This window comes from Aethalodelphis obliquidens, unplaced genomic scaffold, assembly GCF_003676395.1.
Source record: "Aethalodelphis obliquidens isolate GAN/ISIS:26980383/991018 unplaced genomic scaffold, ASM367639v1 scaffold111, whole genome shotgun sequence".
Classification (NCBI taxonomy): domain Eukaryota; kingdom Metazoa; phylum Chordata; class Mammalia; order Artiodactyla; family Delphinidae; genus Aethalodelphis; species Aethalodelphis obliquidens.
The window spans coordinates 27,185-149,080 of record NW_020838055.1 but is presented as its reverse complement, the minus strand read 5'-3'; the positions used below and the strand labels follow the sequence as shown (position 1 = coordinate 149,080).

Sequence of the window (121,896 nt, the reverse complement as noted above, 5' to 3'; positions counted from 1 at the left end):
GAATGAGGGACCAAGATCCTGTCTTTATCCCAGGTCAGAGTCCCTTTCTTCCTGAAGAAAGCCCTGTCTCTGGCAAAGGAACCTGCCAAGGATGCACCTTCAGGCTGCTTTGCAGCTCTGCCATTCTTGCACAAGCAGTGATACTGGCATGAACTTCTTTATACTTCATGTTTTTACTCTCCTTTGGTTACATTTCCAGAAGTGGAGTTTTAGGTCAGCGGGCATGAAATTTTTAAGACTTTTAATACCCACTGCCAGATTATTTCCAAAAAGTTTTGAATAACACAGGTTTACGCTCGACTGGCAGTTATATGAGACCACAGCCTTTATTGAGCAAAATGCAAACTGCTGTCAGTATTCTAAATTCATGTGTTTTGCAGGCTTGAATTTACACAATTTGAGAGACCAAGGAATCACAGAAACAATAAAACCAATTTGAATATTCTATAACATTTCATTCCTTCTATGCCCACCCTTACCCTCCCCACCCACAAGCTGTTGATTGCCTTTTGGCTGACTTTAGTTTTTCTCCCTGACATTTATTTAATGGCCACTAAAGACAGCTCTGGTTCTGCTGGATGAAGCAGTGGATTTCCCCAGGACAATATTTTTCCAAGTCTTTGCCAGTCTCTGCCTTCAGTTTTCACTTATTCTGAGAGCTGCAACCATCAGACAATTCTAATAAAGTCTCTCCTGGAGAGACCTTGCTCATTTGGTATTTTGTTTCATTTGTGATGTACCCTTCTTCCAGGTGGGGTGGCCTTCAAGGGAAGGTATGGATGGGGTGGTAGACACAGACGCTAACATCTACTTCTTCCCTTCATTTGCACCATAACTGCTTAGCCAGCAGGCCCAGTTGGGTAGCTGTTGTACAACTGGCCTGGGAAGGCCTCACCTGTCTGTCTCAACTATCTGATGTCTTTAATCATCAAAACTGAAGGTTTCTAAACTTTATTCACATTCTGGTTGCATCTGTGCAGTCCCACTGTTAATGTTCCAGCAAAGTCAGTCAACCAGGGGCAGGGGAAGAGAAACAGGCTGACTGCTGCCTCCCTGGGAGCACTGTCATGGCGCCTGTAAGGACAATCACTGGGAAAAAAATAAAGAAAAAAGAGAACCCAGGCTATTTTCTCAACAGGGCAGCAGCTCCAGGTCCAAGTCCAGGCAGCTGCTTCTCTCCACAGGACATACCTGGCCATGCCGGGAGGAGATGCCCACGCCAGGACCTCTGGAGTCAGTCCTTAAGGGCTTCAGCTCGCATTATGTTCTTTCCATTAGGCAATAACTTCCTAACTCCTTACCCTATTTGTCTAACTGAAATGCAGAGAGTAAATGCCACGGCTGAAATGCGCTCTTTCATGAATCAGCTCCTTCCCCAGGGCTCTCGTTAAGGATTGATTGGGGAGTTTCAGTTCCCCTGGAGAAAAAATAGAGACTGCTCAACCCATGAATAGACTTAATTCCAACACACTGCACTGTGAGTAGAACACAGGCTTATAGAAAGAGCCTCCTGGCACCATTGAGAATGGCCTCTCCTTCTGTCCCCAGAGTAGGAAGCTGAGCTGAGTAATCAAATGACAACATCTCTGAAGCAGCCCTCTTAATGCTGATAAAACATGGAAATCTTACAAAACACCAGCGAGTGGCTATAAAACACAAAGTAAGTTCTAAACAAGAGTGATAAGAAAGGTTGGCTAAGGACCAAAGTACATGTTAAGCCCCAGACTCTAGGGGAGCTAGGTTGGGAATCTCTTGGAGGGCAAGAAGCAAGAACTGGGCTTCCCCCAAAACTCGGGAAGGCTCACCAGCCAGGCAGAAGCCCCAGGTCTGTACCTGGAGCAGAGCGCCTCCTCCATCTCCCCCACCAAGAAGCCCCCAAATACACGAGGCAAATTTACATTTTTCTTTTTTTTGCAGTACATGGGCCTCTCATTGTTGTGGCCTCTCCCACTGCGGAGCACAGGCTCCGGACGCGCAGGCTCAGTGGCCACGGCTCACGGGCCCAGCCGCTCCGCGGCATGTGGGATCTTCCCGGACTGGGGCACGAACCTGTGTCCCCTGCATCGGCAGGCGGACTCTCAACCACTGCGCCACGAGGGAAGCCCGAATTTACATTTTTTGTGTGTGATTCTTATTTTGTAGGCTCTACAGGGGAGAAAGATTGACAATATACGTATCATAAACATTTCCTTTGAACCATTTTTCTGCTAGGTCTTGATGTTGTTATTCTGATCGCCTGTGGCAGGTGGTAAGTCTCCCTGGGGAGGCCTGTGAACAGAGCCCTCGCATTGGAGCAGACCTCTGGACTTAGCTGTCATTCACTAGACAAGGGTCAGACTCCCTGAGGGGTCACCGAATGGCATCTTGGCTTACAGCTGAGGAACTCTAGCCATATCAAGCCAGACCATAAATCAGACTTTAATTTTACATGTACAAATGTTGCCTTAAATTCATAATAGTTAAGAAAAATGTACACAGACTTCAGCTTAAAAGGAAAAGTAGAAAACAAACACGTGGCAGTTGGGGGTTGATGTGCAAATCATCCCAGGAATCCAACTTTCTGTCTCTTGGGCCCCAGGCTTTCCTCCTTGTGTAGAACGCTCTGCAGGGAGGTGTGCAGCACCTTGCCCACGCGCTTGCTGGTCTGCAGGACACAGAAGGGATGGAAGAGGGCACAGGCCCGCTTGTGAGGCACACACACTCTGACCAAGAGAAGCTCCCCGCCAGCTAGCCATTGTAAAGCTGCACGCGTTCCATCTGCCTTACAGGACTTTTATTTAATTAACAAGTCAGTATAAAAACAAACCCCAAACCCCGACTACATAGTAGTTGCATTCTGGAAAAACCTCCATTTTGAAAAAGAAAAAAAAAAAAGGAAGAAGAAGGCAAACCCCAAAGCAGCAAGCAGCAAAGGCTGCCTCAGTCCTTAGCTGCTGCTAATAGAAGCAGCAAAACTGTCAACCCAATCAGGTCTTGGTTACAGCCACTGTGCTGCAGTGAGAAGGCATGGGGAGGCCAAGTGAATCCAAAAATCTGTCTGATGAAGGAACAGATGGTACTGAGGACCCATGTTAACAAGCAGTTTCTAGTTCACCTGCCACCAAAGGAGACCTGCTCAGATAGGACCAAAGTCAATACCCGGATAGTCTTTGATGTTACTGACATGCAGAGATGCTAAAGGCGTGAAATGTTGGAATCAAGACAGGTCAGGAGGTCAGACAACCCACAGATTTCCTACACAGCAGAAAGAAGGGGGCCCCGGCAAAAAAAAAACCCAACTATACAACAAAAATCTTTCTTTAGGCAACTGTTTTTCCATCCCATGAATCAGGTTAAGAATACAGTGACCCAACTGCAAGTCTCTTCATCAAGCCTTCCACGTTCCCATAGCAGTTTTAGTTTCACCTGTGCCACCGGTTCCATTCCCAACAATGTCAGGGAGAAAGGCACCCAGGCCTTGACCCCCACCCCAATCCTCCTAGTCATAGGTGGATTCTCCCTAGGGCTGTGTGCCTTCTCCCCTGACCCCTGACTATAACAAGGGATGAGACTCTTAAGAATTACGGAAAACTCATATGAAGAGAAGATCTCAGTCTACAGGCTGGGGAGTGATCAGTTCTGTGAAATGCAAAGTCAGGGTTAAGGTCCAAAGTGACTTTGGGAAGATTTTTATCATGACGTTAGAAAAAAGAAAAAATGTCCAAGTTGATTGAGTAGAGGAACTGATTATTCACGTGAATGAAGGCAGGGAGAGGAGAAGAGGAGATGAGACAGACAGGACACCAGGACTTGAGAAGTCTGAACCTGGACTTGCAGGAAAGAGACTGCAGGGGTTGGGGGTGGCAGCCGCACAACAACCTGGGTTTCTAAGCTTTACCACGAGCGGCATCTCCAGAATGCTGCCTCCCCGTGTGAGGCAAATGGTGAGACAGGGCCTCAGGGCCATGGTCCCTCTGAGCAGGGTCTGCAGACCTCATTCCCAAGCCCCAGGGGAAGATGAAGCCCAGCTCACTGGACAACACTCTGGTTCTCCCACCCATCCATGGCTGACCTGGTTTATGAGGTTAAAATAGCTCTTGGCTGGAGGCACACAGTCCAGGTTTGAATCCTAGCTCCCGCATTTACAAGCTGTGAAGCCTGTAGGCAAGTTCCTTATTCTCTACGTGCCTTAATTCCTCGTCTATAAAAATAAGGGTAACAATAGTTTCCTCACGGGGTTGTTGAGGAGTAAATGACACGATATTATTTAAAGCACTAAAAACAGGGTCTGACACGTAGTAAGCACACAATAAACGTTAACTATTATTTATTGTTTCTGTTGTTGTTTAGATAGCTGCAATTCTCATCAAACTCTCCTGGTGGGGGGATGGGGGGGAATTCCTTCGAAAACAAGATTTGAGACCCACTCATCTAGAGGCCTCTGGTAGAACTTATTATAAAGCTTTTTAAGAGCCTTTGTTTAAGAAGAACCCTTGTTGCCATGCACAGTTGGAGACACCTGAACTCAGGGTGCTTAATGGGGCACAGAGTAGGAGCTGACACTTACTGCAAACTGACGACACGTCAGACGCTCTGACACGTGCTTCCCCTCCATTCAGCCTGCCCACCCCTCACAACACCTGCAGCAGCAGGCACTACTACTGTTGTTATCCCCATTTGCAGATGAGGGAACTGTGGCCCAGAACCCGCATTTGCAACCGGGCAGTCTGTCTTCAGAGCTTATGCTTGGGCCCTCAACACTATACACAAGGCCAATTTTTTGCTTTCAAGTAAGATGACAAAAATAACAACAGACATTAAGTGCTTAGTGAGAAGTCACTATTTCTAGAAATGAAAGAAGAGTATAGATGACCTCTGGGCATGTGTTGTGAGGCAGTGGTTAACTAAAGCAAAAAACTGGGGCTGGCTAACTCTGTTCCTGGCAATTCAGTCAGTCAGTCAGTCTGTCAGTCTCAAAGTCCTCAAAGACTTCTGGAAAGTCAAGGTGGACACGAGGGAAGGAAGGTCTGGAAAGACACAGGTCAGCATGACCTGGTCCCTGCCGCAGAGAGGCTTCCAGGCCAATGTGGGGGACAGACCTGTCAACCAATCAGTACAGAGCAGCTGGAAAGCACCCTAGTGGTGCTGCCAGGCCTGAGGAGACCTGAGGGGAGCAATCCGCCAGTCAAGAGGATTTCCCACCTTTCCTATTCATCTCCACTTAAACACTTCCAGACCCACGAAGAATGGGGAGATGGCCATCCTTCAGCCCCCTGGCTCCACCTCCGCTCACTCCCTTCAAGGGATGGGAAGCAGTCAGCCAGGATTTCAATTCCCTCATCAAATCACAGAAACTTGGGATTTGGGAGTTACAAGTGACTCTTCACATTATCAGTCCAATATTCTCATTCAGAAATGTGGAACTGAGGATGAGAGAGGGAAAGATAAGAGACTCTTATGAGCAGGTTGCCACTTCCTGGTCCAGAGCCCTCACTGCCACCACCCTCAGCTAGCTCAGCGACATCTGGCTCATACCAGCTGCTCTCCAAGCCCCAAGCCTGGGGTGAAGGGGGTCAATGGGGAGAATTCCCACAGCGTGACCAAGGGGCAGGAGGCAGCCAATACTCCCAGCCAGGTCCAAGCACCTGCTTCAGAACCAGTCTCACCTCCATCATCTCGAAGACGCTCTCTGGGTCCAGGCTGCCCTTTCCCACTTTCCTCATGCATGTCACAACTCCCTTGCTGGTCACGGACACCAGCAAGCTGGCCAAGGAGCAGGCCTCCTCCTGAAGAGTAGCATCCACCACGTGCCGATAACCAATCTGCAAAGTCAGGCAGCAGTGCACGTGCGTGGGCAACGCACATCCCAGATCCCCACTTTTGAGAGCCTCATGGAGGGAATATCTACACCAGCAAAGAACCTGTATCTCCCATTTGGGTCTTATTTTAGTTCCTGCTCATATGGAAAATATTTGAAGTACCGTTCGACCACTCTATCACAGGCTACTGTGTAACCAGTGTAACAGAAGCATGAAATGGAAATATGGGGTAGGGGGAAGGGTGGTTGGCATTATAATTCAGAGACCTTCCAAGTCAGAGGCCAACCAGGGGGTTTCTAACAGGCCCCTGGAAGTTTCACTGATGACAAAGATGAATCAAGAGGGCCCATGCTAAGGGACAAGCTCAAGAATGAGTCAAGGGCAGGTGGCTCCAGTCGTCCCAATGCTTCACCAGAGCCTGGGTGAAGCGATTCTGGTGGAATTAAACCCGACCAGTTCAGTCTGATTTTTATATAACGAATCCTGCGTGGAGTCAGCGACAATCTCAGCCAAAACAGGCCTCTTTGCACAGCCTTGGGAGGTGCAAGTTACACATCAGCATCAGCCAGGTGTTATGCTCCACAGGCCTCAGTGCTAATGGAAAACCCACACTTGTATTAGACACCCAGGCCCTGCTTCAACCCCCTTATTTCATAGATGGGGACATTAGGGCCACAGAGGGGACAGTGTCCACCTTTCAACCACCCTTTTACTACTCAAGCAGCATAGACACCATAGAGTTGAGAGAATTAAAGGAAATATGCATTCAGGGTGTTTTGGTGAAATGCCTGGTAGGTAGAAGGGGCTTAGCAAACTCTGGCTACTGTTACTATGAACCCACTCGTGTGCTCCTGGGACCAGAGCCATTATCTTCCAGTTAAAAAGAAAAGAAAGAGCTGCTCATGGTAGTGGTCTCTAATATAACAAAATTATTTGATTTGGGTTAAGACTACTATATGGGTTGTGAAACTATAACTTCTCAATCTATTAGGTAACCTTAACGGGTTGGGGTTGAAGGAGATCCACAGGGAAGACAAAAACCATGAGATATAAGCTCATACTTTGCACAGGGTGACGATACAGGGGACATTCTCCACACTTAGCTGGATGCAGTCATAGGGGTCGTCAGACAGTTCAATGTCCTTCAAGCCCTCTTCATCTTCCAGAACACGAACTCTTGGTATCCTAGAAGCAGAAGCACAATTAAAATTCCCACTAACTGAAAGGAAGGATGATAACTTCTTTTTCTTGAGTTGGAATCCCTGTGCCTCACAAGATGAAGTCATGGTATGCCTGAGCTCCGTGTCAGCCCTGCCAAAAGTGTACAAGTGACACTGAGTGCAGTGAGGAAAGGAGGTCTTTTAAAAAAGGATGCTAGGGAGGGACTTCCCTGGCGGTCCAGGGGTTAAGACTCCACGCTTCCACTGCAGGGGACCCAGATTCGATCCCTGGTCAGGGAACTAAGATCCCGCATGCCACATGGCCGGAAAAAAAAAAAATGATGCTGAGGAGAGGGAAAGGGAGAGGGGCTAGAAAGAGGTAGGGGATTAAGAGGCATGAAGTACTATGAATGAAATAAATAAGGTACAAGGATATATTATACCACACAGGGAATATAGCCAATATTTTATAATAACTTTAAATGGAGTAAAACATATAAAAATACTGCATCACTATGTTGTACACCTGAAACTACTATAATACTGTAAATGACTGATACCTCAATAAAAAAATAAATTTAAAAAATAAAATGTAAAATGATGCTTAGTCAACCAGATATCCAAAAATGAATCCCGATCCCGACCTCTCACCATACACATACCAAATGGACTGCAGATGTAAAGGTGAAAGATAAAACAATAAAGCTTTTATAAGAAAAACTAAGAACATTTTCAAGACCTTAGAGTAGACAAAGATTTATTGAATAGGACAGAAAGTACTCACTGTAAAGGGGAGAAAAAAAATAACAGATTCAATTATATTATAATTGAATACACACACACACACAGGCACATCTTGGAGATACTGCAGGTTTGGTTCCAGACTATGGCAATAAAGTGAGTCACACGAAGTTTTTGCATATAAAGTTATGTTCACACTATAGTGCAGTCTACTAAGTATTCAATAGTATTTTATCTAACAAAAAACCAAAAAAAAAAAAAGACAATGCACATACCTTAATATAAAAAGACTCTATTACTAAAAAATGATAACCATCATCTGAGCCTTCTGCAAGTCGTAGTCATCTTGCAATGGTAACATCAAAGATTACTGATCACAGGTCACCATAACAAATATATGAATAATGAAAAAGTCCAAAATATTGCAAGAATTATCAAAATATGACACAGAGACATGAAGTGAGAAAATACTGCTGGGAAAATGGCACTGATAGACTTGCTCAACGCAGCGTTGTCACAAACCTTCAATTTGTAAAAAACGCAGTATCTGCTAAGCACAATGAAGTGAAGTGCAGTAAAACAAGATTTGCCGGGTTTCCCTGGTGGCGCAGTGGTTGAGAGTCCGCCTGCCGATGCAGGGGATGTGGGTTCGTGCCCTGGTCCGGGAAGATCCCACATGCCACAGAGCAGCTGGGCCCGTGAGCCATGGCCGCTGAGCCTGCGTGTCCGGAGCCTGTGCTCCACAACGGGAGAGGCCACAACAGTGAGAGGCCTGCGTACCGCAAAAAAAAAAAAAAAAAAAAAAAAAAAATCAAGATATGCCTCTCTGTGTGTGTATAATATATATTAAGATTATGAACTTCTGTTTGTCAAAAGGCATTATTTGGGGAATTCCCTGGTGCTCTAATGGCTAAGACTTCATGCTCCCAGTGCAGGGGGCCGGGATCAAGTCCTGGTCAGGGAACTAGATCCCACATGCCACAACTAAGAGTTCACATGCTGCAACTAAAAATCCCGCATGCCGCAATGAAGATCCCACGTGCTGCAACTAAGACCCGACACAGCCTAAATAAATAAATAATTAAAAGGCATTATTTGGAAACTAAAAGATAATCCAGAGTGGAGAAAATATTTCTCTCTGTGTGTGTATGTGTATATAAACTAACATATTACATAAAGAATTCCTACCAAACATAAGAGAAAGTCAACACGACCCAACAGAAAAATGGGCAAAAGACTTCAACAGGAACTTCATGAAAGAGGCTATTCACATAGCCAATAAACATACTGGCTATGTTTATTGCCAGAAAGGTGCTCAACTTAAATATTCATCAGGGAAGTGCAAAGTAAAACTAAAATGTGATACCAAGATATACCCACCTGGACGGCTAATACTAAAAACACAAAAAGAAATCCAAGGGCTGGCAAAGATGCAGGGCAACTCAGACGCTATACACTGCTAATGGGAGTATCATTTGGTAAAAGCACTTTGGAAAGCTGTTTTGCATTACCTACTAACATTATCTGCAATAGCTCAAAACTGGAAACTACTCAGATCCATCAACAGAAGAATGGATAAATAAACTGTGGCATATTCACACAGTGGAACACCCTACAGCAAAAAGCAAAGTATGACTACAGGCCACAATACAGATGTCTCAAAACATAATGCTCAGTGAACGAGGCAGACATAAAAGAGAAAACACTGCATGATTCCATTTATATCAAGCACCAACCAATCTATTGTTTTAGGACTGTGGTTATCCTCCGTGGGTATAGCGACTTGCATGGGGGTACAGGGTGGGAGGGCTTCTGGGGGGCTGGCAGTGTTCTGTTTCTTGAGCTGGGTGCTGAAAATATATTTGAGCCATAAAGTCAGTTCATTCCAGTGTGGGGTGGAGCCAGGAAGGAAGAGGTGGTCCAGCCAGCTACTGTTATAGAAACAGTGTTGGTGCTTTTCCCTGTGCCTCTAACAAAAGACCCTTATGATTCAGCCTGCTGGCCATCCCTACACAAGCCAACGTCCAGAGCAAAGGAGTTTCAGCCAGAGAATGTCCACAAGGACTAAGGAGTCCTGCCAGGGTCTGCCCTGGATGAAGTCTCCATGTCAGGGGCCCCCAGGGTGTAAGTACTAAGTAATATCCTATTTGAACAAATCAGGTAACCAGTTTGAATTTTGGCATGGTATAAAATAAGCGTACACACACACACCCACACCCCTTCCCAACCCTCTGGCCACAATATGGTTCAGCAGAAGGGCTAGAGGATACTGTCGAGAGAATGGCCTCTACCCTTCTAAAAGGCCCTGGCTGTACCAAAGGTCTCTCCATACACTAGAGGGACCCAGTGCCTTGCCGAGTCCGCATCCCTTGCTGCCCGCTTCTTGCTCTGGGAATGAGACTTGCAGCTATGGCCATGACAGGTGTCCTCCCCATCCTGAGCAGCTGGGTTTATCATCCTGATGTACAGTTTGCCCAACACCTCCCCCACAGCCAAACCGCCTCATCTGGTTCTACTCTCCCTTTTTGCCCTGGTGCCCATGGAAACCAGCTGGCAGACAGGAAGTAATTTCTGACGCTTGAGGTACAACAGATGGCGACTTCCTTTCTTCTCCAAGCCCAAGCCCAGGCTGCTGCTGATGGCATCTGGTACTTGAGCCCTCACAGTGGCCACAAGTGCCAGGCCCACCCTTGACTAGTGTCAGCCAGGAGTCTAGTGGCACAGCTAGGGTTAAGGGACTCTATAGCTTTCATTCTCAGCAAATATTCCATCCCGCAATTTCTGACCTACATTCATTTATCTTTGTTTTTGTTTGTTTTGTTTTAAATTGTGCAAGTAGTCTAAATTCACCACAGAAAAACTCTAAAATACAGATAAATTTTAAATCACCCATGATATGAGCACTGGAAAATAACCACAATGACCATCTGGGGATATATATATTTACAGACATACTAAATATGCTGCTGTGTAGATTTCAATCCCCTATGTTGGGACATTCAGGTTGTTTCCAACTTCTCATCACTACAAAGAAGCTGTGATAAACATCTTCAAATAATATCTTTGCTCACTTATCCAATTAATTCCTTAGGCTATATCCCTAGAAGTTTTAATCCTCATTTTCAAGTACCCCAGGACCCCCCATTACCATAATGTAAGCTCTCTCATGGAATGAACACCCTCCTCCACATATTTATTTTCAAATGCTGCAAACTTTCCTCAAAGAACCTTGTGCATAGAGAAGGAAAAGGCCGTATCATCAAACAGTCAGAGGGAATGTCAACTCCAAGAAAGCTTAGTGCCATGTCCTCTGCTACACAGCCTGTCTGGGAAGCTGAACCACAGTGGCATCATCATTTCCCGCTCTTAACTTAAACCAAACAGCAGGCTGCTACCCTGCTTTGAGAACATTCACGTGTCCAATCAAGGAGTATGTGTCAGGCACTGTTTATGGCGCTGGGGAGACAGCAGAGTACAAAACAGGCAAAACCCCTGTCTCCATGGAGCTTTATCTAGTGACAGTATTTGGAAAACTGACTGTGTCTCTGGTTTCTACTCTTTTTGCTGCTCTGTAGTTTTCTAATATTTTTCTATATGGTACATGTTTACTTATGAAAATAATAATCCAAAAAAATAAATACAGAAATATATTTAGTTACAACTTATAAAATCTGTTTTCTGAAGCTTAAAATTAAATACCACCATTGTCAATGCTGAAACCCCTTGTTATCTTCTCCTACGAGCTCCAGTAGCAGTGCCCTCAGTGGTTCATCACAGGTGGCTGCTCACGTTCTCCACGGGCCCAGGGGACTGTTTCCAGGAAGGCATACCTTGTATTGAAGAGCGCAGCCTTTACAGCAATGGAGATGGCATCAAACAAATTTCCACCACATTCCAGGAGCTAACGGAGACGGGGAGTGAGGGGGAGAAGAAGAAGGTAGCATCATTTGTTACTTTAAGTATTATCCCCAGTAAAGGACACTGGTTCCTGAGAAGTGCCAACCAAGTGTTTACAAAGACAAGAACGCGTGGCTGCTCTCCTGGCTCACTGACACACACTGGCTCTTCACCCTAACCGCACGCGCTGCCTTGTTGCCCTGGCTGTGGTACCACCACTCAGAGGCCTCAGCCTGTGGTGCAGCTCCTCAGCCAGTCAGGCCTGCACTGAAGGAGGAAATCATCACCTGCGTTTTGCCCCAGGTAACTCTCAGTTGCACTTGGCAAGTGTTACTCTCATCTTTGCTAACATATGCCTGGCCTCCAAACAAGTAAAAAATGGTGGCCACTGATGCTGCAGCTGCCACCAGGGCCATGTTGATTAGTGCAGTTACTACTGCACGTAATTACCTATGTACATCTGATGCTCAAACACCTAACACTCCCTGTTCTACATTAAGCGTAGTAACAACTAAGGTCTTTCACACGTTTTCGCCCATGAGCAAAAGTGTAGACTGTACTCGTGCACTCATTGAACAGGGAGGGTTACAGCGCATTATTAAGAGGAAGGCAACACATCCTTCTTCCTTATTTTAAAGAAGCCTTGGCCTGAGTTATGGAATAAAGCCAACAGGAAGAGAGGAGAGGAAGTCACGTGTAGAAAGAAAAGTTGTGTACGTCCGTGTGTGTTTGTTTATAGAGTCTATCTCCTCTTCATCTGAACTGTCAACTCGTGAGGCTGGACCCTGTTGGTTTTGTTCATTCCTTTATCTTCAGAGCCCAGGAGGAAGGGCTGCTGGGAAGGAGGAGCCTGGTGATTATGGAAGACAGGCAGGCCCTAAACCCAGGCCTTCCAAACTCTACTAAGAATCAACAACCACACCTGGTATGTCTCATGCACTTCATTCATACCCAGTGCAAACTCTAATTCCCGTCTTTAAGCTTTCTGGGCAAACCTCCAGTGCAGACACCATCTTTCCTACAGCCTGGTATAATTACTGCTTATTAGAATATGATCTCCCAGCCTGTATTACCAACTGGCTTTGTAACTGCAGTTTGTTTGTCTAGCAACTGGACTAGCTCTCCTGTATCCTGGTTCAAGTACAGACTACAGCACGGCCCCCACCTCTGGCTAGACTCTTGCGCCAGACAGTCTGGTTTGATTCCTATCTTTGCTGGGTAACTGAATAACCCGGGGTGGGACCTCACATCTCTGGGCCTCATGGAGGGTGAAAGTCACACGATCTCCCAGAAGTGTTGAACAACTTAGTATCTGTAAAGCCCTTAGAAGTGTGTCTGGCACATAGTAGGCGTCAGCTAAGTGTTTTAAGATAAATACTAATTTGCTCTTTCATCTTCCCATTGTTGTCCTCACAGACTGTCTGAGTGCATCTGCATGTTCTCCATCTTCCCTGTTGACAGCCCAGGTTCCTAACCCTGGCTGTGCAGGGTCAGGGAGCTTATTAACAATGCAGGGTGAGGGCCTGGAAACTGCTTTTTACTCCAGGTCCTAGGTGGTCCTGATGACTGGCCAGGGGTGAAGACCACCGTTTTACACTCTGCTGCCCACAGTATCTGCTTTATGCAAGGGAAGTGCTAGATAAATGCTGACGTCTGCTCTAGCAGCTGTGAGGCCTCCAAGCTGGAGAGGACTTGGAGAGCACCTCGGCCAACCCTTCCCTGACAGGTGGGCTCAGGGGCCTGCCGGCCAGTCAGAGCTCTTTCTACTGTCCTGCACCACGTCCCATTAAGGCCAGACACAAACACTGGTTTTCAACATTCTGGCTTATCACCAAAAGATGAAATCGAGAGGGCAGAATGCTGAACCCTAAGTATCTGCTGAGGGGCCCCCGAAGGGCAGGCACCCAACTCCAGGCCTCAGCTTGCCTGCCTGGCTCCTCACAGGGTACCGCACGACAAGGAACCCAGGCCGGGCAGCGTGCGTCTGACACTCTTCTCGGCCGCTTGCTGGCCAGGTGTCCTCCGAACTTCGGTTTCCCCCTCAGTGAAGCAAAGCCATGCTTCTCTATAGGGTGGCCATGAGGACTAAATGAGATCACATCCCTACATCCCTGGCACATAAGAGGTGCTCAGAGACCCTACCTTCCTCTCTTCCTGCCAAGCAGGCCCAGCCTAGCTAGAATCTTTCTGCTAAACACAGCGGCACAGCCAAGAAGCAGGGGGAGACTGGGGGGGGGGGATGTGGAGACCCAGAGCAGCCTGACTGGGCTATCTGAACAGGCCTACGCGAGCTGGGAGGAAACGGGGAGGTGCCGGACAACTAGCGTTACAGAGAGACTGGACTGTGGTCCCAGAGAGGTCATAGGTGTCCACCTTCGCTGAGGAGAAAACCCCTCCTGTAACAGAGGTGGGGCAGGAGCAGAGCTGAGGAAGGGGAAGGAAGACACACTTGGTCACAGATGCACCTCCCGTCAGATGCACAAATACAACAATGGCTCTTTTAGGGGAACAAGACAACTTATTCTGTTAGCCTCTGAGGATGACGGCCTTCTTTTCATAAGGTACACCTCCAAACCATACTGCTAGGAAGTACAGCGTACCAAGTAGAAAACCTGCCTCCCCACAAAAATCCTGCTCCTCCTGGGTTTCCCCGCACTGTCCTCTCAGACACCCGTGTTGAGCACCTCCTGGCACCACACACAGCCACTGCCGGGTGCTGCAGTGGCTCCTCCACTCCACCTTCCCTCCCATGCCCAGTGCCACAGACCACATGCGGGTCTCATCACCACTCCTGGGGCCCCTCGCAAGACAAGCCTTGTGACCCACCTCCCCACCAAAGGTCGCCTGTACACCGTCAGTGCCATGAAGTCCAAAGCTATCCCACTTGGGGTAAAAAGTATGCCATTAAAGAACTGTGAAGAGCAAAGATGAATGAAGTTTCCATGATGGTAAATTTCTACTCTCATAAAATAATGCAACTGGGGAAAAAACCAATACTGGAAACAGGTGGATCATCTGACTATAATAGGTTTCAAGTAATTGTGCCTGCAATAAAAGTTTGAAAGCATGGAAGGCTGCCCAGTGAATATTTGATTGAAAGATGGGCTCTGCCTGAGGACTACCCAGACCAGTTGGTAAAAATAAATCACAGGAGATTCATCTTTTGCAATCCCAGTGATAGGACTGGATTTCCACCATTTTGCTTCAACATGGACTCAATGTATTCAATGTATTTTTAGATGTAGGACAAAAACTTACTTCCCAAACAAAAGCCTATCTCCTACCTCACATGCATGAAGTACGTTCCCACCAAGGCAGAAAGCAATTATGTGAATGACAAAAAGTAATCTACCTCATTAATAATATAATTTTTAAAATGCTTTTCTAATTCATTAAAAACTTTTCTGAAGATGACAACATTTCAAAAGCTCACATCTTCTTCCAAAATAAGTAAAACCTTTAAAAAAATATTAGAGAAGAAATCCAAATGCAAAAAGTCTTAAAAAGAAAGGCCTGGGACTTCCCTGGCAGTCCAGTGGTTAAGACTCTGCCTTCCACTGCAGGGGGCGTGGGTTCAATCCCTGGCCAGGGAACTAAGGTCCCACCTGCTGCAGGGTGTGGCCAAAAATTAAAAAAAAAAAAAGAAAGAAAGAAAGGCCTGCAGGTGACCAAGACACAATGCACCCGAGACACTCCTGCTCACCATATATCCCTGCTCATGGAAGAAGCATGCTGGTTCTAAGCTGAGATAACGTCCCTATGATGTTCACCAGTTTTTCAAGAGCCTGCACTGAGAGAACAGGCTTCTTGCCTGAATCAAAAGAGTATCAGGCCCCCTCAGCAGGCCAGCCTCCTACCAAACCACAAGTGTGCAGGGCTGCACCTCCCTGGGCAGCTATGAAGCCTGACTCTTATCGGTAATGACTGTAGGCTGCCAGTTCCCGCCTCCTCAAAACCAGGACGTGTAAAACTACCTGCTTGGTAGGAATCAAACTACAAATACATCCCGCTTACCAGAGGTGAGAAGAAGCAAATGGACTTGTAATTTCACTATTTTTATCCATTAGCATCAGCATTCAGAACAGCCCTAGCCTGCTAGACCATAGTAAGCACTGCTCTCTTTGGGTTAGCTGTGCCCATCTATTATCAAATTAATTTAAAAGTATCCAGAAAGCCCTGCCCTGTTTCATGCAGGGCCGACAATTATAGACAGCTGGGCTGTTCCTTGCATGAAGTTCACTATCAGTCCACAAGATAGGCTTTATCTTCAGATTCATTAAAGAACCTGTTTGGTCACTGGCTTAGCCCTGTGCCCTCAATATGAAGTGGAAGATGTAGCCACTAATCTCAAGGTTCATAAAATTAAATGAAAAGGAATAAAATAGACCCAACAAAAGCCTGTACATGAACAAGAGAATGGCAAAAGTAATCACAGCTGTAAGAAAAGTTACTGCCAATCGCCAAAAACTGGGCAGACGAGTATTTGAGAGGGAAGCACCAGGAAGGAAATGGAGGGCTAGACTAGAAAGACTCCTGCAGGCACAGACTCTGGAGGAGGGAGGAGGCAGGGCCTCAGGGGCCTCACTCTGGAAACGAGGGACTCAGAGTAGCTGGGCTACAGGGTGTTTTCGAGGGAGGATGGCTTGGTGAGGTCACGAGCCAGCTCTGGCACTAATCAGACCTGGCTTTGAGGCCCAGTACCACTACTCACAAGCTGAGACCTCCTGGGCTAGTTACTTGACCTCTCTGTGTCTTAGTTCCCTCACTTATAAATGGGGAAAACAAGTGCCCACTCACAAAACATTTGTAAGGGTTACATGAAAATGCATGTAAAGAGCTCATCATCTTTCCATTATCCTTCTTGTCTAAACTCTGCCCATCAACTCTGTTTGGCACCATCTGGAGAGCATCTCTTGTTTTCTTCTCCCCTGACAGCCTCTGTGGATAATTTTAGGTGTTACCATGACATGACTGTAATTTTACTGTAAGATGGCATTATACCTGCACGACTATGTTGTATTTAATTTAAAAATTATTACAGGAGACCAATCTTTTCCCAACTAATCTCACCCTGGAAATTGAAAGCATTCAACTGAAGACGGAAAAAGCAGTGGGAGGAAAGTAGGCCAACTGGCTTCCAACAAAGGTAGAGTATGGCCAGTACAGCAATGTGATACTTACTAGCACATCCACGTAGAGAATCCAGCAATGCTCCCGAGGACTAATGCACAGGGACTTCAGGTCGACGCTGCTCTTGTTGTTAAATATCCGGTAGAGGGTGTTAGCAATCTCTGTGCCAAGGTCATCACCTCCCCGACCTTCAAATTCAGGGGTAGCATTGGCTGAACTATATAGAAGGGCAACAGAAAAGGGGTGAGTCTTGTCGAATGCAAAGAGCAAAAGGGCAGGCTTTGTTCCAGTTTCCCTGGGGGATGCTGGAAGAACCAGGACTATGAGGAAAGTCACTGAAATGAGGAAAGGATACATCTGACACTTTTCCAGCCTCTAGACACACGCAATGAGCCAGGCCAGGACCATGTTCTGGATGTGTCAGTGTGTGTGGTGGGAGTTCCCACTGACTTCTACAGAAGCCATATTTATCCAAAGAGAAACAAGAACGCTGGTAAGATGAACCTCAGCCAGTAATAACGAACACTCATATCTTGAGGGTATAATAAAGACTTCTCTGGCAGGCCCAGAGAGGCCTAGAGAATCAGTCTGGCCTACAGAGGGGTTACATTATATACACCATCCCTAGATGATGATATGATACTCTCAAAACAAAAACCACAATGTAGGTACAATAACTTTCCTGGAATGATTTAGAAGATATATATATATAACAGTATGTCAGAGTTATGTTATTAACTTTAGATTATCATGGTACTGAAAAGCAGGAAAATAAGACTGTTGGCTGATTTAAATATTAGGTTCTCTCTTTTACTTCATTTTTCTAGAGAAAACTTTTTCCTTTTTAGCCTCTTTAATTTTATGCCAAATCACCTCAACAAAGAATGAATAGGCATTGACATTCGCCACCCTAAGCACTACTTAAAGTGTTTAACAGGAAATTTTTGAGGGTTCTGGCTTAATGAAAACAAATCCTTAATACACTTGTGACATATACAAACATTCCAGTAATCATTTTATTGTAATAAATAAGGCCTAGAAAGATAAGAAATCAGTTGTTTCAGTATGGTCTCTACAAAATCACATATTGAAGCTTTCTGGTCCTCATCCACCTGGAAGGTCCCGGGCCCCTGTGCTAGGCACTGGAGACCTAGAGACTGAGCAAGGCAAATGCAGACCCTAAGTCAGCAATTCCAATTGCTGGGGGGAGTCACACGATAGTGGGCAAACAGGAGTAGGGGGTCAAGAGGGATGTCAACCAGTGTTGAGGGTTATAGGAGTCCTTGAACCTGAAGATGAGTAGAAGCTGGTCAGACCACAGAAACGCCAAGGGGATTCCAGGCAAAGCAAAACCTATGTGAAGGCTCAAGGCTGTACCCACCCCATCTGTGTAATGCTGAAAGAAACCTCACCTAATATATTTAAGTGTCCCTTTTGTCTGGTCCATTCTAATATAGATGTAAGATGAATCCTAAAACAATAAGAGTGTATCATTGTATAATAACTTTGCTACTCTCATAGTGTTCCCTTACTACTACGAGCCAGCAGAACCCCAATTTAAAACCCCTATGAGAAACTTCATTACTGTCATAGCAACCTCACTGTTCCCTCACTGCCTCTGCCAGACTCGGGCACTAAGCCATGAAAAGAAGCTCATTTATGGTAAAATAATCAAGTCACTAGAGACCAAGTTCATTATTTTGCACTGCTAGCAAAAGACAACCTGTTTCTAATTTAAACGCTAAGCCATTAAGTCCCATCTTTTAAGTGTTTAAAAACTGCATCTAAATAGACCACTGTGTAAACAAATCCAGGCAGAGATGCTTATGCTTAAAATGTTGACCTTTCCCTGATTACAGTGGGCCACATCCTCCTGGGAGGGGCTATTACTGGGGATTGACGCACTAACAGCCCGAAGGGATGGTTTAAGAACTTCCCAGGCCAATCAGCTAAATAATCTACCTACCAAACCACCCCCCATTGGGTTTTTTTTGACACTGGGCTGGTTTAAAGTGGAAAATTTTCCCATTTTAAAAGGTTTTTCTTTTTTTTCCTTTTTAAAATACAGGTTAACTCTTTCAGCATAGCTGGTGGCCAGAGAAAGGAAGGTTTAGATGCTCAGGAGACTACGGAAAGCTCCTGCTCTGGACTCTCCCTGAATGTGTAATTCAGCATGCTTGGCTTGTAGCCCAACATTAGTCAGGTTAGCGCTCCTTGGGTCTGTCTTATGCCTCAAGGTAATGAATGGGTGCTCTGGTCTTGGGACTTATTACTAGACCACAAATGTTGGAGTCAACGAATGCAGACCAAGGGAGTCCTAATAAAAAGCTTCTCTATTAAGTGCCAAGTAAAAAAAGAGAGCGAGAGAATGCAGGCTGGTAATCCTAGGCTCCTGTTCGCAGGCATCACAATATATTCTTTCAGTAGAGGAATATATACTTGGGTTTGGTTTGTTTGTTTGTTTGTTTGTTTTTGGCACAAAACAAGTGGTTTCTATAATTACAATTACCAAAACCAATTCAGATCCTTCATAAAGTATGACCCAGCCCCTCTTCCAGGGCTGTTGGGAAATCGCTTATTGAGCTGGATAAACATAAAAATCCTGGGAACGCTGCCCCTCCCAGTTCTCCAACCTCCTGACTGTGCTCCTCCTGCTTGGCACATCTCTGGTTTAACTGGATTAGGCTGAGATCAAGGCCATGTCTACCTGGAACAGGACTTCAGACACTAGGCCCATTGTTGTTTCCCTTGCTGTCAATCTAGCCTGCAAATCTGTGAAGGCTTACAGCCAGGCCAGGCCAGGCCCACGGCAGAAAAAGTGATTTAGTAGGTACCTGGGCCAGGGATGACTCCTGGCCTTACCCCTCTAGTCATCTAGCCCCCAGGTAGGTCCCAATTCCTCAGGGAGCACATATGCTCACTTCTGAGCCTGCAAAAGCTTCCCTATAAATGGGTATGGGAACAGTGGCACATTCTGAGTGTTGCATCGTAAGCCCTTGTTTGCAGTTCCTGGGAGAATTATATCGTTAGCTCTGGAGACGTTCAAAGCACAGCGAGCCTCAAATGACTTCTGCAGGTTGCCTCTCTGCTTTGCCCCCACCCCCAGCCCTTCAGCCGAGAATGGTGCCCCCTTCGAGCAGCACGAAGTAGGTAAGGAACAGAGATCAAGTGGCTCCACCCACCAATTCAGGGCTTGAAGCTTCCAGTTCAATATTAGTGAAAAAAAACAAGTGGTCACATTTAAAAGTAGTTGAGATCCCAGAGAAGTGACAAGTGCCGGGCACGCTGAAATGTCTATGAACAAAACGTGTTCTCCTCACCTCCTCCAGTTACAACCCACAGCCTCTCTGAGAGACCAAACACAGCTCCTAAACCCATGAACATGGTGGCCAGAGAGCCAAGAAGTGACCTGATGGTCTGCCACATGGTGGTAACCAGAGTGAAACACCAGCTCACTAAATTCTTACCTTCTGGGCTTTAGATGGAAACCATCTTTTCCCAAAGTTTCAAGCTTCTTATTTAAAATGGCCTATTCTCAGGCTACAACTAACAAAACAAAGACATAGAGACAGGAGTTAGAAGGTCCGAGTATGCTCCCAGTTTAGTCAAAGTGCTGCCAGGCATCTCTGGAGCAGATCTCAGGAACCCCAAGGTTTTCCTCCTCCACTGGTATGGGGATCAGGGTCTGTGTCATGGGTACCCTTTCCTAAGGGCATCATTTCTAAGACCCAGGGAAAATCTTTGGGGTGGGCGAAGGTGTCTACACCAGGCTCCATATATTATTCCAAGTAGACAAACAGAAGTAGAAGGAATTAGCAGAAAAGCAATTCGTTTTCTGTGACCTCTCTGGTAATTACCACTGGTAATTTAAATAATTAAAACATGAAAGTTGCTAGTAAGTAGTTAAGTCAAGCTGGGCTCAGTCAGGCAGGAGGCCCCCCCCCACCACCACCAATTAACTTTCCTCCCACTGGGTAACAACTCTGTTTCAGCCTGTGGATGGGTGCATGCCTTGAGCTCTCCAGCAGAGGCCCCACGCCTGGGGCCCGGATGGGGTTGGGGGCAGCACCCTTATGGCTGGGCATAGCCACAGGTGCCCAGAAGCCATTCCTATTCATTGGATCGAAATAAAGGGGTTTATTTGTTTACACAATTATGAGTTGCTCCTTGAATATGCAAATGAGGTTCTGATAAAGGTGGCAGCCAGTGGTGCTTGGTAACCTGCTCTTCTTTGCAGGAAAATGGGGTTTTATGAATCTCTCATGGTGATTCTACCCGCTGGGCTGATCACACTGAGCCACTTAAAGACGCCGAAGGGTGCCACCTTGAGAAACAGACTCAGAACTCCCTGGGAAATGGAGTTTCTGGGCCTGGTGAGGTTCTCTTGAGACTTACAAAGGGGGAAAAGAGACCAGCAGGCAGCCACTCTCAGCCAGGAGAAAGAGGTTTGCTTCTAGAAGCCAGATCTTGGGAAGAGGCAGCTCAAAGGCTCCTCTCACCCTGGAGCCACCCTCTTACAGCTGGGACAAGAAAGGGTCAACAGCAGCAGGCTAACTGGAGTCATGTTCAGACACAGAGCCACAATGAAACGTGTCTCCTATACCAAGCATCTGAGTGCAACACCCTCTCTTTGGTGTGGCTGGGCTGACTGCCTTTGGTCTGCCTAAGATGAATGAGGCGGAAGGATAATGAAAAGGAAGAAAAGGAAAGCAAATTACAGCCCCTAACACATGGCGTCTGCTCCTCAGTGACTGTTTACTGCACCGGATCAGGCAGATCAAGGCAGGAGAGGCATTTTTTTCTTCCTCCACGAGCAAAGGAAGGATAAGTTGGAGGCCTTAACAAGTTCACCATCATGCACAGCAACTTAAAGGATGGGCCGATTCCACTGGACAACTCAGACTGCTGAGAGCAGCTGGGCAGAAACAGAGGAAACTGCTCTGGAGGGGCCAGGGCCGGGGCAGGGATGGGCTGGAAGGAAAACTGGCCAGAAAGATGAACGCAGACACATTCTGAAAACTCTAAGCAGGATATCCCTCTAAAGCTGGCTCCTGCAGGCTACATGAAGCAGAAAGAGCAAAGACTCAGCACTGAATAGACCTGAGCTGGCATTACTAGCTGTGTGATCCCAGGAAAGTCACTTACTCTCTCTGAACTCCTTTTGTCATCTCTCTCTCAGGAGTGTTGTGAGGATCAATTTCTGTGTTTGGAAGAGAAGACTGGAAGACTGTAACTCGCTGTGCAAATGTGGGTTACCATCTTTGCAGAAAAGGGCTGACATTGCAGGTGCAAGGCTGCTACCTTTAGAAGGGTCTGCTTGCAAGGTTGGTCCTCAGCTGGCATCTGGGCACTTGGCTCTCAGACTGGACTCAGTCAACAGTAAACTGGGTCTCCTGTGCCTAGACTGTGCAAATAACGTGGTGTATGCTAAACACCTGCTTTCCTTCTGGGAGTCTGGAACTTTGGTATGTGTAAAGCAGAGGGTGCCTATGTGACCAGCCCCAATCAAAATCTTGGTGCTGAGTCTCTAATGCATTTTCTTAGGCAGAATCATCACACACGTGTTGCTGCATTTCTGTGATAATCAAAGCTCTGAATACAACTCCATGCTCTATGCTAAGTCCTGTGAGTCCTTTCAGGAAATGTCTGAATGTGGGGGGTGGTCTTGCCAGCCCTCCCAGTGAAGTACCAATATTATATACCTGCACCTAGCATGAGCTGATAGAGCCTTACCCACCTCAAGAAGGTCTGCTGTCACCACCCAGCTAGAAGAGGAGTTACAGATAGAAGATGAGACTGGGCTGGCAACCCGATAAAAAGCCCCAACCCCTAGAAGGGGAGGTAACACAAGGGAGAGAAAGAACACTTTTGAAAGTCCACTGAACCAGTCGTTGTGCTGGATGCTCACTCTATTTTCATTACTTCGCTTCCTCATCATCACAACAGTAGTATTATCTCAATATTTTAGATAAAGAAATTTAGGCACAGAGGAACTGAGTAACTAGCCTGAGGTCACACAGCTAGCCAGAGAAGGAAGCCAGCAACAAGGCTGGCTGGCTGGCTGCAGAGACTGCAGAGTCTCTGCTTTTCCCAGTACCCACACTGCCTGCCCAGCTGCCACCCCATCGGCCTGTCAGGCTGCTTGGCTTGCCCTACTCCCTGCTCTGCCAAGCAAGTCATGAGAAGTTTTCTGCAAAACTAGAGCAGGAAGAGAAACAGGACATCATTTAATTTGACTCTCATAACTACCATGTGCCTGGCTGCCTGGCAGACACCCTCCTTTTTCAGACAGGGAAAATGAAGCCTAGTGAGGGCCAGCTGATTAGGGACAAGGGCAGGACCTGAGCCAAGGCCTCCTTTCACATTTCCCAGTGCCTGGTACACAGGAGAACTCAGTAAATACCTGCCGGCTGGTGAAAGATGATTAAATACAAAATAAAAGTGGGCTCAACAAGAAACCAGAGGTTAATTCTCTGAATCTTCTATCTTTTAAAGCATTTTTCTTTAAAAACATCTGCAGAGTACTGACCAGTCAACAAAGAACTCCAGGTAACCTTCATTTGGTTTCTCCAGCTTCGGCGTCCCCATTTCTGCTTTCACTCCCACCAAGATGTCTGTGTGACCCTGCAGACACATGCAAGAAGGGTCCCCACTCAGGGCAGGCAGCCAGGCACCCAACCACCCCCTCCTCTCCCAGATGTACGCCTCGAGGGGACTCGCTTAGCATCAGTGCCGGGACTTGGAAAGTGGCCCTTTGAGAAGGTGAGGGGTCCTTCAGATGTATACAGACCCCCTCCCAGAGTTTGGCTTGGGTCTTAGATTTCCCTTGGAACAATATGCACTCCAAAAGCCCAGAGGGGCCTGCAACTGGTTCCCTAGAGCCTACCCATTCCTCCACCTGGGTACAGACTGTGGCCACAGTACTCACCAGCTTGACTCTGGCAGACCCACTGGTGTTGGACACCACATCAGTTTCCACTTCAACACATCGGTAGTCTTCACAGCCACGGCCATCCATGCGGAGGTCTTCCTGAGTGCAACAATCAAAATCCTAAGGTTATAATACTAAACCTCTAACAGACTGTTCAACTGACTCACTCCTTTCCCCCCAGAGAGAAATATGTGGTACAACAACTCTTTTTCTCTTAGTGATTCATCCAAATATTCTGTCCTCATAGGTAGTAACATCACTATTTTACAAATGAGGAAATGGAGACTCAGAGAAGTTAAGCGACTCACGTCCAAGGTCCCACAGCTAGGGACAGCAAAGCTCAGCTTCCAACCCAGGTCTGTCGGAGCACGAAGTCCAAACTACGTACCACTATACAGAACAGGCACACACAAACAAAATCTGAACAGACAAAATAAAAGAGGTCTCTTTCCGAATCTGCAATTCTGAAGTCACAAGAAGGATGGATTGTCAGAGATACGGGTACAACTGTCTTGGCTGTAGCCCTCCTACCCCCCAAACCCAATCAGATCTAGTCTGTAAATAGCTAAAAACAACTAACTGGTATCTTCTAAAAGATCTTCTAAAACAGGCATGCTCTAGAACAGGGTCAACAAAGTTAGGCCTGCAGGCCGCCTGTTTTCATAAGCCGTTCTACTGGAACACAGCCGTGCCCACTCGCTTAGGTATTCTGTGGCTGCTGTCATACCACAGCAGCAGAGCTGAGGGGTTGAGATAGAGACCATATGACCTGCAGCCCCCAGATCATTACTATTTAGTCCTTCACAGGAAAAGTTTGCCAACCCCTGCTACAGAGGATGGGTTTCAGGGTGGTGTACGTACTGCCTGGCCTTATCCCCAGTTATTTACTTAACTCAATTATTTACTTCTATTGGTGTAACTCATAGATAACTATTTTATGCTGTGGTTGTAATCCAGTACTTCCATTATTTATCTTGTTGCTCCAAGTGTCCCAGATTTGGCCACTGGGAGCTCCTTTGGGTTGGTTCTTGCATTCTCTCAACATGTCTCCAATCTCTTCGGAGCACTTCTTTACTTCTGACAACAAAAGGTGTTCCAGCCACTTGTAGTTTACCTGCCCCAGCCCTGGGATCAGCCCTTTTTCCAAAGAGCCCTGGTTCCCTTCATTGCAGAATAGTACTTAAAAACCAGGATCTGGGTGCTAAGTAGGTTCATTGCTACAGGGGTATCATTGCTTCTAGATCGTCTCAGTAGAACAGTGCTAGAAAATATACGTATGTGTACTAACCCACACACATACACACACCTATATTTATTTCTGTATCTATCCACATATCTGTTAAAAAGTCATGTGTTCATACTGAGAGTTGGTTCTAACCTACCTCCTTGTCTTATTTGTAACTTCTTTCTCAGACAGGGAGGAACCTGGCTCTCATTATCTACAATGTATTTATGTATTTGTTAAATCTCTGTATATACATAAAGTAGTTTCAGAATTACTACGCCATACCCCTGTGAAAAACAAATTTACTAATACAGTATTTGTGTAGAGTTCTTTTTGTCTTTAGCCTTACAGCACCCACTCAAAATATTGTTTCCAGTTGTCTTTCCCCATCCTTCCTGTGCCTCTGTTACTCATCTGTACCCCTGTCAGTTCATTAGTAACTGCTGGGGTTCCATTTTGGGTCCCCCACATCCTGGCTACTTTTAATTACTATCACCAGGGCTCTAAGAGTCAAAGCTATCAGAGAAGGTGTGCTCAGAGAAATGTCACTCACCCCTCATCCCTATTTTCATCCCCCCCCCACCTTCCTACCCCCTCCCACCAGCGCCAGGCAGGTAACCAATCTCTTTAGTTCCCAGTCCATCTTTCATGTACTTCCTTTCCACAAATGAACAGATAAGAGTATTTTTAATATCCCTTATTTTCTTTTATAAAATATGGCATACTACAGATACTCTTTTACACGTAGCTTCTTTTTCTAAACAATTAACAATACATACGCAGGAAATCACTCCACATTAGCTCATAGATTGTCCTCATTCTCTGTAAACATTTTTTGAAAGCTCTTTCTTTCAGCAAAAAAATCATTAGCCTCATCAGATTCTCAAAGGGATTAATGCTTCTCAAAATATTGAAAACAAAAACCAAACAAACAAACCAAACAAACAAGCCACCACTGTTCTGAAGTATGTATCTGTCAGAGATTTATCTTTAAACTGCTTGGCTCACTGCATATCTGATTGACTTTTTTATTTTGAGAAATGAAAATACAGAAAAGGAAAACACTGAATACTCCCGCCACACAGTACCAACTACTACCATCTGTCGTGTTTGTTTCAACTCTTTAAACTCCTGTTAAAGGAGAGAAAATAAACATCCTAAATCAGGCTGAAGTCCTTTTGCAGCCAGTCGACTCCAAGACATCCCCTCCCAGCCATCCCCTCCCTGGAGGCAATCCCTATCTGAAGCCTGGGGAGACATGTTCTCGAAAAGCAACAGAATTTCAAGTCTAGAAGAATGAGTCTCCTGAACTCTACAGAGTGAGTTCTCTTCCCTGGAGGATCCCAAAACTATATAACTGTGTCTCGTCACAACCCCACCTACCCCCACCCACATGAAAGCATCCTAGGTCAATCTCGGCTTGCCCCATCCCCCAGGTGTGCCTTGCTAGGAAGTGAACACCTGGCCCAGAAACAGCATTTACAATGAGTCCTTGGTGGATTGTAGGTATGGCACAAGTGTGAGCAGTCACTAGGAGCATCAGTCATGGCCTCCAGGCCTGGTCCTGCCATTAACTAGCTGCTTGACCTAGGACTAACCCTAACCCTAACCCTAACCCTAACCCTTCCCCTCTAGACTAATTTCCTCATTTGTAGATGTAGAGATTGAATTCAACGGCCTCAAAGGTGCGTCTCTAATTCTGTGGATCTATAAATTAAAAGAGCCACAATTATTTGCAAGAACTAATAGTAGCTACTATTTAATGTGCATTTACTATCGACCAGATAACGTGCTAGGAACACTATACAGTTAACATGTTAAATCCTCGCAATAACCCTATAATGTAAGAGAGCAAATTTTCATTCCATTTTACAAATGGGGATCAGGTTGAAAGATGCTAAATGGCTGGCCCAACGTCATAGCCAGTAAATAGCACTTGAATTCCAAGCCAGAGCTCTTAACCCCAATTCCACAGTCTCCTGCATTCTAAAGAGTCTCTTCACTGTGCAAAGGAGGCAGCACAGGCCTCTCTCAAAGGACGAACTGGCTGGCTATACCAGTTCGTCCTAATGATGGTGATGACGACTCTGAAAGCAGGAAGGCCGCAAGGCTACAGGGCTTCCCACTATTGCTTTAAATTACCACTCATTCTAGTCACAACCCTTTGTAGTGACAACCCACTGTTCCAAAATGTGGCTGGAGGGGTGTCAGAAAACTGGGCCTCACCAGAGCTTGCCTTTCCAGCCTTTAAATCAGTCTCTGCCCCCTGGGGAAGGCTCAGTCAGGAAGGCTCGGGTGACAAGTAAGAGATAAACAAAAAAGCTACAAATTTCCGATAAACAAAAAAGCTACAAATTTCCCTTTCCAGGGACGCGTAAAGTATAATTTTTTTCATAGAAAAAAGCACACAACAGGAGAAAACAAAGTCCATGAATCACTGCACACAGGACTTTTTAAAAATCCACTTTTCCTCATAAAAGGCTTAGGAAGGGGCTTCCCTGGTGGTGCAGTGGTTGAGAGTCCACCTGCCGATGCAGGGGACACGGGTTCGTGCCCCGGTCCGGGAAGATCCCACATGCTGCGGAGCGGCTGGGCCCGTGAGCCATGGCCGGTGAGCCTACGCGTCCGGAGCCTGTGCTCCGCAACGAGAGAGGCCACAACAGTGAGAGGCCCGCGTACCGCAAAAAAAAAAAGGCTTAGGAAATCGCTAAACCTGCTTGGCCTGGCTCAGAGCCTGACGCCCTACCATAATTTTTATTCATCTGTAGTACTCAGGAGCTAAGGAATCAATCCATGTGTGAACACTTAAACATGGGCTGCCCTGAAGTGAACGCTCCATTTAAAAAATCAATAGAGATGTCCACAGGTGACAGACCATACCAGGGAGTGGAACCCTGTTCTCAGCAGAGGGGACTGAGCACCTTTCTAGGTAAAGGCCTTCTGGATGCTAGGATGGCTCCTCGTGACTTTCAAGTTGTTACCTGTGTGATCACTACAACCCTGCTGGTTGGGTGTGGCACAGAGTCACCGCCAACCTATATTTAAAACTCTGCTGTTCCACGCCAGCTTTTTGACCTTGAGCAAGTTAGTTCCTCAACAGCTCTGAGTCTGTCTCTTTGTCTATAAAGCGGGAATAACCCCGACCCTACAGAGTTATAGGAGAATCCTCAGCACAGTGCAGCACACAGGAGTCCCTGCTCAGCAGCTCCTTCTGCTTCTGGCAGCACATATTAACTCACTGAATCCTCAAAAACAACCCGGAGAGAGGTTACAAATGAGGACACTGAGGCGCCAAGTTTAACCTCCTGTTTGTGACAGAGTGGCAGGACAGATGACCCAACCCAGAGTTGCTGTTCCTCACACCCGGGTAACACAGTCCTACTTCCTAATGGGAGTTGTCAGTTGGCTCTCCTAATCCAACACACTTGGGAGGATTTAGACTTAAAGTAGTCCTCTGAGGCGATGCTAACCACCTCCCACCTCCACTACCTTGCTTTGACTTGTCCAAGAGTGCAGAGCTTGCTGGAGGAGAACTGAAACCATACGGCCTCCCCTACTAGAAAGCCACCCTACTTTGGAAAGGGCCAGCTTTGCAGGCCCAGGCCCCAGACACAGCAGGCAAAACGAGATGTTGTCCTCGTTCCACTTTCCAAGCCTGTTGGGTGGGCCTGCATTCCTTTAGGATGGGATCCCACTCACCTTGCAAAGGGCCTGACCCAAAGGCATACAATCCAGAGAGTGGCCAGCTCTTTGGGGCGTGAAACTGATTCACTCCTTGGAATCTGATCTCTGATCTGGGAAATACTTGGGAGCGAAAGGGAGTTAAAGAGGAGCTGACAGGTCATGGTGTGGAGGGAGGCTGGAGAGGCCTCACAGAAGTAAAGGTGGGGGGATGGCATGTACCAAGGTGGAGGGCAGCTGGACAGCAAGCGGCTGCGGAGAAGTGAGACACTTCAGCAGAGAGAAGTAGGGCTGTCACCAGAGACGTAAAGACAGGCAGAGTCACACAGTCTATGTGATCCATGCTGGAGCCCTGAAAAGGCAGTGCCCCAGAGCTGCGTAGGGACTTTCCAGGCCTGGCCACAAATCCCCCTTGTCTTGAGACAATTTAACAATCTCTAGCCCTCCAAATCAAAAGAGCTTAAATCTCAACAGCCACAGGCGGAACCCCACATGGGGTCACTAGGAAGGTTGCGGATATAGTATGGATGGTTCCGGACAAAGCCACACTTCCGATGGAAAAATCTTGACAGGGAGCCAACTTCTCTTCAGGGTTGACCACATGCCAGGTGGTCCATATTCTCTTTTCTCATCATTCCTCACAATCCCTTTCTGCTCCCAGATGGATATGTTCTCATTTTATACAGGGGGAGCTAGCTCAGCTACTCAGGTAAGAATCACTCTTACTGTGAATGGTGGAGCCGGGAAAGGATCCCTGCTCAGTCTGACTCCAAGTCCTCACTCAAACAGACGCAGGAGGTCATGTGACCTTGTCAGGGGAACCACTGACAGAAACCGCCCACCCTGGCCAGAACTTATAGTAACCATTTGCATGAGTTATCTTACAACAGGAGGTCCTGGTAAGGAACACGGAACTAACAAGCTATCACCAACCGGAAGAATTCGGGAAGGGTCAAAAGGAGAGGGGACACCAGTCAATATGTCCTACCAACTTCCCAGAATCCTTCTCGCTGGAATCCATCTTGGCTGAGTGATGTACACGCCACCATGAAGGACCCTGAGTCAGAATGATTGGCCAGAGACAACCCAGAAACTAACTCCATCACCATAAAACCTGAGAATGAGAGCCACGTGGCAGAGCAGTTCTCCTGGGTTCCCTCACCCTACTGCTCTCTGCCCGGGTGCCCCTTCCCAATAAAGTCTCTTGCTTTGTCAGCACATGTGTCCCCTCAGACAATTCATTTCCGAGTGTTAGACAAGAGCCCACTCTTGGGCCCTGGAAGGGGTCCCCCTTCCTGCAACAACCTCAGGCAGGGGGGCAAAGATTTCTGCAGCAGACTCCAGGCTGGACCAGGCCAGAGGCTTGCCCATAGCCCAACGTCTGGTGACTGCATCAAAATCTCCCAACATTTATGAAAATACCCATTCCCAGGCCCCAGCCCCAGAGATTCTGATTCAGAAGGTCCAGGTAAAGCCCGCGAAGCTGTATTTTGTGAGTAAAAGGCGCTTCAAGGTTTCAGAATCACTGGGCTAAGACGGAGGTTAGCAATGTCTTTTCATGGAGGAAGCAGCACATATTTAGCTAGTTAAGCAAACCCCAAAAGAGGATTAAATGCTAATTCTGGATATTCTGACATCTGCCCCCAAATTCCTGAATATAAAAACCAGTTTGATACAAGTTAGTAAAACAAAAGTTGTACAAAGAAATGCAAAATAGGGTTCTAAAGAAACTGAGAACCAACGTGGGAAAAAGTATTACCTAAAAAGATAACAATACAGCAATATATGTCAATATACTATTTAAGGTCTAGGAAAATGGTGGGGTTCAGAACTTGCCCTCCCCGTTATTTCCCCAACATGCTTTCAGAAGACAGAAGAAAGAGAAGTAGAAGTGGGGAGTCTCTCTGGCCTTTGCCTTTGAATCCTTATTTTAAAAAAGGGAAAGTGGCATGCAAGTCAAGGTGGGCTTTGCAATCAGAAAGATCTGGATTTATATCCCAGGTCCACTGTAATCAGAGAGGGTAGGGGACCCCGGAAAAAGAGAACCAGGCATGGCTTTCTGGACATAAGAGAAGCCATTTTAGGCCTAAGCATTGTCGTGATCTAAGCCTGACCATAATGCTTGCCCTTGAACAGGTCTCTGTAATCAATGATCTTGAGGGAAGTAAAGAATGCAGGAAAAAAGGAAAAGCAGTGAAGAAATAACAGTTGAGATAAAACAGAGCCCTAGTTTTTCCTCAAGGGATATACTTAACAATCTGATACAGATCTTTGACTTGTTATACAAGAACTAAGGCCCCCACCCAGCTAGAGGATGGTAACTACAGGATAAGACCCCAAGCTGGTCTCAACACGAGGAAGGATGATGTTGACCTTTATGACCTTCGGAGACTCCAATCAACTAAAGCTTGGAGTCTGTTAACCTTTGCCCCAGTTCTATGCTAAATTCCCCTCTGCTCAAGCCCCCACATGAATATGCATGTGCCCTTAGCTTATTCTCCAATTTTGCTAATTGGATAGACACTGCTTTGGAAAAGATCCTCAGCGTCCCCTCACTTGCTGCAATTAACAAATCCTTCCTTCTCCCAGTCTTTGACTTGGTTGTGTCTTTTGGCTCGACACCCACCAAGCGGCAAACCCTGTTTTCGGGTAACACGACCACACACTTACTTTGTGACCTCAGACAACTGATTTAACCTCTCTGAGCATAGTTCCTTATATGTAAAGTAGAGATAATACTTACCTTCAGGACTGTTACAAAGATTCAATGGGATAAAAATTATGATAGAATATGTACCTAACAAAAATGGGACAGCTCAGCCTTCAAAGGCTGAGAGGGTCTTTAACAGAATCAGGGACTGCCCACCGCTTCCTACCCGGGTGTGGAACCTTGTAGACCCAGAAAGAAGCAAGTACAAATACAATCCTAAATGGATTCTCGCCGCCTGGTCCCAAATACACCCTCATTGCCGGCTTCGATCTGCACACGCCGGCCGCCGAGCGGTTTAATCACAAGGTAAACCCAGTCAGCCGCAGTCCTAGGGGAACCCGACGGCCGGCGCCGGTACCGCTGCTGCCGCTACCTGAACGCCATGCACAATGTACACCTTCTCCGCCTCACTCAGCGCCACAAACGCCATGCTGCCGAGCCTCCCCGCCGCAGATGTCATCTGCCAGCGTCTCCCCCGCGGACCACGCCCCCTCCGCGCCCATGCGTCATCAGCCTGCGCGGCGGCCGCTCCAGCAGCCGCCGCCGCCACCACCGCCAGCACCGCCGGGAGCTCGATGGGCTTCTCTTGCGCGCCGCCCTGTGTCTGGCCGAGTCCAGGGAGCCGCGGCGCCTCGTGCCGGGGAGCCATCGCTGCAGCCCGAGGCCGGATCGCGGGTCGGGGGCTGCAGGGGGAGCGACGGCGGCGGCGACAGCCGAGCCCCACCGGGGGCCTGGGACTGGGGAACTGCCTCCAGCTTCACGGTCAGTTGGGTGAGGAAACTGGGATTGGGTGAAAAAGCTGGGGTGAGACGAGAGGCACGAGCCGGGGCCGGAGCTGGAGGACTCGTAGTAGGAGAGACGTGCGGCGCAGTTTGCTCAGAGCTGAAGTTGAAGTAGCAGGTCGTGTGTGTTGAGAGAGACAGACAGACAGACACAGACAGACTCACTCCGAGTGAGGGGAGGCGGACGTCGTGATTGGCCTGAGAGGCTGTCTCCTTGCTCTCCTTCCTGCCCCCTGTCTTGCATTTCTCTGGTCCCTAGAATGGTGGTAAAGAAAGAGGCGATAAAGACCTCTTTAGGTCGTTCCCGGTGGGAAGGGTCTGGGCCAGAAGTGAATGCCCACTAGTCCCGAGGCGTCTTCACCCCAGGGATTCCCCCACCCCCACCCCCGCTCTCTCTCTGGGGCTGGTTGACCGAACGCTGACCCGGAACCTTTGCAGGATCCCCTTGCCCCGGGTGGCTGCCGGAGCATTGTCCCAAAGAGAGTAGGGGGGGAGAGTCTTGGTCGGCGCTGGCTGGGGGGCGCAGTGCCCAGGCGTCCCCAGCACTTCCTAGCAGTGACTAGTGATCGCTGGGAGCCGTGGACGAAAAACATGCCAGCCCCGCTCGTGGCCACGTAAGAATGGGCCTCGAATATTCAGAAAGGATACCTGCAAGGTGAATGTGGGGTCACTGAAGGAGCCCATTAAGGCGGGGCTGACAGGGCACGAAAAAATTTTAAAGGGGCCACGTGGATAAATGGGGGAAAGTTAACCCCAAACGACAGAAACAAAGAGGGGGTCTGATGACTTTTCCAAATGCTCCATTTTTGAGGAACCTCCCTGTACTCAAAAGTGAAAGTAACCCTTGACAGCTTGATCATCCAAAGAACATTTGGGTTTTCTCAGATAGTAGCTCAAATACAGTTTCACACATAACTCTTGGGAGCTTAGCATAGATGGGCTTTGTGCTGGCTTTGGAACACTAAGACAAGTGGAGCACAACTTCTGCCCAGAGAAGCTCCCCAGGCAGAGGGGAAGGACCCAGGGCCAGCATAACCACAGAACATGGTGGTTAAGAGCTATGACAGTGGCACTAGTGAACACAGTGGGATAGGGAGGTCAGTCCGAGGAGGGTATGGAGAGGAAGTACCTGCCCACATTCTTAAGCACTAAACTGCTGAGCCCCAAAATAGATGATCACTTCTTAGTAGACTGGACATTAGTTGTTTCTGATGTCTCTACATAATTCTCTGCAGGTGCACCTACAGGGAAGACATCCTGCATTGTTGAACTTTGCCCTCCAGGGAATCTAGGAGAGGTGAAACTGGAAGTGTTTCCTCCCTAACGAAAGTACAGGTGCCCCCACCTGTTGTGGCACATAGATGCCTTTGTGTGTGGTTGGACGCCTGGATTCTAGAGAGGACCTCCGTGGTGAGATAACAAGGGACTGCTGTTGTTAGAAATGGTATTTGTGCTAGAGAGTGCTCAGAAAGGAGAGACCCTGGATGTGGAATTTTAGTAGCTAGGATATCTAAGAAGATTGAGGGTTTAAAAAGTGGCAGTGAATAGATCAGAAAAGACACTGAAAGAAAATTCTGAGTTTGGATACCATGGAATCATCTTTATATAAAGATTCATCTTTCAATGAATCTTTTAAAATATAAAACATACATTTGAAGTGTTCCCCTGATAATTGACTAAGTTTCTTTGCTGGAGAAGGGTTGGCAGTATTTGCTAAATAACATTATGAACAATATCTGACATGTTAGACAAAGTAGATATAAGAGGTGTAAACAGTAGAATGTTCATTTAAAATTCTCTACTAAAACAATGACACCTTCACTAATTGTTTTGCTTGAATGCAGCCAGAACATTTTTATCACATATGTTGTGATAATGTGTTAGACATTTCAAAAGCCTATAAATCCAGAGTTCTTTTTGGTTTACTGAAGCAATTCAAAGATTATATGTTTGCCAGAAAATCAAAACACCAAGGATGGAATATTATTCTGTTAACCTGCTTGTTTTCCCATCACTGTCAGATTCTTTTGGAGGCATACTGATTTATAGGTCTGTCTGTTCTAAATCTCTGTACGCTTATTAATTTTATCTAACAGTAACTTAAGTATAATAGTGCTTATTATGTGCCAAGCACTGCTCTAAAGCACTTTACAAAGACTAACTGATTCAGTCCTATTAACAATAGCCCTGTGAGGCAGGTACTATTATCCTGTTTTACAGATTGGGAAACTGAGGTGCAGAGAGGCTGTCTTGACCAAGGTCTCAGGTCACACAGCTAGTAAGCGGTAGAGCCAGGATTTGAGACCAGAAAACCTAGCTCCCATACCTGCCTTCCTAACCATCCCCTTATGTAGCTGTCCCCTTTCATTTCATTCACTAGAGTATTTGAAGGAGGCCTGTGTTTGTTGTGGAACTGGTAAAGCCCTATAAGTTATAGTTAGTTTTAATTCCAAAAGCAAGGAATCTGTTCCTTTTTCTAGAGGAACATTGAACGTGGTGCTGATGGGAAGCTCATGTGTCTGTTTCAGCCAACTCTTTTAGGTAAGGGAAAAGGTTACATATAGACCAAGTGGAGCTTAACTCAAAGTACCTGAGATCCCTCAACGGCAGAGAAGCCCAATGGATCAGGTACAGAGGGTTGAGATAGGCATGGAGACCCAGATTCCAACCACGTGCTTATTCCCAGAATAGACCTCTAGAAGCTCTTCAAACAATCAGGAAGTATTTGTTTGCATGCCTTTGTGTCCCTAGTGTTCTCGTGGGCCTGAAGAGATAAGAAACTGAAAACACACACCTGCCTAAAAGGAGTTTAAGATTTCTTATAACTGCGGAGCCCAGGTTCTTGAACTAGTACGTGAACAAGACAAAATAAAGTGCTCAATTGAGACACGTGGTACTTAGATGAGAGGCCGGCCTATAATAAGGTGCTAATTGTGCAGGCCAGGCATCAAGAGCAACAGGTAAAGAGCTGCTGCTAGCCACTGGCAGATAACAGTAACATTACACAGAGTAAATCTGTCCCACCTAGCCTTGGTTAATTAAAGCAAAAACAGTCAGTTACAGGAGAGCTTGGGGCAGTGCTGAGTCCGTGGTGCTGAAGTTGCAGAGAGCTCTCGAAGGAGACCTCTTAAAAGCCCAGCAAGGGAACATTTTATTCCCAGTCTTAAACACAGGTAGCCAAGTTTTAGGCCTTTTCCTTTGCGTTCTCACAATTAGCCCAGCACCCCAGAAAAGCAAAAGTGAGCTATTGTTTTCCCTATAGATCCGTTTCCTTTAAACACTTTGCATTTGTCCTGCCTGTGCCTTGTCTTAAAGAATACTCGGTATAAATAACCTGTCATAGTCAGGCCAGCACGTCTGTCTGTCTTGTCATTCTAGAAATCATAACTTCTGGTTCCAGTGATAGAAAAATTGATGGGAATACATAGGTAAAGCTTATTCTCATTTAGAGGAAGGGTCTTCACGTGTGTTTCATTCTGAGCGAATGGCAGGGTGCTTCCTATGTCTTTCATTAGGGCATGTGTGAGAAAAGGGCATCACATGTCCTGATTAGCAAATCTGGAAGTATTTAAACACATACACACCCCGATAGCCATAGAAAGTAGCAGAAGCTGAAGCAGCAGTGAAGGTGTGATGTCTGGCTATTGACCTTTTGGGGGAAATAAGAAGGCTAATGCCATGCTGCCTCGAATTTCTTCCTGTTTTCTGCATTTTAAAATCATTTGCCTTCCTCCTCAAAAGCAGATTTCCAGAGACAAATGGCCAGGTTATTGCTGACTTTTGACTGTGTAGGTAAGAAGACTACCTTGCATGTCCCACCTAATTCAGCCATTCATCCAGGCAATGTGAGGAAACACCAGGAAAACTCCCTCTTTTCATAGTTTCTTCCAAATTGTAACATTCCTGGTAACATTCCATTGATTGAACTCTTTGGATTTTCTGGTCTACCTGAGACATGAATATCTCCTGTTCAGGGTCAGTGGGGATGGAATGCCTTGGGGTACGATTGATTTTTCACCTTAGGACAATGGCCCTAGTGGGACAAGTACAGTTCTGGCCGCAGTTCTGTTGCAATAAGTTTTGACTTTGCCTTGTACAAAGTGTGCGTTTCTAACCCAAGAAAGAGTAGCAGAGAATCTAGAAAGGCAGGTTGGCTAGGAAGATAATGATCTATGGTAGAAAGACTATTGGGCATCTATTCGAGTGATCTAGACTTTGCCACTAACTTGCTTTGTGACTTTGAGTAAGGCAACCTCTCTAAACCTCATTTTACACGAAAATGCCTATCTTACCAGGTTATAGAAGTCACAGTAGATCTCGGATATAGAGACATTTAAACACTGAAAAATGGTCATGTTTAACTTTGGACTTTAAGACTTCTCTCTTTTACCATTTTGTAATATTTGATGTATTTTGATAGTGCTTTTCCCTCTCTGCAAAACATTAAATGAAAGAACAAAGGAAGTGGTAATTACATGCCATACTTCATTGAAAAAATTGAACATGCTCAGGAAAATTGCTAACAGACAACTGTTTCTTTTTGAATATTAACAAAAAATGGGGAAAGAAAGTTAAAGGATACTTTTGATAATAAAAAAATCCAAGAAATTAACAAAGATGTTGAATTTGTTTCTGAGAACAGAGGAATCAGAATCTCAGCCCTGCAGAGGACTTTAGCAATCAGCTCAATGTTCCCTCTTGTTTTATGGGTGAGGAAACTGAGGCCCATAGAGGGTAACTGTCTTGCCCCAAATCATGAGGTTAGTGAGCAGCAGGGTGGGGAGTAGAATTCTGGCCTCTTGACTCCAAGCCCAGTCTTCATTCTGCTTAGCACTAGTCTCCCATCTATCTCCAAAGGCCTCTAACAGATGCCTCGCCTGGCAGGCGGGGGCTGTGGACTTGTAGAGTCTCGTTTCCTTGGGCCCAGGTTCCTCCCAAGCCTCTGCTCTTGCATTGCCACTTACAGGGCCTGCCTGAGGTGAGTGGGATCAGCAGGGACCTGAAAGCAAAATGGGTCCCCTCCTTGAAGCCTGGTACAGTTGTAGTAGCTGGTTCTCTCTTCTCCTCCCCTAACTCCTCTTTCAGATCCCTCTAAGCCCTTTTGCTTTTAGTCCCTAAGAAAGCCACGCTCTTGCCTGGGTGATGTCATAGTGGCTGCATATCTGCACATAGCACAGTGTGGGGCCAGGTGCCATTTTCAGCCTTTGCTGGTTGGTCTCTGCCTAGCATGGGTGGGCTTTCCCTCAGAAAAAGCAGCGTGCTGGAACTTGGCCCTACAGGAAATGTTCCCCAGCAGAAGCAGATTTTAGGGATTCAATCTTTGGGTGACCCTCCTGGCTGAAGCTTCACAGCCCTCCTGCTTCCTAAGTTAAGGCAGGATCAGTCTTCTGAATGGTGGCTGGTGTTCAGCCAGGGCCCCAGCTTAGAGCACAAAATGCTTAAGTTGAGGTCTGTGATCTATGAACAGCACTGCATGTGGCCCACCCGAGAGTGCCATCTCTGGGTGACCATGTGTGGGCAAGAGATTCAAACAGTAAGTAAGCCAAGGTCACTGGTAGAAACATCAGCACCCTTCCCCCTTTTGTTTCTAGTTAATGGGCAAAGTTAATGATTGTAGTGAGTAGTTAAAGCTAGGCTCTGGAATGAGAGCAGGCTTGGGAGTGTATCCTGTCTCCACTGCTTCCTAGCAGTATGAACATAGGGTAATCTTTCCATGCCTCAGTTTCCTCACCTCTAAAAGGGGGTGGGAAAGTGAGGACTTATCCTACAAGGTCGAGTAGCTATGAGGATAGAGCAGGATGAGGTGCGTCTAGCATACAGCCCAGTATAGTAGACCTTCAGTAAGAGTCAGGGCCCCGCTCCACGTTGGGTGTGCCCTGCGCTGTGGCAGCTGCCAAGCAGAAGGCATCTTGGAACCTACTCCTGACAGAGGCCAGGGGCAGTTCAGTGTCAGGTGAGGTCATGCACCTGATTACAAAGGGTTCCATGTACTATAACACTTGTTGACAAACATTAATTGAGTAGCTAAATCAGTGACATATTGTTGCCTTTTTAAAGAGTTTCCTGCTGGGTTGCAGACTTCCTGGAAGGAGGAGTTAATGTAGGGAGATGGCCCCATAAGCAACAAGAGGATACCATCCTTTAGACCTAGATAGGAAGTTAGCCGGCTCGCTAACCATTTTATGGAAATCAGCTGACTCCTTGAGTTTCATTTCTTTACCCATCTGTAGAAGAGGCTGGACCAGAGTTTGGAAGAGGTCAGCTAGTCCCTATGGTCTCTTCCCGAAAGGCTGTGTTTTTTGAGGGCCCTAGTGTGTGAGGTGGCCTGGTGGGTGCTGTGCTCCATTAAAGAGGAAGCCACCAGCAGCAAAATGGCTCATAGAAGAAAGAATGCTCCTTTTTTTTTTTCCCCCCAAAGAATGAGTATTATAGGCTCCCAGGAGCGGAAGCAAAGTCTGCTTAGAGTCCTTTTCTAAGGTTTTTAAAAAAGAGTCACAAAGTTTAGAGAACTAGGCCTCCCCACTTGAGAGATGAAGACATTAAAGCTAAGTTGAAGTGACCTCTCCTTAGGTCCATGAATTGTGTGCGAGGGAGCAGGAAGCAGAGCTCGTGTTTCCTGCTTGGTCATTCCTCCTGTCCCCCTCTTGCAAAACAAAAAAAGAAAGAAAGAAAGAAAAAGCAGCCATGTGCGGTGCTCAGAATGTGGTCTGTGGCGGCAAACAGAGCTGGTTTTGAATCCTGGCTTTATCTGATCTAGGGAATATTATTAAGACCCTCTATACCTCACTTTTTCAGTCTTTACAATGAATAATAAAAGCTACTGTGCTAAGTTGTTGTGAGAATTTAGAGGGGCTGCTTTGTGTACATCCTCAGTCTTAATGGGCATTCAGTTAATGATAGTGCCCATCTCCATTCCTATAGCAGCACTGCATGTTCTAGGCAAAATCTCAGATGCCCTTGGATTTCCTCATCTGTAAAGCAGAAGAGTTTGACTAAAATCTATTAGATGGTCTTTAAGGTTCCTTCCCACTCTAAAATTCTGACTCAGATAGTGATTGTTTTTTACCAGTTAATCTTATGCGTGGTCTTGTTTTAATTTTTTTCTCATTGTTGCAACATATGATAAAGCACGCTCATAAAAAAGGATGAATGTGTTACCCAAACGAGTGGTAGTTGCTACTGATCCCCAGTGTTTGTGACATATGTCATCCTATATGTGGGTGTGTATTTTTTTTAATAGATCTAGAAAGCTAGGAGGTGGTAAACTGCCAGTTGTAGTACTGTAATAGTCAGTTGTAGTAAATGGAGGAACCGTTAGCCTACATGAGCTTCCAAATCCCCAAACTTTTTTCTGAAATGGAGACTCATTGTTAGGAATCTGAGTTTGCACATGAGTGGGTTTTATAGGAAGGTGGCTTTTATAGGAAGAAGGCAAATTTCGCTTACTGACCACTTGCAGGTTCCCTCAGTGAATTTTAATATATATAGGATTTGGTTTGGGCATGTGATATCTTCCTTCCTTCCTCCCTTCTTCCCTCCCTCCCTTCCTTCCTTTCTGTCTCTCTCTCTTTCCCTCCCTCCCTCCCTTCCTTTCTTTTTTCCTGTTTTTTGTTAAAGGTTAAGTATGACAGAGATAGCAAGCAGGCAGAGGGAGACAGACCCTGTTGTAGAGAGAGACACAATGTAGACTCCTTGGTAAAGATCTTCTAGCACAGGCCAGCAGCTCTGCCTGTCTGGACACCTTCCTTGCCTGGCAAGGTGTGGTGCAGAGGGTAAGATAAGGCACCTTTCCTTTGGACCACACCCTTACCTTTTGGAAAGAGTTGAGTGACTCATTCTGGTTTTTTATGAAACATTTCAAACATAGTGATTCATGGTTCATTCTCTCTTTCTGAGAATCATCTAAAAATAGGTATGAAATTAACAATCCTTTTGGATCCTTACACAAATTAAAGAATTGTAACTCAGATAAATTCATTTTTTGCTAGATCCGATTTATTTCCAGAACTTCCAGGGAATGGGCCATTTATTCATCTGTAAAACTGTAGGGCTGATTTGTGAATACTTGAAGTCCATCACCCTAAAACTTGAGAAGTTCTGAATCTATACTGTGCCAAGATCTGCTTGTATGTTGTGCATGAATGCATGTGTGGATGTGAGAATGTGAGTGGGTGTGCTGTTTTAGGAAAGTAATCTTCACAAAGTCCTTTGAGATGCCTTTAAGGACTTGGTTTTAGATCTAGCTGAGCCACCCATGACTTTAGTGTAGTATCTTGTCTCAGGAAAGCAGCTGGCAATCTGAGAAGATCTGGGATTCTTGGGACATTCGCTGGATCGAGAACAGTGGGTTTTGGGGGTTCTAATACATCCAGTACTGAACTTTTATGTGGTCGTGCCTTTGAACCTTGTTCATGAAGCACGGACTTTTGGTCAACTTTCTTAGGCCAGGTGATGGATTTATAAGGGTTTGCCCCTCACTCAACAAGTAATGATTAACTACAGTCACTGTAGCTGGATTCTGCCCATCACTAATTGTCAACACTAGGCTAGGAGGCTAGGCTGGCCAACAACCACCTATGGGCCATAGTGGAATGGGGCCTCTGAGCTTCGCCTTAGAATCACCACTTTCAAACCCTTTCAGTTGCCCAGCCATGGATAGGCAGCATGGGAATTGAGTCATAAGTGATGTACTGCAAGGCCAATCCAGAACCCCAATCCCTGGGGCTCACGGGACTCTAGATGGAACTTCACTAAATACATTTTTGTCTGCTTATCTGGATTAGTGGAAGGGCCTGACTGTGGTCAGGCATAATGAAGCACGTGTGTTATAGGTGAATCTGGAGGCAATTCTCTGGACCAGAAGCAGTGGCGTTTTTTGGAAGTTAGCACTAATTTCAGTCATTTCTTGGTTTTTGCTTCTGAAACTCTAAGAAGGAAGACTAGATGGTTTTCTTAGACTTCCAACACCCTACTCCCCACAGAGCTCAGGTTGTCATTCTGGACACCATCTCTGCCTTATCATCAGGATCACCTTCTCTAGGGAGCTCCAGAACACCTCTGATCCTGCGCATCTCTTTCTCCTATAGTTTTACCAGATTGGGAGCTGGGAGAGGGAAGGGCAGGGCCTGACCAGGGCAGCACACACACATTATTGTCATCCCTGGGTGTGAGTGCCCTGCACAGTTCCTTGTGTTTAGCGGCTGTTTCATGCATGTCTTTTTGAGTTGAATTGAAGAGAGGGGGCTTGAGAAAGCAAACAGGTCAAGGGCATGGGATGAAGAAGGTAGGGAGGGAAACTGGAGGAGGCTGCCCCACTGTGCTATGAACGGGCTGGCAAGAGTGGTATTGAGGCTTCAGGGACCGACCAACCTCCCTGTGGACCTGCCCCAGAGGCTGAGCAGCCAGTTCTGCGCACCTCCTCTCACGCAAGGACTCATGTCAGGAGTAGGTCCTTGGCAAAGAGCCTCAACCCCAAGGATTGGAATTTCCCTAATTCGAAAAGGAAAAGTGGTCAATATTTGCCTTTTCTGTTTTTGTTACTAGGGACAGAGTGAAGGGAATTTGTACAGTTTGTTTCAAGGTGGGTTTTCCCCCATATTCCTCAGATTTTCAGTTGGCTAATGTAAGGAAAGCTACTTCCATTGCTTTTGGGGGAGCTGGGTTAGTTAAGTACATTTTTAAGAGCAGCGTGCCTTCCTTGGTTTTGATTGGACTCTTTGAAACTCTGAAGCGTGGATTGGAACATGCTCTTCAGTTCAGCCCTTAGTGTCTGGCTCTGCCAGACACCCTTGGCTGGGTTCTTTCCCAGATCACAGGCTCTCACTCACCAGTGAGGGGCAGTGGGAAAACACAGCTCCTCTGTCCACCCTTTGGTCTCACGTGGTCTGAGTGTGGAACATCTGGAAACTTGAGTAAGAGTCACAGTCCACCTATTTCACAATCCTATTGGGGGCACCCTTTGCCGTCTAAAGTATGACCACAGCCCTGAAAGTAATCAAACAAGGGCTCCAAGAGGTGGGCCGGGGAACACAAAGCTCATGGCATTTTACTCCTGTATTCATGTAATGAACACAGATAGTACGTGGCTACTACGTGCCAGGCACTGGCTAATGAAAAGACAGGGCTCCCAGCCCTCAAGGACTGTGTGGTAGGAGAACATAGCTGGTGTTCCCTAAAGGTCAGTTACCTAAAATGAATACCTTTCTTTTACAAACAAATCTAACAAGATTTAGTTTTATTTGCTTTTCCAGTCCACAGCCAATTAGCAGTAGTAAATAGAGGGTATGTTGGGAAGATTGGTAGCTGTAGACACAGAAATGACAGCCAGGAATGGAGGAGGAAGACAAAGAACCACACAAAGGAGATGCCAGAATTAACAATTATAATAGTCTGCACAGGCCAGTTGGTGTGAGGCAGAGAGCCCAGTGATTCTCTGTACCCCCTGAGGACATTACCTAACACACTCCATTAATTGATGTTCCTGGTAATGACTCTAAATCATTCCGAAGAAATGGATGGTTATTGTACTTAAGACAGGAAGAGCTATAATATCCCTTTTTTGTTGTTTTTTGTTTTACTTTTTAATATTTCCAATTTAACCATCCAAATTGTTAAAATGTGTTTCTGCTTAGGAATAAGCCACAGTTACCTGGGAAATTTGCTTATGTGGAAGGGCCTATTCCTCAGGAAAACCACACGTATGAAACACAACTCAAGTTTAGTCAACTCATTGTCATATGTACAATCAAGAATGAGCAATTGTCAGAGGACAGATAGAACACAGTCAGCTACTGTGAAGATACACCATGAGCATAATGTGATCACTGGAAGTATATAAACAAGAGCATTGCTCTAAAATTTATTTTCAGTGATTATCCATTTCTGAAAACCACACAGTTATTGATAATTGAAGAACAATGGAGTACACAGGTTGTGGTGAGATGACCCTCAGGCAGCAGATGACAGGAGGATACACTGCCACAGACGTGGGTTGGGGTGGGGTGAGTCGTCACTGACCATCTAGGTCACACTGAGCTGTTCTGCAGGGGAAGCAGGCAGACCTCGGAGATGTTGCAGGTTCAGTTCCAGACCACCGCAATAAAGTGAAAATTGCAATAAAGCAAGTCACATGAATTTTTTTTTTTACAATAAAGCAAATCACATGCATATAAAAGTTATGTTTCTACTGTAGTCTACTGGGTGTGCAACAGCATTATGTCTAAAAAACAACATATCTTATTTGTTTGTTTGCTTTTGTTTTTTGGCTGTGCCACATGGTTTTCGGGATCTTACTTCCCTGACCAGGGATCGAACCCGAGCCCATGGCAGTGAAAGCGCCAAGTCCTAACACCAGACTGCCAGAGAATTCCCATATACCTTATTTTAAAAATACTTTAATGCTCAAAAATGCTAACCATCATCTGAGCCTTCAGCAAAAGCTGTTGGAGAGTCTTGCCTTGATGGCTGCAGACTAGTCAGGGTGGTGCTGAAGGCTGAGGTGGCAAAATAAGACAGCAGTGAAATTTGTGGCATTGATTGACTCTTCCTTTCAAGAACAGTTTCTCCATAGCGTGCAATGCCGTTTGATAGCATTTTACACGTAGTAGACCGTCTTTCAGAATTGGACTCAATCCTCTCAAACCCTGCTGCTGCTTTATCAACTAAGTTTATGTACTATTCTAAGTCCTTTGTTGTCATTTCAACAATCTGCACAGCATCTTCACCAGGAGTAGATTTTATCTCAAGAAACCACTTTCTTTGTTCATTCACAATAAGCAGCTCCTTATCCATTCAAGTTTTATCAGGAGGTTGCAGCAGTTCAGTCACATTTTCAGGCTCTACTTCTAATTCTACTTCTCTTGCTGTTTCCACCACATCTGCAGTGACTTCCTCGAGGCACTGAAGTCTTGAACCCCTCAAAGTCATACATGAGGGTTAGAATCACCTTCTTCCAAACTCCTGTTAATGTTGATATTTTGACCTCTTCCCACCAGTCACAAATTTTTTTTTTTTTACATCTTTATTGGAGTATAATTGCTTTACAATGGTGTGTTAGTTTCTGCTTTATAACAAAGTGAATCAGAGAGTGGCATGGACAAATGTTCTTAATGGCATCTAGAATGGTGCATCCTTTGCAGAAGGTTTTCAATTGACTTTGCCCAGATCCATCAGAGAAATCACTGCTTATGGCAGCTGTAGTCTTATGAAATGTATTTCTTAAATAAGACTTGACAGTCAGAATGCCTTTTTGATCTGTGGGCTGTAGAATGAATGTTGGGTTGGCAGACATGAAAAAAACATTAATCTAGTTGTACATCTCCATCAGAGCTCTTGGGTGACCAGGTGCATTGTCAATGAGCAGTACTATTTTGAAAGGAATATTTTTTTTCTGAGCAGTAGGTCTCAACAATGGGCTTAAAATAGTAAACCATGTTATAAACAGATGTGCTGTCATCTAGACTTCGTTTCCATTTATAGAGCACAGGCAAGAGTAGATTGCGCATGATTCTTAAGGGCCTTAGGATTTTCAGAATGGTAAATGAGCATTGGCTTCAACTTCGAGTCACCAGCTGCATTAGAGAGTCCGCCTGTCCTTTGAAGTTTTGAAGCCAGGTAGTGACTTCTCTCAAGCTATGGAAGTCCTAGATGGCATCTTCTTCCAATAGAAGGCTGTTTTGTCTACATTGGAAATTTGTTCTTTAGTGTAGCCACCTTTCATGAATTATCTTAGCTAGATCTTCTGGATAACTTGCTGGTGTAGCTTCCGTGTCAGCACTTGCTGCTTCACCTTGCACTTTCATGTTGTGGAGATCGCTGCTTTCCTTAAACTTCATGAACCAAACTCTGCTAATAAGCTCAGACTTTTCTTCTGCAATTTCCTCACTTCTCAAAGCCTTCACAGAACTGAAGAGAGTTAGGGCCATGCTCTGAGTTAGGCTTTGGCTTAAGGGAATATTATGGCTGGTTTGATCTTCTGTCCAGACCACGAAAACTTTCTCCACATCAGCAATAAAGCTGTTTCGCTTCCTTATCATTCGTGTGTTCACTGGAGTAGCACTTTTAATTTCCTTCAAGAACTTTTCCTTTGCATTCACAACTTGGCTAACTATTTGGTGCAAGAAGCATAGCTTTTTGGACTGTCTCAGCTTTTGAAATGCCTTCCTCACTAAGCTTAATCAAATAGTAACATCAAAGATTGCTGATTGCAGATCACATAACAATATAATAACAATGAAAACGTTTGAAATATTGCGAGGATTACCAAAATGTGACAGAGACAAATGCTGTTGGAAAAATAGCACCAATAGACTTGCTCAGCACAGGGCTGCCGCAGACCTTCAATTTGTAAGAAAGTAGTATCTGCGAAGCATAATAAAGTGAAGAGAAATAAAACGAGGTGTGCCTGTATTTATTTGGTGGGTGACAACTACCTAGAACCAACAAACTTCTGTAAAGAGCCAGAGGAAATACTTTAGGCTAATGGGTCTTTCCATCACAACTATTCAACCCTGCAAAAAATATATAGAGAATATAATATGTGTAATCGAATAGTATGGCTGTGGTCCAATAAAACTATTGGTTTAGAACTTAAATAGCAATCGTGGGGACATAGATGATATGCATACAAATCAGTATGGCAGCAGGAAAAAGAATGCTTGCATTTGGAGGTTGTCAAAATGTTGAGCTTCCATCAGCTTTTGAATCATAATGGGATTTCAGCTTTTCGTTTGCTTGGTTTTGTTTGTACAGAGTTTAGAATTTTAGAATTTGCTTGCCATAGGTCAGGTCCCAGATGTCCCCAGTTTTCAGTCTCCTGCTGTCCTTCTCTTTGGTGCTTCAGAAGGTATCCCTGCATCTTTTAATGCCTCTAGGTTGTCCCTGGCAACAGTAATTGCCACTGTCTTGTGAAGAGTACAAGGTTGCTCTATTGGAAAATTCTGGTTGAATGTGATAGTCACTCTGAGTATTTGTTGAGTCAGTGTTCCTTTGGACAAGCACACAGTACACATTTAACTGCCTTTCAGCCATTAATTCTCTGCCACCATGGGAGGGGAGGCCTTGGCCTTATTCTTTCATTATTAGTCAGTGCAAGTTTTGATTCCAGAATGTCTGTCATTTGAGTAGTAGTTACTGATCTGCCCTCTCAGCTTCCTGGACACATCCTTACTTTTCATGATGCTACTGTAGTCACTTCAGATCCTTTTTCTTCGTTGGGGGTGAGGGCAGTGGAGGAAGGAGGAAAATTGGGCAAAGGGTAAGGATAACCCAGTACAACCATTGAAAGCTTGCCCTTCCCCTTCAGAGCTGCAGTCTTCAGAAAAGCACACAGCCAGTGCTGCTTTCGAGCGATTTCCTCTGCTGTGAAGTGATTTGAGTTCTCAAAAGACTGAGATGTTGCTTGCCTGCATCATAGACTGTGCTCCGGGTGGTTTTCCCATGGCCCCTACATCTGAGAGAGAACGGGAGCCATCGCGGTTTCTGAGAAACCTGGTTGGTGAAACGACAGGCCCCAGAGTTTAAGATAAAGAACTGGAGCAGGGGAATCTAGACTGACATGTCTTGCAGCATGTGCCGTGGACAGAGAGACTTCAGTTATCGCGTCTTAGTGATTTCATTGCTCTCTCCAGAGACTCAGCTGCAGCTGTGAGGAAGAAAGGCCGCGTTGCTCAGCACTTGCTTCTGAAGTAACTGACGTCTTTCCTAGAGAGAAGACGTGCACACCGCCTGTGATGTGTGCAGGGTCTTGCAGTCGACAGCATGAGTAACAGGCACCTCCAACTCCCTCGACCCTCACACCAACTGTGAGGAGGGGGCTGGGGCTGGAATGTGGGTGTTTTCCTAGGTCAGGAGACCAGAACTCACAAAGCCCCACAAGCAGGTGGTGCGGAAACATCTCTGGACTCATTGTCCAACATTCCTACGCTTTGCCCTATCACCATGAGTAGAGCAGAACTCATTCCTGGAAAATAAACCATTTTGGCCATAGGGCTAAAAACCCTACCTTGTTTCAAGAACATTCCCCATCCTAGTGAGTGTTTTGCCTTTATTATTGGCTAATGCAGTGCACTAAGTTAGAAGGTCTTCATGGTTGCAGCTAAACCCTAGTCCTAGGTTACCACTACTTTCCTCCTACTCAATCCAGCCTCAACACGAGTCTCTGGGTTTGTCCACAGTGTAGAGGCAGCAGTGTTACTGATGAAGAGAGTTTTCCCAGAGGGCCTGGTGCTCCCCCTCCCACCCCTTTGTCTTTTAGGTCAAAATTTGAACATATCTGTTAGTCCGCCTCCCAGCTGGTATGCTGTGTGTGCTGCTGCTGCTCCGGCTGACCTGAGGCGAGGCATTTGCCCTTTGAAGGCTCCCCTTTCTTTATCTGTCACGTGAAGGCTTTGGGCAAGGTGGCCCTGTTTTAGCTTTCAGAAGTAGGGACAAGAACTCACATTGGAAATGAACAGAAGGTTAGGCAGCTTTTCTGCAAGAAGTTTGCACATAGATACTCATGGCTCGCTTTGGAAAGGTAATTTTGTCAAGTCTCCTTGATGACAAGACCACACCAAATTTCTGGGTTCTTTCTTCTCTCTTCCAGATGCCAGTATGGACAGAATAGCTTATGATGCTTATCCCCGCCCACCACTTCCGAGACATTGAGCGGAAGCCAGAATACCTCCAGCCAGAGAAGTGCGTCCCACCTCCCCACCCCAGTCCTGTGGGAACCATGTGGTTTATCCGTGATGGCTGTGGCATCGCCTGTGCCGTTGTCACCTGGTTTCTGGTCCTCTATGCGGAGTTTGTGGTCCTCTTTGTCATGCTGATTCCATCCCGAGACTACGTGTACAGCATCATCAATGGAATTATGTTCAACCTGCTGGCCTTCTTGGCCCTGGCTTCCCACTGCCGGGCCATGTTGACGGACCCCGTGAGTATGTCTGGGCTTGTTTTGACCAGCCCACACTCTCCTCCTCTGGCCCTGGCATGGCCGCCGCCTGCATGTGCCCCCTGACCTTGGGAATGTGGAGAATAGGAGGGCCAGGGCTGGGGTGGGAAAGTGGACTCAGGCCCCACCGAGGGGACCCCATCTGTACCACAGACTGTCTTGGTTGAATGATGCTTTCTGTATGTAGGTGTCTGCATTAATTGAGCCTACCATGGGAGGAGTTTGATCTCGAGGAGGCTTAGCCTCTAGTTAGAAAGGCACAGTGAGAAAACCACGAGGCTGGGGCCAGATGATCCGAGTGGAAGGCATGCTGGGGGTTGGATCAGGATGGGGCCTCCCAGTGAAGATAGGACTGGAGCCAGGTGAAGCTGAAATTAAAGCCCTATCCAGTTCCAGGAACCTGCACAACAGTGGCCTTTACCTTGTTTGGGCGAGGCTCATCTTTCCCTGAAAAGCTGCATAAGCCTGTTTCAGGCCCTAGCAAGTGCCTCTTGGTTGAGTATCTGTGGGTAAAGCTGTGGTTTTCTGCCCAATGACTTAGCTAAATATACCAAGCTGTGCAAGTGGCTGTTGAGTATTAAAGTCTCCGTTCCTGCTCATTATCTTGTATGGGAAAAGTGAGAGAGAGCGTTATTTGATAAAGACTTCCTATGGCTTAATTGTTTCAGTACGTGGGACAAGTGTGTTTAAATTAAGAAAGGGAAAGCACTGCAAGTGGCAGTGCACTGGCCACACAGATTTCGTTTCTGTGAGTCCTGGGGAAAGCACAGTAAAAATGCTGGGTCCTGAGCTAGTTCCCTTCTCAGAGGGCTCCATTTCCTGCTGGTTCAGGTGGTGGATTGTTAATCCATCCCTAGGGAAAGCCACTTTCCCGGCTCAATCACGAGCCAGTGACCGGCCCATATGGCGCCTCTTCTCATGCACGTGCCTGGAGAGATCGCACACACTGGCAGGCAGGGGCCTGCTGGCCCAGTGTTAGAGCTGCTCGTAGGATTGTTGAACAGCTGTCACCTGAAGGAAATGAAGTACATGGTTATAAGTGCCCTGAAACACAGGGCATAAACAGTTTTCCTCAGCAGCATCAATTTGATCATAATGGAAACAAATTAAGGGTTCATTCAGAAATTTTTATGGTGCCCTTGCTATTGGGGATACAAGAGTAAAAGACATTATTTGTCTCAGCTTATAATTTAGTGTCTGCTGAGCCCCAGGCACTCTTCCTTCTCTCAAGGTGCCCTCTGTCTAGAGGAGACGACAGGTGAGGTTAACCCCGTGTGATGAAGGCTGTGGCAGAAGGAAGCACAAGTTGCTCTGGAAGAACAAAAATTAACCAGTCTAGGCAGGGGTGGCTGCCTGGAGGAGGTGATGCCCAGGCCAGTTCTTGTCAGAACAATGTACATGGGCAGGGAAGGTGGAGGGTGATAGGGCAGGAAGACACTGACAGCATTCCAGGCAGAGGGAGCAGCATACACAGAGACACAGGAATGCAGGAGTGTGGTTGTTTGGAGTGGTAGGAACTTAGGAGAATGGGTTTGGTTTGGTGATGTGGCCAGAGTGCCAAAGAAGTGGGGTAGGAGTTGGAAAATGGGGCCAGCGAGAGCCCCTGAGGATTTTAAAAGAGTGATGAGATCAGATTGTCATTTTACAAAGATCACCGTGGCAGCAGTGAGGAGGAGCCCCGGGGGCACTCAGGAGTGGGACAAAATGGATGCCATGTTTATTGAGTACCTACTATGTGAGAGGGTCCTTCTGAGCAATGGATACAGCTGTGAGCAAGACAGACCACAATCCCTGCCCTACTGCTGCCCACATCCTAGCGTAGGGCGTCAGGCAGTAAAGACGTGATGGAACAAGGTAATTTCAGAAGTCGAAAAGGGCTTTAAAGACAGCAAAACCGTGTGATCCAGGGGCTGTGGTAGTGACTTTTCTGGGGCGAAGGAGGACTATTTATTTATTTACTTACTTACTTATTTTTTATTTTATTTTATTTTATTTTATTTTTCCAGAATCCTAATCACTAGGCCACCAGGGAACTCCTGAAAGCTCATAGTGGTTTGGTTTGGTTTTAATTAATTAATTAATTAATTTTTGGCTGCATTGGGTCTTCGTTGCTGCGTGCAGGCTTTCTCTAGTTGCGGCGAGCGGGGGCTACTCTTTGTTGCGGTGCGCCAGCTTCTCATTGTGGTGGCTTCTCTTGTTGCGGAGCATGGGCTCTAGGTGAGCAGGCGTCAGTAGTTGTGGCACATGGGCTTCAGCAGTTGTGGCTCGCGGGCTCTAGGTGTATGGGCTTCGGTAGTCGTGGCTCACGGGCTTAGTTGCTCTGTGGCATGTGGAGTCTTCCCGAGCCAGGGCTCGAACCTGTGTCCCCTGCATTGGCAGGCGGATTCTTAACCACTGCACCACCAGGGAAGTCCCAGGAGGACTATTTAAATGAAGGTGATCTGAGAAGGACCCCTGAGGCGATGCCACTTGAGCTGAGGCCTAAATAACATGAAGGGGTAGGTCAGGCAGGTGAAGGTCAGAGGGCAGTGCCTTGCAGGCAGAGGAGAGGTACAAAGGCCCAGAGATAGGAGTGTGCTTGGCGTGTTTGAGAAACAGGACTCAGACCAGGGTGACCGGAGCATGGTGAGCGGAGGCGAGAGGGGCTGGAAGCGGTGGGGAGGGCTGCAGAAGCCAGGCCGGGCAGGACCTGTGGGCCTCGTGAGAACCTTGGTCTCTATTGTACAGTGAGAAGCCATCAGAGAGGCATGATGTGACCTGATTTTTGAGAAGACACTGCCTTGTGCTTGCGATAGGGTTCTGAGGTGGGGCAAGTAGAAGCAGGAAGATGAGAGTTATCGCAGTGGGCCACGCAAGACGTGGTGGCAGCTCAGACCAAGGTGGGAGCGGTGAGGCTGGGGGAGAGAAACTTTTGGATTTGGAATGTATTTTAAGCCCCTAACGCTCAGGCCTGGCTGCATATTAGAATCCCTTGAGGAGCTTTCGAAAAGTACTGATGCCTTGGGCCCCATCCCCAGAGATTCTACTCTAATTGGTCTGGGATGGGGCCCTGGGATTGGGGTGCTTTAAAGCTCCCAGGTATCCCTCATATTCATCCAGGTCTGAGAACCGCCATTCAGAAGAGTGACAAAAGGGGAGAGGGATCAGAGAGTGTGCCTTCCAGAGTCTTGGCTGGAGTAGCTGGGAGATTTGCTGGTCCCCTTTATTGAATGGGAGAGTCTGGGGAGAACAGATTTTGGAGGAGAAATCAAGACTTCTATTCTGGCCAAACTGTGTCTCTGTTACATGTAAGCAGGATTGCTAGCTGGGCAGTGGACAGCCAGGTCTGGGGCTGGTGGGGAGTTGGGATCAGAGAGTAGAGTGTGGAGTTTACTGGTTTCTAGAAGGCATGTGAATCAGGGAACTGGATGTCGGGTGGGAGGGAGAAGAGGCTTCTGCCCTGGCCTTCCTGCTACCCTCACACACGTGTGTTCTTTGACCTCCACGTTGTGCCCTCTCCAGGGTCTTCCTCAGTCTGGCCCCTTGCAGTCAGATGCAGGAGAGAGTGATTCTCACTGTATGTTGCTCGGCTTCCAATCCCAAATGAGAGCCACAGACTATATCCCAAACACCATTCAGCTTCTCATAGGTGTGTTTTGCTGTTGGCCTGAAAGAAAATGGGGCAAAAAAATAAAGCGTCTGTCAAATATCTACCATTAGTAAGGGGAGCAACTCAAAGCATGCCCTGCAGACCTGCCCCATCTCCGGCTCTTCATGCTGCCACCTGCCTCTCCCCACTCCCAACATGTGACATCTTATGCAAAACCCAGTACACAAAACAGAGAGAGGTGGGGCTGCAGAGGAAGGAACCCCTGGGACACCCCGGGCTTCCAAGGGACGGAGTTGGGGAGCCCAGATCTCACACTGAAAGCAAGTCAATTAGGGGTTCCTTATTAACACTGCAGGCAGAGTCTGTTTTTAAAAAGGCATCACTGCAGGATTCTAAGGAGTTCCCTAATAGGATTGTAATGTTTTGTATCTCAAGAATTCATGTTGTGTATAATTTTTCAGAAAAGTTTATATCCGGAGGTTATAAGCAATGTATAACAATGTATGCATTGTATATCATTTTGGTTTGTTAATATTACTAGTAAAACAAAAACAAAAAACAAACAAAAAACTCCTGCAGTCTCCCCCAGACAGTTACTGGTAGCCCTTTCAGCTTTGAAATTCTTATTCCAAATGTAACATCAGAAGAGTTGCAACCACTACAGCTTTCTGGACCATTTAGCAGTCATTTACTCCAACATAGTAGTAAGTGGGTCCACGAAGAGCTTGAGCAGAAAAGGGGAGAAAGAAATGACTTGGAGGTGGAACTCCCATTTGAGAAATGGGGTGAAAGGGATAGACAGGCCTGTAAGAAGAGGGAAGGGGGCAGGTGGACAGAGGGGCCGTACCTCACTTGGCAGGTGTGCTGGCCTGGAGGTGGCATGGTGTGGGCGGGCGCGTGAGTCAGACCGGTGTTTGATTTCAGGCTGCCCTCTCCTTGCCTGCTCTGAGGTTGTGTAATGTCTTCAAAGGAGCTTTCTGTGTTCCTGAAACACTTGAGACGGTGCGAGGTCGAGAGTGGCTCCGCTTGCCTGGAGGAGGCAGCCTCCTGAAGGCAACCTGGGCTCAGGGACTCTTTCTGACCTTGGTACCTGCTCTGTCTCCCCGCCCCATCCCAATTCACCACCTGACCTTTTCCAGTTATAAATACATTTTAACTCCTCATCCTAGGAACCCCCTCAGGAATCCTGAAGGATTCCATTTAAAATTTAGATCTGGGACAACACCTGTCTCCCAGAAGGTGCTTGAAGCTGAGAGCGTGTTTCTTTTTGTCCTGGCTGCTGAAAGCCCAAAGCCAAGCACTACACAATCACAGCAGTTGTGTCAACCCTATGATCAGCTTTTTTTTTTTGCCCCTGCTTTCTTTGGACCTAATCGTTTATTAACCTCATTGTAAATTATCTCAAATCTGAGATTTGAGAACAAGAGGAATGTAAATGAATTCAATTTAACCACATTGTTAAGGGAAAGAAAATTCATCTGTCTGCCTGCCAGTGTCCCTCCCTGCCTTTGAATCCCACCCTGTGAACACCTTGCTATAAACAGACCTCACATGACTATCTGAGACCACTGCAGGCCAGTGATTGGAGTTTCAGCTGCCCAAACCGGAATAACAGGACTCACTTCAACATGCAGTTGGTAATCCCTTCTGGAGTCTCTCTCTCGGTGACCTTATTGAGCACAACTGTGTACAGAATCAGTGAGTATTTACTCGGGCAAGTACGGTGGCAGAATGATGTCAGGTCCGTGGGAGCATAGGATGAATAGCACCGGCTCGTCCTGCAGTGTGCCGTGTAATGTGCGTGGGTGCTGCGTGCAGCCAGAGAAGGGCCTCGCACACTTTGCCCAAAGGTGTTGACACATTCCCTGGATCAGGTCAGGGACTTGCCTCAGGGTTCATTTGAGGAGGGTGCTGCACTCTGCCTAGTGCCAGGCAGTTTCTCATACCTGCCACTGAGTAATCCATAAACACTGACCGGAAAATCTTTCTAGCTCCAGAGAGAAGAAGGTGACCAATTTGGGGGTTACCTACCTCCTACCTTTCTGTGGAGGAGACAGGTGGCCTTTTGACACAGGCCTGGGGCTGGTCACCTGTTCCTGGCAGAGCTATTAGAGGGAGAGTTTCTGACTAGACCAGCAGGTGTGCTCATGCCATGATCCCATGGCCCCTGAAACAGTTTAAGCAAGTTTTCATACTTGTTGCTTGAAATAAACGGAATCATTGGTGCTTCTTTGGAACCTGTCTCCACCCATTTCCAAGTGTGTCCTTTTTACATCATCATACTATCCTGGATACTAATTGAAACAGGCCTTGTTATCTTGGGCCTATTTCAGTCTTAATGTTTGTGTAGTTATACAGTACTTCACAGGAGAATGATATTATGGCATGAAGGCAATTAAAAAGAAAACCCTCTTCAATCACTTAATAGAATAGAAACGTAAGTTGGGGGCTTCCCTCGTGGCGCAGTGGTTAAGAATCCGTCAATGCAGGGGACATGGGATTGATCCCTGGTTGGGGAATATCCCACATGCCGTGGAGCAACTAAGCCTGTGTGCCACAACTATTGAGCCTGTGCTCTAGAGCCTGCAAGCCACAACTACTGAGCCCACGTGCCACAACTACTGAAGCCTGCGCACCTACTACTGAAGCCTGCTTCAGTAGGGCTCTAGAGTGCTTCTAGAGCCCATGCTCCACAAGAGAAGCCACTGCAATGAGAAGCCAGCGCACTGCAATGAAGAGTAGTCCCTGCTCGTGACAACTAGAGAAAGCCCGCATGCAGCAACAAAGACCCAACGCACCCAAAAAGATAAAAAAATTAAAAAATAATAAAATATGTAAGTTGTCTTCTGATAGAGGCATAGATTCTAGACTTGGGTCTGAATCCTGCCACCGCCACCTGTTAGTCATGTGATCTTGGGAAGTTGCTTAACTTCTCTGCTTTAGTCGCCTCATCTATAATATGAGGAATATCATAGTCTCTGCCTCATAGGTTTATTGTCAGAATTAATTGACAAAGTACAGTAAAGCCCTTGGAACTGTGCCTGGCATATAAGCAATCAATAAATGTCTGCTGTATCATCACTGTTATTCAGCTTGGATTTATTGAAGACTTGTTCCATGCCGGGCCCTGGGCAATTCATTGGGCTACAAATTAAAGACATTGTCCACCAGGAATTTACAGTCATGTAGGAGAGATCAGCGTATACTTAAATGATAGGTGTTATAAGACAAATACAAGCTATGGTAGCACAAAGGCCAAGTGATGGGTTCTGTCTTGGGTGTAGCCTGGGACCATTAGAAAGAAGGCAGAGGATGTGGTCCCTGAGTGGGTTTGTTGTAGGTGCAGGAGGCAAGGATGTGCCTGACAGGCTGGAGGGGAGGTGCTAATATGGGTCCCTAAGGGCACAAGAGGAAGACTTGGAGAGCACAGAGCCTCTGGGAAACTCCAGGTAGTCCACAGGGTGGGACTGTCAGGGGAGGGAGGTGACACTGGAAGGGTGGTTCAGGGCTGGATCTTGGTGGCCTTGTCTGAGCCCTGCCCAGGAGCTTGGACTCTGTACCATGTGAAGGCTCTAGGGAGCCGGGGAAGGCTTTTAGGCAAGGGGAATAACATGATCAGATGCACATTTTAAAAAGTTTACTCTGGAAAATAGTGGGGAGAAAGGATAGAGGTGAGGCTGCAGGATACAGGAAGAGACTGGAGGCAGGAAGACCTGGGGGACTCTAGTGTCTGGGGCACACGATGATGAGGTTCAACTAAGGCTGTGAGAGTGGCATGGAGGGGAGAACATTGGATTCAAGGCATCATTTGGGGCCATATTAAGTTGGTGGAGTGGGTGGGAGTGTGGGGCAGAGGGTTAGAAGAGCTGGAGATGACTACTGGGTTTCTACCCCAGGTGACCGGGTAGATGATGTCTCATGGGCCAGGGAGGGGAGAATAGGAAGTACAGTTTGTGGAGAAAGTAATGGGTTCAGTTCTACGAAGTTGAATTTTGGGGGTTTGTTTTATTTTGTTTTAATGTCTTTTGAACAACCAGGTAGAAACATCTTCATCCCCAAAAGAGGTCTGAGCTGGAGCTGGTGATAGAAGAAGATTGTCTGGGGAATGCAGGATGAACAAGGAAGAGGGCTAGTGGTGCAGCCCCAAGGATCACCCATGTCCAGGATGGGCAGGAGAGTGAGAAAGGCATAGCCCTAGAGGCAGGTGGAGACCAAGAGGGCATGGAGCCGTCACAAGAGAGTGACAGGAGGAGGGACTGGTGGGCAGGAGGAGACCCAAGAAAGATGAGGGCTGGGAACTGACCTTTGGATTTGGCCACAGGGAGTTGCTTGTTGACCTAGTGGGAGCAGTTCTGTGGTATGGAGGCAACAGGTGCCAGAGAACTGGAACTAGAGTCAGTGAGGGCTTCCCTGGTGGCGCAGTGGTTGGGAGTCCGCCTGCTGATGCAGGGGACACGGGTTCGTGCCCCGGTCCGGGAGGATCCCACATGTCGCGGAGCGGCTGGGCCCGTGAGCCATGGCCGCTGAGCCTGCGCGTCTGGAGCCTGTGCTCCGCAACGGGAGAGGCCACAACAGTGAGAGGCCCGTGTACCGCAAAAAAAAAAAAAAAAAAAGAGTGAGAGGTGAGCAGAGACAGCAAGTGTACACAACTTGGAGAAACTTAGCTGTGAAGGAAGGAGAGCATGGAGTCTGCTAAGAGCCTGAAGGGAAAGCTCTGAGGTAGAAGTATGAGCCCCTGAGGGCCCCTCGTCCTCCAGACAGTGGGTCCCCGTGAGTCCAGGGATGGGAGGAGGGAGAGGAGGAGTAAGGATGGGGTTACCCTGGCAGCCTCCGTTTCCTCTGACGTAGAAAAGGTACTGGGCAGAGGTCGAGGAAGGTACTGGAAGTTTGGGCTAGCCACTGAGGGGAATGGTTGATGGAGCTATGTCACGCCTCCTGCCCCCAGATTCAAATGGATTCCACTGCGGGACCAAATATATGTTTTAGAAGCATATGAGCATTTTTATGGATGTATAGATTGTTTTAAGTGTTTTTAGCCTACAAGGAGAAAAGACTGGAAAACTATACTCCAGAATGTTAATAGTACTAATCTTTGGATGATCGAATCAGAGGGTGCATTCTTCCCTTTTAATTTTCTCTTCTCTATACATTTTTAAAAATCATGAACAAATATTACTTTGGAAATGAGGAAGAAATCAGTATGTTTTGTTCTCCCGGGGTGCAGTAATGTGAAAGCTTCAAGCCATCCCTGTGAGATATAGGAACAGGGGTAGGGGTGGAGGTAGTGGGTGTTTCTTAGTGCACACGTGACAGCAGTGGCAAAAATGTCTCAACAGGCCTTCCAACTCCCAGCCGTCTATCAAGAGTTATACAGAACAAAATCCCTTACCATGAACTAGTAAGTTCTGAAATCTGTGGAGATGAGCCCAGAAGAGCCTATTCTTTTAAAGAAAGAAAGAAAGAGAGAGAAAGGGAGGGAGGAAGTGAGGGAGGGAGGAGGACTCAGTCTCAGGGGCTGGCCCAGTGGGTCTCTAGCTCTGCGAGATGGGCTCACTGGGCAGGTGGGGTCTTGCCTGGATGGGAATGAGCCTTCCAGGAGATTTGTGCAAATGGAGTCACATGGAGGAGGGACTTTTAGAAAGGTTGCGCTGTTGAATGTCTCTGACTGTGGTCTGGAATAACAGGCAGTAATGAGGAGACCAAATGAGAGCTCCGATTGCCGTTGGTTCTGTAAAGCTCTCGTAGCCCTTTATGGGGAGGGTCTCCTGACATTTACAGCAAATTGTGGTGGTGGTGACCTTAAAAACTGGACCTGAAAAAAACCAAAAACGACCTTCATTTAGGAAAACAGCCCTATTGCTTCATCACCTTGGGGAAATGCTGTTCCTTAGTGCATTTCTCTTGTACACATGACAATAGTGACTTCCAGATGCGGTCTGTTGGCTTCAGGATCCACAAAAGGTCACACAGTTACCCAAACTCAATTACTTTTTTACATTAAAGAGAATTTAAAGTATGACCCTCTGGACTTTTCTGCAACCTCCCCCTCTGCCTGGGCCAGCGCCCTTCCCAAGCCCCTTTTAAAAATCCACTCGTCTAGGCGATCTGGGCCCTCTCTTACCTTTGTGAAGACTTCCAGACCCTGACCCTTCACTGGCCTTAAGGGGGGACCCTCAGATGTCTCAAGGTGAGACAAGTCACAGCACTTTGGTTACAAAATTCAGGAAAGTTGGTCTTACTCCTACTTTGCATAGCTCCTTCCTGAGTATATTTTTTTGCTTGTTTTTTTAAATGCGTTTTTTCCTTTTTGCAAAAGTCACATGTTCATATTAGAACATTTAAGAAATATAGTTAATAAATTAAAAATTACCTGTGATTTTACTACATCAGATAACCATTAATACTTTGGCATGTACGTGTGTGTGTGTGTGTGTGTCTGTGTGTGTGTGTGTGTGTGTGTGTGTGTAATCTTTATCAAAATGGGTTTGTAGTCTACATACTGTTTGGGAATCTACTTTTCCCTTTAACAGTCTATCATAGACGTTTCCCATGTCAATAGCTGTGTACTTTTATGGCTGTTTGATGTCAAGAACTATAGCATAAATGGCATTGTATGTACCAGGTAGTCCTTGCCTACCGAAGTTTGTTTGCTTTTAAAAGGTCTTTGATAGGTTCTTCTGGCATCTGACTGTATTTTGCAGGCTGTATTTTTTTTCCACTTCTCTTTTGAACTTTCAGAAAAAATTTTAATGAAATACTTAAGACAGTTGAAAGGGTGTAAAGGATAATATGACGACCACTCATGTGTTCGCCTCCCAGCTTTGTAAATTAAAAAAAATAGTTACAAAGACAGGTTAGCCTCTTTATATGCCCCACCCCCACTTCATTCCACTCCCAGCCTCCTCACCACCATAGAGGTGATCATTATCCTGAGTCACATCTGGTTTTCAGCATCTTGGTGTGGAGAGCACTTGAATATCTTAGGGCAGTGGCTTACAGTTGCTTGTGGATTCATAAGAACTAAACACAGATTACCAATCCATAACAATAGTACTGATAAAAAATAAAATAAAATAAAACTTGATTCCAGTTTAAACAGAACCCAATAACATTCAGAGCTGTGAATTATGACCTGGGAAAACTGGACTATTAGATGTGCTGCTCACCAATGAAAATTCACAAAGACCGAAACTGTCCCTGGGAAATCTAACGTAAATCAAAATTGTAGTTGATGAGTCAAATCCTCCCTGTAATATTTACATAGGAAAGGATGCATTCAATGAAAACCATGTTAGTAAAATGAAAATAGAGGATCATTGGGAACAACGTAACTGTCCAGTGTAGAAAATCATTCACTTTTCCTTGGGGAAATTCTTTGTCAATAACTTATTATTGGTATTGGCATAACTCTGAACAGAACCCACATGTCGTTGGGATGAAAATATCCTGTCCCCGTGTGTGGAATTGCTGCTTTCAAATGACCATCGCCTCTGTGGAATGTCAGAACTGAGGGAACCCCTAGCCTGACCCTGACACCTCTCTTTCTTACAGGGGGCGGTGCCCAAAGGAAATGCCACTAAAGAATTCATCGAGAGTTTACAGCTGAAGCCTGGGCAGGTGGTGTACAAGTGTCCCAAATGCTGCAGCATCAAGCCTGACCGAGCCCACCACTGCAGGTACACTGCCCCCGCCTGGGCTCCCCTCCTCACCCCCTGCGCCCCCGCCCTCGCCCTCCCTCCACGGGTGCCATCAGCAACAGGACTTCTGAACGTGCCCTGCTCTGGGCATGGAGTGACCACATTGACTCTCCATCCCCACCTGCACAGGAGGGCAAGGGTGGGAAAGGGTGTTTGGTTCGGGCTCAGGACACTAGGCTTCGCCACACTTGCCAGGGGGCCCTGCCCAGGCCCTTGCTTGTCTCCACCCTTGTCTCCAAATCTGTGAAATGGAGAGGAGTCCTGCTCTTCCTGCCGCACAGCTTTATTACTTTATTAAGGGCACGTGAGACAAAGCTTTAGAAAATCATTCTGTGAATGTCTAGCCCCTGACACATTTAAGGGGCAGGTGCAATTTCACTTAAATTTTATAGGGAAATGAGGGGGTTGTCCTTGAAAGAAAAGAAAGACTTTTCTTTAAAACAGAACTTCTAGAGGTCTGACAGTTGTAGAGTTCAGCCAGAAAAGCCATTTCCCTGTTTTATCTGTGGTGGTTTTTCCCTTTTGGTTTTCAGATTTCTTTGTTGTTTTGAGTCTTCTTGACAAAAGAAAACCTCCAGCTAAATATTGCATTTTATCATGACGAGAACTTTAAATGCTAAATTACAGAAATAACGAACCTGTCACTTAGTCCCTTTTTCACACTAGCGTGTGTTTGGGGTGGAGAGGGGCTGTGGAGGAATGAACTGGCTCCTGATGTCAGGAGGTATCGTCGTCCTGAGGCTGTGGAAGCATCTGGGTTTTGTGCGAGGTGCGAGCGGCTGAAAGGTGGCTTTTCTGTGCGGGCCGCACTGCCCACCTTTTGGAGGAGGGCAGTCGGTCTGAACATCCAGATGCCATGGTCAGCTCCCAATACCTGCTGTGTCTCAGGCACCTCAGCCCACCCCGTCTCATCATCGTCATCCCCATGCTCACCCCCAGAGATAGCTCTGCCATAGGCATGACCCTCCCTAGATGAGGAATTAAGGCTCAAGGCGGTTAAGTGGCTGCTCCAGGGTCACACAGCCGGTGACTACGAGAGACAGGATTGGTTCCTGGTGTGTCTGGCTCCGAGTCTGGGGCTCTTTCCACTAGAACTCTAGTTTGGCATGACTTGTGTAACTTGATATAACCATATGCATATTTTTCTGTATCTTTTTCTGTCTGTCTGAGAGAGCGATCTGGAGACCTCCCCAGCTAGTTGCCACTTCTCAAGGGTGAGGGCCAAGGAGCTTGGGCAGGGACCATGGGAACTGCCATCTCCTGTGGGGTTTTCTGTGTCTGGGTCATCTTGTTTCTGAAATCTGTATTAGAAACTAATTCAATGCTTTCTTCTTGTGCCTGAGATGGAGGCATCAGTCTAGCCTTTTCCTACCACCCCGAGGCTCGGGAACCCAGCTCTTCTCATCCCCTGGGTGATGTGATTCCTCCAGTGTGGTGGAGCGGGCTCCTGCCTTGAAGTTGGAGAGGTCAGCATTGGAAAGGCAGCGCTGTCCCTGCCACACTGGGGACTGTGGGCCAGGCACCACATCTCTCAGAGCCTCAGCTTTCTCCTTTGTAAAATGGGTTGTTCCTCCTTAGCTTGTGAGGATGAAGTATGAATATCTATCTGTTAATGGAGGAATGTGTGAGCGTTGGGGATGTGCTGGGTTTACATAGGCTGGACCAGAAACAGGGAAGTGTGAACTTTATAGAAAGAACTTGGGTGACCACAGTGGTTCTTTTCTCTTTCGTCCCTGAGCCCTTGGCAGCCTCCACCGCCTGGCATTTTCCTCACCCCCTCCTCCTCACCTCTCTCCCCAGGATGATCCAAGGGAGGTATTCTTGAGTGCTAATAAACAAATCAGCTTGAGCAAAACAAGAGCTGCTGATTCAGATGAACTTGAGTGAGGATGCCTGTGCATAGCCTGTTCCTGTGTCAGGAAATGTATGCTGACACCTGCTCCTTTGTGGTGGCTTGTGGTGGCCCAGGCCATCTGGGGACCCATGGTTTTGGATAAGCAGAATCCCCAGCACACCAAACAGAGCTGGGTTTGTGACTGGGTGAGCCAAGGGGCCTGCTGCCCTGCTAGAGAAAGTTGGTGTCAGTCTTCCTGCTCAGGTGAAGGGGCATGTGTCTGTGCCCAGCTCTCTGCTTCCTGTCCTCCCAGTAGTGTCATGGAATTTAAAACTCTTTTCCCTGAGCTCTGATGGGTACCACAAATATTCCCTGATCTTGCACCTGTAGGTGTTCCTTCCAGCCTGGTGATACGTGGCTGGGTCTTCCTTCCAAGCAGGCTCCTTTCATCCTGGCGTTGAGGATCATGGAAGCCTGTGGAAATCCTTGGGGTGGGTGGGTCATGCTAACGGGGACAGCCAAGGTGTTAGGCTTATGTGTTAGGTTCTTCTTGCACAGGCGGTGGAGACCTCTGACCTTGGCAAAGCCTCACACCCCTCCCCACCTCCCAACAAACACACACACACTGAGATGAGACAGTTGGGGACTGCTTAGGGCCCCTGCCAGCTTGTTTATCAGTTACTGATAAATTTATATTGCACTAGCATTGGTTTTAAAGCATTTTACACACATCATCTCTAACCCTGAGAGAGCAGGGCTAGTTCTACAGAGGGTGGTTTGGAGAAGCTAAGTTTCTTTGCCCAGAGCCCAAAGTGGTGATCTGAGAGATGTGTTCTTTCCACTGGCCTTACCCTGTTTGGGTACTGCCTTACCCCACATTGTCTGAGCTGGGGTCAGGATGTTATAGATGCCTTTTTTGCTTATAATTTTAATCATAGTGAATGAGGTGTGAGATGAAAACCTATATGGGGAGCATGGTCCCCTTGGTACCTCCTTGCTATGATTTTTTCTCTTCATCTATTGTGGCATCCCAGCCTGAGGTGGTGGAGCCCAGTTCCCCATCTATAGTGTCAGAGCCTTCTCTCCTCCAGCCCTTGCTAAGCGGGGCCCCAGGCTTGGCTGTGGACTGTAGTGGTGGATGGGACATGGCCCTGACCCAGGGGCCTCCTGCCCAGGTAGGGCAGATGCACTTGTCTGCCGTGATACAGTTTGGTGGGTGCCGCTGTAGGGAGAGTCACAGGGCCATCACTTAGGGTGGGCAAGAGGACCTCAACCTGCTCCTTGGGGGCTGAGTGCCAAGGAAGGTCTCTTGTACCTCCCTGGAGAGGGAGCATGAGCCCCAGGGAACCTGAATACACACGATCCGGTGAGCTTGTTGGACTCTTCCAAGCTTGCGAAGGAAGTGCTCTGGGGACTGAAAATGGTAGGGAACCTGGAGGAAAAGGAGAGAAGCATCCTCCCTCTTGTAAAACCAGGATTTAAAAAGGTGGGGGCCGGGGGGCAGACTTCCTTGGTGGTGCAGTGTTTAAGAATCCTCCTGCCAATGCAGGGGACATGGGTTCAAGCCCTGGTCCGGGAAGATTCCACATGCTGCGGAGCAGCTAAGCCCATGCGCCACAACTGCTGACCCTGTGCTCTAGAGCCTGCGAGCCACAACTACTGAGCCTGTGTGCCACAACTACTGAAGCCTGCATGCTCTAGGGCTCACGTGCCGCAACTACTGAAGCCCACGTGCCACAACTACTGAAGCCCACGCACCTAGAGTCCGTGATCCGCAACAAGAGAAGCCACCGCAATGAGAAGCCCGCGCGCCGCAGCAAAGAATAGCCCCTACTTGCCGCAACTAGAGAAAGCGCGCGCACAGCCAAAAATAAATTAAAAAAACAAACCAACAAAAAAAAACGGGAGGGGCCTGGGAAACCCTGAAGGTAGGAACACCCCAAATACCTCCACTGAGGACATTTGGTCTTTTTAGCAGCTGCCATTGAATGCTTAGGACATGTCTGTGTCCACAGCGTCTCGCACAGGAGACACTGGAGTTGGTACAAGAGAGGAGTGCAGGCAGGAGCCCCAGGGAAGGTGGATTTCGCCCGGAGGCAAGAGTGGAGAAAGGGCCCTCTGGGAGCCTTCCCTGATTGCTGTGCTTGAGCTGCCCTGCTGTGTCTGGGGAGGGGACACCAGTGAGCCCACTGTGCTGTGGGGACTGGGAAGAAGACTGACTCTGAGGTACCTGATTCCCAGTGGGGTGTCAGGGGTTGTGGAAGGCTCACATTTTTTCTTCCTCCCCCTGAGGGCTGGTGCCTGAGATGAAATAGCCAGGCAGGTGTGGGCAGTCACCCCCTGGGCCTGGAGCACCCTTCACTTGGCCCACTGAGGGACCAGGCCTTGCCCTTGGTGCTCTCCAGGCCCCAGCCCCAGAGCCATTCAGGCTGGGTGTTCTGTGAGCCGTGGGTCAGTTAGCCTCTAAACAGCGCCTCCAGCCACATACATGGATGGACCTCCACCACCCACGTGCACTACCACCTGCCCCAGGAGCCCGCTTCTGAACAACTCTGTAAGCCGGAGGGAGAGGCGCCATCTTGGCATTTCCTGTCTTTGCAAATAGGAAACTCAGAGACCAACACTCTGGACAACTTTTGCAGCTCTCAGTGGGCTGTACTCCTGCCTACTTCTAGAAGGATGAGTAGTGTTCTAATTTGGCTGCCCAGTGAAACTTAGCCCATTGTGAAACCCAGCTTCCCAGGGTTCACACCTGGCCTCTTCAGGGAGGCTGGGAGGAGAGAGCAAAGGACAGATTTGCTTAATCTCTTAGACAGCTTTCAGAGGACGTCAGGCCATTTGGCACCTCTCTGCTGCTGAGCAAACACTGCCTCAGAGCACCCACCTGAAACCCCTTTTACAAAGAAGTACAAGTGGAAGAAAAACTGCTCAAGAGTCCAGAGCAGGGAGGTGGTTACCCTCAGGAGCTCCCCAGATAGGGAGGGGATTAAGAAACCCCAGAGCTGAGGAAGGACATACAAGACATGGGCTACGGGGGTGGTTCCATGGTGGGAATGTGTTGGCTGAGGCCCAGAATGCAGGGAGCTTTACTGCCTACTTGTCTGTACTTTCAAGATTGTACACTGGGAACAAGTGTTACCTGTTCTTTCATTCATTCATTCAAATCGGTAACATACAGAGAGAGAGAGAGAGATTGATTGATCAAGTAATGGAGTTGCTGGTACCTGGCTTTCTCTTTATTGCCCTCCATGCCCCTTTCATGCGTCCTTTTCTTACCCCGCCTTTCTGGCTCCCAAGGAGATTTCTGAAGCTGGTTCAGCATCTCTGAAATGTGCTCATTCCCCATATGCCTGTGTTATCATGACCCCTTGAAGCTGTGGGAAGAACAAGGGTGGAGACCAGAATGACCCCACCACTCGTCTGAGCCAGCATCTGTTCTCACTTTCTCTTATAATGGTACTCACGTCCTGTGGGGGGCAGGGGGGGACCCAGGTCTGCCTTGCCACCAGAGCTCATACCATGCTTAGAAAAGCCCACGCCTCCCCCTTGGGGTGCAGGTGAGCCCTCCTTCAGAGTGGTCTGTGCTTCCCGGTCTGCAGTCTGGGAACAGCTCGCCTCCATGCCCAGAACAGCTCCTTCTGCGCCATCCCTGCCCTCTCTGTGGGTCAGCCAGAGCTCAGCGAGCACTGTTTGTGAGCACGAGGCAGCCTTCTCTTCAGCAGGCCCCTGAGCCAACCCTTCCCCCAGGGTCCACCCACCATAGCCCACCTTAGTAAGAACCTGAGATAAAGTTGGTTATGGAAACTACTAGAAAGAAAAGCTGGTGTAAACTAAGGGACTGTCAAAAATATATATAATTCTATTATTTCCAAGCTTGTATTTATAGTATTTCAAACTGTTTTGAACAAATACTGCCCCCAAGATAAATGTTAGGGAGCCTATTTTAATGAACTGAGAATGAAACAATTTTTTTTTTTTTTTTTGCGGTACGCGGGCCTCTCACTGTTGTGGCCTCTCCCGTTGCGGAGCACAGGCTCAGCGGCCATGGCTCACAGGCCCAGCCGCTCCGCGGCATGTGGGATCTTCCCGGACCGGGGCACAAACCCGTGTCCCCTGCATTGGCAGGCGGACTCTCAACCACTGTACCACCAGGGAAGCCCCAAGAAACAATTTTTAATGAGCCCATCTATTGGCAAATTGGTCTTCCTGAGCTTGAGCTTTGGGAGTAGTTGCTTTTGAGGTCCCATTAGCCTTGTGCTCTTGTTTCAGATTCTTACTTGTATGGTCCAAAAAGGGGTGGGGAAGGTATTTGCTATCAAATAACAAAGCTTCAAACAGTCTCAGTCCAAAAATTATCCCAGTAACAAGTTAGTAATTTGCAAATTAGTGGGATTTCTGATCAACACTTAAGCTCAAATGACTTTTCTGCTGTTTTGGGCTAAGTGGATATTATCTTAGAGCTGCAAGGTCCTTAGAGGGGGACTTCCTGCCGCCATGTGACGCACTGCTCGTGACCCCACTCTGAACTCTTCTAGCACTCTCTCTCGTCAGCCGCACCCTGGGAGGTTCCCTGGTCAGGTTTTTGGTCTTTGGGGGGAAATTAGGAGCAGCTGTATCCCATCTCATCCTGTCAGGTTTTTGAAAGTGCTGCTTCTTTCTGTCCTCTCAGTAAACCACATTTTCAGCCCACTGTTACCTCAGGAGAGCAGTCTCTTTCTCAGCCATGTCGTTCCAGCCTGTTTTTATGTGAAACAAGATAAGGGGCCTTGGAGGTGGATAACTGTCCCCTTGTTTGGAATGATTGTGACCCTGGAGGCCCTGGCCCTGCCTTCCAAGCCCCTTGCAACACACATGCAGCAAAACATTGGGTGGCGCCCTAGAGGCCACTTGCCAGGAGTGGTGCAGGAGCATGGGTTTTGAGTCCCCTCGACACTCCCACCTCCGTGAGGACCCCCCTAAAGATCTGCCTTGCGGCTCTTTCAGTGTTTGTAAGCGGTGCATTCGGAAGATGGACCACCACTGTCCCTGGGTCAATAACTGTGTTGGCGAGAACAACCAGAAGTACTTCGTCCTGTTTACAGTAAGTCAGCTTCCGAATTCTGCCCCACCCTCTGTGAAGCAATGGAGAGCTCTGTTCCTTCGAATTGTCAGCACTCACAGTGTTCTTTGCTGCTGTTCAGAATAGTGCCTGGCCACGTAGACCTCCGCCTTTCTGCCAGAGCTCTCCTTGGTTGAACAAGTGCCCGTTCCTGTGCCCTTCACTTGAGCATCTAGAAAATTGACTCAAGTTGATTAGCTATAAGCAAGGGCAGTGTTCTGGGCCTCTATGCCTGGTGTCCGACCTAAGTAGCTAAAGAAGGCGGCAACCCTCCCTCAGCTGCAGGTAGGTGGAGTGTATCTAGCCTGAGGGCTGGAGGGGCCAATGGCAGTCAGCGCCCTGACCTTTCAAGTGAGGAGCAGCAGCCAGCCTGGAGCCCCCAGGGCAGCCCAGGTCACACCTGGTGACACGTGCTTGTTTCTGTTCTTGTTCCACACGCTACCAGTGAATGGCCGCTCACCTCAGACCCAGGGCTGGGGGCGGGGGACCAGTGGAGAAATCACCAGGTGCCTCTCTGGCCCCCCTCCTGCTCAGCCCTCAGCCTAAGTGTTCCTGAATGGGAGGTTCCGAGCACCCCGTCCCGGGAGCCTTCACGGCCAGAAGGTTCTCACAACAATGGCGTCTGCACTGCTTTCCTGTTTCAGATGTACATAGCTCTCATTTCCTTGCACGCCCTCATCATGGTGGGATTCCACTTCCTGCATTGCTTTGAAGAAGACTGGACAAGTGAGTATGTGCCAGGGCTTCCCTCCTTGCTGCAGGGGGGCGCATGACCCAAGCAGGGTGGGCTCTTTGTTTCCGTCTTAGTGCCAGGGGCCAACCTCATTTTATTAGATCTCCTGCAAGCCCATGGACCTATCAGGGAAGAAACAGCAGAGGCCCAAATATCTCTTCATGAAAAAAAGCAGCCCCTTAAAGTCAGTTCTACAGGTAATGTAGTGAGTTGGACAGACCCTCTAGCCTGAGTGAGCCCAGGGAAAATGCAGCCCCCCAGCAGGGCGGTGCATTCCCTGGAGTGGAGCTGTGCCTGCAGAGAGAGCTTTTGCTTCCATGTCTTTAAGTGAGGAGCTTTAATTGAAGGTCATTTTATTCCAACCTTGCAGAAATCCATTTTTAACTTTCTGGCTAGGACATGGACGGTTTTCGTTAATCTTTTGTGTGTGTGTGTGTGTGTGTGTGTGTGTGTGTGTGTGTGTGTGTGAGTGATGGTTGTTTTTTTAACTGCTTAATCACCAATTTACGTTAAGATTGTAGACAAATTCTTCCTGCTTTTGAAGTATCTCATTTAAATGTGCAAATGCGGGCTTCCCTGGTGGCGCAGTGGTTGAGAGTCCGCCTGCTGATGCAGGGGATGTGGGTTCGTGCCCCGGTCTCGGCCCGTGAGCCATGGCTGCTGAGCCTGCGCGTCCGGAGCACAGGCTCCGCAACGGGAGAGGCCACAACAGTGAGAGGCCCGCGTACCGCAAAAAAAAAAAAAAAAGTGCACATGCTGAGGAAGGAACTCCAACCACAAGATTGCATAAATCCTGAGGGAAAAATATAGATGCAGAAAAAATAAATAAAATTTCAATTTTTTTAAAGAAGAATAAAAATAAGTTATAAGAAAACAATTTTTAGTACAGTAGTCCCACCTTATCTGCAGGGGATATGTTCCAAGACCCCCAGTGGAATGCCTGAAACCTCAGATAGTACAGAACCCTATATATACCATGTTTTTTCCTATACATACATACCTATGATGAAGTTTAATTTATAAATTAGGCACAGTAAGAAAGTATCTGAATTGCCAGCATCACTGCTCTTGCATTTTGGGGCCATTATTAAGTAGAATAAGGGTTACTTGAACACAAGCACTGTGATACCACAGTAGTTGATTTGGTAACCGAGGTAGTAGGTAGCATATGCAGCATGGATATGCTGGACAAAGCGATGGTTCACGTCCCAGGTGGACAGAGCAAGATGGCGTGAGATTTCATCACGCTACTCAGAACAGTTTGTACTTTAAAACCTATGGATTGTTTATTTCTGGAATTTTCCGTTTAATATTTTTGCACTGAGGTTGACTACAGGTAAATGAAACTGCAGAAAGCAAAGCCAAGGATAAGGGGAAGACTACTACAGATACTGGAGGAATTAAGAGAGGCCACCTGCTGGGCTCCATCTTTCACACATACACCTGTGAGACACATCTTGAGCAGAAACATCATATTTTCATTCTTTTTCCATTGATTGGTTCCCCCCTTCATTTAATCATTTTTTAGGAGTTTTGCTCTTCCTGCACATACTGACTTCTTAGGCTTTTTCTTGCTATTATTTCCCCCAGAACTTGTGAGGCTGTGAAAAGGACAGTATCTTTAGCTCCCAACCAGATATTGAGGCTTTCCCTGCCTCTGTAGTTTGCATCTGCCCCCCTTCTACAGTAAGTCCGCTATATACGAACAGGTTCCGTTCTGAGAGTGCGTTCATAAGTCCAATTTGTTCGTAAAGTCCAACAACGTTAGCCTAGGTACCCAACTAACATAATCCAACTAACGTAATTGGACATGCAAACACACGTTCACATCTTTGAAAGTTCGCAACTTGAAGGTTTGTATGTAGGGGACTTAGTGTATCTCCCCGGTCCTGCCCCCATCTCTGCCTGGCTTGACCTCATCTAGGGGAAGAGAAATCCCGTGGGTATTAGTCACCTCAGGCTGCCATAACAAGATACCATAGACTGGGAGGCTAAAACATTTATTCCTCACAGTCTGGGAGGCTGGAAAGTCCAAGATCACGGTACCAACCAATTCCATTCCTGGTGAGGACCCTTTTCCTGGCTTGCAGACGGCCCTCTCCTCTTGTGTCCTCACATGGCAGAGAGAGAAAAGCAAGCTCTCTGGTGTCTCTTTTCATAAGAGAACTAATCCTATCACGAGGGCCCTACCCTCATGACCTCTTCCAACCCTCATTACCTCCCAAGGGCCCTGGCTCCAAATAATATCACTTTGGGGGTTAGGGCTTTGGCATGTGAATTTCAGGGGGTGGTTTACAATTTAGTCCATAACACCATGTCTCCCCATTTTCGTGACTGCCACAGTTCCAGCCCAAGCTAGAGAGGGGAAGGTCAGGATGTTAGTGAGAGTTCATAGTCAGGAGTTGGTACAGGATCCATGCCCACCCTGTCTGCCTTGTCCTGCCCACCACCCTGACCAGCCCAGAAGCCAGGCAGGTACCTGCCCCAGCTGTGGCCACCCAGGGCCAGCCCGTCAGGCTGCTGGGCCACCCTAACCACACCCTGCCCAGCAAGGAACCAAGAAGGGAAGTCATGTGGAGGTGTTAAGTTCTGAGGAAGATGTGAGGAGATACGGCATTTAGACAAGATGCTCTCACCCTGCCACCCATTCAGTGCTGGTGTGTCTCTAAGCTCATTCCAGATTTATGTCCTTTTCCTCTCCTGACATTCCTGTGAGGGAGCTAGCAGGGCAGTTTGGAGGGGGCACTTACTCCCTGAATTCCCAAAGCCCAGTGAAGCCCAGCTCTGCCCTGCAGGACCAGACCCCTTCTGTCAGGAAAACAGGCCAGAGCACTGGAAGAGCCAGAAACATGGGCCACGGCCCGGGTGTGACAGGCCCGGCAGCTGTTGGCAAGGGCAGGAGTCCTTGGGTAGTGAGTGCCAACCAAGGGGCCTGGACCAGTGCCACAAGTGGGGCCCCTGTCTCCCAAGGTGGTCCAGGGCTCTCCTGAGAAGCTGCCTTGATGGTGAAGAGCCAGAGAAGGGGTCTTCTGCCTGCTCACCCCCCACCAGCTCCCTCAGCACCTCTGCTTTTCAGTGGGCTGGGTTTCTGACTGAGACACTACTCAGACAAAGGATTCTGCTGCCTAAAACAAAACCACACATCTGGTCAAACCTCACTGCTCTACAGTGGAGGGAGTAGAGGCCTGGAGAGGGACAAGGACTTGCCTCGGGTCACACCCAGGTCAGGGTGAGGTCGTAGTAGGGGCCAGGGGAGTGAAAGTGTCTGCTCTGGGCCAGGTGGCTCTTCTGTCAGCTCCCCAGCTTCAGGACAGACTGTCTCAGGGACGCAGATGCTCCTGAGAGCGGGCCTTCCCCGTGGGGCTTACTGGGTCAGGCCAAGCCCCAGCACTTAGACTGCCCCCTGCCGAGCTGTAGCTCCCACAGCCACTGAGTGATCCTCCAGACCTGGATTTTCCTCTCACCCGTGAGCAGATAGAGGCACAGGAATGCCCAGAAAACCCACGGCCAAACCAGGCCTGGACTGAGGCCCCTCCACCTGTGCAACCTGCATTTTGCTCTCTGAGGAGAGGAGGGTCTCCCTGTGGTGTCATCAGGCCTTCGTGCCTCAGCTCTGAGTCCTTCTGGTCCTTCCAGACTGTGCTGGGTACTGTGCTTGGCACCAGGATGCAGACACCCGTGCTGTCCAGGAAGAGGGACGGAGAGCAGGGAGTGGTGTGTGTGAGGGAGGGGAAGCCGGCAAGGTCCAGCCTGCTGAGGAGGGCTTTCCTGAGGGAGAGCTGGTGCAGCCAGGTGTGGGAGAGGACGGCCCCTGCCATGGCCTCGAAGCCAGAGAGGAGCCCTGGGGGTGGCGAGGGGCAGCCCTGAGCCCCACGTGTCCCTTCTCTTTCAGAGTGCAGCTCCTTCTCGCCACCCACCACAGTGATCCTCCTCATCCTCCTGTGCTTCGAGGGGCTGCTCTTCCTCATTTTCACATCAGTCATGTTTGGGACCCAGGTACACTCCATCTGCACGGATGAGACGGTAAGCAAGTGGGCAGCCTGCTCACCATCTGCCTCCACAGCTGGGGTAGGGGGAGGGCTGCTTGCAGGCCAGACCTGGGAGCCCAGCGGCCAGGCCCTGGGTGTGCAGGGCACATTCCTCCATTTGCAGTGACTCGGGATCTTCTTCCTCCCCACTTGGGACTGGCATTCACATCACACCAGGAATGGGGCCCCGCAGCCTCGGCAAAGGGTTCCCTTTTGTTACGAGCCCTTCCACCTTCCCGTGATGGTTCTGTCTTATACACGGCTCTGGGTCGGGCATTCTGCTAGGCACTGGGATGCCCTTCCCATCCAGTGGCCACAGGCTTGGAGACAGGTGGTGGACAAAGGCCACCCTGACCCAGGTGGCACAGACAGGGTCGGCTTCCCAGAGAAGGTGCCTTCATGAACAGGTCCTGAGGATGGAGTCAGGAGACAGCTCAGCTTGAGCCCCCAGAGCAGTGGGCAGCAAGACCCGGCTCTGGTCCTCATCTGCTGCCTTCTGCCTGCCCCCACCTTCCGCCCTGCTCACAGCTCCTTCTCTGGGAGCTTTGAAGCTGCTGGCCCAGCCAAGCTGGAGCCCATACCCCTGGTGCCACTGCCACTACCTCTCAACCTTCCTAAGGTGTCCAGAAGCCTCCAGGTGGTCAGTCCGTGGCTGTGATGTGGGCATTTCTTCCCTGTTTGGGTTTGGGGTCTGGGTAAGGGGCCCCAGGAGGAAGGGCAGCCCTTAGCTCTGGGGTGAGGTCATGAGTTCCTCCTGGCTTCCCAAAGTCCCCTTCAGGTAGCAGCTCTCAACAATCGTCTAGGGTTCTTTGGGGGAACTTCGGCCGATTGGGTAGTCAGCCTTAGATGGAGGCTCGTAGGAAGACTCAGTTGTTGCTGCTGCTGCTGAGGCCCCATTCCTGTGGGTGTGGAAATTCAGCATGTGGAGAAGGACGATGCTGCCGGCTGCCAAGGCACCACCATTTGGATCTGCGGCAATTCCCCATGGTTTAGAAGGTTGGGTGCCTCTCAGCACCTTTTTTCTTTTATAAGCATTCATATCATTATAAAAGAGTGTCTGTAAAAATAGTAGCCAGTGGTGTAGATCCAGCTGTGTATCCATGCAGTAAATGTGACAAACTTCTCTGCGTAAGACCTGCAGGGAACCCAGAGGTGACTATCTGGCCCTACCCGCTGTTGGGACACCCCGCCAGGCCACACAAGCCATGGTCTGGGGGAGCTAGAAGGAAAACTCTCATGGCCCTGGTCCTAGTTGTTCTTCCCCCTCAAGGGTATTCCTAAAGGGAGTCACATTGAAAGGAAAGGAGAAAGAAGCCAAGGACCTGCAGCTCATGGGAAAGGGCATCTTGCCCTTGGCCTCTATTGTCCCAGGGCCCTAGGCTGTGAACTTAGGTGTCGGACCCAGACACCTGTTTGGGATGCATAGGAGAGCCAGGAGGGCCCATGACCTCCCACCGCCCAGACTCAGACTGGGCTGTCCCCTCAGGCCCCACCCTTGCGCCTCTACCTCACAGAGACCACAGCAGACAGGCCCCTGGCCAGGCTCCTGCCAGGCTGCTTCTCCCCTGTCCTCCGGCCCCACCCGCTGACCAGCTCCTTCAGGAGAAGGGAAAAGGGAGGGATCAGCCTGCTCCCCCAGGCCACATTTTTCTTGCGAGACTTGGCCAGGGGGTCGTGCGGGCTCTGTGACAACTGCTGAGGTGGCCTTGGGTCACACTTCTCCCCAAAGGAGCACAGGAAGGCCTTTGCCGGGGCTGAGGCTGAGGCTGAGCGGTCTGTCCGTGCGGCCCTTCTAACCTATACTAATCCCTCTCCTTCCTCCTCTGTAGTGACCTCTCCCTCCTGTTCCACCTCCTCCACTGTGCCTCGCCAGTCCTGCTAAGCAGGGCGCTCCTTGGCCTCCCAGGCTGGGGGGCGTAACAGCACCAGAGCTGGTCCTTTGACTTGGTTCTTTTTTTTGTCTGCAAAGTGGTCATAGTAGCTTCAGACTTACCATGAACCGTTCCCAAATTAATGGCCGTCCTTGGCTATCGTGATCTCAAGCTCCCCACCAGCTGAGGCTTCCTGTGCCCCAGCCTTCACAGTGCTCCCGCACACACAGCTCAGAACCAGGCCTGAAGCGCCTCTGCAGACCCAGCAAGGACTCACTTAACAAAACACTGGATTGCACAACTAGGAACAGTGGCTTAGGGGCCTGCTGACTTTGCTCATTTGTCCCTTCCTTCCTGGAGGGACTTATACATGTGTGCCTATATGCCCACCCCCCAAAAAAAAATTATGATTTTTTTCTTTAGCATTTTTTATGAGAGAAAGAGAAGAAAAATGTACTATGTAGATGAGCTTCATGGCTTTAAAATAAGGAAGCATTTACTCCATTCACCTCAAGCTAATGGATATCTCTCCCCCAAAACCACAGCAGTAAAGTGCTTGACTGAAAGTATGATTGTTCTTGTTTTCAGGGAATAGAACAATTGAAAAAGGAAGAGAGAAGATGGGCTAAAAAAACAAAATGGATGAACATGAAAGCCGTTTTTGGCCACCCCTTTTCTCTAGGCTGGGCCAGCCCCTTTGCCACGCCAGACCAAGGGAAGGCAGACCCGTACCAGTATGTGGTCTGAAGGACCCCTGACCAGCATTGCCACTCAGACACAAACCACATCCCAGCACTACCATCCAATCCGTTCTCATGAACGTTTAAACCGAAAAAGCAAAACAAGTCTAAAACATTTTTTTTAATGTCTCAAGTAAAATGGCTGAACATTGCAGAGAAAAAAAAATGTCCCCATGTTTTATTTTTAAAAGATCATCCTTTCTATTTTTTTGGTGACCGAAGCTGCTTTTCTTTTTTCCTTTTTAAAATCACTTCTCTGATCTCTGGTTTCCTCTCTGCTGTCTGTCTGGCATGACTAATGTGGAGGGCGCTGTCTCCAGGCCATGCCCCCTTGTACTAACTGAGTCGTGACACTTGTGCGTGGATGGACCGGCCCGGACACCTGTTTGGGACGCATAGGAGAGCCAGGAGGGCCCATGACCTCCCACTGCCCAGGAGGCAGTGGCGAGCGCCCAAATGGGAGTTAAAACCTCACCGAAGATGGATGCTTACTCCTTGTGACCTGAGAGGGCCAGGATCAGGGATGGAGCCCTTAAAAGGGTCCTTGACACAGTGGCCTCATCCCCCATGTGAACACGATTCGCCTCCTAATTCACAAAATCAATTTCCTGCCTTGTATGTTATGGGCTCTGGGTGTGTAGAATGACTTGTGGGGTGGGGGATGGAGATGAAAGGGGTCTTATTTGTATTCTGAATCACCAGTTATATTCCAACTATGATTATTTGGAAGAATGTGAAGAAGTTTTTCCGGTTCAAAATGCCTTATACAATCAAGGGAAGAAGAAAATGACCCAGCTTCAGGCGAACTACATTTCCCTCATTAACGTTTGCTTCTTCTCTGACCTCCCCACCTCCCTCCCTCTCCTAGCGAGGTGTCGGTTAAGCAGTGTTACTGCCAAGTGAAACAGCCTCAGCTCCACCGTCAACCCCTTCTTCCTCATTTTGTAAATCCCTGCAGTGGGTTTACTTTCTGACATTTTAGACCCATAAATGTGCACGTCTTGTCTGTATTTTAACCTGGGAGACCATTATCCTGCGTGGGCTGACCGTGATGCAAGGGCAACATTACAGCCAAACATTTTAAAGTTGAGAGATGGCCATCCATCCACTGGAATCGGCAGACACACCTAAGCCTGTGGCGCTGAAACTGACTAGCTTTTCTTTCCATTTGCATACTTGTGTGTTGAGTCTCATTTGAAGGAGGAAGGGCCTGAAGACAGTGGCGGGAGGTGAGGGGACAGGGAGTATGCATCAAATGCAGAGGTCGCAAATCCGAATACCATCTCAACATGGATTTGTTTTTTTAAGCGATCACCACAAACCTTTTTTTATCTTTTGCTTGGGGTGGGTTTGGGGTGAGGTTTATTAAATCAGCCCTGGGTGAGGAGAGACTTCATCTAGCTATGTGATCTTTCAGAAAAGTAAGTGGAACATGCTGCCTCTTTTCAATTCTGTCAGTGCTTCCACATGGAAACAAAACGCAATAAAATTTTTCCAAAACCTGTTCTGGCTGAGCTCCCATCTCTCACAGTGTTACCCCTCAGGGAGAGCCGATTGTCCAGTCAACGTGAGTGTGCTGTGTTTGGGCATTTCTTTCATTGCTTTTAAAGGACATGTATGCATGCTTCCTCTCTTGAATGAGGTTTCTATTGTGTTGCCGCTAAAGGACGTTTACAGCCCCATCTTGGACAAGGTGCCCCCACCGGGCCTCTCTCCTCTGGCTCTTTCTGCTGCCTGGGTCCCTTCTCTTATGCTTGTGGGCTCCCAGTTGCTACAGAAAAACTCATCAGGTCTGTGGAGTTTGCTTCTAGGGTTGGGCCTGGGAGAGAGACCCATTTTCTTCTGCCCACCCAGCAGAAGGCAAAGTCAAGCCAGAGGAAATCACTGGAAGCTTCCACACACGCCCTGGGACATCGCTTTGAGGAGCTCTTCACCATGCCTCGGATGTTTAACCAAGGAACCCTGTGACCTTTCCTAAGTCAATTAACTTCGACCTGCCTCTGCTGTGCTATTTACGCCATGGTCAAGGCTGTGATATGGGCTTTTTTTTTTAGTGCTGCTTTTAAATCTCCTTTATAGCATTTGTTTCCCATGTGCTTTCAGAAGAGAGAGTAGGACTCAGGGAATATTTTTAAGTATTTGGATGCCTCAAAATACCCCATCTTCAAGGGCATTTTTTAAAGTGACCCAAGTTGGTTCTTCCTCCCATGGAATTTCTAAGGAATACAGTAGATAGTGCTGAAGATGTATTGAATTTTTTTCAAATCCTAAAAATAGAAACTCATCATTTATACCTAAGCATACCACGTATATCTTTCCCAGAGGGAAAGTCTCCTTCCGACATCCTGTATGATTTTGTCTGGGTTTTTATGAGCCCTTTGGCTGAAAGAATGAATTTTCCCCAGTTCTCAAGCCAGAGTGAAATGCTATACTCAGAACATAGGAATAGCTCAAAATTCTCTGTGTTCTTCCTATTTCATCTTGTTGAGATGGAGAACGTTTTGCCAGGAGCACAATGACTAAGGAGTGTGGCTGTCTTCTGCAGCATAGTGACAGGAAGAAACAGGCATCCCTGAGCCCTCCTCAGTATTCCCAGACGTCTGATGAAGGAGGACACCTCTACACAAAGGCAGCCCTAGCCTTTTGCTTCAGCACAGGAATCCTGACAGCACTGAATGGTGTGTGCATGGGAAAATGAGACAGTAGTAGCCACAGTCTTTCAGAATGTGGGCTCTTGAGGAGTTGAAAGGAAAAATAAAGAGGAAGGTGACTTGGCCAGTTGGATTAGGTGACTCCTTCCTGCCTGTCAACTTCCTGTTTGTGTTCGTAGCAACCAGACTGACCATGCAAAAGGCTTAGGAGCAAACAAATCTATGCATATTTGCATGGGCTTGGTGACGTCATGCACAAAGTGGATTCGGGTAGAAATGTATGTGCTACATCTCCTTTTAATCATACCATTTCATCTTTGTAATACTTTTTCCTTGGAAGAACCCAAAGTGAGACTTGTTGAGTTACCAGCTTTTAAAATCCAACTTCCTGGGGGCTTCCCTGGCGCAGTGGTTGAGAATCTGCCTGCCAATGCAGGGGACACGGGTTCGAGCCCTGGTCTGGGAAGATCCCACATGCCGCAGAGCAACTAGGCCCATGAGCCACAACTACTGAGCCTGCGCGTCTGGAGCCTGTGCTCCACAAGAGAGGCCGCGACAGTGAGAGGCCCACACACCGCGATGAAGAGTGGCCCCCGCTCGCCGCAACCAGAGAAAGCCCTCACACAGAAATGAAGACCCAACACAGCCATAAATAAATAAATAGATAGATAAATAAATAATCCACCTTCCTGATGAGGTAGGTTAAACAATGTTTATTAAACACTTAACGTGAGGTTGGCATCACACAGAAACCCCAGACTTTGAGAGGCTGGGCTGGGCTCTCCCAACTAGGCCAATGGTTTTTACGTTTTTCTTACTTGAAAACTTGTAGTGCATAAGCCTCCAGGGTGAGCCAGCCAGTAGAAGTGAGGGGTTCCAACCTTAAAGGGGACCTTAGTTGTCAAAGATACGTGAAGAGAAGAAGATTTTACTGGATTCCCTCTTGCGAATCTTCTTGCTGAGGATGTACTGAGGCAGTGCACCTCAAAGTGTGGTCCACAGACCAGCAACATCCTCATCACCTGGGGACTTATTAGAGATGCAGATTCTCAGGCTCCATTCCAGACCTGCTGAATCAGAAACTCTGAGGGGGTGGGGCAGCAGCGATCTGGATTTTCACAGCCCTCCCATTGATGGTGACGCATGTTCAAGTCTGAGGATCCACTTGGGGCTTGCAGGGGTTGCCCAAAGGCCTGCTGATTAAGCGATCCTGTGTGCTGCGGGGCTCAGTGTGGTGCTGGGTGGGCTGTGCCCACTGTGAGCCCCTCTTCCCTCATAACCAGCGGCCTCCCCAGCCAATGAATGCTGAGAAAACAAGGAAAGTATTTGTTAGAAGGAGAGCCAAACTGTTAGTCTGTCCAGCAATCTTTCTCCACATCTTATCTGGCCAGCTGGTTTCTGGAAGAACCATCCCAAAAGGAGACAGAGTGAAGCCAGGGTCCTCCCAGTGGGAGCGGTGGCCAGTGAGTGATTAGAGCCTGGCACGGCCACGCACATGAACGTCCTGGCCTTTGGTTTCCATCTGTGGACCTCAACACCCATGTGGCTTTTTCTTGTATCTTTTAAATACATATCTGCCTGAGAATCACCTAACAAAGGATAAAGGATTCACAGTGAAACAAAAACAAGCCACTGACGAGTCTACTCTCCCAAACCAAAGACTTCATTCCCCCACCCCGCTTTCTCAAGAAAAAATCGTTAATGACTTGAGCCTCGTGATTACCCTAGCAAAACTGAGTGAGTCCCAGGGATCCCTCATCTGCGCACACGGGAGCTGATGACGCCGATCCAAGGAATTATGAAAAGCGTTGCAGAATAGGGTTTGCAAAAACCTTCGGGGGGAAGACAACGTGCTCTGACATGGACATAAAGGATGCCCTGAATTTCTGCAGCTGAGGTCATGGGGTGATGGGGCCTTGGGCCCTGGCCTTGGTCTTTGGTTCAAATCCCTGCTCAGCTACTTCCTTCCTGTGTGACCTTAGGCAGTAATTTACTTAAGCCTCAATTTTCTCGTCTGTAAAATCAGGGAGATAATCTAAATCACAAAATTGCTGTGAGGATTCAAAGAGAGAAATGAATGTAAATGTTAGGATGGTGTCTGGCACATTGTATGGCTTTAGGGAATGTTAGCTCTGTTGAAGCTGTACTTTCAGACCATGTACACAACTGTTCATGATGTGTGAGATCAGTGTATTGGTTTGCAACAGAATTTTTTTAAAGAAATAAAAAATAATGCATTACACCTTGTAAAATACATATTGTTTCATGAAACTTCCGGGGGGAGTGGGGCGGGTGTGCGCGCGCGCGCTCATATGCAACAGAAGTGTATTTCCTATTGTGGGCTGCACTAAAAAGATGTGAAACCACTGATGAGAGAGTTGTCTGGCCATCTCTGAGGAGGACACATTTGCATAAGCTGCAGCACCTCCGACTTTCTATGTCTGAGATGCAGGGAGCAGGGGGACCTCCTGCTCTTGCTCCGTGGGCCTTAGCTGAGTCCTTACAGAGCATGTGCCTGGGTGTCTACCTGCTGGGGAGCCGTAGTCCTGGTACATTCATTTTGGGGCATTCGTGAGTTTGTTTATAGATCACAGCTCATGTGTCACCCAGGGAGACCAGGCCCAAAAGGCCCAAGTCACACACTCCCTGCAAGAGGTGCTGGTTTAGGCTGTTGCCCCCTTACCAGGCATCAACCATTCTTGTCTGCATGAGCCTAAAGTGGGTATCACTGCTGCCTCCGCAAACCTCCAGCTTAAGAACTCTGCCTTCAGGACGCCTCTATATCCACACAGAACTCAAAATTGCGTCCTACCAGGAAAAAGAAACCCCACTGGCTCCTCCTGAACCTGAGGGTCCAGACCCTCAGCCTTTCTTATGCATCAGATTCGTTTGGAATATTTTCTCCTCTTCAGACCCAGAGCTGACACTCCTGGATGTTTACTTAACTGCTGAGGATGTTCATCTGGTGGGCAGGCCAGGCTCCATCTGGAACATTTTTACGAGCTTGCTGAGGAGGTTGAGTAGAGACCAAGAGTGCTCTTCTGGGAACACGCCACCACAGGGGAAAATCATCATCCTGTGGGCTCTCTTTTTTTTTTTTTAATTAAAAAAATTTTTTTGATTGAAGTATGGTTGATGTACAATATTATATGTTATAATATATGATTGAAAAATTTTAAAGGTTATACTCCATTTATAATTATTATAAAATATTGGCTATATTCCCTGTGTTGTACAATATATCCTTGTAGCTTATTTTATACAGAACAGTTTGTACCTTTAATAACTTACTCCTATATCGCCCCTCATCTTTTCCCTCTCCCCACTGGTAACCACTAATTTGTTCTCTATATCTCTTTTTTGTTATATTTACTGGTTTTTTGTATTTTTTAGATTCCACATAGAAGTGATATCATACAGTATTTGTCTTTCTCTGTCTGACTTATTTCACTTAGCATAATACCCATCCATGTTGTTGCAAATGGCAAAAGTTCTTTTTTATGGCTGAGTAATATTCCATTGTGTATATATACCACATCTTCTTTATCCATTCACCTGTTGACGTACATTTAGTTTGCTTCTATGTCTTGGCTATTGTAAATAGCACTGCTTTGAACCTTGTGGTAACTTTTTATTTATTTATTTATTTTTTTTTTGCGGTACGCGGGCCTCTCACTGTTGTGGCCTCTCCCGTTGAGGAGCACAGGCTCCGAACACGCAGGCTCAGCGGCCATGGCTCACGGGCCCAGCCGCTCCGCGGCATGTGGGATCTTCCCAGACCGGGGCACGAACCAGTGTCCCCTGCATCAGCAGGCAGACTCTCAACCACTGCGCCACCAGGGAAGCCCTGCGGTAACTTTTTGAATCAATGTTTTTGTTTCTTTCAGATATATATCCAGGAGTGGAATTGGTGGGTCATATGGTAGTTATATTTTTAGTTTTTTGAGAAACCTCCATACTGTTTTCCACAGTGGTTTCACCAATTTACATTCCCACCAACAGTGCACAAGTGTTCCCTTTTCTCCACATCCTTGTTAACATTTGTTATTTGTATTGTTTTCGATGATAGCCAGTCTTACAGGTGATATTGTAGTTTTGATTTGCATTTCTCTGATGATTAGTGATGTTGAGCATATTTTCACGTGCCTGTTGGTCATCTGCCTGTCCTCTTTAGAGATCTATTTATTCAGGTCTTCTGCCCATTTTTTAAGCAGCTTGTTTGTTTGTTTGTTGCTGTTGAGTTGTATGAGCTGTTTATATATTTTGAATATTAACCCTTCATTGGTCATATAATTTGCAAATATTTTCTCCCATTCTGTAGATCGTCTTTGTTTTGTCGATGGTTTCCTTTGGTATGCAAAAGCGTTTAAGGTTAATTAGGTCTCACTTGTTTATTTTTGCTTTTATTTCCTTTGCTCTAGGAGACAGATAGGGATTTGATAGGGATTCCGTTGAATCTGTAGATTGTCTGGGGTAGTGTGGTCATTTTAACAATATTAATTCTTCCAGTATAAGAACGTGATACATCTTTCCATCTGTGTTGTCCTGTGGGCTCTTTTGCTTCATTTCCCTCTGCAGCTTTTCTCTGCCTTTGAGTGAGGATTTGCAGTAGAATTGAAAATGCATTGAGCAGAGAGAACACACCAGTTCTCATCCTGGTTCTGAGGCACAACCAGCAGGATAAGCTTCGGCCGCTGTCACAGCCTCTCAGAACCCCTGTCTTCCCTCCCCTATGACGAGCGTTAGTACTAACACCCGCCTCCTCTCGGGGTGGTTGTAAGGACCCACAGTCACGGCTTTGAGTGAGCTCAGTCAGTGCAGACCCAGCCAGTTTGTCATTTCTGGGTGTCCCCTCTGCAGCCTGGTCTGCCAAGTGGCCACATCCCAGCACCCCTGCAGTCATGGTTAGAATGCCTCTCTCAACAGGCTGCAAATGATCACCCAAGAAGGGAACCCAGAATCCCCAAAGCAAGTCACTCATCTGGCCATTGCCGCTCCCGCTAAGGAGGGAGGCCTGGTGAGGGGCCGGACCGTGAATAGCACAGCATCCTGTTCCCCAGACCCACGTGAGGTTCCCTCAAGAGTTGTGTCAATAAGGTCCATTTTCTGAAACAGCTTTTTTGTTCTGATTATAAAAGTCACATCTGCTTCTTGGTGAAAATTTGGAACATGGGGGAAGTCTACAGAAATAAATCAAATCTAAAATCCCATCCCCAGGACTTCCCTGGTGGTGCAGTGGTTAAGAACCTGCCTGCCAATGCAAGGAACACAGGTTCAAGCCCTGGTCCGGGAAGATCCCTCATGCCATGGAGCAACTAAGCCCCTGCACCATAACTACTGAGCCTGCGCTCTAGAGCCTATGTGCCGCAACTGCTGAGCCCACGTGCTGCAACTACTGAAGCCCGGGCGCCTAGAGCCCATGCTTCACAACAAGAGAAGCCACTGCAGTGAGAAGCCTGCACGCTGCAATGAAGAGTAGCCCCCACTTGCTGCAACTAGAGAAAGCCCGCACGCAGCAACAAAGACCCAACTCAGCTGATTAATTAATTAATTTTAAAAAAATAAAATAAAATCCCATCCCCAAACCCCAGGTTCCACAATGATGTCAGATGCAACTTTGCTTTCTTCTCTTGTCACCACGTGGACAGGACTTTCCAGTGTATGTAAAACTGTATTGATGCCACTTTTTTTTTTTTAATTTTATTGAAGTATAGTTGACTTACAATGATGTGTTAATTTATGCTGTTCAGCAAAGTGATTCAGTTATACATGTATATATATATATATTCTTTTTCACATTCTTTTCCATTGTGGTTTATCACAGGATATTGAATATAGTTCCCTGTGCTATACAATAGGACTTTGTTGTTTATCCATTCTATATATAATAGTTTGCATCTACTAATCCCAAACTCCCAATCCTTCCCTCTCCCACCTCCCCTCCCCCTTGTCAACCACAAGTCTGTTCTCTGTGTCTGTAAGTCTGTTTCTGTTTCTTAGATATGTTCATGTGTATTATAGTTTAGTCTCCACATTTAAGTGATACTATATGGTATTTGTCTAGGTCCATCCATGTAGCTGCAAATGGCATTATTTCATTCTTTTATATGGCTGAGTAGTATTCCATTGTGTGTTTGTGTGTGTGTGTGTATATCTCCCCACCACATCTTCTTTATCCATTCATCTGTCGATGGACATTTAGGTTGTTTCCATGTCTTGGCTATTGTAAATAGTGCTTCTTTGAATATAGGGGTGCATGTACCTTTTCAAATTATAATTTTGTCTGGGTATATGCCCAGGAGTGGGATTGCTGGATCATATGGCAACTCCATTTTTAGTTCTTTGAGGAACCTGCATACTGTTTTCCATAGCAGCCATTGGTATGTTTTCCATACCAATTTACATTCCCACCAGCAGTGTTAAGAGGATTCCCTTTTCTCCACACTCTCTCCAGCATTTATTATTTGTAGACTTTTTGATGATGGCCATTCTGACCAGTGTGAAGTGGTACCTCACTGCAGTTTTTATTTTCATTTTTCTAATAATTAGCGATGATGAGCATCCTTTCATGTGCCTACTGGCCATCTATATGTCTTCTTTGGAGGAATGTCTGTTTAGGCCTTCTGCCAATTTTTGGATTGGGTTATTTGTTTTTTGTTGTTGAGTTGTATGAGCTGTTTGTATATTTTGAAAATTAGGCCCTTGTCGTTGATGCCACTTTCAATAACTGCATAGTGTTGTGCTTTATAGAATAATTTACTTAGCCATCATTATTGGACATTTTGATTGTTTCCAACTTCTCATTATTAATCCGTGTTCAAGACTGTATTGCATAAATCGTGTCTCAGATTTTTCTTAGCTTTTTATTGAGAAATAATTTCAGACTTAACCAAAAAAAAAAAATTAGTAAAAATAGTACAAAGAGCTCCCATATGCCTTTCAATCAGTCTTTCCAAATGTAAACATTTTATAAAACCATAACACAAATATAAAAACCTGGAAATTTACTGATACAATACCATTAACCAATCTATATACTTTATTCAGAGTTCTCCAGTTGTCCCACTAGTATCGTTCTCTGTTCCAGGATGCCACATTGCATCCTTTGTCCTGTGTCTTTAGTTCCTCCTCAGTCTTTCTCTGTCTTTCATGAACCTGATCCTCTTTCTAGTTGAGGTTAAATTCACATCACATAAAAGCAACCATTTTAAAGTGTGTGGTTCAGTGGCATTTAGTACGTTCATAATATTGTACAACCACCACTTCTGTCTGGTTCCAAAACAATTTCATCAGACTTTGATCCTGTTGAAGATTATTATCCTGTTGAAGATATTCTGTGGAATATCCTGACATCTGCATTTGTCTGATGTTTTCACATAATTAGATTGACATTATGCCTTTTGGGCAGGAAAACCAGTGAAGTGATGTTCTGTCCTTCTTGGGGCACCGTATCGGAGGGCACGTGATGTTGATACATTTCATTATTGGTGATGTTAACTTCAATTGGTTAAAGTTATATCTGCGAAGTTTCCTTACTGTAAAGGTACTGTTTTACCCTTGGTAATTAGGAAGTATCTTATGAGGAGATACTTTGAGATCAGGTTCTTTAACCTACCATTTTTCCAAAAGCCAAGAAACTTAAACCTCTGAGATGGTGTGGGAAGAAAGAGTGGTGGAGAGGAACTGGCCCAGGTGTGGCCAGATCTCAGTCTGTACGTTTATCTCAGTTTCTCCTGCACAATAGAAAGAATTATGCTGGTTATGTAAGGATCTTGTGTGGAAAAGAAGAGAAAACCTAGAACTAGGTACTCAGAGGTCATTCCGAGGTGGAAAGTGCTGTCAGTGAGCAGTACCTGTGCCTGGGAAGCCCACGACAAATCTCCTTGGCTTCCAGAAGAGATGGAGGAGGCAGAGCCCCAGTGGGGGTAAAGCCTCTGCAGAGGGTGTGGTGGGCCTGGAGAGCTGGCCTGGCTGTGCCTTTAACTCCTTTGGCTTCTCCCCCTTCCCAACACCCTCTTCTGTGGCCTGGCGCAGCCGACACCCAGAGGCAGGTGAGTGGGCAGCTCGGGAGAGGCCACAGGGCATGTCTACTGCATGTGCAGTTTCGACGCCAGCCTTTGCCCCCTCGCAGCGGCCCCGTGCACCCTCCAGCTGCCCGCTGCATGTTGGCACTCGCTGTGCACACCTCTGCTTCCTCACCTCACGCTTCGTGTGTCTCCTGCTGTCCCCCTTAACTGCATCATCCTCCTTCGTGCTGGGTTTGCTGCGCCTGCTGTAGGGGGAGTGGCCCAGGATACTTGGGGAGGGGTTGTCTTTCTGGGTGGTCTCCGGACAGATGGCCCAGCTCATGCCTGCAGAGGCCTGAGATGTTACTCCTTGGCCCTTAGCCACTGGGCAGCCTGGTCACTGCGCAGCAGCTGGCCGGGCACCCTTGCTCCTGTGGAAGGAAAGGAGGGCAGTTGGTGGGAAACACAGGCCCTGCTTGCTGTGCTGCTCCGAGCCCCTCCCCACCCTCTGGGAACCCCTGGCTCTGGGCCTTGGTGCTCTGCTGTGCCGGGACCTGGGGTGTGTAAGATGGCGCACGGCTGTCCCACGCTGACCCTCTTTATCCCATTGTCCCTCCAGGGCATTGAGCGCCTCAAACGAAAGCACCAGCCCAGGGAACGCACAAGCAGCTGGAAGTCAGTCAAAGAGACCTTTGGTGGGGACTTTTCCCTGAACTGGTTCAACCCCTTCTCCGGACTGCGTCATCCAAAGCCTCTCAGTGACAGTGGCTGGGTGCGACAGGTGGCATCGCTGTCAGACACTGAGAACACAGAAACAACAGAGGAGCACTCAGAGCAGAGGAAGGACGAGGACTCTGTGGAGGTGATAGATGAATGATACTGTGGGGAGAGGGCCAGGCACCAGGCAGCCGCATCATCCTACGTGCCGGCATCATCGCCACAGGGCTCCTGCGCACCACTCGCTCCCCTGCACCCACTGCTCCCTTCACACCACCCCCTTGGCTTTGCCGTCCTCTGACCCCTCCTCCCTCTCCCCACGTTGGACCAGTTCGGGGATGGGGGTGGACTAGGGGTGACAGAGGAAGATGAGAAACTTGCTCTGAGCTCATCTGCCCATGAGGGATTGTCAGGAACCATTCTCCGAGGCTGGGCACCCTTCACAGCCTGTGCACCCTCACCCAGCAAAGGAGGCTCTGAATAGGGCAGCCTGGGGGCAGAAAAGAACTGGCCTGTGTCCTTTCTTGGGATGTCTGTCTTCTCTTGAGAAGGTTGGGGCCCAGGCTCCTGGCTTTTGAAAACTAAGGCTGTGTGGTTGTGATGGAAGAACAGAGCAGGGCTGGCCTTGGGAACCTGGGGTGGGACACTGGCATCAGGAGAGATGGACCTGGAAAGGCTGAAGGGATTCTGGTCACTCCCCCGAAAGGGCTTCCCCCTGGTGCCTGCCTAAACTAGAAGAAAGGCATGGCGGCCTCAGCTACCTTCAGGGCTCAGGCTTGGTTTGGGAGAAGACTCCAACAGCAGGCTATACACACACACACGGGACATGCCGAGGTTGGAAGCAAGCCTGAGTTATGACAGTAACACCCAAACTTAGCTCCCGTTCTATAGATACTAGAATCCCTGAGTCAGCTCGGAGGTGTCCTGCCTTGTGGCTAAAAACCTTGTGGCTAAAAACCCTCCCACTGAAGGGTCGGGAGGAAGAACCTGTTTAGAGCTACCGGAACTCTGACCTCCCCTATGAGAACTGCATTTAACTGTCCGTCCTGGAGAGAGTCTAACCACCCACATGGGCAGAACTGACCAGAAATCTGGCCTGAATGTTTTAGGCCAGTTCTCCCAAGACAGTGCCCATCGTGTCTCTCTGAAAGGATGGGTAGTGGCCAGAGCCCCCCCCACACACACACACTACCAGAGAGGGCATCTCTGGTGGGTCCCTGTGCTGCTGCCCACAGCTCTGCTTCCAGGCCAGGCCTATGGGGCCACCAGCACTGGTGAGATGAGGTGGTGGGCAGGGCAGACGTGGGGCACCCCTTGGGATGTCTTCTTTACCCCAAAGGTCAGGAAGGGGCACCCTTGTTTAACACCCTTCTTTTCCTGGGTCTGGTCCAAGTGAGGACCCCTCTGGCTGGCCTGCCCCCTCTGCACCCCGAGGTGGAGGCCCACAGGGTCACAAAGGCAGCTTTATTCCTGGGGATCAGGGAGTGAATGGGAGGTACAGAGGGATGGATCTTACCTCCTTGGCCATGAGAGAGGAACTGAAGCAACAGGATCAGCAAATTCACAGACCACATCTAGGGCCACATCCAAGATGGTTCCCAAGGAAAGGCATTCCTGAAAAGGGGACCTGGGGTCCAGCAGCATGTCCGGGGAGCACAGGGCTGGCTGTCCTCACCGCGTGTGAGCTGGGAGTGCTCAGCAGGGTAAGGGCCTGGGATGGGCCTGCCTGGTATGAGGGGTAGGGGTGCTCTCCGATCACTCCCACGCTGCCTGGAGGAGGGGGATATTTCAGGTGTTAGAGTGAGAGTGAAATGTCTGGATGGGACCAGGTGAGGAGGCTGTGGCTTCCTTGGAGAAGGTTCAGGGGCTGTATGGAGGGAGCAGGTATGCAGGCTCCCTCACCAGGAGAGGTGGGGCTGTTCTCCATCTTCCTCCCTCCCTCCCTCATCCCCCCACCCCCGCATTGGCCCCCTTGAAGGTTCCTGATTTTAACTTACCAACACCATCAGTCATCAAGTAGGAGGGACCACTGGGTCATCCGCCACCACCAAGGGGCTGGGGCTCCTTCCACGTGGAAGACTGGACATGCCTACTACACTACAGGTGCCTCGAAGGCTCACCAACCATGGGGAAGCGTAGGGGCTGTGAAGTTGGGTTTCACGTGCCATAGTTTCAAGTTGCCTGAAGTTGTCGAAAGTCAAAGGTGAACAGACAGCACTTGGCCCTCAGTCCTGCTTCTGGTTTGGCAGGCAGGCCCAGGCCCAGGCCCGGTGTGTGCAGAGATCCGAGGGAAAGGCCCCGTCTACCTGCTCTTCCTCAGGTAGGCCCCCCTCAGGGAAGCAAGAGGGGTGGGATTTCAGGCAGGAGGAGGAGCGAGGAGAGAATATATTTCCAGCAGGCCCAGACCAGTTCTGGCAGAAGACTCTACTTGGCTAGTGCTTCCAGGGCTGATGCACTCTGGGGCTGAAGAGGTGGTCCCTCCTCACGGGGCAAGTGGGCAGCAGCTTCTGATAGCCTGTGTCTCCAGGGAGGGACTCTGTGGCTGTGGACGCCTTTGGTTCTGACTGCAGATAGTGGTGGCCCTGCTCTTCGAGGCCATGACTCAAGGCAGGGAGGTGAGGTTCTGTGGCCCAGGCTGGGGGTTTCTAGCTGTCAACAGGCTACCCTGTGATTCCACACGACCTGGCCTAGTGGGTCCTGCTGCCTGTGATTTGTGTTGGCCTTTGAACGCTTTCACCCAGCTGGCTCTTGAATCTGCCCTCCTATGAGTAATCAAATCTAATCATCTGAAATCTAATGAGTAATAAAATCTAATTATCTGAAAGCTAATCCCAAAGCAGGAAATGCTGAAACGCTCAACCAAGGCTTAGAGCCAGTCAGAGCTGCTGCCTCTTTCCAAGGCATCAGGCAAAGGCTAGTTGTGATGAGAACAGTCTTCTCAGCATGAACCTCTTTCACCTGATTGGAACTAAACTTGATAAATTTCTCAAGTCCAGCTATTGTTGGGATGCCTTTTATTTGGAATCTAATGGTCTCACCTGGCTTCACCGTCGTGGAAGATTCAGACACACAGACATGCATTCAGCTGAGGATGTTGCAGGAGAGGGGAAGTAAGGTGTGTGAGAAACCAAGAGTCCCAACCTCAGCTCAGCCTCTTTGAAGTGTCCTGGCCATTGCTGGACACAGCACGTAGGCATCCATGCTGGGTGCTGTGAGAAGCACCTAGGGAGCTTTTGATGAATACTGATGATTAAACCCATGCTGGAGAGTCAGATGCAGGAACAGGGCACCAGGGCGGGGCAGGGGTGCCAGTAGCATCTCAGCTGTTGGCAGCACTGTTTATAAACTGACAAGCTAAGGACAAGTTTAACCTCTGACTTGCTGTGTCTGATCCACAGAGTGATTTTTACAACTTGAATTAATTGCCGCATTTTAAGACCCAGGAGCTCTACATTGTAGAAGAACACACACACTCCTCTAGCTTATTCTGAAAGGTCAGAAGATCTGGAAGTGCAGGGCCCACGTTCCTACACAGTCTCAGTTAGATGAGCTGAGTGGCAGCACCCACTCCTGTTTACCACGGTCCTTCCTGTTCCTGTTTGTCCACAACACCCCACTGTCCCCATTGTTACCGCCAACTGGTCTAGCCAGTTTGAGTCTGTGCCCCCTGGGTCTATAGGCTTCCTCTTCACTCACCATCACCCTGGGGGAAGACAAAGGGCCAGAAACAAGCATGACCTCTGGAGCCAGACAGACCTGGGTCCTCTTAGGCACTCAGGCCATTCTCTGTCCATTTTCCTCTTGCTGTTTGGCCCATTTGACTTTCACGGATGTGCCATGCGGTGAACAGGTGTTATTATCCCCATTTTATAGATGAGGAAACTGAGGTTCAGTTTCTGAGGCTAGCTAAAGGCCAGTCCCCTGGCTAGTTAGAATAAACTGGCCCCAGTATGGCACTTACCTGATCTGGGACACAGCTCTGATGCTTTAGATGACTCCACCGCCCCTTTGGGCCTCAGTATTCTCCGATGTAAAGCAAGGTGGTTAAACCAGCTTCCAGGGGCTCTTCCAGCTCTGACATTTCACAAACCCTCCTAGGAATCCTGCCTGCGTTTACAGATGTTCTTGCTCCATGCGTATTAGCAACAGTTGTTTCATATGAAATCCAAGAGGAACATCTGTTTTATGATGGATCACAGAAAACATATCATCTAGCCTCTCACTACTAAAATGTGCTCTGGGGGGCCACACTACTGGCAACACTGGCATCACCTGGGAGCCCTGTTAGAGACACAGATTCTGAGCCTCCAACCCCACCTGCTGAACCAGAATACACATTTTAACAATATTCCCCCAGTTAATTTGTCTGTATCTTAAGGTCTAAGGAAAACAGTAGTTTACTGGTTTTTCCTTGGAATATTCAGACACCCTATAAGAAACAGACCGTCAGAAACCTTCGTTCAGGAACAAAGCATTAGAGTTTGGTCAAGTCCTTTGCTAGATCTATCAGCGTATCAAAATCAATAGTTTCCATATAGTCCAGCAAGCAAGTACAAAATATAATGAAAAATATTTCATTCACAAAAGCTATAAATACATCTTGCAAGTAATCCAACTAGGAATGTGCAAATTGTGTATGAACAATAAAACTTTTCTAAATGTAACAAAGAAGACCTGAATAAATGGAACAGTATCCCACATGCCTAGATGGGAAGACTCAGTGTAGTCACTTGGCATGATTCTCCCCCCGATAACTTGGTAAATTCAATGCAGTGCCAATCTCAATCCCAACAGCTTTTAAAAGTTCTATGGACAAGAAAAACAGTGGTGAGGAGCATTTGCCTACTACGTATCAATATGTACTATAGAACTACAATACTTTAGATGGTATGACATTGCAGTAGGAGAAGATAAATAAGCAAATTAAAGAGTCCAGAGACCCAGATGTATGAAAGCAGCATTTCAAAACACTAGGAAATGATAGATTATTTGAGAAAGTTGGAGCTCTATCTACATCACTCCACACGCTAAAAAATTAAATTCCAGGTGCCTAATAGTATAAAGCCAAAAGTTTTAGAAAAAGCATAGAAAACATATTCTTGGGGTGACATGAAACCCAGTATCCCTAAAGGAAGGAATTAACAAATTTGGCTACATTAAAATGGCAAAGTTCTAGTGGTGAAAGGCATTTAGAGGTTAAAAAAAAGACTGTGAAATGATTTGCAGCAATAACACTTTTCTGTATAAAGACTACACACAATACGAACAAATTAATGACTCAAAATAGGTAAAGGATATGAACAAGCAATTCACAGGAGATAGTTAATTAACATAAAAATATTCAGCCTCACAAATAGAAATGCAAATTAAAACAACAGTGAAATTATTCAACCATTTATATCGGCAAAAATCAAAAAGATCTGTCGGTGGAGAATAAATCAATGCAATCTCTTCCCAAAGCAATTTGGCATTAGCAAAATGTATCTATATTTTGACCCTATAACCCCCTACTGTGAATTCACATCTCAGAAATACCTGCACACATGAGCAAAGGTCTATGTCCTGGAGAGATTTTCTGCACTGTTTGTAAGAACAGCTTAAGTGGACTCACCCTTGGTCAATGGTCTACAGCAGGGAGACGCCCAGGCTTTCCACAGAGGACTTGGTGTCTGTCAAAGGGATGTGCGGGGCATTTTAGAAGATGTAAGTGCCGATAAGTGGCTGGCCAATTCTGCCTGTGTCAGGCAGCTGTGGTGGGGTGGGGATGAGAAGAGGAGGAGAAGGTGTGTGAGTCAGGTACATGTTTTCATGGTAAGTTAAAGCAGAGAAATAGAACCAAAATGATGCATTATATCAAGCCAGGAAAATGTGTGTGTGTGTGTGTGTCTGTCTGAAGGCTTTAGGGGAGAATCTGTTCCATGCCTTTCTTTAGCTTCTGGTGTTGCCAGCAATCATGTATATGTATAAATAACCTGACATCCTGAGCTTTGTCAGACTCTCTTTTAAGGAACTCAAGACATGTTATCCCATGCCAACCAGAGTTCAAGCCTGACCTGTATGTTGGCCTCTTTTCAGCCCTAAGCGGGATCCCTCTTCACCAAACTAAGGACCGTCCTGCACCACCCAGCCCCATCTGCAGCCTGTGGTTCTCAGATGCCCCATCTAGCAAGACAGACAGTTGCAAGGGCTTCCCCAGAAAGGCCCTTTAAACAAGGGACATTTGTGAGGGAGGATTCCCATAGATGCCCTTCCAGAGCTCCAGGGTTAATACACAGGCTCCCGCCCACCACACCGGGGCTCCCTTCCATACCCTTGGATATCATACCTCCTCACAGACAAGACCCCAAATCCCAAAAGGGGCCTGTCAGTCAAGTTGCCTCACAGAGCAGCCCAGAGAAAGAAGCAGAACTGAAGCTAAGCTCTGTTCTTCCCTCAGAGTGCCCCTACCTCTAATCTGGCCAGAGCACCTGACACTGGTGTAACCACTTCCCCCACCTGGCCCTAGATGAGCCCTCTTCCTCGGACCCACACCTCAGGCCTGGTGCCCCTCCTCCACCCAGGGATCCCCTGGGCTTACATCATGTTTTGCATTTTTCAGGCTTCACCTCACTTGTAACATTCATCCAAATATCTAGCTCTTCCGAAACAGTTCCCACTCCCCACCAACACCCTGTGCTTTCTCCATGCCTTTGGCAACGCAGATATATTAGCTAAAACCTCTTAATTCCTGAAATACCGTCAGAGCCAATTAAAAGGCAGGCCAGCCAGGCAAAGCTAGAGCGCCTGTTAAAAAGCACCTCAGGGCTTCCCCGGTGGCGCAGTGGTTGAGAATTTGCCTGCTAATGCAGGGGACACGGGTTCGAGCCCTGGTCTGGGAAGATCCCACATGCCGCAGAGCAACTAGGCCCGTGAGCCACAACTACTGAGCCTGTGCGTCTGGAGCCTGTGCTCCGCAACAAGAGAGGCTGCCGTAGTGAAGAGGCCCGCGCGCTGCGATGAAGAGTGGCCCCCGCTTGCCGCAACTAGAGAAAGCCCTCGTACAGAAACAAAGACCCAACACAGCCAAAAATAAATATAAAAATAAATGAATAAAAATAAAAGATTACCAAAAAAAAAAGGCACCTCAAACATCCCTGGAACCATGACTGCCTGGAGAGAGGTGCGTTTTCCCAGACTTCTCTCAGGAGGTGGAAGAAATACTCTGCTAAGCCACTTGGGTGAGGGTGGCAAGTGGGATGTGCAGGGCATTTTAGAAGATGTAAGTGCCGATAAGTGGCTGGCCAATTCTGCCAGCGGTAATGAAAGCGGTAATGAAATTAGCGGTAATGAAAGACCGCTAACTGCCTTCCAGGAGGGTGGGCCCCTGTAACTTTTGCATGTTTAGAATTTTGTACAATGTGCAAGTAATTACTTATTCCAAAAATTAAAATGTTAAGAATTTAGTTGACCAAAAATGTAAAAAAAAAACTGTTTGATCCATCACTTCTCCAGAAATAATTATTTGGAAAAGCAAGGTGTCATTTTTCTTAGGAATACAATTGACCTAAAGAATGAGCCAACCAGGGGCCCCTCCAGGATTCTTAGGGCCCCACCCGCAAGCCAAGGCCGAACTCCAGCCAGGAGACCCTTCTGCCTGCAGGTGGCTAACCTCTACAGGGAGCTCAGGGTACTGGAAAGATGCAAACTCCTGAGAGGCGGTCGTTTCCTTGGACTCTAGAATTCCTGCGATTATGAAAGTTTTGATGATTGGTTCATCATCAAACATAGGCTGCCCATGTAGGTATTGGAGTCCAAGGGCAGAGTCTCTTCAGGTGCTGCCAAAAAGCTAGAGAGGAGGAGTGTGGTCATTTATTATAGTCCCCCCGAATGAGTGATCATCAAGCACAGAATTAGATGAAATCTAGACGGATGGAACTGGGTTATTTTGGGTAAGTCTCTTCCTGTCTTTGGAAAACAAGAAGTTGGGCTCAAGGTGGAATAATAATTGGCTGCGTTCTCCAGGCTCCCATCCTGAGTCCATGGAGACATCACAGTTGTTTTGGGGGCTTTCCGCCCATTCTCAACTGCCCTGGGTACCCACAACCCATTGATTAGATTAGGCATTTGAGATAAAATCTTTGCCATCATAAAAGAAGACTTCTAATGACACTTCCAGCACCCCTAATTTCTGAGTCTGATAGACACCAGGCTCCTGGACTAGTAGTCTATTTGGCCCCCATTTTCTCTGTGCCTAGATTCCGTGTAACTACCAGGTGGTAGGCACTTAATAAACGTTTGTTTGTGTTTACTCATATGCACAAGTTTATTAGCGTATGGACATAGTCCACAGAGAAGAGGGGCATCTCAGATAGTGGGGACTCTGATCCCTCTTCTTGCCCATGGTTCCAGTACCTTGACCTTGCCTCTGCGTTCCAGTGAGGCTGGGAGGCTTCAATGTGTCAAAGTGGGGCTAGTCAATTACCATTCTGTGAATCACCGCTTGGCCTTGGCCCCTGTGGCAGCTCAGAAAGAGCAGCAAATTGTGCCCTGTTGGATATGAAGGAGGAGTTTTCCAGGGACAGGGGAAGGAGGAGGGAATCCAAGGCAAAGGGAAAAGCAGGCACAAAAGCATGGAGGCACAACTGGCTGTGGCGGCCTTAAGAATTGCTGAGATGCAGACATGTGGGTGACTCAGGCACGGTGAGTGGGGGAGGGAAGGAGGCAGCAAGGGAGCAGCTGGAGAGGGGGCTGGGCCACAGCGAAGTCACTGGGAGTCACAGAACAGCTCTGGAGAGCATCCGGCCACTGCCACGAGTAATGGAGGACAGCAATGAAGGTGCTATGTGCGTGGGGAGGAGGGGCCAGCTGGACACGACCCTTCTCTCCCCCAGCCTCGTGGCTAAGAAGGCCCTCTCTCCTGCAGGGGATGTGAAAGGAGACCTCCTGGGGCCGGCAGTCAGGCTCAGGAGAGCTGAGAGGGCTCTCAGACAGCCAGGGGAGCCCCGGGGAACTGGGGCAGGTGAGCATCGCACTTGAAGCTATGCACGGGGAGAGGGTGCAGGCAGCAAACAGACTGTTTTGAACTAGGAATTAGATTCACGTGGTGTAAGATACAAAAAAGCCACGGGACCAAAAGGCAGAAGAGGTAACATGAGGGGGTGGGAGCAACCTCTGGGCCAGTTTCCTTTCCTAATAAGTAAAATAAAACTAGGCCCCCAAATTGAGGTCAAGCCTTTCTCCTTGGGACCAAGAGAATGGACAGATGCTCCTGAATTTGAAGAGCACCAGCCTGCGTGAAGTCAGGAAGGAACCACGCAGGCAGAGAGCATTCAAGCCCCAGGTCTGGAAGCAGCGGGAGGAGTTTCAACTCCCCCTCCAGGAATTGCAGCTCACCCTGGTTGCTCTTACTCCAAAAACTTAGGAAAGGAAAAAAAGTAGGAGAGAATTAAGATTCCACACCTGGCAGTTTTAACTTACAAAAAAAGTATTTATTAATCTAATTTTCCTTCTCTTGCCATAATCCAGAAGCATGACGCTGACGGCCTGACATATCAGTGTGAAGTTGTCGAAAGCCCCACCAGTCACTGATTCCAAAATCCCATGACTGGCCTTTGTTAGGCAACAGGACTGCAGTTACAGCATGGTTTCAAGTCCACACAGGAAGCCCACCAACCCCAGGGTCTCCCACACCTGCCATGGCTCACTGGGTGGGTTGTGGAGCGTGAGAATCAACAGCACCGAGCAGACGGACCGAGAAGGCTTCAGGCAGAACACTGCTGCGAAGCCGGAGCTGTCCACCCGCAAGGCTGCTCGGTCACAGGCCTGGTTCCCTGGGAAGCATCTCTCTTTGGCTGAGGGTCAGAAGGCTGCACACCCAGATCGCCCTGAGAAGCAGTCCCCACACACCAACCCGAGCCTCAGCCGCCATCACTGTCTTTCCAGCGGGTCCGCCCAGCCCGCTGGTGCTACTGCTGCTTGTGTGGAAGAGCCTTCCTGGGTGGTGGGAGCTCCCTGTGGATCAGGGTGAGTCCGCAGAGGATGAGGAAGACTCCTCCCCACCACAAGACCTCCTGGCACTCTCCATACAACACAAAACCCAGGAAGGCCTGCAGGACAGAGACAGCTGTGAGGCTGGGCAGGCACATGCCCACAGGATGCGACCACAGTGGGTGGGCACCACATGACTCCCCTGTGGCTGAGTGCCCTCCTAGGGTGGGAGGAAAGGTCTGGCGCTGGAAGTCTTGGGCCTGAAACCCATCTGTTACCTTCAGCATATCTCACCTGGAGAAGTGGGGAGGGTACCTCCTCACAGCATCGGACCGAGCAAAGTGCACAAGAAAGCCCAGCAGAGGCCGGCAGCCAGGCCCAGCACACAACTGGTCCACCAAGTCCTCCCTGCCTGGACTGCAGGGCTGAGTGGCTCAGCCCCACCTGGGAGAGAAGAACCTCGACCCTCCACAGCTCCTGCCTGAGTTCACAGACCCCTGAGGAGCAGCAAGCAAGTAGGCTTTTGACAGTTGGACTTCATCCCCATCTAACTTGAGAATTCCTCCAAGTTAGAGATTAGAGGGGCAGCCACCAGGAGTCAAGACACAGCCCAACCTCTGCTTCAGTTCCTGGCCCTTCTCCTATGTAGAAGCAGGGATTGCCCAAGGACAACCCACCCAGAGCCCAGGTTTGGGACAGAGAAACTGTACGCTCAGGCTACTCACCGAGCTGAGGATATTTGAAAAAGTCACTGTGACAGATGCAATGGCTGAAGACATGGAGAAACTGAGGCCCCGGCTAAAGAACGTCCACATCAGAGAATTGGTGGTAGCCATCACAATAATGCCTAAGACGCAGAAGCCCACGTTCACCTGCAGGAGAAAGTGTCACTGCAGCCACGACCAGCCCTGGGCAGCATGACCGGCAGACCCCTCACAGCAGCCAGGGCCATGGTTACTGCTGGCAGCCGGGCCACCACAGCCTGGGGGTCCTCAGAGCTTTCCTGCATAGGGCTTCACTTAACCCTCAGCAGGGCGCACACCCATTTAACAGCTGAAACAACCTCTATTTGGCCATCTTGCCAGCCATGTGACCTTGGGCAGAAGTAAAATGCGAATCCATACCAGTTATCTTCTATTGAACACCAGTCCCTTATTGGCCTCACAGTGACGAGTGCATGAAGTTCAGTCTCAGCAGGCCAAGTGGTTATTGCTCAGTCTGAGGGATGAGTAAATCAGGGGCGGAGTCGTCACTTCCCGGGATCAGGTAAAGCATGAATTAGTCGTCTCCCCACCCCCACCCCCATTCTGTGAAGGCTAAAACCCACTCAGGCCGGTCCCACTGGGCATTCTTGAGCTTTTACTCAGTACCAGGCCCTGTGCTAAGTGTTTTAAGTACATTTTCATTTATTCCTTAACTTCATTTTACAGATAAAGAACCTGAGGCATTAAGTAACCTGCCTAAAACGCCACAGCTGTGGGGAGCCGCCAGGATTCAGGCCCAGGAAGTGTGGCTCCATGATCTAAACTAGGACACAGCCATGCCTAGGGAAACCACACGGGGGACTATTTGACTGGTGACCCCAGGCATCACTTGGAGAACTTGCAGATATTTTTCTTTTTTTTTTAAAGGAGAGCACTGAAAGAAGAGAGGATCTTTAGAAGCCTCCTACACAAAGGATATGCAGACCCCTTGTTTGGTTTTGAGTTATAAACCTGCCTGCAGACAGAGCTGCTTCTCCTGGGGATGGTGCCCATCTACACCTCATCCTCTTACTTCTCATCAGCAGGTGAATATACAGAGTCTTAAGGATGGAGTGTCTCTGTATAATTTACACAGAAGCATTTTATGTGCCAGTGCCAGCCTGCTTATGTAAAGGCTTATGACGGTCTGATGCACAACTGAGAAGACTAGAAAAACCTCATGGCTCATAGTCACTCATCTTACTTTGGACCACTTACTCCAAGAATTACACCCAACAGGATACCAACCTCGAGCATGGCAGCTCCCACTGGATTAGCTTAAACCTAAAGAATCAACCTGTCTACTGTCCAGGTCAGGGCCTAACCCTGGGTTGCAGATGCAATGAAATCTCTTTAACAAGCAGAAGGTGGCCTATGACTCGCGATGGGAGAGGCAAAGGTACGCCTTTAGCAGACATGGGGAGGCAGTTAAGGAGTTCTCAACATCGGGGTTATGTCCAGAATGTTTCTCTCAGTCTCCCTTATACCTAGGATATCCCAAATTCCCAAGTTTCCGCCAGCAGGGGAGACCAGTCAAAACAGCCATTAACTACGGAGTTAAAGAGATGGGCAACAGATGTCTCACCTTTACAGTCACGTGGAGAGAAATGTTCGGGCACAAAGGGCTTAAAATGAGAGGTAGAGAGTGGATGTGGAAGGTGTGCGTCTTCCCCGAGAGTGAACTAGCCCAATCGGAGGACAGATTTTAGGTCCCAGATAAGGGTACAAGCCTCAGTCCCCGAAGTCTCTTACCACCTACAATGGACGTGGGTTGGGCGTGATATGGAGTCGAGGGATGCCTTCCTGCCCACGCTGTCAGTAGTGCCCGGCTGCGGAGTGGGCCAAACAGGCCAGCGCGGGTGAGGCGGCCCCCCTGTGCTCCCAGCCCCGCTCCATCCCGAAGCCCCGCTGCCCCGCAGCGCCCCTCCTGCCCCGGCCCCACCCGCCGGCCCGCCGCAGCGGCGCCCCCGGCTCGACCTCGCTGCCGAAGGCCAGCTTGGCGGAGGCGGCAGCCAAGGCCCCGAACGCGCCGGCGCACAGGCAGTTGAACACGCCCCAGAAGCGGCGCCGCATCGCTCCCGCCTGGAGGTGCGGGGGGAATCCGGCGGAGGCGTCGGGGTAGGCAGCCGCGCACACCCCTCCGCCGGCGACCTGAGATCTTCCCTCCATGGTGCCCGCCACCACCTCTCCGTGCGCCAGCCGCGCCAGCCACCGGCTGGGCCGAGATCACTCCGCGATTGGACGGCGGCCTCACGTGACGAGACGCTCACGCGAGAGGGGTGACCAATTGAGGCTCCGCGAGGGCCTCGAGGGGCGGGGCCGCCGGCCGAGCCAAGGACAACCTTCTCCCGAGGCTGGCCGGCTTTCCGTGTTACGTTTAGGCTTTCCGAGGAGCACTGCTGGACTGGTGTCCAAGGCTGACTGGTACTGTGGTTGCTGTTGTAGAATAACTCTTCGCTGCCTAGCAGTTTCAATCCTTGTCACTCGGTGTGGTCCAGCATCAGCTTCCCGTGGGAATATGAGTAAAACGCCCAATCCCAGGCTCCGCCCCACATCCATTGAATTAGCATATGCATTTTAGCAAGACCCCCAGGAGTCTGGCCTGCACCTTCTAGTTCGAGAAGCGCAAAACGTAGAGATACTTTGGCAGAGGGCGCTAGAGACCGGCAGATTCAGCGAGAAATTGGGGGGTGGGGGGCTGGGGAGTAGGGATGGTTAGGGCTTTTTTTTTTTACATCTTCATTGGAGTATAATTGCTTTACAATGTTGTGTTAGTTTCTGCTGTCTAACAAAGTGAATCAGCTATATGTATACATATATCCCCGTGTCCCCGCCCTCTTGCCTCTCCCTTCCACCCTCCCTATCCCACCACTCTAGGTGGTCACAAAGTACTGAGCTGGTCTCCGTGTGCGATGCAGCTGCTTCCCACTAGCTATCTATTTTACATTTGGTAGTGTATATATGTCAATGCCACTTTCTCACTTTGTCCCAGCTTACCCTTCCCCCTCCCCGTGTCCACAAGTCCATTCTCTACCTCTAAGTCTTTATTCCGGTCCTGCCCCAGATCCATCAGAACCTTTTTTTTTTTTTTAGATTCTGTATATATATATGTGTGTTAGCATACTGTATTTGTTTTTCTCTTTGTAACTTACTTCACTCTGTATGACAGACTCTAGGTCCATCCACCTCACTACAGATAACTCAATTTCGTTTCTTTCTATGGCTGAGTAATATTCAATTGTATATGTGCCACATCTTCTTTAACCATTCACCTGTCGATGGACAGTCAGGTTGCTTCCATGTCCTGGCTATTGTAAATAGTGCTGCAATGAACATTATGGTACATGACTCTTTTTGAATTATGGTTTTCTCAGGGTATATGCCCAGTAGTGGAATTGCTGGGTCATTCGGTAGTTTTATTTTTAGTTTTTTAAAGAACCTCCATAGTGTTCTCCATAGTGGCTGTATCAATTTACACTCCCATCAACAGTGCAAGAGGAATCCCTTTTCTCCACACCCTCTCCAGCATTTATTGTTTGTAGATTTTTTGATGATGGCCATTCTGACCGGTGTGAGGTGATACCTCATTGTAGTTTTGATTTGCATTTCTCTAATGATTAGTGATGTTGAGCATCCTTTCATGTGTTTGTTGGCAATCTGTATATGTTCTTTGGAGAAATGTCTGTTTAGGTCTTCTGCCCATTTTTGGATTGGGTTGTTTGTTTTTTTAATATTGAGCTGCATGAGCTGTTTATATATTTTGGAGATTAATCCTTTGTCCGTTGATTTGCTTGCAAATATTTTCTCCCATTCTGAGGGTTGTCTTTTTGTCTTGTTTGTGGTTTCCTGTAGCCTCTCTGCTATGGTTGGGGTTGAGTTCCTGTCTTGATAGTTGTTTGGCATGGGGCGTCCAGCACTGGAGCTTGCTGGCCGTTGGGTGGAGCTGGGTCTTAGCATTGAGATGGAGATCTCTGGGAGAGCTCTCACCGATTGATATTACATGGGGCCAGAAGGTCTCTGGTGGTCCAATGTCCTGAACTCGGCTCTCCCACCTGAGGCTCAGGCCTGACACCGGGCCAGAGCACCAAGACCCTGTCAGACACATGGCTCAGAAGTAGAAAAGGGAGGAAAAAAAAAGAAAAAAAATAAAAGAAAATTATTAAAATATAAAATAATAATAAGAAAAGAAGAGAGTAACCAAACCACTAAACAAATCCACCAATGATAACAAGTGCTAAAAACTGTACTAAGATAAACATAAAAATCAGAAACAAATCATTTGCAGACAGCAAACCCCAAGTCCACAGTTGCTCCCAAAGTCCACTGCCTCGATTTTGGGATGATTCGTTGTCTATTCAGGTATTCTACAGATGCAGGATACATCAAGTTGATAGTGGGGATTTAATCTGGTGCTCCTGAGGCTGCTGGGAGAGATTTCCCTTTCTCTTTTTTGTTCCCACAGCTCCTGGGGTTCAGCTTTGGATTTGGCCCCGCCTCTGTGTGCAGGTCGCCCTCAGGCAACTGTTCCTGCCCAGACAGGATGGGGTTAAAGCTGCGGCTGATTAGGGGGCTCTTGCTCATTCAGGCTGTGGGGAGGGAGGGGTATGGAAGTTATAATTGGAATGTGGGGCGAGCCTGCAGCAGCGGCCAGTGTGACGTTGCAGCAGCCTGAGGCTCACTGTGTGTTCCCTCTGGGGAACTTGTCCCTGGATCACAGGACCCTGGCAGTGGCGTGCTGCACAGGCTCCCAGGGGTGTGTGGATAGTGACCTGTGATTGCACACAGGATTCTTGGTGGCTGCAGCAGCAGAGTTAGCGTTTCACGCCCACCTCTGGGGTCCAAGCTGATAGCCGCGGCTCGTACCTGTCTCTGGAGCTCTTTTAGGCAATGCTCTGCCTTCTGTGGGCAGACAGGGAAGGAATCCCCTCTCCTAGTGCACCCTGAAACAATGGTCTCTTGCCTCTTAGGCAAGTACAGACTTTTTCCCAGACTCACTCCCGGCTAGCTGTGGCACACTAGCCCTCTTCAGGCTGTGTTCACGCAGCCAACCCCAGTCCTCTCCCTGGGATCTGACCTCTGAAGCCCGAGTCTCAGCTCCCAGCCCCCACCCGCCCTGGTGGGTGAGCAGACAAGCATCTCAGGCTGGTGAGGGCCGGTCGGCACCTGTGCGGAAATCTCTCTGCTTTGCCCTCTGCACCCCTGTTGCTGCGCTCTCCTCCGTGGCTCCGAAGCTTCCCCACGGCCACCCACCGTCTCCCCCAGTGAAGGGGCTTCCCAGTATGTGGAAACTTTTCCTCTTTCACAGCTCCCTCCGGGTGGTGCAGGTCCTGTCCCTAATCTTTTGTCTCTGTTTTTTCTTTTTTCTTTTGCCTACCCAGGTATTTGGGGAGTTTCTTGCCTTTTGGGAAGACTGAGGTCTTCTGCCAGCGTTCAGTAGGTGTTCTGTAGGAGTTGTTCCACATGTAGATGTATTTTTGATGTATTTGTGGGGAGAAAGGTGATCTCCATGTCTTACTCCTCAGCCATCTTGAAGGTCCCCTAATTAGGGCTTCTGACAAATCAAATGGCGCAGATGGATACAGGCTCATTGTAGGAAATTTAGAAAGTATAATTAGAAGAACATGTCATCCATAATCACCCTGCTCAGATAATCAGGATTACCATTACTTCCAATTCCCAATGCACTTAAATACTTGTAAAATGTTTTCGTTTAAGAAGTATACATTTGTTTGAAAATAAACTACTGTTTAAGTATATAAAGGCCTACTTCTGCCCTCCAGGAAAGTCATTGTTCTTACAGGTCTTCTTCTCTATGTATAATTTCATATATAGTACACGTTAAAAAATAGTTCATATAGGGCTTTTCTGGTGGCGCAGTGGTTGAGAGTCCGCCTGCCGATGCAGGGGACATGGGTTCGTGTCCCAGTCTGGGAAGATCCCACATGCCGCAGAGCAGCTGGGCCCGTGAGCCATGGCCGCTGAGCCTGCGTGTCTGGAGCCTCTGCTCCGCAACAGGAGAGGCCACAACAGTGAGAGGCCCGCGTACCGCAAAAAAAAAAAAAAAAAAATTCATATAATATGTATGGGGCTTTTTTTTCTAAACCTGATTTCACAGTGCACATACTGTCCAGCAGCATTCTTTTTTTCCATTCAGTAAGTTTTCATGTTAGTCCTTATTTGCCATCCTCTCTCACAAGGTGGCTTTGTGGCTCCAATAAAAGCATGGATAACCCTGATAACTCCTATGTGGTACAAGTTGTCCTATTTTGCAGTTGAGAAAATTGAGGCTCAGAGAGGCACTGTGCCACTGAACAAAGAGCTGTGTGAACCCCAGCTCAAAGGTGATCCCAGCTCTTATGTTACTTGGAACCTACAGGAAATCGAATTGTGTTGCACTGGATCAACTCTGCATGCACTATAAAGAGTTTTCTTAGTAGAAATGATGCCTCTACTAGCATTAGCAGTTGAGCATCTCAGAGCCACCACCTATGTAAAGCAGACTCTGCTACTCCCCTACCTTTGCACCACTCCTGTGGTTGTGTGTTTGTTTCCCTCTTAGCCTCCTAGAGGGCAAGGACACATTTATTTCTTCTCTAGGTCCCCAGCACAGGGCCCTGTTCTGGTGATGATGGTTGAATTGATGCCATCTTTGGACACTCTGCTGGGAAGTGATTTCTGTCTCCTGGACAAATCTACTGTGTGCATAAGTATCACCTGCTAGCAGTCTTGTTAAAATGAAGATTCTGATTCAGGTCTGGAGCTGGATTGAGGTTCTGCATTTCTAACAGACTCCCAGATGGTGTTAATGCTGTGGGGCAGTGGGGACCACACTGAGTAGCAAGGCTGTAATTGATCATTGCCCTCAGCGCACTCACAGGCCTTGCAACATACTTGCCTCCTTCACTGGACTCCATCAAGCAGATGCTATGCACATTTTCTCTTTGTTCCTGCCACAGTGCCCAATATTGTGACCAGCTCATGTCCTTGCTACAGATGTCTGACTGAACAGACTATGATTTGATTATAAAAGATAAATAAAATTTTAAAACTTGCTGACAGCCTCATGGTGCAAACTAGAGCACCCTGAACTGGGAGTGTGGTGGGGGAGGAATACCTTATCCCACATTTATTTAAAGAGCAATGAAGGGCTTCCCTGGTGGCACAGTGGTTGAGAATCTGCCTGCCAATGCAGGGGACACGGGTTCGAGCCCTGCTCTGGGAAGATCCCACATGCTGCGGAGCAACTAGGCCTGTGAGCCACAACTACTGAGCCTGCGCTCTGGAGCCTGTGCTCCACAACAAGAGAGCCCGCGCTCCACAACAAGAGAGCCCGCGACAGTGAGAGGCCCGCGCACCGCGTTGAAGAGTGGCCCCCACTTGCCGCAACTGGAGAAAGCCCTCGCACAGAAACGAAGACCCAACACAGCCAAAAATAAATAAATAAATAATAATTAAAAATGAATATCTGATTAAAAAAAAGCAATGAAAACAAACCTCAAAGATGGCTTATGGACAAAAGATGACCTATTGAGTTCTGGGAGACCCATTCAGACTCTCCCTCACCTTTAGGAGCTAAAGTTACAAATTTAAGAGGCCTTAGGGGCCAAGCAGGGAATTTAAATATGAGAACCACCCCACCCCCAACCCCCTGTGCGACAAGAGGGATGGGTGTGGCCTGTGACAACCTAGGGAGTGCATGTCTTGTCTCTCTTAAGCCTTCACTCCAACCTTACCTCAGTGTCTTACTCTCTCTCGTCTCTTTTCCCTCTGTGTCCATTTATTTCTCTGCCCAGTTAAACAAACGAGTACATACATCCTCTGGACCAGGCCTGTTCCAGGCAGCAGAGTTGCCAGGATGACTAAGATCCCTGGACTCCTTGGGTTCTGGGTTTTTGCAAAACATTCAGTTCTATCTCCCTGTCCTGTACTGGCTGAAGGCTGTAATCTCCTTTTTCTTGCTATGACTGATGTTATGGGCTGAATTGTGATATATTGGGAATTCCCTGGCAGTCCAGTTGTTAGGATTCTGAGCTTTCACTGCCGAGGGTGCGGGTTCAATCCCTGGTCTGGGAATTAAGATCATGCAAGCCGTGCAGCAAGGCAAATACATACATACCTACGTACATGATATATTGAAGTCCTAATCCCTGGCACCTGTGAATGTGAACTTATTTGGAAATGGGGTCAATTGCAGATGTAATCAAATTAAGATGAGGTCATTAGGGTGGGCCCTAATCTGACTAGTGTCCTTAGAAGAAGAGACAGAGACACGGGGAGAATGCCATGTGACCACAGAGGCAAAGATTGGAGCGATGCATCTACATGCCAAGGAATGCCAAGCGTTCCCAGCAACACCACAAGATAAGAGAGGGGTGGAAGAGATTGTCCTCTAGAGGCCGGAGCCTTGCCAACACCTTGATTTTGGACTTGTAGTCTCCGCAACTGTGAGAGAATATTGTTCTGTTGTGTTAAGCCACCAGGTTTGTGCCAATTTGTTGTGGCAGACCTAGAGAACTCAAACAGGTGATAAGACACAAGCCTCTTTATTACCAGCTTCGCTGCTCCACCTTCTCCCACCTTCAGAGCAGTCACAGGCAGGGAGGAGCTCTCCCCCGTGGGGCATGCTCGGGCACGGCAATCAGCCCCGTTGATCATGTGACTTCTGTTGTTAAATCGGTCACCAGTAATTAGTGACTCCCATTGATTCAATCAACACCCTGTATCATGTGTCTCCTGTATATTAAACCAGCCCCCTAAATTGATCACTCTGCCTTTCATGGAAGCATAATAAAGGAAAGAAGAAAATAGTGTCCAAAAGCGGTCAGTGTGTTAAGGCTTCCTTTTTCAGTATTCCTATATCATGGTGTTTTATTTATTTAATTTTTTAAAAGATGTTTTATTATTTGATGTGGACCATTTTTTAAAAAGTCTTTATTGAATTTGTTACAATATTGCTTCTGTCTTATGTTTTGGTCTTTTGGGCTCAAGACATGTGGGATCTTAGCTCCCTGACCAGGGATCAAACCAACACCGCCGGCACTGGAAGGCAAAGTCTTAACCACTGGACCACCAGGGAAGTCCCTCATGGTGTTTTAATAGACTGCAAATCTATGGAAGTTGTTCCTACATGATAGTAATCTTGTTTTAAAGGGAGTATTAATTTTTGGTGCCTTAGTGGGAAAATATTTAGTGTAAAATTATTCCTAAATTATAAAAATCATAGAAATTTTATAAGCCTGCAAATCTCAACTTTCCTTTAACAAAATTACAAAGACAAATTATTTCTTTATATCATAAAACTAAAGTATTGTTTCTAACACAAATGTAACTTTGTAATCTTGGAAAACACTAATCTTGTTACCTTTAACTTAAATGCAACTCTATTTTCTTAGTTTCTTGCTGCAGTTATTTATACATATTAATATTTTTAGTAAATATGCAGAAAAAGTCAATTCTGAAATATTCTTACAAATCAGTCTCTTTTAACATAATCTTTAAGTCCATAATCTTGGACTTCCCAGTTACTTTAGTACTTAGTATATCCTTAACTGACATGGTTCCAAATCTCTTTACAGTTCTTTTTTTTTTTTGGCCACGCCGTGCAACATGCAGGATCTTAGTTCCCTGACCAGGGATCGAACCCGTGCCCCATGCAGTGAAAGTGTGGAGTCCTAACCACTGAACCACCAGGGAATTCCCTTGTATTATTTTTTAGATTCTACATATAAGTAATATCATCTCTAGGTCCATCCGTGTTGCTGCAAATGGCATTATTTCATTCTTTTTTATGGCTGAGTAATATTCCATTGTATATATGTACCACATCTTCTTTATCCATTCATCTGATTATTATTTTTTTTAGCTGCAGCGTGTGGTTTGCGGGATCTTAGTTCTCCAACCAGAGATTGAACCCAGGCCCTCGGCAGTAAAAGCTCAGAGTCTTAACCAACGGAATTCCCTGTTCATCTGCTGATGGACATTTAGGTTGCTTCCATATCTTGGTTATTGTAAATAGTGCTCCTATGGACATTGGAGTGCATGTATCTTTTTGAATTAGAGTTTTCATCTTTTCTGGATATATGTCCAGGATTGGGATTGTAGAATCATGTGGTAACTCCATTACACTTGGTTTCTTAATCTCTGATACAAAAGAGTCAAAATGGATGCTCTCTCACATGACATTATATTGATATTACTTGGTACTCAAAAATTTTTCACATGAGAACATGGTTTCCTTTGAATGGTAGGCTTCTTCCCTTGGCTATGATCTCCTATAAGGCTGCAAATGTTTAAGCAATTCTTATTAATTTCATTGGCGATCCTTGCTCATATCTTCCTCATAGTTGAGGTTCAATTGTTGATTTATTGAATCAGGATAACAACCAGTAAGATTTCCATGCTCAAAGAAAGCCACAGACTAAGTTATCAGAATGCAGTTTATGAGAGAGAGGAGAAATTTAAGGATATACAAAATTGGATTCACTAGTTTTATGCAGCAGGCCAAGGTTGACATGCAGTATGGAAAATCTTAGGTGAAGCATGTGTGATAGTTCAGTTCCAGTTGTGTTGCTCTAAGAGTGAGAGACCCAAAGTTATTCCTGTAGAGTAACTATAGTAGATAATAAGGCTGCTAAGGGCTTTGGACTACACGTAGATGTTGGTTATGCCTACCTAACAGGTTTTATACATTTTCAATTTAGATAATTTATAATATACTATTCCCTTCTTTTTAAAGATCATTTCAGAGTTAGTATGAAGAAAGGTGAAAAAAGCTCTCAGATTAACAAATTGGGCATTAACCAGCACCATGATATTTTCTGAAAATCAGAAACACTTACATGCATATGCATATGTATAGGATACAAAAAAATTTTCCACTGGACTCAGCTCAGATTGGGCTTTTATTAAAATGTACTGTAGATAGACCTGCTCCATAATGTGAACTTCAGATTGTAAATGGATAACATAGAAAAGAGTCAAAGAATAGCCATATTCATGATGAAGAAACTGGTTGTGTTCTAGGAGGAGTTATTCCTTACTTTTTTCACTGGTCATTTCCTGACTTTATCAGAGCCTGATCAGAACTCCAGCCACACAAGGAATTGGGTTCTCATGAAGTTAATTACTTGAGAATTACAGATAGGATAAGGATATGGGGGTCACTAATATAGGTAGCAAAGGACCTTTCTAATGTACATATTCAACATAACTAAGCTGGGTAATCTCAAAGACCCTTTAATTGCCAAGGGGAGAGATGTACTTCCACAGTATGTTACATATGTGCCCTAGTATTTGAAACCTATCATTAAATCAGCTATATTTAAAACAACGTACAATGTGATAATTTTAAAATATGTAATTGCATGATGAAACAGATCCTAAGCTCTCAGTAATCACAAAGGGTATTATCCTAACACACTAATCCAAAAAGAGTATTTTAAATATACTAGTTTATCAATTGCTTCTTCATGAAAATGGAACAGTGAAAGAAATTTCGAAGTTTCCATACACAGTAGCTTCTATTTGCATTACACACATATCTGATAATACATATTATATAAACACACTTTGAATATGGGAATAAGATTCTTGATTTTTCAACTTATGATACTAGCAAAGAAAAATCTATACAGCAGAACTTTCTTCTAGATTCTGGATACCTGCAAAATCTTTAATATCCATTTGTCATTTAAGAGTTAATAGCTCCAAAGGAGCCATTGTAATGTGTAATATGCAAGCATTAAAAAATAATTTGTAAGATGCATCAATAGTAATTGTTTTATGTTATCAGCATAGAGCTTATATACAGTAAGTCCCCTACATATGATGAGTTCCATTCCAAGAGTGCGTTCGTAAGTCCAAGAAAGTTAGCCTAGCCAACACAATCGGCAATATAATACTGTACTGTAATAGGTTTATAATACTTTTCACACAAATAATACATAAAAACAAACACAAAAAATAAACATTTTAAATCTTACAGTACAATACCTTGACAGTAGTACAGTACAACAGCTGGCATACAGCGGCTGCTATCGTGTGAACAGGGAAGGAGAGTTGCTGACTGGAGGAGGGAGAGGAGGTGGGAGATGGTAGAGCTGAAGGATCGTCAGCAATAGGAGATGGAGGGCAAGCTCTAATTTCACTCACACCCGACTTTGATGGCACAGGTTCTGGTTCCTTGTTGGATTCAATTCTATCTACCCTCTTGAAAAAATGTTCCAATGACGTTTGGGTAGTAGCTCTTTTTTTCTCGTAATAGATGACACGGTACCACTGGATTGTGTTCTGAATGGCTACTGCAACCTTCGTGTACCATTCTACGTTCCGGTTCTGTGCCTCAAAAACTAACAGTGCCTTCTCAAATAAAGAAAATCCCTTTGTCATTTCCTGCGTCATGAATCTCTTCGGTTCTTCAGTTACTTCTTCTTCCTCTTGTCTCTCTTCATCCTTTCTCTGGGCCTCCAATTCTATCTTTTTGCCTCGCTTCACTCTCTCAATTATTTTCACTTTTGTTTCCATCATTATCGCTTGGCACTTCTTAGAAGTACCAGCTACATCACTGCTGCTTTTACACTTGCTTCTGGACATCCTGGGCTTGAAATAAAAATACTGTACTACTGTACTCTATACAGTACTTACAGTAAAGTACACAAAAGCACAACCACTTGTAAAGGATTCACACATGTGACAATGTATACCAGACACATGAACTAACTTACGTGATTGGACATGCAAATGCACTTTGAAAGTTCACAACTTGAAGGTTCTTACATAGGGGACTTACTGTATTACCTTTTAGAATGCCATGACATTTTTTAAAGTTTTAAATCTTTATAAAGATATATAGATATAAACATATATACATATATGATTTTTCAAACCCTTCTGAAGTATAATTTTATTGAAGCTAAGAATAGTATGTCAAAGAATAAGTTAAAGCAAACTACTTTAACTTGCTCCAAACCTTCCACTGCCAATGTCTTTCCATCTCACTGTGAGGTCCCACTCATCGCCATCACATTTCTGCCTTCAACTTCTGCTACTCTCCCCTTCCTCACTCACTGGCCTCCTTGTCTACCTGAGTGGTCTCTGGAATATTCCAGAATTAGAACACATGCATGTGCGTTCCCTCTGTCTGGAATACTTTCCCCAGGCATCTACATGGCTTGCTGGATAACTATCTTATTTATTCAAATGTCACTTTCTCAGGGCTTTTATGGTTTCCTCTGGGATTAAAAATATGGGGAATTCCCCGGCAGTCCAGTGGTTAGGACTTGGCGCTTTCATGGCCAGGACCTGGGTTTGATCCCTGGCTGGGGAACTAGGATCCCACAAGCCATGAGGCACGGCCAAAAAAAAAAAAAAAAAAAAAAAATGCAATGCCCATACACACAGCCTATTTTTCCCTTCTCTGATTTAGTTTTTCTCCTCGTCATTATCACTTGCAAAATACATGTATTATTTTAATTTTGCTTGTTATCTTTTTTCTTTTCCCCACAAGAATGTAAGCCGCAAAAATTTATGAATGCTTTTTTTTTTTTTTTTTTTTGCTGTGGTTTCCCTGGCGCCTAGATCTGTATCGGTCATACGTTAGGTACATGATACTATTTGTTGAATGAATGAATGGCTATAAAACAAATATAAAGAGGTAATGCACAGGGTTTTGATGCTGAAATGTGTGTGGTGAGATTGTTGGAACTAGAGTTTAGGGCCATGAAGAAACCAGGACCAAAATATTCATCAATATTAACAATTTGGTTAGCATTTTTAAAGTTATTGACAGAGACTATAATGGTGATCATTTTGTTTTACTGGCTTAATGTTTGACTTTATGAACATTATGTATATTAAAAAGGGGTTTATGGTACTTTAAAGGAGGGTCAGATTAGAATGCTATTCCATCATGAGTTAAAGAAAGAAAGGTCTGGAACACTGCTATAGGACAAGGCTCAAGGATTTTTTTTAAGAAAACGAGAAAGAAAGAGAGAGAGAGAAAGAAGGGAAAGAAGGAAGGAAGGAAGGAAGGGAGGGAGAGATTGGGACCGAGTAAAGGGGCAAAGTAGGTAATTAAATAGTTAATCCCACTAGGGAATTGTAAGTAAAGAAAAAAGTATGGGAGACCCCTGTAAGTTAATGATCACTCAAGAAAGCAGGTTAGACAATATGGTACTGGCACAAAAACAGAAACATACATCAATGGAACAAGATAGAAAGCCCAGAGATAAACCCACGCACCTGTGGTCAACTAATTTATGACAAAGGAGGCAAGGATATACAATGGAAAAAAGACAGTCTCTTCAGTAAGTGGTGCTGGGAAAACTGGACAGCTACATGTAAAAGAATGAAATTAGAACACTCCCGAACACCATACACAAAAATAAATTCAAAATGGATTAGAAACCTAAATGTAAGACCAGACACTCTAAAACTCTTAAAGGAAAACATAGGAAGAACACTCTTTGACATAAATCACAGCAAGATCTTTTTTGACCCACCTCCTAGAGTAATGGAAATAAAACCAAAAATAAACAAATGGGACCTAATGAAACTTCAAAGCTTTTGCACAGCAACGCAAACCATAATCAAGATGAAAAGACAACACTCACAATGGGAGAAAATATTTGCAAATGAATCAACAGACAAAGGATTAATCTCCAAAATATATAAACAGCTCATGCAGCTTAATATTAAAAAAAACAAACAACCCAATCCAAAAATGGGCAGAAAAAAAAATGGGCAGAAGACCTAAGTAGACATTTCTCCAAAGAAGACATACAGATGGCCAAGAAGCACATGAAAAGCTGCTCAACATCACTAATTATTAGGGAAATGCAAATCAAAACTACAGTGAGGTATCACCTCACACCAGTTAGAATGGGCATCATCAGAAAATCTACAAACAACAAATGCTGGAGAGGGTGTGGAGAAAAGGGATTCCTCTTGCACTGTTGGTGGGAATGTAAATTGATACAGCCACTATGGAGAACAGTATGGAGGTTCCTTAAAAAACTAAAAATAAAATTACCATATGATCCAGTAATCCCACTACTGAGCATATACCCAGAGAAAACCATAATTCAAAAAGACACATGCACCCCAATGTTCATTGCAGCACTATTTACAATAGACAGGTCATGGAAGTAACCTAAATGCCCATCAGCAGACGAATGGATAAAGAAGATGTTGTACATATATACAATGGAATATTACTCAGCCATAAAAAGGAGCAAAATTGGGTCATTTGTTGAGACGTGGATGGATCTAGAGACTGTCGTACAGAGTGAAGTAAGTCAGAAAGAGAAAAACAAATATCGTATATTAACACATATATGTGGAACCTAGAAAAATGGTACAGATGAATCGGTTTGCAGGGCAGAAATTGAGACACAGATGTAGAGAACAAACGTATGGACACCAAGGGGGGAAAGCGGCAAGGGGGTGGTGGTGGTGGTGTGATGAATTGGGCGATTGGGATTGACACGTATACACTGATGTGTATAAAATGATGACTAATAAGAACCTGCTGTATAAAAAATAAATAAAAAAGAAGAGAAAAAAAAAGCAGGTTTGCTTAACCACAAAGCCAAGCCGGCTTGCTTAGCAACAAAACCATGCAGGAGAAGCATGAGACATGCCCCCAAACAGTAATACAACTGTGGCATGAGACCCACATCCTGCCCAGTGAGCTCAGTAGGTTAATGATTCCTAGGACACGCTTCTCTGTGTGCACTAAAAACAGAAATATAAGGAAAAGGTGACACTATACTAAAACCTGAGGTGATTTACCATTTTCATATGTTACCAGCCCTTTGCTCATTTCCATTGTGCCATGACAGTCCCAGCTTTACCATGTAGGGACAAGAACACTCCCCTGCCCGACATGGAGGAGGAGCTAATGACGGATGCGTGATGACTACTCAAGAATGAGGAGGAAGGTAGTCTTTCCCCCCTCCCCACTTTTCCTTTGATTATAAAGCTGTAGCCCACTAAGTTTTGGGGGTGCGGCACCCTCTTGCCCACCTGCTTGTAAGCCTCACAAGCGTCCTTTTCTAATAAATCACCTCTTATCTATCACTGTGCCTCCTGCTGAATTCTTTCTGAGCTGAGACATAAAGAACCAGAGCTCCTTGGTGTCCCTGAAATGCCACCTAGCGGTTTCCGAAAGAAGGAAGGGAGGGAGGGAGGGAGGGAGGGAGGAAGGAAGGAAGGAAAGAAGGAAGGAAGGAAGGAAGGAAGGAAAGAAGGAAGGAAGGAAGGGAAAGAGAGGGAGGAAGAAAGAAAGAGAGGAAGGAGGGAAGGAGGGAGGGAGGAAAAAATAAGTAGTGTCAAACATTTGAGAATTCTATGCCATGGGCTGAATGTAACAGAGAAGAGATAAAAGTAACCTTGTGACCAAGTCCAAGCTCATTCTGCTCACTGCAGGACAGGCCAATAAATCAGGGGAAGAGGTGTTGGGGCAGGAAAAACAACTTTATTTGGAAAGCCAGGATTCCGAGCAGATGGTGGACAAGGGTCCTAGAGAACCATCTTGCTGGGGTCTGGATGCTAGTTTCTTTTATTGAACAAAGAAAAAGGGAGGTGAGGAGGTAAAGTGAGATGACCAGTAAAAGTTATTGCAAAGAGGTCCTGGTTTCCGCCTAACTCTGGGAGGGAGTGTGTAAATTTCTTCTTTCCTGCAGCCCTTCACAGGTGGGCTGGGTCAGGATGTTTCCCGTGAGCTGAACAAAGGTATGTTAGTTTAATCTTCGGGCATGGGGGGCAGGGTTCCCAGAGACGAGCCATTATGTGTATTTTCAGCTATAGGCAACATACCTTTAGTGAATAACTTGTAGCAAAAGCAACAGAGAACAAAGGTTAAGGTAAAAGAAACAGATCTAATATGGAGTCATATTTGTTATTTCAACCTAATTCAATTAATGATTTTTTAATTAGGCGAAGGTAAATCTGCAGGTCTGGATATAAATGACAATCAGTTTGTTTTCAGAATCATGTCAGAAAGTGAGGGAATTACCAAAATATATTGTAGCTTTTCTTGCTGTATCAGAGGAGCTAAAGGAAGGCAGTTTTGATCAGGCCAAAGATAGAACTGGAAAAGTCGTTACCCTATAGAAAATGACTACAGGGGCACCATAACTGAACTTGTTTTCATCGATTTAAGAACAGGAAGCTGGAAAGTATTCTGATAAGAGAGGTGTGTTGTAATAGATGAAGGGCAGTTCTGGCTCAGAGGAAGGAAGGGGCCAGTCCAGAGTCTCTCAGGATAGTCTCAGCAGAACTTGAACAAAAGTGACTTTAAGAAGTATTTGTATTCTATTTATTCTTGTTAATTCATGCTTCTATTCAACTAACATTTTTGAAGCCCTACTATGTACCAATTACCATTCTAAGCACTGTGCGTATAGCATTGAAAACAATCCCTGCTTTCTTTCCTTCTAATGGAGGAAGACAGACATTAAAATATAAATTACACGTGCAAAGCTGGGCAGGTAGATTGAGAGCAGCTGTGGTAGGGGTGGGACTCAGCGAAGGGAAGTTTGGCTCTGGGGCTCAGATCTGCAGGGGAGGGAGGGGCAAGGAGATCTGAGGAAAGATGGCTCTAGACGCAGGAAAGAGCAAGTGCAAGTCTCCGAGAAGGGGCTGCCTGATCTGTTGGAGGAATGCAAGGAGGTTAGTGTAGCCCGAGTAGCAAGGTGGAGATTAGCAGGGCAGCAAGGTGGAGATTAGCAGGGCGGCAGGAAGGAGCCAGATCGCTGAGAGCCTTGGGCTATTTTAAGAACTAGACTTTGACTGTGGACAAGACTGGGTGCTACATGAAGACTTTGAGGTGTGTCAGAATCTGACTTGTATTTGAAAAGGCTCAGCCTGGCTGCTGTGTTGACCATAGGCATCAGGGTGATCTTGGATGGCCTAGGCCTGCAGTGGCTTGAAGCAGGGTTTCAGTTCCCCGGGCAGAGATTGAAGTCTGGTCAAGGCAGTGAGAACACTGAATCCGAACCACTAGACCACCAGGCACAGTGGCCCGTGACAAGGCCCTGGCCTGTCAGCTGTGTAGAAATGAATTTCCACATAGAGATGGAAATTAATGAAGAAAGTAAAGTGTTTATTAGGAGGAAAAAGAGTACAGTACGTGTGGATAGACACATGGGTGGGCTCAGAGAGAGAGTCACACCCGCGTGGTAGTTTGAATCACTCTTGTGGGGAATTTCTTCCAGGTTTCCTTTGACCAATCATCTTGCTTTGCCTGGTTTTGAGTCCATATTTCGTTTATCTCAGGGTCCTCCCTGTGTAAGTGTGTATCTCTTAGCCAAGATGGATTCTAGCGAAGAGGTCTGTGGGTAGTTGATATCACTTACTGAGGGGTAGCGCCCCCTCCCTTTTTGACCTCCAGGGAGCCTTTTTGCACATGTGTATTGGGGAGGTTTCCTTGATTTCGAGAATGAGGAATATGTGGTCTTTTATCTCTTATCTGGGCAGGGCCCAGCCTCTTCTCTCGATTGTCCTGCTATTGATATTTTGGAGTCTCTGTCCACAGGGAACAACTCCAGATGCTCAGCCTGGGGCCCATCTATCTCCTGCCTCAAAGGTACAAGGGTGGAAAGAGGGGGCTGGTTAGAGGTTCCTGTGGGATGCAGGCGAGGGGCCCCAGGGACTTCGACCAGAGCAGTGGTGGGGGATGGGATGAGGGGTACCCAGATTCTGAATACATGGAGCAGACTGGAGTCACTGACAGGCTGCATGCAGAGGTAGAAGAAAGGGGAAAGTTAAGGGCAATTCCAAGGCTTTTGAGAACTGGAGGAATGAAGTTGCCATTTCCTGAAATAGGAAGACCTCACTCCTGTTGCCCTTGCCTAAGGGCAAGTTGAGGTCATCTCTTTAAATCTATAGCTCTGTCTCTGTGTGTGTGTGTGTGTCTGTCTGTCTGTCTGTCTGTCTGTCTGTCTCTTCCCTTGTAATTTATTGCTTACCTGTTGAAAAACTAGATTGTACGATCTCTATGGTTTTCCACAGCATGGATTTTGCTGATTATTTCCCTTTGGTGCCATTTAACATGTTCCCCTTTCCTCTATATTTTCTAGAAGTTGGCAGCTAGGACTATAAGCTTGGTGAAATTCCAGTCTGATTTGTGTCTGTCTTGCTTCACTGTAGTGCTGCGTAAGTGCCCTCCCCTCCCAACCCCATGAGGCACACCTCCTCTCCTTTCACTTGTGGATATGTTAGCAGCCATGAATTAGCCTCCTTAGATCCTACTAACTTGTTACAAGTTACAAAATGGTGACACACAGTCCAGTGGTTAAGACTCCACACTTCCAATGCAGGGAGTGCGGGTTTGATCCCTGGTTGGGGAACTAAGATTCCACATGTCATGGGGCCAGGACCCCCCAAAAATGGTGACACTCTAATTTATCACTTAGCCTTCATTTATGAGCTGAAGTATTTCCATAAAGGGAGTATTTAGTTATATTACAGTTCATATAGGTAACATGGACTAAATGCTGGATTTTTTGCCTTCTTTTACTGATATTCAAAATAATGTGTTAGCTGATCTTCCAAAATTAAACATCTCTTTTTTTTCAGGGAACTCATAGAATTAAATATCCTTGATGTATTTTAATTCATTGCAGGAAATTCTGATTGGTGTCTTTGGCCCTGGGGGTTTTTGAACAGCCCTCTGTCTCCAGTAGTTTATTTGTTTCTGATGTGACAATATGTTCCAGGCTCCTCTTATCCAGTTCCAGCCCTGGAATCAGCCATTTCTCCAGGAGCCTAGTTTTCTCTTAATGGAAAATGGTATTCAGTGATGACAGTCTGGTGCCAGAGGTTTGTCCTTGTTTGGGGACTTTTTCAGTGGACGGAGCTAGGACATATATCTGCATTTTTAAAAAGATAACATCATCAAGGGTTTATAGTGATACTTCTAATTCAAATACAGAACTATATAGGATTTTTTTTTTGGCCATATTGAGGCATGCAGGATCCTAGTTCGCCTACCAGGGATCAAACCCGTGACCCCTGCAGTGGAAGAGGAGAGTCTTAACCACTGGACTGCCAGGGAGGTGCCTATAGGATTTTTTAAAAATTTATTTATTATTTTTGACTGTGTTGGGTCTTTGTTGCTGCGCGTGGGCTTTCTCTAGTTGCAGCAAGGGGGGGCTCCTCGTCATTGTGGTGCGCAGGCTTCTCATTGCCGTGGCTTCTCTTGTTGCGGAGCACAGGCTCTAGAGCATGCGGGCTTCAGTACATGCAGCACGTGGGCTCAGTAGTTGTGGCTTGCAGGCTCTAGAGCACAGGCTCAGTAGGTGTGGCACAGGGGCTTAGTTGCTCTGCAGCACGTGGGATCCTCCCAGACCAGGGCTCGAACCTGTGTCCCCTGCATTGGCAGGCAGACTCTTAACCCCTGCACCACCAGGGAAGTCCTCCTTTTCTTTCTTTAAATATATTTATATTTACTTTCTATTGCAGTATAGTTAATATTCAGTGTTTAGTTTATTTGGGTTCTACAGCAACTTGATTCAGTTATACATCTAGTTGCACTTGTTCTTTTTCCAATTCTTTTCCCAGGTAGGTTATTACAGAGTGTTGAGTAGAGTTCCCTGTGCTCACAGGTAGGTCCTCACTGATTAACTATTTTAGATATATTAGTGTGTTTGTGTTAATCCCAACCTCCTAATTTTGCTTGCCCCCTCCTTACTTCCCCCTAGGGTAAACCTACTTTTCTTTTGTACGTTTGTGAGTCTGTTTTGCTTCGTACATTACTTCATTTCTATCAGTTTTTAGATTCCACATGTAAGTGATATCCTGGAATATTTGTCTTTCTCTGTCTGATTTGCTGGAATGAGTGTGATCATTTCCCGGTCCATCCATGTTGCTGCAAATGGCATGATTTCTTTCTCTTTTCTGGCTGAGTAATAGTCCATGGAGTATAGGTAGCACATCTTCTTTATCCATTCATCTGTCGATGGGCATTTCGGTCGTTTCCATGCCTTGACTATGGTAAAGAGTGCCGCAATGACAATTGGGGTGCATTGACTTTTCTAAGGATAGTTTCCTCTGGATGTACAAACAGGAGTGGGATCGCCAGTTTTCCATGTAGGTCTGTTTTTATTTTTTAAGGAACTTGCATACTGTTCTCCATACTGGCCGTTACCAATTTACATTCCCACCAACAACATAGTAGGGTTCCCTCTTCTGCCTGCCCTCTTGAGCACTTACTGTTTTTAGACTTTTGAGGGATGGAGCCAGGGAACACCTCGTCTATGTTTATTTGCATTCTCTAATCATGACAGATCCTGAGCACCTTTTCACTTTTTTTTTTAAAGAGTGTGAGTATGGGCTTCCCTGGTGGCGCAGTGGTTGAGAGTCCGCCTGCCGAGGCAGGGGACGCGGGTTCGTGCCCCGGTCTGGGAAGATCCCACATGCTGCGGAGTGGCTGGGCCCATAAGCCATGGCCACTGAGCCTGTGCGTCCGGAGCCTGTGTGCCACAATGGGAGAGGCCACAGCAGTGAGAGGCCCGCGTACCGAAAAATAAATAAATAAATAAAGAGTGTGAGTACAATTGAGCTCTTGAAACTGGCTTCTTGAGAGTCGGGCCTGATTTTAATCCATTTTCGATTACCTAGCCCAGGACATTTCTTGAGGGCAGGGGTCACTTCCAGCCCTGCAGGCCTTGTGAATATTAAGTGCCCTTGAGCACCGGTTTTAAAGTTGTTGTTAAGAGAAACGGCCACCAGGCGGCATCACTTCTTCATGCCCACTCTGGGAACTTGGGCAAACAGAGCCTTAGTGAGCATCCAGTTCCTGGGTTGGAAATTAGAGTAGAAGTTGCCCCAACACACACACCAAAGGGTTTGTGTCTTAATTGCCTCTTCCCCCTTACCCTTCACCCCCTCCCCCAGTCAAATCCCAAGCCCTGCAAATGTGCTATGGTGAGGGTGCGTGGTTCATAGGTGGGAGGGGGTGAGTCTAAGGAAGGAGGATGGAAGTGGGAACCCCACCAGCAGGAGCCATGGAGATCCGGTACCTTTTCACAGCTCTTCCCTCCAAGCGGGTCCATCATCCTTTGGGTGCACTAGGCTTCGTTTGGCTGTAAGAGGACCAGCATGGATCTGGAGATTGTGGTCTCCAGATCCACACTGAAGGTGAATGGGCACTACAGGTCCATGGTGGGGCTCAACTGCTGGCACATCCTCCCCCTAGCTCCATCAGCCCCAGCCCTGTCCAGCCTTGAAACCCAAACCTGCTCAGGCTCCAGGGATGTAAGTCCCGCCTAGGTGGCCAAGTCCTGAGGGTAATAGAGTAGGCATTACTTTCCTTTTCTTTCTTTCTGGCTGCGTTGTGTCTTTGTTGCTGCGCCTGGGCTTCAGTAGTTGTGGCTTGTGGGCCGCAGAGCACAGGCTCAGCAGCTGTGGCGCACGGGCTTAGTTGCTCTGTGACATGAGGGATCCTCCCGGACCAGGGCTCGAACCCGTGTCCCCTGCATTGGCAGGTGGGCTCCCAACCATTGCACCACCAGGGAAGCCCAATGCCTATAGGATTTTAATTTAACCTCATCAATCTTATATCTGCTTCTCCTTTTCACATAGTGAAATTTTCAGGGTACAAAACACCAAGATAATTACTTATTTGCATCTTCCCACATGTGTAAAACATTTCAGTAACAGAGCATACAGTGTCTCCTTTTACCTGAAAGGTCAGAGTGAAAAGAACTGTTGTTGACAAGGTGAGGATGCATATTCTGATTAGAGCAAACAGCATGTACAAAGATCCAGAGGCTTGAGAGCACATAGTTCATTTAGGGAGGAGCTGATTCTGTTCTACGTGAGGAATGAGGGGCTCCAGAGAGGGGAAGGCATTGGAACAAAATGGGCTTCATATTCAATGCTGTGGACATTAGTGCATCAACCAGATCTTGCGTTTGTTTCTAATAAGAAACATGAATTTTCTACTTTGTCTATAGAAGCAGAATGTAGGTGTCAGAAAAGGGTAGGGGTTACTTTAAGGATTACTGTCCTTAACTCTGTTCTACAGCAGTTTGGGGAAAACACCAGTGAAAGCATAGCTCACTTATTTTCTGACATTTGAAGATATATTTGCATATTAATGACCCATTGTCGTGGCATTTTTCTCCTCACAGAGGACAAAGTATGGACCATAGTGTCTCACGACTTGCAGATGCAGATGACGTTGGTGGGCTACAACCCAGAAGAATACTCAGCTCATTTATAGCGCCTCCATGTGAACAATATGTCACCTATTTCTGCAAGATGTTGAGTGAATTGACCACCCCAGGTAGGCTGTGAATGGAGTGTTACTTTTCATTACTATCTCAGCGGATGGTTGGTATGACTGAAACGATATAATAGGTGTGGCTTTATTATCTTAACAGTCCAGTCTAAAGTGCAGGCAGCTGTGAAAGTAAAATATAACCACTTCGGCTGTTTTCTGGGAAAGGAAGCTAAGAACGTACGAATTTTTTTAATTCCGTTGTTTTTATAGATTTTTTTCAATTTTCTATGCATATATATGTGTGTATGAGTGTTTCTAGTGTTCAGTTATCAGTAATTGCTTTGGGCAAAAGTTTATCAGAGTTCCTTGTGAGCTTTCAAGTAATTTCAAGTAATTCCCTTTCAAGTAACTCCCAACTGAGTTCTTCAGTTGTCTTTAATGTAAAGATGAAAGACTACCAAAGGCTGTCTGCAGGTAAATAGCATATAGAATAGCATATAGAACAGAGCTCTTTGTTGTCTGTAGTCATTTAATAGTATCTGCTGGTCTCAACAAGTCCTCCCTAAATTTTTTTTTCATGATGGTTTACTTTTAGCAGTGCTTCTGTATGCGTGTATGTGTACGTTAGGGGTGGAGAAAATAGAGAGTTTACAAGGCTACCCTGGAAATATCTTTACTGCAAGACACATACACTCTGGGGTTCTTGGCAGTAAATTCAACACGTTGACAGATAACTAAATCTCTGTCTCTAGTATAACATAGTAAAAATAACGCATATGCTTTGAGTTAGAGAAACATAGATTCATAATTTTTGGCCTTGCTGCTCCTTGGGTATGTGACTTTGGGGGAATTCCTTGAACTCCTCTGCCTCAGTTTCCAGTGTCTTTTTCAGTCAAATAAAGATCATAATGCCTATATCAGGGTGATTGTGAGAATTTAATGAGGTAATGTACTAAGTGCTTATTATAGGACTTGATGCACTTAAAGATTTAATAAATAGCAAATACTAAATAATTTTTTCTATTAAGCAACTTTGGAAGTAGCGTTATGTCAGAGATCAACGGGCTGTTTGATGCCCCAAATCAGTGTTGTATTGGAGCCGGTGTTGTAGGGAGTCACTTACAGAGAAGAGTTATAAGCAGGAAAGTCTATAATATTTTGAAGATTTAAGTACTTTTTATATGGAAAGGCTTGTGCTAAAATTACAGACAAGTATAACCTATGAACTCTAAGAAAGTAAAATCTGTAAAAATATGAAAATGATTGGTTCAGACAATTAGTGCTTCTGCTGTCTGGAGAAAGAAGACATGACCCTGGCTGGGATGTTAAAGTGATGCTTCATTAAAGAGGTCGAAAGACAATGCGAAGTTGTGGAAGGACAGTAAACAAGAGTCTGAAAGAATACGAATGATCCTTCAGGCCACGGTGAGAAGGAGTTTAGCAGAAGCAGAGGTCATGTCAAAGAGCAGTAAGAAATTAGGTCGGAAAGTAAAAATGGGAAAAGTTGTGGAGGAAAAGAAATGGGATGTTGGGAATTTTCCCTGCAGGCCTGTGCTTCTTGGGCTTTAGCGTGCATGTGAATAACCTGGAGAGATTAATAAGACACAAATTGCAGGGCTCCATTTCCTGAATTTCTGATTCAGTAGGTCTGAGGCAGGGCTCCAGAATTTTCATTTGTAACGAGTCCTATGGACTGAATTCCGTCCCCCAAAATTCATATGTTGATGTCCTCATGCCCAATGTGACAGTATTTGAGATAGGGCTTTTAGGAGATAATTAAGGTTAAATGAGGTTGTAAATCTGGGTTCCTAATCTAATTGGATTGGTGGCTTATAAAAAGAGGAAGAGCCAGGAAGAGCAATCTCACCAGAAACCAAACTGGCCAGCACCTTGATCTTGGACTTCCAGCCTCCAGCACTGTAAGGAAACAAATGTCTGTTGTTTAATCCACCCAACTGGTGGTATTTTGTTATAGCAGCCTAAGCAGACTAGTACAATGAGTTCCCAGGTGATGAAGAAATTGCTGATTTCAAGACCACTGTGAGAACCATGGCTGTGGGCAATAGAAATCCATTAAGGTCCCTATAACAGTTTTTCTGTCCACCTTCGCTTATCACAGCCATTCTTTTTTCTTTTTCTTTTTCTAAACTGGATCCTGTTTTCAGTTCCAGAAAAGTCAACCAAGGATTATAGAAAATCCGGCACACTAAGCACAATTAATGAATCCCATCAGCTTGTCTGCACTGTTTCATGAGTGAGTGCTCCTTGGCAAAGTTCATTCCAAAGGTTTCAGTCAGTCAGTCTCCAGTCCTGGAGGGGATGGGGGTGAGGGAAAATTGCTGACCAGAAAAATAACTTGGTACCATCAGCTTTCTTTTTTTTATTTTATTCCATTCTTCTATTAAACTCCAAAGTCAATTTTTACTGTTTGAATTTTGCTTTGGTAGTTAAAAAACACAATGCAGCTTCCAAAGAAATTGAACTCACAGTCTGGGCACCAGGAGAATTAGGCTGGAGGTAAGAGAAACAGTTTGCCTTTAGTGCTTCTGGTCTTGTAGTTCATTTCTTCCCTTCCTTCCTTGGTACTCTCTGTCCCTTCCCCCAGCCACTGAGAAACCTCACACATTTATAACCCTCCTGTTGAAAACACAGGATGGCCAAAAGCAGTTGCGGCAAGCAGGGGCTGCTCTTCGTTGTGGTGCGCGGGCTTCGCATTGCGGTGGCGACTCTTGTTGCAGAGCACAGGTTCTAGACGCAGGGGCTTCAGTAGTTGCAGTGCATGGGCTCAGTGGTTACGGCACACCGGCTTAGTTCCTCCGCGGCATGGGCTTCCCGGACAAGGGCTCGGACCCGTGTCCCCTGCATTGGCAGGTGGATTCTTAACCACCGCGTCACCAGGGAAGTCCCCTTAAGGTAAGATTTATTGAGGATAGACCAGTGCAGCTGCCAGGCTGGGGAAAGGGAGGGAGGCAGGAGGAAGGGATGAGCGTTGGCGTCAGACCCGACAGCC

General features: G+C 46.9%; 3 protein-coding genes and 1 long non-coding RNA gene across 18 annotated transcripts; 1 reads left to right on the top strand and 3 right to left on the bottom strand.

Moving 5' to 3' along the window:
* Positions 1-2,394: 2,394 nt before the first annotated feature.
* Positions 2,395-31,764, bottom strand: EXOSC7 (exosome component 7). The gene is made up of 8 exons (XM_027096922.1): positions 31,647-31,764; positions 23,655-23,756; positions 23,256-23,350; positions 16,778-16,943; positions 11,530-11,600; positions 6,860-6,983; positions 5,646-5,801; positions 2,395-2,644 (listed from the first exon to the last, which is right to left on the bottom strand). The coding sequence occupies exons 1-8, from the start codon at positions 31,731-31,733 to the stop codon at positions 2,540-2,542; spliced, it is 906 nt and encodes a 301-aa protein (XP_026952723.1). The 5' UTR covers positions 31,734-31,764; the 3' UTR covers positions 2,395-2,539.
* LOC113615002 (uncharacterized) lies at positions 7,699-11,523 on the bottom strand. The gene is made up of 2 exons (XR_003430818.1): positions 9,901-11,523; positions 7,699-7,813 (listed from the first exon to the last, which is right to left on the bottom strand). It is a non-coding gene; the product is annotated as an uncharacterized LOC113615002 (long non-coding RNA).
* A 17-nt stretch (positions 31,765-31,781) lies between the features above and the next one.
* On the top strand, positions 31,782-87,945 carry ZDHHC3 (zDHHC palmitoyltransferase 3). 7 transcript variants are annotated; one of them, XM_027096921.1, is made up of 8 exons: positions 31,814-32,035; positions 47,639-47,968; positions 59,127-59,251; positions 66,090-66,186; positions 66,849-66,930; positions 67,051-67,134; positions 70,830-70,960; positions 84,853-87,945. In XM_027096921.1, the coding sequence occupies exons 2-8, from the start codon at positions 47,663-47,665 to the stop codon at positions 85,108-85,110; spliced, it is 1,083 nt and encodes a 360-aa protein (XP_026952722.1). In that variant the 5' UTR covers positions 31,814-32,035; positions 47,639-47,662; the 3' UTR covers positions 85,111-87,945. The 7 variants fall into 7 exon arrangements, with proteins under 7 accessions (XP_026952719.1, XP_026952722.1, XP_026952716.1 ...); XM_027096915.1 differs by lacking the exon at positions 67,051-67,134 and adding an exon at positions 33,291-33,465 and having other exon boundaries at positions 31,816-32,035; XM_027096918.1 differs by lacking the exons at positions 67,051-67,134; positions 84,853-87,945 and adding an exon at positions 73,425-75,082 and having other exon boundaries at positions 31,782-32,035.
* A 6,450-nt stretch (positions 87,946-94,395) lies between these two features.
* Positions 94,396-98,104, bottom strand: TMEM42 (transmembrane protein 42). Of its 9 annotated transcripts, none has more exons than XM_027096923.1 (3): positions 97,637-98,104; positions 95,642-95,788; positions 94,396-95,035 (listed from the first exon to the last, which is right to left on the bottom strand). In XM_027096923.1, exons 1-3 carry the CDS (start codon positions 97,826-97,828, stop codon positions 94,895-94,897), a joined length of 480 nt encoding a protein of 159 aa, XP_026952724.1. In that variant the 5' UTR covers positions 97,829-98,104; the 3' UTR covers positions 94,396-94,894. The 9 variants fall into 9 exon arrangements, 1 of the variants encoding a protein (XP_026952724.1); XR_003430812.1 differs by lacking the exon at positions 94,396-95,035 and adding an exon at positions 96,041-96,134 and having other exon boundaries at positions 95,595-95,788; positions 97,245-97,753; XR_003430817.1 differs by lacking the exon at positions 94,396-95,035 and adding an exon at positions 96,041-96,134 and having other exon boundaries at positions 95,595-95,788; positions 97,419-97,753.
* Between the last annotated feature and the right edge of the window lie 23,792 nt (positions 98,105-121,896).

Bases quoted from the DNA above. Each gene is read 5' to 3' on its own strand.
- TMEM42 (XM_027096923.1), bottom strand. From the start codon at position 97,828: ATGGAGGGAAGATCTCAGGTCGCCGGCGGAGGGGTGTGCGCGGCTGCC. The intron at 95,789-97,636 runs GTCGAGCCGGGG...TTTCTCCTGCAG, and splicing joins AGCTGGCCTTCGGCAGCGAG to GTGAACGTGGGCTTCTGCGT. The intron at 95,036-95,641 runs GTGAGTAGCCTG...TCTGTCCTGCAG, and splicing joins TTTCAAATATCCTCAGCTCG to GCCTTCCTGGGTTTTGTGTT.
- ZDHHC3 (XM_027096921.1), top strand. From the start codon at position 47,663: ATGATGCTTATCCCCGCCCACCACTTCCGAGACATTGAGCGGAAGCCA. The intron at 47,969-59,126 runs GTGAGTATGTCT...TCTTTCTTACAG, and splicing joins GGGCCATGTTGACGGACCCC to GGGGCGGTGCCCAAAGGAAA. The intron at 67,135-70,829 runs GTAATGTAGTGA...CTTCTCTTTCAG, and splicing joins CCTTAAAGTCAGTTCTACAG to AGTGCAGCTCCTTCTCGCCA.
- EXOSC7 (XM_027096922.1), bottom strand. From the start codon at position 31,733: ATGACATCTGCGGCGGGGAGGCTCGGCAGCATGGCGTTTGTGGCGCTG. The intron at 11,601-16,777 runs GTAAGTATCACA...CGTCTCCGTTAG, and splicing joins TTCTCTACGTGGATGTGCTA to CTCCTGGAATGTGGTGGAAA. The intron at 5,802-6,859 runs GTATGAGCTTAT...CTGACTTTGCAG, and splicing joins GTATCGTCACCCTGTGCAAA to ATTGGTTATCGGCACGTGGT.